This window comes from Stegostoma tigrinum, chromosome 1 (genome assembly GCF_030684315.1).
Source record: "Stegostoma tigrinum isolate sSteTig4 chromosome 1, sSteTig4.hap1, whole genome shotgun sequence".
In the NCBI taxonomy this organism is placed as follows: Eukaryota; Metazoa; Chordata; class Chondrichthyes; order Orectolobiformes; family Stegostomatidae; genus Stegostoma; species Stegostoma tigrinum.
The window spans coordinates 89068172-89212350 of NC_081354.1; the positions used below are offsets into that span (position 1 = coordinate 89068172).

Here is a 144179-nt window from a genome sequence, read left to right on the forward strand (position 1 = left end):
TTTGGAAGTAAAGCATGTTGAATGAACTTGATTGAGTTTTAACGAGAAAACAGAGAAATTTTGCAAAGTCTAGAAGACTTTCAAAAGATGTTTGAAATCTCCCAAAAGGTGTTTCATAAAGTGCCACAAAATAGACTTTCTAACAAATTTGAAACCCATGGAACCAAAGCAGTGACGACATGGATACGAAGCTGGTTGAGGGACAGGAAACAGAGTGGCAGTGGATGGTAGTTTTTTGAACTGAATGAAGCTAAACAGTGATGTTCTCCAGCAATGCCAGTGCATTTTTGACTTGATCTTAGATATGCAGGATAAAAGCACTAAAGTGGGTGCAGAAATATGGAGACCTGACGGCATATGCCAGCAGGAACCAGTGAGCATCAGACTTCTTCATCGTTAAGTTCATATAAATTTCTGAACTTCCCCCATTCAGCATAGAGGCAGTGGTGGATTAAAAAGACCTATGTTTAGAAATTTAACCAATTTGTGTAGAATGTAGAATTAGAGGGCGCTTATCTAAAAATGTTGGCCAAAGCACCAAAGCAAACATCAAGAAAAACCCTCTTATGTAATTAATATTCAGAACTGAAATACATTGCCTGAGAGAATAATGGAAGCTGTTTCAATTGTGGCTTTCAATATGGAAGTGGACTATTACCAAACAGAGAAAATTAGCACGTTTCTGGGGAAAGGATAGCAAGTTAGACGTTTAACTGCTCTTGGACAGAATCCACAGGCTTCATGGTCTAAATGGCCTCAAGCACATGTCCCTGAACAGAAATAACTATCAGAACATTAAAAAAGGGACCCAAAAGAAACTGGTTGAGGCCCATTTTGATCTCAGGATTAGTGATGTGCTTAAAAAATGCACTAAAACCTGGAGGATTGACATAGATTAATATAGGACTGTAATTCTTGTAAGTTGTTCACTGCAACATGTACCAGGCCAACCTGGGGTCAGTTGTGAATCAACAGCAGCCTTAGGTAGATCCTTGGAAGAAAGAAAGAAATGAATAGTGGGGCAAAGAAACTGTGAGGCAGTAGTGCTACTGTCTCTAGCTCCACATTACAGACAAAAACTTACTGTTTAGTTAGCAACCTTGGTGCTACATTTAAGAGTGATAATGGGAACTGCAGATGCTGGAGAATCCAAGATAATAAAATGTGAGGCTGGATGAACACAGCAGGCCCAGCAGTATCTCAGGAGCACAAAAGCTGATGTTTCGGGCCTAGACCCTTCATCAGAGAGGGGGATGGGGTGAGGGTTCTGGAATAAATAGGGAGTGAGGGGGAAGCGGACCGAAGATGGAGAGAAAAGAAGATAGGTGGAGAGGAGAGTATAGGTGGGGAGGTAGGGAGGGGATAGGTCAGTCCAGGGAAGACGGACAGGTCAAGGAGGTGGGATGAGGTTAGTAGGTAGGAGATGGAGGTGCGGCTTGGGGTGGTAGGAAGGGATGGGTGAGAGGAAGAACAGGTTAGGGAGGCAGAGACAGGTTGGACTGGTTTTGGGATGCAGTGGGTGGAGGGGAAGAGCTGGGCTGGTTGTGTGGTGCAGTGGGGGGAGGAGACGAACTGGGTTGGTTTTGGGATGCGGTGGGGGAAGGGGAGATTTTGAAGCTGGTGAAGTCCACATTGATACCATTAGGCTGCAGGGTTCCCAAGCGGAATATGAGTTGCTGTTCCTGCAACCTTCGGGTGGCATCATTGTGGCACTGCAGGAGGCCCATACATTTAAGAACCTGTTTTAGGCCACAGAAGATCCTAAAAATCTGAGTGTTTGTTGGCTGGATATGGAATGAGAATGTGGAACATGTGTTAGGCCCATTATTAGTATATGCAGAGATATTGTGCTTTTTTTTGAAGCAGCCAGGGATGACTAAATAATACTCAACACTGTGTGGCTTTGTACATTCTTCTCCACTTAGAGTTGGAATATAGTCCTGTGTCATTGGTGCTTATTCCCCCATTTTGCAACCCCCAAGAATGGGTGTAACAACATCCACTTTCATCCCCACTGTTTCACCTTAATACGTTTATATTGTGCAGTGAATTAAGTTCTTCCACTTTCTGTCTCAAGTGAATTCTAATCTATTCAGTCTGTTTAAATACATTAAGGAGCACTTGTTTGAATTCAGCTTTTCTTGCTTCATTCTTAACGCCGATTCAATCTACTCTGTTTTCCTGCTTTACCTGAAGAGTTTGAATTGAGTTACTTTCAGTCCTCCAGGCATGAAAAACTAATATATTTATGACTGTCAAACGCAGTAGCAGCCATTACAATCTGATCTGCCTCATAGAAAAGAATTTCAGTTGTATGAAAATATACACTGTTGTGGCACTAAACTGTGGGTGATGGAAATGGTTATGTTTATCCAAAACAACGGCTAACAGAACACTCAACATTAAAAAACAGCCTCGCTTACAAATTGCTATTTTTTAAAATAGAAATACAACGTGTACAGACAGAAATACATGTGCTTAATATTGCATATTACAACACTTATAAGAATGCAGAACTTAAACAGTTACTGTTTTTCACAACTGTGAGTCACTTTCACAAATGGAATGCACATATGTATGTATTTTTAAAAGCAGAGTCAAAAAACAAGTCGTTGATTCACAATTGTTTCACCTTAATTTTAAGCTCTTCTCCCTGCATGCTTCCCACACTTCCTGCATTCAGCTCCATTACTTTACCTAATGCCTATTTCTTAAATTAACTTACGTTCAAGCAGACTTTTATTATGCAGCATGCAATAAAGTTTCTGGATAATAGTGAGCTGATATCTTTCTTGGGGTTGGCAGTATGTGTACTAATAAAACAGGGCAATTAAATAACAGCCGAAAATTGCTAGGTATGACAAGCCATATGAAAGTCCATCTGAGGTATAAACCTAATGATAACAAACTTCAGAAAAACATATAGATTAATTATGTTTCCTATGTAAAATACTGTTTACAGCAAATTGATTTTTTCTTAATTACAGTACTGTACTGGGCTTTCTGCTCATGGAAACTGATTATAGTACTTGCTTTGGTGCAGTGGTGTCCCAGCAATTGCAAATCATTTTTAAGGATGAAATTCAACTGACAAATTTATAAAGTGTTGGGAAGCATTTTTGTCACAAGTCTTTCAATAAACATCTGAAATTAAGCATCTAATGATGACCAGGAATCCATTGTCAATTCTTGGGAAAACCCATCTGGTTGACTAAAGTCCTTTAAGGAAGGAAACTGCCATCCTTACCTGATCTGGCCTACAGGTGACTGCAGACCCACAGCAATGTGACTGACACTTAACTGCCCTCTGGGAAATTAGGGATGGTAAATAACTGCTGTCTAGCCAGTGACACTCTCATCCCATGAATGAATAAAAAAAGTAATTAATTAATTTGAAATCCAAATTAATATTTACTCTACTAGTCTAGTTTACTTTTGTTCAATTAAAATAACCACTATCAAGTCATTTATAGCTGTTAGTAAGCCGCATTAATGTTCTGTTAAAATTTATAGATGAGAATAATGTTATGTTAAAATTTATAGATGAATTATGGAATAACACATAAAACTAGAAGATATCAATATATTAAGATACATTTCCCTACATTATACATTAGCTATCTAATGATTTAAGCAGCTGAAAAGCCATTGTTTATGTACTCAAGAACATTATTTTAAGGCACAATTCCTAAAATAGTCATACTAAATCTCTCGTTTACATAACACTGTTAAGTAAGATCCCAAAATGAGGCGTGATGTGCCTGAAAACCACAGACATTATAAAGGAGCAAAAACTTTGAGGAGGCTTTCAAAGGAGCGGAAGGAGTTTGAAGGATTTAGAGAGGGAATTCTGGAGAATGTAATTGCTGATTGAGCAACCACATAATTGCAGGACAAAGAAAGGGAGGCTGCATTAGTAGCCAAGTCAGAGGAATGGAGAGTTTGAAGGGCTGTAAGGTTGGTTTATAGACTGGAGGGGAATAAAGAGGTACAGTGAGGTGAAATTATGAAGGAATTTGAACTTAAGGTTGAGAATTTTAAACTAGAGGCACTGCAGGAAATGAATGTAGCATCTAGGAACAGGAATACAACATTCAGCCTTTCAAGCTTGCTGCGCCCTTCGATATGATGGTGGCTGATCATCCAACTCAGTGCCCTGTTCCTGCTTTTTCCCTATATCCTTGATCCTTTAGTCCTAAGAACTATATCTACATCTTTCCTTATAGTCTTTAATATTCTGGGTTTCCTGATCACTAGCAATATCTCTACCTCATCTAATCCTGTTAGAATCCTATTTGTTTTTGTGAGATCCCAACCTCATTGTTCTAAACTCCATTGACTATAATCCTAATTGATCCAGTCTCTCACTGTACATCAGTCCCACCATCCCAGGAATCAGTCCATTAAGTCTGCTTTGCACTCCCCCAATAGCTAGGACATTCTTCCTCAGATGAGCAGAACAAAACTGCACAAATACTCCAGGTTTCATCGTGCCAATACCCTGTACAGTTGTAGTAAGAGATCCCTGCTCCTGTACTCAAATCCTCTCATAAGAAGGTATCAGAGATAATGGGAACTGCAGATGCTGGAGATTCCAAGATAATAAAATGTGAGGCTGGATGAACACAGCAGGCCAAGCAGCATCTCAGGAGCACAAGGCCTTCTTCACTACCTGCAATGACACTCAGGTCTCGTTGCACCTCCCTGTTAATCGATTGCCATTCAGAAAATTAATCTCCTTCCCTGTTTTTGCAACTAATGTAGATAAACTTACATTATCCACATTATACTGCATCTGTCTTGTGGTTGTCCACTTCCTTAACTTGTCCAAATCACACTGAAGCTTCTCTGTATCCTCCTCACAGCTCATCCTCCCATCAGCTTTGTGTCTTGTGAAACTTAGAGATATGACAAGTTGTTTCTTCAACTAAATCATTAATATTATAAATGTCTGGGGTCTAAACAATTATCCTTGCCATGCCCCACCAGTTACTGACTGTCACTTGGTAAAAGATTATGTTCCCTCTGACTGTTTGTTTCCTATCTGCCAACCAGTTCTCAATTCAATTCAGTACATGATCTCCAATCCCATGTGCTTTATTTTTGTTTGCTAATCTCTTATGTGGGAACTTATCAAAAGTCTTCTGAAAATCCAGGTTAAACACATTCTCTGTCTTCCCTTATCCACTCTACTAGTTACACCCTCAAAATATTTCAGCAGATTTGTCAAGCACAACATCCCCTTCATAAATCCATGCTGACTCTTGTCAGATCTTGTCACTATCTTCCAAGTGCTCTGCTATGACATCTTTAAGAGAGGAGTCCAGTATTCTTCCCACTACCAATGTCGAGCTTACCAGTCTATAATTTGCTGCTCTCTTTCTACCTCCCTTAGTAAATAGTGGGGTTACACTAGATGCCCTCCAATTCTTAGAAACTGATGCAGACGCTATACAATTTTGGAAGATGATCTCCAGTGCATCTGATGTTTATCGGGCCACTTCCCTAACGACTCTGGAATAAAGTTTATCAGGCCCTGGGACTGGTTATGTAGGTCAGCAAAGTTGAAGCTGACCTGAAGTTTCCCAAATGGCTGATCTTAATTACCTTCTTACTACAAATGATACTGGTGGGGTTTAAAGTCACATGCCTTCCTTCCATCATTTCTGTAATATTTCCACCACCAACATTTTAACTGACCTGTCAGCACTCCAGGCTAATACGTGCATTTTTTAAAAATTCAAATTCATGAGTGAGAGAAGATTGATCTGAAGACTGGAAGGGAAAGATTATAAGAAAGTACAGGATGAAAATAAGGTCCACTCTACCCATCAAACGATGTCAATCAAGATTAGGTGCATTCAACTCAAGTATGGCCAATCAATTTAATATTTTGTGATAAAGTTCTGTAAATGCATTATCCAAGATAATGCAATCAAAACTTCAGAAATGTATTTAATCAGTTATCCTCTTGACATCCAACTACATCTACTCACACTTACCCTCTTGTCATTATCACCTGATAACCTCCAGCTGCATTTTCTAAAATGTTAAAAAAAACCTTGTACATCTTTAGCAAAGGAATGGGGGTGGGAGGCTATTTTACATTCACACAAAATCTTTTGGGATCAAGATTCTTCTGACATAACATGTCTAGCTTCCAGCTCATTCATGTCGTACTCAAAGCACCATAACAGAAAGAACATTTACAGGAATAGCCGAAAGTCAAAAAAGAAAACAAAACTTAAAAAAGTAAAGGAAATTGTAGTGAAACAAAGCAAAGGATATAACAGCAGGAAGGAATAATAGCAGAAAAGGAGATGGTACAGAAAAATCGATGAGCAAAGATCTTAACAAGAGATCAGAATATGAAGAAATTCAGTGTTATCAGTGGTGAGGTCTAAACTTTTAGAAATCTCTCCTAGGATCCAAATAAATTGATGTAAGGAAAGCTGTAGGAAAAGTTAACTGTCCCTGTGCTTTTTCTTGGGGTACATTTTTATTTGGAAAATATAAAGGGAAGGGAAGGTAGAAAACAGCAGCTTTCTTTTGCAGTAAACCAGTGTAGTGTGGCTGGTAATCCAATAGCTTGATAGCCATTCTTGTTAAGACTAATTTTATACCAAGATTTATACCAAGACTAGCACCAAGATTTATTTTTAAATGGGTTTAAATCTTCGAACTGCTATAACACCATTTGAGCTCAAATTTACTGGATTATTGCGCTACACCTCTGGTATATTTATGAGATCCATTCTCAGCTGTAATGCTCAAATTGAAATTACGACAGATGAGATTACTCGGTGACATTCTCCTTAATGAAGTATAGGTACCATTCCCACTGCTCCTCCAAAACGTTCATGCAGAATAATTGCACACTGAATACGTGTGTAATCACCTGCATTTTGCAGCCTCATTGTTACAGCCACTCCTGCTCTCTGATGTCTTTCTTTTGCTCAACCTTATCCTCCAGTCCCCAAGGCAGCCCTGCTGTATTTATCTGCGAATGCACGCTTTAGAAGTTAAACAAAAAGCATGGAGCAACAGATAATTCTCTTCTTAGTAGTCAAAGTAATGTTTCCAGAGGTCGATGACATTGCCAGAAATGCCCAGAAGATAACCAGTACCCTGAAATGTCAACTATTGCAACTATTATGTAAGTACTTTCAACAGCTCTGGTGAAATGTTCATATTGTTTGTTGGCACCAAAGGTGCTGGGAATATTTATCATCTGGCAACTCCAGTGATTGAGCATCCTAATTATCACCACAGCATCCTGCCATAGAGAAGACACCACTTAAATACTTGTTCATTGTTTTAAATAGTTCTGGTGTTTGTCAAGACACCTTATTACAATCAATTCAATATTGCAGGAGACTGATTCAGATAGTTTATTTGGCCTGTACGTCTCTCGCTGGACCATTTGGATGGTTGGACAAAAACATTTTTAGCTCTTCAATTTTCCATTGGCCTCGATAATCCAATCACAAACATTGCAAGTAAAATGTAGAAACATAGCTAACATGTGGAGCACTATGCATCTGGCATAAGGACAAGCCATTGATCTAACCATGGGATTGAAAATAAATCAATACTTTTTTGAAAAGCTATGTTATATTTCTTTATCTGAAAGGAGCGATATAATTATTTTACAGATTCCTGATGTAGTTATATGTTACAACGGTCATTTGTCAGGCATGTGCTGTAGCACGTGATTCTCGTCATTTGACTTACTGAGAGTAGACTTCGGCCCTTGCAATGCCCTATATAACCCAAGTGGAATGGGATGTGAAGATAGCCTCCTTCACTCAACATTACAACATTCTGCATTAATCTTCAGCTAGTGTCCGGTGAGCAGAAAAGTCAACGGTAGAATATTCATCAACTTTATTATCTATTCTTACAAATAACATTCAACATTTGTTTAAAATCTTTAGGGTATTACCTCTCGGTTATTTTCTTTTTGGTGTTCATTTTGCATCTAATTTGTCTTCATGTTAGTGAAATTCAGCAGCAACATCAAATTCATCCTGGGTTTAAAGAATATTATTTGTTTTCAATTTGTAGTTTTTTTTAGCCGAATAATTTCTTACCTTGGTCCTGCGATTGGGAGACCAAAACTGACTTCCTTGATATGCAATTTAATGCCGGACTTGGCCAGATGATGGGTAAAGGGAATGCTTCCTTTGGTTATATCCTCACCGATTGACGGCTATTGAAATATTCATTAAATATTTGAATACTGCTCCTTGCAGACCATGGCTCCTCGGGCTGAATTGGAGGGCTCACAGGGTAGCTCTGGGACTGGCGAACTCGGGGCTAATGCCAAGCCAGCAATGAGCGGTAAGTCACATTCGGGTGTTCTCCGTTTGGGCTGCTCTTTGCTGTCAGCTTCTCTTTCTGGTCTGATGCCCACTCCGTTTCTCTCTGCATCGTTTCCACATTTCAGGACCCAGTGAGGAACCGGGTTTGCTTCCCGCTTATTCGACCATCGCTCTGGTGAAGCACGAGCCGGAGGATCCCTGGGCAGTGCCCAAACTCGAGGCTGTTGGCATCAAGTGGTCAGGTACCCCTTCATCCCACCCCCAAGGGATAAGCTAAGGCTTTGGCTCTTTTCATTCCTTGACGGAAGCACCGTCTCCTCACAATTGAGTTTAAATGATAATAACACTAATAATAATGATTCATTCTGGCAGATCTGAGTGCCGCACAGAAGGCTGTCCGTGTGCTGACGGCGGTGTTCAAACTGGTGTTACTTCTTGGCTTCCTCTACGTGTTTGTGTGCTCGCTGGACATCTTGAGCTCGGCTTTCCAGCTGGTGGGAGGTGAGATCTCGGCGCGAGCGGGAAACCGAGCCCGCGCACACACCATTCCACATTCCATTCCTGGTGTAGCTGTGCCTCACCATCATCTCTCTCTCTCCACCCCCCGCTGCTCTGCTCTCCCACAGGTAAAGCTGCCGGAGATATCTTCAAGGATAACGTGATCCTGGCAAACCCTGTGGCCGGCCTGGTGATCGGGATCTTGGTAACGGTTCTGGTGCAAAGTTCCAGCACCTCATCCTCGATCGTGGTCAGCATGGTGTCCTCTGGCTGTGAGTAGAGTCGGACTTGCTTTTTGTGACTTTGCTCTTTTGCAATGACCCGAGTGTTCTGACTTTATTGCCTGTCGTCCGCCTCTGTCCCTCGCCTTACTCAGTGGCTGTTCTGTTTCCTTGCAGTGTTGGGAGTGCGATCCGCCATCCCCGTGATCATGGGGACGAACATCGGCACCTCGGTAACCAACACCATCGTGGCTTTGATGCAATCCGGAGACCGGACAGAATTCAGAAGGTGCGTTCACTCGCCACCGGTTTCCCCTTTTGAATTTCTTTTTACAGTTTAAAAAAAATCTCCAGCCGACATTGGCTGTATAGGGCAGAAGGGTAAGAATGCACGAGTTATTTTTGACAGTAAACCAAAAGTTAAAATCTGTAACTGCTTTTCTTTTGTGGGGGGGGGGGGCATGAACAATTATTCCAGTGACTTTAATTGTAGGACATCGACAAAGCACTGTAGAAGTAATTTAACAGTAGTGTGAAGTCATGCATGTGATAGGAAAAATAAGGCTAGGCGGGAATGAGAAGCTTCAGTTCCGAGGAGAGATTGAGGAAGTTGTAACGGTTCTCCCTCCAGGCTGTTCTCCTCAGAGAGAAGGCCGAGAGGAAATCTGATAGAGCTGTTCAAAATCATGTGTAACCTGGACCCAGTCGATGGGGTTCTAGATCGTAAAAAGTCATAGATTTAAAGTAATGTGCAAAGGAAGCAAGAGTGATGGAAAGATAAAATGTGAGGCTGGATGAACACAGCAGGCCAAGCAGCATCTCAGGAGCACAAAAGCTGACGTTTCGGGCCTAGACCCTTCATCAGAGAGGGGGATGGGGTGAGGGTCCTGGAATAAATAGGGAGAGAGGGGGAGGCAGACCGAAGCTGGAGAGAAAAGAAGATAGGTGGAGAGGAGAGTATAGGTGGGGAGGTAGTGAGGGGATAGGTCAGTCCAGGGAAGACGGACAGGTCAAGGAGGTGGGATGAGGTTAGTAGGTAGATGGGGGTGCGGCTTGGGGTGGGAGGAAGGGATGGGTGAGAGGAAGAACCACTTAGGGAGGCAGAGACAGGCTGGGCTGGTTTTGGAATGCAGTGGGTGGGGGGGAAGAGCTGGGCTGGTTGTGTGGTGCAGTGGGGGGAGGGGACGAACTGGGCTGGTTTAGGGATGCAGTTGGGGAAGGGGAGATTTTGAAACTGGTGAAGTCCACATTGATACCATTGGGCTGCAGGGTTCCCAGGCGGAATATGAGTTGCTGTTCCTGCAGCCTTCGGGTGGCATCATTGTGGCAGTGCAGGAGGCCCATGATGGACATGTCATCTAAAGAATGGGAGGGGGAGTGGAAATGGTTTGCGACTGGGAGGTGCAGTTGTTTGTTGCGAACTGAGCGGAGGTGTTCTGCAAAGCGGTCTCCAAGCCTCCGCTTGGTTTCCTCAATGTAGAGGAAGCTACACCGGGTACAGTGGAAAAGCTTTTTCACACAGTGAGTCGCTAGGATATGAAGCCACTGCCTGGAAATGTGGTGGGGGCAGGTTCAATTGAAGCATTCAAGAGGGTTTTGGATGATTATTTGGACAGAAATGGTGTGCAGGGAAATGGGGGGAAAGGCTGGAGATTGGGACTAGGGAGTAGAACCACTGTACACATGCTGTGTTGGGTGACCTCCTTCTGCACCATAATAATTCTTTGATTGGGTGATATAAACCAAATCGTTTACCTTTAAAAGTTATTCAAGAGCAGAGAGGCCTAGACTTTAGCTTCGCCAAGATTTAGAAAGTTGCAATACAAGTTATTAAGGCAGTTAAAAAGACATAAAGGATATTTGGCTTTAAAATTAGGCAAGGAATAGAAAATCTAGGAGGCAAAATACTGAAGATGTCAGAATTCTGAAAAACAAACAATTGGAAATGTACAGCAGGTCAAAACAGGTAGCGTTTTGAGTTGATGATGTTCCTTCATTTAATATTATTGCAATTTTTTTTGATCTCAGAACAAAGAAAAATTAATTCCATAACATTTAAATTAATATTTCCATTTCTTCCAAATTGCAGCTACTAAAAGGTGAATAAAATACTGATTCATCATTAGTAATCATTGAAAAAATAGATCTGAAAACAGTCTTTTCCAAACTGTCAGGTTCATTTTGCAACTGAAATTGGACAAACTAATAAGTAAGAATTTTAAATGATAAATACACAAATTGACTTAAGCTTGACTTGATTGTCAGGATTTGCTGGGAACTTGTATTTAAAAGGCGTGGGTGGTATGAGCATACTGCTTGTGTGTATGATTAGGATTATGAATATATATGGTAACAACTTTTTATTTTCTTCATAGGGCTTTTGCAGGTGCAACTGTGCATGATTTCTTTAATTGGCTGTCAGTTCTTGTCCTGCTACCTATTGAAGCAGCCTCCAGCTACCTATACCATCTCACTCAGGTCATTGTTCAATCATTTGATCTCAAGAGTGGTGAGGATGCTCCAGATATGTTAAAAGTCATTACTGATGGCTTCACGAAACTTATCATACAGGTAAGCTATTACAACGTAGTGACGGTGGAATCATTATTAAACCATTCACCAAACCCATCCAAATAATAATCTTCCATGCTACTGCTAGACTGATGAAGTGTATCCAGAGAGTTCAAAGCTTGCCAAACCCTCAAACTGATGGCACCCGATCACACTTTGGAATGGAATGGTGAACAAAAACTTAAGGGCAGCTACTGACTATTGTTTCTGCATCTACTTTTCTGGCCCCTCCAAACTTGAAGGACATACTTGATGCTGCTGGAGAACCATAGCCAGAAAGAATCAAGGCCCAAAGATTCTGTTGAGAAGCATTTGAAGATTATCTAGCCTGATAGCCAGCATGTGCCTTAGCATTATGAGACTGAGAAAGTCCTAGTGCAAGACCCATCAGTGTCTTTTCTTTGAGATGCAGTGTATAGAACTGGCGGTGAAAAAGCCAGCAATATCCTCCGAGCCCAGTTCATTCACAACCCTATTGCTGAAGAAAGCCTCAGCCTCCTTTGTTTTCCTTTGTATCCAGAAATGGTTTCTCAAACATTTGATGAAGAAAATCACCCGAATATATTTTCAAGGATGATACTTTAAATACTTTTTTTATATTGAGTTTGTATGGTTTCCAGAAAATAAGCAGCAGTTTAAAAAGCTTAGACTATTGCATAAATGAAACTAAATAAACATATTGATGTACCAATAAGTTGAAATAAAAATATTTAATAAATTATTTAGGAATGATGTATTATATTAAGTGAAAGTAATTTAAATCACTTTATGGGTCAGGGTAGCATTCTTGTCTGAGTCAGAAGGCTACATCTTTACGTCCTATTTCAGCGACAGGCAAAGGCGAGCCTCCAATTGCAGTACAACACTGAAGAAACATAATGTGACAAGAATTTTTTTTATTATATTTAGTGATGCGATTAATTACTAAGTTATGTTTGTCATCACACCTTTCATTGAGACATTCAAATGAATCATGAAGTCAGTAAAACCCTTAAGCTTTGTTTCTATGAATCATTCTGCTCAAAAATTATTGGTCCAAATGAGCAGGACAAATGCTCTTAGCGGGAACACAAGGTGCTGCAAAAAGATTCTTTTATGTAAGAGTATATTTTATCTGGGGAGGAAGCGATTCTCCTTTTTTGACTTGCCCAAAGCAATTTAATTTTTATGTTAATTAATGACAAAATAGATGCTTGTAGAATTGAGGAGTTGAAACTATTTCAACATTAGCAAACAGACTACACATTTAGGATTTTACCTTATACTTTGTAGGTTTCTTGGCTGTAATTTTACTTTCAAGTAATCAAGGCAGCCAAACAGCCTATGTCATTCAGCAGTGCAATTGACACCGTTAAGACCTCATGGTTTCTCAAGGCTAGACTTCAGAATTCTCATTCCATTCTATGATCATTTCCATGACCCAGAGCGTTGACTTCTTTACTGCTTAGGTTTCCCTCTAAACTGAACTGAATTATATAAACAATGAATGATTCATCTCTCTAAAATTTCTGTGAGACCTTTATATGTTAACTTTCAAGGTAAAGAACGGAATATCAGTCATACCATAACAAAAATTTTCTTTTTGTTTTACTTCTTTAATTGCAATCTTTTAGATGAAAAGAAAACTGTGACATGGAAACCAGGCAGTATCATTAGAGAGAAAAGTAAAGGTGCACAGATAATTAGAGACTAATAACCCTAGAGCAGGAACAGTAAGCTATTTGGTGAGATCTGATTGACGGATAATGTATTAAGGTCTAAAAGAGATTGAAGTTTGGGTACAGTTAAGGTACATTTGCTTGAGGGGAAAAGATAAGGCTAAGAAATCCAGAGGTTTATAGACGATGAAAGAGATACTAAGATGAAACAAAAAATGGTGCTGATGACAAATGTCAGGTGGATGATACAATTGAGAAGCAGGCTCAATGTAGAAAATTGAGAGGAGAAGTAAAAAAAAGACAAATGCCTGGCAGCTAACATGAAAGGGAATCCAAAAGTCTTCTGGTGAAATATGAGAAGTAAAAAGATGTTTGAAGGAAGATTGGATCTAATTATTGACCTAAAATGGTTTTATTCTGCAAGGCAGGAGGTACGGCTGAGGTACTGAGTACTTTGTATCTTTCTTTGCCAAGGAAGAAGATGCTGCCCAAGTCATGGTGCAAAGGGAATAGGGTAGTATTTTGAGATAATTGATGGGCTAACCATGGATGAAGATAATGTATGAGATAGGCTGGCTATAGTTAATTTGGATAAGTCACCAGGACAAGATGAAGTGCATCCAAGGATAGTGTGGGAAATAGGGATGGAAAGACACATGCCAATACTTTCCAATCCTTCCTTCATATAACGGTTCACGAGAATGACTTCAGAGAGGAGGAACTCCAGTTACTTGAACAAATTAGAGAAAAAAACTAATTTTTCCTTTGAGCAGAAAAGTGTGCAAGGACATTTAATAGAGGTATTCAAATCAGTGAGGGACCCGCAGAAAAGTGAATCTATTCCCAGTGGATGCATTGAGATCCAAAAAGCACCACCTTAAGGTGATTATCAAAAGAGGTGCAACATGAAGAAAAATGTTTTACACAGAAAATCTTTTAGGTCTGAGGTATGATGGAGGCAGATTCAGTTGTGACTTTAAAAAAGAAGTGCCTAGTTATCTCAAAAAAAAAGCTTACAGTGCTATGGGGATTAGGATGGAGAAGGGGACTTAAGTGAATTGCTCTTGCTAAAAGCTTGTACAGATTAGACAGGCTGAGTGCTCTCCTTCAGTGCTGTCACCATTCAATGATTCTATACTGTGTGAATCATCGTAGGGATACTGTAGGGGGAGGGGCTTAGATTAGTTCACAAATCGGCACAACATCGAGGGCTGAAGGGCCTATTCTGCGCTGTATTGTTCAATGTTCTAGACTCTATAATCAATGTTGCGACAATAACCTAAGAAGTGATGATCGTGAAGCAGATGTCTGCACTTGCTCTTCTAAGCCTCTCTCTCCTCCTTTAAGATTCTCCTTTTAAATCTACTGTTTTGACAAATATTTTACATGATCTAATATCTCTTCAGGTAGTTAAGTGCCATATTTTGTTTGATAATGTTCATTTGAAGACTACGGAACATATTACAAAGTTTAAAGATTCTATTGCTGTTGTTGCAGTTATATCATAATAGTTTGCGAATTTATTTTCAATTTTAATAATCTGGGTATTAAGAGAAACTGATATCAATATTGGTCACCATGAAATTGTTGGTTTTCTCATGTGCTTAGAATTGGAATTCTTACCCTGTCTGGTCCATATGTACCACAATATGGCATTAGTTCTTAACTGCCCCAAAAAGCCATTCAGTTGTGTGAAAATTGCATCACCTTCTCAAGGATCGCCCTTCACAGCCAGTAAATATTAATATTGCTTACTATGCTGTTTTACCAAAAGTGAATTTTTAAACATTATTTGAATTCACAGACAGTGACATTTAATCAGAAATTCATGGACTGCTTCTCTCTTGATGATTTGTTAAAATTATTTTATTTCAGCTGGATAAATCTGTGATAAATGAAATAGCAACAGGAAATCCAGCAGCAGCAAACAAAAGCCTTATTAAGGAATGGTGTAAAACCACAACTCAAATAGTAAGTAAACAATAAATATAGGTAAACTAATACAGAATGTAATTAAAATAACTGACAGTGATGAAAAGCTTGTATGCATTTGGAGATTATTTCTACAGGCATAATCCAGAAAATTGGCAACAACTTATGATTAAAGAAGGCTGATCAAATGGTGCGGCAGATCGTAGATCAACACAAAAAGAGGTTATAGCTACAGCTCCTCCAGCCAAGAATTTGCAGACTTTAGTATGGGGGAAGAATATTAGAACGAAACCTATTACTGACTTCCTGCCTGTTCTTAAAAAATTCTGAGTGGAGTGTGGAATGGGTACAATTGTTCCCCTACTGCACTCATCATTTTAACAGTCATCTGTCAATCGGAATGAACCAATCTGGTGCACAATGAAGAGTGATTCATTAGAATCTTAGGCTGATATCACTGCCATGGCCATCTGTACCTTCTTGTTGTACTTGGTCCAAGCCATATATTTATATGCAAAATTATTTGATTTGTTGCTGATTTCCCTGCTCTGGACAGCCTTTCTCTTTCTTTGTGTTGTACTGCACAATATTACGATGTAGCTCTTTATCATTATTGTTCTGCACTTTGAGCATGGAATGTCTGTCATCATAATTCAAAGCTTAGTCTGTTCTGCCATGAAGATGCTCTGGCTGCTGACTTACAATTTTAGCATTTCTTCACATCAGTTGCTTTTCTAAGAGTAAATTTCCCCTCTCAAAAGACATGTGCTCACTGCAAAATCTCTTACGCCTAATAAAATTCTTTAATTAGATAATCTGTTAGTTGTGTAAATTCACAGAATTCTGTGAACTGTGTGTTCATGAAGTAACATTGTTAAATATAATCTTTTTCACCTTGGACCCTGATGTCGAACACATACCTTTCAATATGTTACATCCGCTCGGGGTTCAAATTGTGTCTTCAAACTTTTCAAAATTAGTTTGTTTCTTCCTGTTTCTGAGAAAGATTTAAAGCGGAATATGTTTTGAAACTGTTTTTCTCAACAGTGCTATAGCTCAGCGTACCTGCTTGGCTTATTAAGTAGATTAAATAGATTCTATCACAATTTCATAACATTACCATTGTGCACAGAAAAACTGCCAGTTGCCGTTTATATCACCTTCTGTTTCAACTGAACATTCCTGTGACTTTTACACAGCTTGCAAGCATGAATTCTCAGCTGCACTCTGACACCATGTTAGGAGCTCACAGGCTAACAGTCTGGCTTATGTCCTGTATCTTTATCAAAAACTGACTTCAAGATTGTTACATCTAATCAGTGTGTTGCGGTAATGCCGCATGACAATAGCAAGCCAGAAGGCACATTGATCTACTGCTGCATTTCATAGAACATAGAACAGCACAGCACAGAACAGGCCCTTCAGCCCACAATGTTGTGCCGACCATTGATCCTCATGTATGCACCCTCAAATTTCTGTGACCATATGCATGTCCAGCAGTCTCTTAAATGACCCCAATGACCTTGCTTCCACAACTGCTGCTGGCAATGCATTCCATGCTCTCACAACTCTCTGTGTAAAGAACCCGCCTCTGACATCCCCTCTATACTTTCCTCCAACCAGCTTAAAACTATGACCCCTCGTGCTAGCCATTTCTGCCCTGGGAAATAGTCTCTGGCTATCAACTCTATCTATGCCTCTCATTATCTTGTATACCTCAATTAGGTCCCTCTCCTCCTCCTTTTCTCCAATGAAAAGAGACCGAGCTCAGTCAACCTCTCTTCATAAGATAAACCCTCCAGTCCAGGCAGCATCCTGGTAAACCTCCTCTGAACCCTCTCCAAAGCATCCACATCTTTCCTATAATACGGCGACCAGAACTGGACGCAGTATTCCAAGTGCGGTCTAACCAAAGTTTTATAGAGCTGCAACAAGATCTCACGACTCTTAAACTCAATCCCCCTGTTAATGAAAGCCAAAACACCATATGCTTTCTTAACAACCCTGTCCACTTGGGTGGCCATTTTAAGGGATCTATGTATCTGCACACCAAGATCCCTCTGTTCCTCCACACTGCCAAGAATCCTATCCTTAATCCTGTACTCAGCTTTCAAATTCGACCTTCCAAAATGCATCACCTCGCATTTATCCAGGTTGAACTTCATCTGCCACCTTTCAGCCCATCTCTGCATCCTGTCAATGTCCCGCTGCAGCCTACAACAGCCCTCTACACTGTCAACGACACCTCCGACCTTTGTGTCGTCTGCAAACTTGCTGACGCATCCTTCAATCCCCTCATCCAAGTCATTAATAAAAATTACAAACAGTAGAGGCCCAAGGACAGAGCCCTGTGGAACCCCACTCACCACTGACTTCCAGGCAGAATATTTTCCTTCTACTACCACTCGCTGTCTTCTGTTGGCCGGCCAATTCTGTATCCAAGCAGCTAAGTTCCCCTGTATCCCATTCCTCCTGACCTTCTGAATGAGCCTACCATGGGGAACCTTATCAAATGCCTTACTGAAGTCCATATACACCACATCCACAGCTCGACCCTCATCAACTTTTCTAGTCACATCCTCAAAGAACTCGATAAGGTTTGTGAGGCATGACCTGCCCCTCACAAAGCCGTGCTGACTGTATTCGATCAAGCCATGCTCTTCCAGATGGTCATAAATCCTATCCCTCAGAATCCTTTCTAACACCTTGCAGACGACAGACGTGAGACTTACTGGTCTGTAATTGCCGGGGATTTCCCTATTTCCTTTCTTGAAGAGAGGAATTACATTTGCCTCTCTCCAGTCCTCAGGTACGACTCCAGTGGAGAGCGAGGATGCAAAGATCTTCGCAAGTGGTGAAGCAATTGCATTTCTCGCTTCCCAAAGCAGCCGAGGACAAATCTGGTCCGGGCCTGGCGACTTGTCAATCTTAATGTTTGACAAAATTTTCAGCACATCAGCTTCCTCTATCTCTATCCATTCCAGCATGCACACCTGCTCTTCAAAGGTTTCATTCACTACAAAGTTCGTTTCTTTCGTAAAGACAGAAGCAAAAAACTCATTTAGGGCTTCTCCTACCTCCTCAGACTCCACACATAAGTTCCCTATGCTATCCCTGATCGGCCCTACTCTTTCTTTGACCATTCTCTTATTCCTCACACAAGTGTAAAATGCCTTTGTGTTTTCCCTGATTCCTTCTGCCAAGCCTTTCTCGTGCCCCCTCCTGGCTCTCCTCAGACCATTTTTGAGCTCCTTCCTTGCCTGCTTCTAATCCTCTCTAGCTGAACTTGACCCTAGCTTCCTCCACCTTATGTAAGCTACCTTCTTCCTTTTCACAAGAAGCTCCACCGCTCTCATCATCCAAGGTTCCTTTATCTTACCCCTTATTGCCTGTCTCAGAGGGACATATTTACTCATCACTCGCAACAACTGTTCCTTAAACAGTCTCCACGTCTATAGTTCCCTTACCATGGAACAATTGCTCCCAGTCCATGCTTCCTAACTCATGTCTAATCGCATCATAGTTTCCTCTTCCCCAATTAAATATCCTCCCATTTTGCCTAATCCTCTCCTTCTCCATAGCTATGTAGAATGTGAGGCAGTTATGGTCACTATCACCAAAATGCTCTCCCACCACAAGATCTGATACCTGCCCCGGCTCGTTTCCGAGCACCAAGTCTAGAATGGCCTCTCCCCTCGTCGGCCTGTCAACGTACTGCGTTAGGAAACTCTCCTGAACACACCTTACAAAAACAGCTCCATTCAAATCTTCTGCTCGAAGGAGGTTCCAATTAATATTAGGAAAATTAAAGTCACCCATTACAACAACCCTACTGCGTCCACACTTTTCCAAAATCTGTCGACCTATGCTTTCTTCAATCTCCCTGCTGCTATTGGGGGGCCTGTAGTAAACCCCTAACAAGGTGACTGCTCCCTTGCTGTTCCTAATTTCCACCCATACTGACTCGGTAGGCAGATCTTCCTCGACAAAGGAAGCTTCTGTAGCTGTGATACCCTCTCTGATTAGTAGTGCTACACCCCCTCCTCTTTTTCCCCCTTCCCTATTCTTTTTAAATGTTCTAAACCCTGGAACATCCAGCAACCATTCCTGCCCATGAGAAACCCATGTCTCTGTTATGGCCACAACATCATAGCACCAGGTACTGATCCATGCTCTAAGTTCATCACTTTTATTCCTGATACTCCTTGCATTAAAGCAAACACACTTTAACCGATCCCTTGGTTTCTTCCCACTAGCTGGTCTACCTCTTGCTACTGCCTCACCTGCATCAACTCTCACCTCTGGTATACAGCTCAGGTTCCCACCCCCCTGCCATACTAGTTTAAACCCTCTCGAACTACTCGAGCAAACCTTCCACCCAGGACATTGGTCCCCTTCCGGTTCAGATGCAACCCGTCCTTCTTGTACAGGTCCCACCTTCCCCAAAAGGCATCCCAATTATCTACATATCTGAAGCTCTCCCTCCTACACCAGCTGCGTAGCCACATGTTAAGCTGCGCCCGCTCCCTGTTCCTCACCTCACTATCTCATGGCACCAGTAGTAAGCTAGAGAACACTACTCTGTTCGTCCTGCTTTGCAGCTTCCATCCTAACTCCGTGAAATCACTTTTTATATCCTCAACCCTATTTCTGGCTATATCATTAGTGCCAATATGTAACACGATTTCTGGCTGTTCACCGTCCCCTTTTATTTCCCTTCCAAATACCTTGCCCTTAATTGTAGAAGACAGTGGTAAACCACCAGTTTCACACCTCTTCCCTCACCCCTATCCCAGGCCCCAAGATGACATTCCACATTAAGCAGAGGTTCACCTGCACATCTGCCAATGTGGTATACTGCATCCACTGTACCCGGTGCGGCCTCCTCTACATTGGGGAAACCAAGCGGAGGCTTGGGGACCGCTTTGCAGAACACCTCCGCTCAGTTCGCAACAAACAACTGCACCTCCCAGTCGCAAACCATTTCCACTCCCCCTCCCATTCTCTAGCTGACATGTCCATCATGGGCCTCCTGCACTGCCACAATGATGCCACCCGAAGGTTGCAGGAACAGCAACTCATATTCCGCCTGGGAACCCTGCAGCCTAATGGTATCAATGTGGACTTCACCAGTTTCAAAATCTCCCCTTCCCCTACTGCATCCCTAAACCAGTCCAGTTCGTCCCCTCCCTCCACTGCACCACACAACCAGCCCAGCTCTTCCCCCCCACCCACTGCATCCCAAAACCAGTCCAACCTGCCTCTGCCTCCCTAACCGGTTCTTCCTCTCACCCATCCCTTCCTCCCACGCCAAGCTGCACCCCCATCTACCTACTAACCTCATCCCACCTCCTTGACCTGTCCGTCTTCCCTGGACTGACCTATCCCCTCCCTACCTCCCCACCTATACTCTCTCCACCTATCTTCTTTACTCTCCATCTTTGGTCCGCCTCCCCCTCTCTCCCTATTTATTCCAGTTCCTTCTCCCCATCCCCCTCTCTGATGAAGGGTCTAGGCCCGAAACGTCAGCTTTTGTGCTCCTGAGATGCTGCTTGGCCTGCTGTGTTCATCCAGCCTCACATTTTATTATCGTGTCAAAAACTGGGGGGGGAGAAAACGACTTCGGATGTTCTGCATCTGCAGAAAACATGTCAGGCACCTGCCTTTGGGCAAAGCACGCATGGAGTGGAAAGGAATTAGACAGAATACAAATCTTAATTCAATGACAAAATAACACTGCAGGACATTTGTTAATACTGAAGTGTGGTGTTCAGTTTCAGGTTGTAAAGAACATTATTGATTTTTGCATTATAGTTCTTTTGTCTTCCAGGTGGAGAAAAATGTAACTGTTCCCGGTGAATACAACTGCACATCACCTGAATTTTGCTGGAGTGACGTCAACCATACTTGGACTCTGAAAAATGTATCGGAAACAATAAACCTTCAAAAATGTAAATTGCTTTTATTTAAAGAAAGCATTACCATAACCACTTAACCAATTGAATGCAGCTTATTCATTTGAAGGTTAAAAGCCTCAGAATTGCCTTGTATTTCTAACAAAGACTGAACAAGTGTAAGATAGAGTCGTGGAAAACTGGGCTAGAGGAAAATACTACAGGTGGAGTCAAATCCAGCTTGTCGTGATGGAAAACATGGCTGAGCATACTGAAATGCATGAGAGGCCATGGGTCCATCCAGCAATAGTGGATTCCTCCAGCCATTAAGTTGGAGGCAGGAAGGAGGCTATGTGAGAGATGCCCGCTTGCTGTGGGATGTCAGTGACACTTATTCATAAACTGCTGATACCAATTATAGCACGCCGTATAAAATGTAGTAGTAGTTGAGTGATTAAATAGGAGATGCACAGATTTCCCATGCTTCTCAAAGCTTACTTAACAGCCTACCGAGGAATTCCTCATTGTTGGAGATTTTGGGCTGTAAATATCTGGAAGGGCCTGTCACTGAAAGCTGCTCCCCTGCCCTTGCTTCTGACCTGAACTGGTGAGACCCTAAATTGCAGAGAAGATTTACACTGCCTGAAAGGTACTTAATTTGGTCAGGCTTCCCTAACACAAAAAATGTGGATTTCCTACCAATTCTCCAAATGGTGGTCAACACCCACAATATCAAATTCAATCCATATACTGATGTAAGATGCTTCGTGCTTTTTTTTTGGCTTGGAATTATTTTTCATTTGATTATAGAACTGATGCACTTTGAGACATCATGCTATGTTAAAGGCACTATATGAAAGCAAATTATTGAAGCATGTCAAATTATGGAATTCATACATAGGAATATGGAATTCATTCATACATATTGTTATTTCAGGACATTAAACCATTTAGGAATATGAGGTATCTGTAAAATTGTAATAGATTAACTGAGGCATTACACATAATAATTCCAGTTTCTTTTTTCCTTAGGTCATCATCTGTTTGTAAATACAGCAATATCTGATTTAGGCGTTGGTCTAATCCTCCTTGCAGCCTCTTTGATTGTACTGTGTACCTGTTTGATACTTATTGTTAAACTTCTCAACTCCATGTTAAAAGGACAAGTTGCTACAGTTATCAAAAAATTTATCAATACTGGTAAGTGTAAAAACTCATTTTTACCAATCTGATGTGCATAGTTTGGGATAAATTCATAAATTAATCTTCATCCATGCTCCTTCTTTATTTGCTGACCTTTGCCATTCTAAACATGTTGACTTAAGTCATTTGCTACTTTTTCTCACTGTGAGATACATGATGATACGGTGAATACAATTAAATTTACACATATTTAATTCTTGTCAGGGTTTTGGTAAAAGACACCTTTCTAATTTTAGCTGTCTACTCATCAGAATGTGGGAAGAAGAAACAAATTCCATAGTGTAAATGCATGGAAGATCTATAATCTTTTACTTAATTTTTGACGTAATATTTTTAAAGTGAACTCTGAATGAAAGAGCTTCTGCCATGGAGAATACACTTGTTAATGATGACCAACAGCTAAAAGTCATCATGCAGCTCAGACAACTTCGCTGAAAATTATACTAACTGTTTTGGTGATTTTTTTAAAAAATGTGTCTTAGGATTTAGGGAAGCACACCTACAAAATCAATATTCACTCTTGTCAGATGAACAAGGCCCAAGTGACACACCAGTATCTCCCAACATAGCAGTTAGAAATCTGCAGTCATTCGGATCAATGTGTTCCTCCTTTAACGTTTAAGTGTTAAATATAACTTATAAATCTGGATCAAAATATTTTCATGGTTTCATTGAACAATATTCTTTGCACTAATTATAAAAAAATGTGTAATAAATAGAATGCTGATATTGATCAGCTATTAACTCAAGTGATTGAAATATACTTTTCTTATTTGGTAATAAGATCATTATATGTTATGAACAAGGATAGCTACTAATTCAGAGGGAGCTTAACTTGTTTCACAACAACAATATACACAGTTTAGTTTTATATTTGTAAATTGACATTTAAACGTAAATATTTTTTCAATAATTCAGTGTGATTGTCCATTGTATACATAACAATATCAATAATTTGTGGTATGTTTGTCACATAAGTACAGGTAAAGTAATTCAAACTATAAACCTCTTGCAGATTTCAGATTTCCATTTGGTTGGTTAACTGGATATATAGCTATTGCAGTGGGTGCTGGAATGACTTTCATTGTTCAGAGCAGTTCCATTTTTACTTCAGCTCTTACTCCATTAGTTGGTAAGTGTAAGAAATACATTTTATATGAATATACTGTAAGTTGCAGGATAAATATTATTTTACTAAGCTATTTGTTTATTTGGCAGGAATTGGTGTAATAAGCATCGAGCGAGTTTATCCCCTCACATTGGGTTCTAATATTGGCACAACTACAACAGCTATTATAGCTGCTCTTGCTAGTCCAGGAGAAACCTTAGCTGACTCTCTGCAGGTGAGTAATTAAACAGATCAAACCGTTTAATCGCAATTTTATATGTAGTGTAGTGGTGTAGCATTTATGTTATTTGAACAGCTAAGCAGAGATCCAGCTAATAATCCGGCAAACATAAATTTAGTTGCCACCATGATAGCTGAAGATTTGAATTCTGTTTCTAAGAAATCTGATATCAGTAGCTACATGGGGTCAGATTGTATCCCCCTGGTCCTCGTATCACCTCACCAAACTCCACATCCAGTCTGTCATTCTCCGCCACTTCGCCACCTACAATACAACTCCATGACCATCCCTATCTGCCTTTCGTAAGGACCACTCACTTTGCGACTCCCTCGTCTACTCTACACTCCCCAATAACCCCCCACACCTGGCACCTTTCCCTGCGACTGCAGGAAATGCTACAGCTCCCTCCCACACCTCCAAACAAGGCCCAAAGCAAACCTTTCATATCTGACAGGGGTTCACCTGTACATCCTCCAACTTGGCTTACTGTAACGAACCAGGCCAGGTGTTTGATTTCGTGGTAGGTGAACACTTTGGAGAGAATGACCATAGTTTGGTTATATTTAGTTTAGCAATGGAAAGAGATAGGAACATGCCACAGGGCAAGAGTTATAGATGGGGGAAGGGCAATTATATTGCGATAAGGCAAGACTTAGGAGGCATAGAATGGGGTAGCAAAATGCAGGGGATGGGGACAATCGAAATGTGGAGCTGGTTTAAGGAACGGTTATTGCGTGTCCTTGATAGGTATGTCGCTGACAGGCAGGGAGGAAGTGATAAGGTAAGGGAACCGTGGTTTATTAAAGAAATTGTATCTCTTGTTAAGTGGAAGAGGGAAGCTTATGTGACGATGAGTCAAGATGGTTCAGATGAGGTGGTGGAGAGTTACAGATTAGCTAGGAAAGATTTAAAGAGTTAAAAAGAGCAAGGAGGGAGCACTAGCAGACATTAGCAGGTAGAATAAAGGAGAACCCTAAAGCTTTCTATAGGTATGTGAGGAATAAGAGGATGACGATGGTAGGAATAGGGCCAGTCAAAGACAGAAGTGGGAAGTTGTGTGTGGACCCTGTGGAGATCGGAGAGGTGCTAAATGAATATTTCACATCTGTTTTCACTCAGGAAAAGGAGAATATTGTAGAGGAGAAGACTGAGTTACGGGCTATTAGACTTGAAAGGATTTTGGTTAGTGAGGAGGAGGTGTTATCAATTCTAGAAGGTGTGAAGGTAGATAAATCCCCTGGGCCAAATGGGATTTTTCCGAGGATTCTCTGGGAAGCTAGGGAGGAGGTGGCGGAGCCTTTGGCCTTGATCTTTGAGTCCTCATTGTCTACCGGTTTAGTACCAGAGGACTGGAGGATTGCAAATGTTGTGCCCTTGTTCAAGAAGGGCAGTAGAGATGACCCAGGTAATTATAGACAAGTGAGCCTTAGGCCTGTTGTAGGAAAAGTTTTGGAAAGGATTATAAGAGATAGGATTTATAATCATCTAGCAAGCAACAATTTGATTGGAGATAGTCAACATGGATTCATCAAGAGCAGGCCATGTCTCACAGACCTCATTGAGTTTTTTGAGAAGGTGACCAATCATGTAGATGAGGGTAGGGCAGTTGACGTGGTGTACATGGACTTCAGTAAAGCCTTTGATAAGGTTCCACGTGGTAGGCTATTGGAGAAAATACAGAGGTACAGGATTGAGGGAGATTTAGCAGTTTGGATTAGAAATTGGCTTTCTGTAAGAAGGCAACGAGTGGTGGTTGATGGAAAATATTCAGCCTGGAGCCAGGTCACTAGTGGTGTGCCTCAAGGATCTGTTTTGGGAGCACTGCTGTTTGTCATTTTTATAAATGACTTGGACGCAGGCATAGGTGGATGGGTTAGTAAGTTTGCAGATGCCACTAAAGTTAGTGGAGCGATGGACAGTGTGGAAGAATGTTGCAGGTTGCAGGGAGACTTGGATAAACTGCAGAATTGGGCTGAAAGGTGGCAAATGGAGTTCAATGCGGATAAATGTGAGGTGATTCACTTTGGGAAGAATAATAGGAAGGCAGAATACAGGGTCACTGGAAAGATTCTTGGTAGTGTGGATGTGCAGAGGGATCTTGGTGTCCATGTACATAGATCCCTGAAAGTTGCCAACCAGGTTGATAGTGCTGTTAAGAAGGCTTACGGTGTGTTAGGTTTTATTGGTAGAGGGATTGAGTTCCAGAGCTGTGATGTCATGCTGCAACTGTACAAAATGCTAGTGCGACCTCATTTGGAATACTGCGTGCAGTTCTGATCACCCCATTAGACAAAGGATGTGGAAGCATTGAAAAAGGTGCAGAGGAGATTTACCAGGATGTTGCCTGGTCTGGAGCGCAGGCCCTATGAAGAAAGGCTGAGGGACTTGGGTCTTTTCTCATTAACAAGAAGGAGGCTAAGAGGGGATTTAATAGAGACATACAAGATGATCAGAGGATTAGATAAGGTGGACAATGAGAGTCTTTTTCCGAGGTTGATGACTTCAGCTTGTATAAGGGGGCATAGCTACACATTGAGGGGTGATAGATTTAAGACAGATATCAGAGGCAGGTTCTTTACTCAGAGAGTGGTAAGGGCGTGGAATGCCCTGCCTGCCAATGTAGTTAACTCAGCCACATTAGGGGCATTTACACAGTCCTTGGATAAGCGTATGGATGATGTTGGGATAGTGTAGTTCACAGATCGGCACAACATCGAGGGCTGAAGGGCCTGTTCTGCGCTGTATTGTTCTATGTTCTGTGTGTTGCTCCCAATGTGGCCTCCACTACAATGGTGAGACCAAATGTAGATTCAGGGACCCTTTTGTAGACCATCTGCGCTTTGGTTTGTATGTCCTATAAGTGCATATTTTATGTGGATCACCTGTCAGAAAAGATTTGAATCATTAATTGCTGTAACGGTAAATAAATGTTCAGATTTATTTTTAATGTCACGGATTTGTGCATTCACTTTTGTTTTTGAATCCTTACAGATTGCCTTGTGCCACTTCTTTTTCAATGTTTCTGGAATCATAATTTGGTACCCAATACCATTCATGCGTCTTCCTATTCGCCTAGCAAAAGCATTGGGAAGTTACACTTCCAAGTACAGGTGGTTTGCAGTCGCCTACCTGATCTTTTGCTTTTTACTGCTCCCTCTATTTGTATTTGGGCTGTCAATTGCTGGTTGGCAGGTACTGGCCGGAGTAGGTATTCCTATCTTGACAATGATAATCGTCATAATTGTTATCAATCTTATGCAAACAAAGTGCCCGAGGTTCTTGCCAAAGGTACTACAAACTTGGGACTTCCTTCCGATTTGGATGCATTCCCTGAAACCTTGGGACAGAATAGTGCAGCGTGTTACAATATGTTGTTCCACTCGGTGCTTTGGAAAGTGTAATTGTGGCAAGACTGGTGATGAATTTAGTGATAGTGGAGAAAAACAAACCAAAGAACTTGAGGTCTATGAAAATCCAGTAATTCTGGAGAATGGAAAACAAGCTATTAAGACATTTCCAATTGTAGAAAATGAGACAAACATTAAGTCACCAAATATATAGAAACAACTATGGCAGAATAGCTAAAGTATGGCTATGCATAGTAGTGCAGTATTTTTTTTAAGGACTAGCTTCCATCAGTTTCAATCACTTCTGGTACCCTGAATGGTTAGTTTGTTAATAAAGTGTCTGCTTGAAGTAATTCCTTCACCAGTTTATACTGGGTTGCATTAATGAAATTCATATTCAATTGTTGCCCTCAAGTGTAAGCCTTTGAACTAGCTGAACATGTGTAGCTTGGTATATGTCCTATTTTAAAATACAAAATAGTTTCTAAAAAAATTGTAGAATATGTACATCTTTATCTTGTGTTCTCTGAAAAGTGGTCTTACTCATGTCGAAAGTCAACTTTTCTGATGCTTTATTTTATTGTATTTATTGGAAACTCATAATTGCATTTTGCCAAATGATAATAACAGCATGAAAGTGAATAGTTCATTGCAGGGAATTGCATTCTTTTATGTGAGAAAATATCATTAGACTTTATGGAGTGTGTGCCTTCCAAAAATAGAAAAATGAATTGTGTAAGGGGAGCAATGGAGGCCAAATAGGTGAATAGAAAGGCTTCAATACTTTATGGACTAATTGACAGAAAGGATGTTGTAAACCGTAAACCATTGTGGATAGTTGTTTCGCATGTAGAAGAAGATTCATGGTGCAATGTGGCCAAACCAGTGTCCATTTTATACACAATACTGGGTAAGAACACTAAGGCACCCAGTGACAAGTTCAGGATTTTTTATATAAATTACCCAAGGTCAAGTTCCAACAATGCTGAGTATGCATCAGTTCTGTTGGATGGTGCTAAAATAATAATCCTGACTTGCAGACTTCACTGTGTTATATTCACTTCCAAGTGTTCCACAAGTAGAATTATTACAACGTGCCTTTCTGAAATAATTCCATTACAGCTCCGGTCAATGCTTAAGCCTTTGAGAATTGCAAATACTAATGATCAATAAGGAATTGAACATGTACGTCTCATTTATTTAGTTAATATTTATAGAAATATCATGATGTAAACTACAGTCTGAAGTTTTATTATAAGCTTACATAAGACCTTGTAGTTTTTATGCCAAAACAACGGATTCTTGAACGCAGTTTCAATTTTCTAGTCTGAACCTCAATCTGACTCGAAACCCTCTTGTTATCACTGCATGAGTTACAACAGCTCTTAAACAAATGAATTGCAGAGATATGTAATGACTTAGTAGGGCAGAAGTGTAACCAGTGGTGTGACTCCTGTCAAAAAGAGCACAGGCCATGCAGAATAGCTACACAAAGATAATCTGGCAAAGCTATAGAAGTGATTAAGAAGGGCAGAAAGTATACAAGTAAGCACAAAGGGAGAAAAATATAATTTTTAAATTGTAAATTTGTCAGTAAATGTAAAAGACACAATGTAAAAACCCACTCCATGTATATTAAATGTACATTTTATGTTTTTATAGAGTATATAATTTATGTATTGAATGAATACTTTCCTAAATATGTACTGTCATGTCATTTTGATTAATGGGCTTGTCTATATTTTATTTTACCTAATTTTCTATTGTTTTGTAAATTTTTAACTACATTTAACATGTGATTTAGAAATATATATTATGTACATTAAAACACATGTTAAAGATTTATTTTACTAACTTGCTGAAATATCCATCATACAGTGCATACTGTACTTTAAAATATTGTCCTGAATTCTGCATTCATCATCTAAGCAATGGTACTTGCTTACTTCAGATAAAGACACCCAGAAAGATCTAGGGATCACTGTGGCATGGATTTCCCCAAACCCTATATCAGGTTAAATTCGGAAACAAGTCAAGGGAATCTCCAGGTTTTTGAGACCAATAATGTAATTAAGCAGAGTAAATAGAAAATCACATTTAGATGTGGCAAACACAAGTTTAAAAACACTAAAAACCCTTTGCTGTCATGAGAAATTCCACATTTTAAAAATATACTGAAACACAGAAATCTGTCACTAAATGAAAACATGCAGCTTTAGTGAAAGCTGCTAAGGGTGAAGAGCATTATTTATGACAAATACACTATTTAACACTTAGTTATGCCTCATTCGTACACTTCATTTAATACATGCCTCACTCGTCTTGAGCTGGCTGAGGGGGAGGGGTTGCAGAATCGAGAAGGCAAGGAATTGAATTAAGTTGGGGTTAGAGAAGGTTCAGAACATGTGTAGTCTTATGTCACTTGGGGAGGCCACTAACTAAAAAGTTCTTGTGTCCCTGAAGGCTCTGGGTGGGTTGTACTGAACATTCACCTTTTGACCCTCAGAGGACTGACCTTATTCTCCACAATGAACCTTTCTCTCACTCGATTTGGTGGAGCCACCCTTACTGGCCCTGATAAGCCAAAAAAGCGCTTAGCTGCACTGCCTTCAATGTTCTGAGGCCTGTTTCAGGATCAGCAGAGGCCATGTTTCCCAGTGACACTGCTGGGACAGAACAGCTATCATCTTTCTGATTTCTTACTACCTGTAGGAGATGTCATCTTTGCCCTCAAAGCTGCAATGGCAGGCATTTGACTGCTCAATTTAGATTCCATTGTGCCTTCTGACAATAGCTTCAGCAGAGTTCCTTCTGCTTTCCAGCTGGTCAACAGTGCCACCACGCCAGCCATTAAATTCGGCTCACAGTGTGGATGTTTTAGGCTCTATCTAATTATTGACAATCTGGAAGGTCTCTGGTGCATCTGCTGAGTGGAATATCAGATGATAAGTCTCTGCAGACGACCAAGAGTGTTCGACGGTGAGCAAAGTGTCAACAGCTGAATAACCAGTGAAGGCATGACCTATAATCTGCTTGAATGAGGCAGAGAGATAATTACAAAAAATGAAAAATAAGGTGGTCCTGGAGACAAATTAAATGACTGGAATAACATGATAGGTATAAGGGCTGCACACTGAAGATCTAACCAAAGTAATAAGTATTTCAAAACTAAAAACTAATGAAGGTGGAGAGATCAAAACAATTTATCAAGGTGATGCTGTCAAAACAGGACAGTGAGGATAATGTTACAGATACAAAACAGTATGGTGGGTTCACCTGTAGCGCGACATGAACCTGAGATCATGGTTGAGGCCTTGATCTCTGCCTATAAACTGTGCCTGTGTGCTCTACTGTCCCTGTGCACCTGATGAAGGGGCTGTGCTCCAAAAGCCTGTGTAATTTCAAATAAACCCCTGTTGGATTATAACCTGGTGTCAGGTGACTTTGGCCCACCCGGTACAACACCGGCACCTCCACATCATAGCAAGTTCTGTGAATATTTGGCCTTGACAAGTGGCTGTCCATTTCAAAGTAATAGTGATGGTGACTGCTGGAAGTTTTACAGTAATTACTACCTTGGAATTCTGGTAAATATGTACACACTGTCCTCTTCAAGTCAGTTTTATTCAAATAAAATGTGAGTCAGTTGAAGAGGGGAGGGTTGCCCAATGGTACTGTTTTTGGTCTAGAAATCCAGAACCCCAGGATAATATTCTGGGGACATGGATTTGAATCCCATCAGAGTTGAGGTGAAATCTGAATCCAAGTTTGACAGTCAAAGTTTGGAATTCAAAGCCAGCCTAATAGCAGCCACTATTGATTGTTGTAAAAACCAATCTGGTTCCCCAAAGCCCTTTAGGAAAGCAAATCTGCTGCCATTACCTGGTCTGGCCTCTGCGTGACTCCAGACCCACAGCAATTTTGTTGACTCTAAACTGTACTCTGAAATGTCCTAGCAAGGCAATCAGTTGTATCAAAATGCTACAAAATCTGAAGGAAGGAATGAAACTGGATGGATCACATGTGATCAACCTCAGCACCAGAAACAGCAAAGCCAAACCCTGTGAACTCTGCAAGGCCCTCTTCATCAACCTCTGGGGCCTAATACCAAAACTGGAAAGAGGTGACACACAGAGTCTAAAGGAACATCTTGACACAGTCTGATGGAGCCATATCTTACACCCAATGTCCTGAATGACAACACTATGATAAGAGACAGAGGCACAGTGGAATACAGTTGCGAGTCTTTAACATTGACTCTGGACCCTTTGAAATCTTAGCATCAGATCAAACCCCATTTAAATGCAAGGAAACCTCCGACTGATAGCACCCCACTGACTGATGTTTATCAGTGTGAATGTGTGAGTGGAAGAATAAATATAACATAAAGCAGCAGCTATCACTGTGAAATGAAGTGTTTTGGGTTCCCCCAGTCAGCTTGTAATACAGGAGGGATTCCAAAAGTAGGTTCATTTCACATTTGTGAAAAAGGCCAAGTTTGGATGACTTGATCAGAAATATGGAACTCTATCTTTACACAAAAACAATAGAAGCAGAGTGACAGTCCAATAATGATTGCCACTCCTCAGAAGATTTGGTGAAAAGCCTTAGATAAATTCATCCAGTACTAATTCGACAGTGTTCGTGGAGATTGTGTCTAACTTTCCTTCCCTATATACATCAACTGATAGCTTATGCTGGTATTATCTATTATCTGTGTTGGAGCCTAGAACTTTCCAGTCTTGTACAGAAGGAATAATTATCAAGAATTAGGCATCTGTCATTCAAAATGAACTGATAATTATCCTATAGTTAGCAGTATTTCAAACAACACAGTATATTCTATTGCTCATTATTTTGTTTTTAAAATGTAACATATACACTTAAAGGGAAAGAAAGTGGGACAACTGATGCTGGGATCATTGATTATGGGCTGTTCTACAAAGAAGGTTTTAGGATTTTGCAATTGTTTTCATGACATTTATTGACAAATGAAGAAATCTTGATAAAGCTAACATTATAACTCAGCACACAATATGTCTACTGAATTGCCTGTGTTTATATATGTACGTACAATCCACATGATCCACAACTATCTTGGCTTAGTAATGTCGACAATATGTAATGTCGAGAAAGGTCAGAAGAGTCAACATCAATGGGTAGCACCTCCATTGTAATGACAAGGGACACAAGATTGTCAGATGTCCAATAGAATAATTAATTTAATAAGAATTACTGATTCACGGATACCCTTCAAGACAGATCACAGTCACTCAGTTCAGTGTATTAGTTCAGCTAAATGTATCACACAATTTAAATCAATACAATTACTGGAATCTTTGGTATCAGTTTCCCTCAATTTACTTTGGTGCAAAATTGTTTGTTATTTTTTGAAAAGTTTATCTCATGTATCACAAACAATTTATATAACATAAAAACCAAAAGAATTGCAGCTGCTGTAAATCAGGAACAAAATCAAAGTTGCTGGAAAGGATCAGCAGGTCCGGCAGCATCTGTGTAAAATAAATCAGAGTTAAAGTTTCATGCTCAGTGAGTTCTGAGGAAGGGTCACTGGACCTGAAATGTTAACTCTCCTTTTTTGCTTCACAGATGCTGCCAGACTGGCTGAATTTATACAACATACTTTACCACAGAGGTAAATCAAAATACATTACAGTGAATTAGGTCTTTGCTACATTACCTAGATATATACACGAGAAAGGTTTTCTTAATGCTAAGTTACCTCAGTCACAGTACAGGAGTTTGTCTTTTTTTCTTAAAACAGAACCAAGATTCTTGCTCATGATCACTACGCAGTCCCCTCTACAGCAAAGTCCCCTGAAATGAAGCTTTAGTGAATAATGAAGCATGTGTATGACCTGATTTGGAAAGGTATGGCATTTCATGAACACTGCTGCCTGTATTGGAAGCTTGCTTTAAATTGGAGTGTTGTTGCACCCTTTACAAATCCAGAGCTGTCTGTCCCTTCCTCATTGTGACCTCTTTCTTCTTTCCTCTCAATTGTCACTTCTCCATTCCCCTCCCAACTATTGTCCTTTTCCTCAAACACAGTTAGGGCTTCTTTTTTCACCCTGATCGTCGTGTCTCTTTCTCCTTCTGGTCTTAGGCTTTCTCTATCCTCCCAATTGCCAGAAGTGATGGTGGCCTCCAACTGCACGTCATGTCACCAGGTGCCTGGTAGGAAACTAAGTTACCTACAAATGGCTGCATAGGACATAGGCAATATTGGAATTTTGTTCCCTCCAGAGAGAAAGGGGTGATACTTGAGAATAAATTAATTGATTTGCTGGCATAGCTGAAGACTGGAATGATAGTAACAAAACATTAAGTTGAATAAAATATATTTAGAAAATATTGCATAAACTTTACTACTGACTGCATTTCCGTGCGGGCCAAGAGAGAAGTTATTAATAACAATGACTGGAATTTATGACCAAAACAACGTTTAATATAAACTTTATTTTTGAAATTGCAATCAACCTTACCTTGAGAAATGTTTGAAATTAACAATTCCAGGGAAACAAAATACCTCCACATGAACAATATTTATCAACAAATGGAATAAAATTACACGTAATATTTATTCGAAGTAGTCTTGATTGGATCAATTAAAGAGCTGCACTTCAATTTGTCGTTGTATAAAATTAATGCATAAAATATAACTATCTATCTACCATCAATTACAAAACCACAAGATCCCTAACAGGATAACTGGAATATTCGTTCATTGCTACATTAAAAAGGTTGAAAAGTGCAAAAAGAATGCTTCACACTGCTCACTATCATTCTGACAAGCAAAGCTTTCAGACAATTCTTGAATTCAAGCTCAAGAGCTTCACTTGAAATTTGTTGTATCAACTTGTGTCAATATAAAGTCAAGATCACCCATACTAAAATACAGAATGTGTCATTTGCAAATCTTAAATCATTTTTATATATTTTCTTCAGTTAAATAAATGCCACTCACTTTCCATACCTGCACAAATTCTTGTACAGCTAGAAAGTTCACAACAAACAGATTGAAATTCATATTCTGCACACATCAGAATCAGTATCATTCACAATCAGCATCATTTTAGCTAGGTGTGGAGAATTTTTTCTTAAATTGATGGCCAAGTTCACAACAACCAACACAAATATTATGCTTAATGAGCAAAATTCAAAGAAAAATTTAGCATGGAGAAATTACCTTTCTTTAATGGGCAACTGGATTGTCAACAGTGATTGCCTCAAAATAATTAATTCAAGAGGAAATAATGGTAACTGGTCTTTGATTTAGACTGCATTTACCATGTTCCTTACTTGGCTTAGACCTACTTAACAATCATTTACATTTACTGATCTGACCACGTAATTTATTTCAATTAGACGTATAAAGTAATCAATACTTACATAATGGGTGCAGTATACTTTATACAATCTACTTTTATGTTAATGAACTCAGTCATAGTGATTTACCAGATGGAAATAAATTTTAAAAGGTTAATCCATCTACATTCTATCTTCATATCAATATCTAAATGGAAGAGACTGAATCCAGAATTTCAGAGTCACAAATTGTTTAAAGTAGCAATGCAGGCAAACACATCCATAACAATGCAAACGAGACATGAATCTGGGCTTGTACAGTGCTGGCATTGAAAAGTGGAGAAGCTCTGTTAAATCTACAAAGAACGTTAGTTAGATAACACTTGGAATGCTGAGCATTGTTTTGGTGCACATTGTAAAAAAGAAGTAAATATATTGGCAAAAAATGTAAAAAAAAAATTACAAGAACATACCAGAACTGAGAGGTTGTAATTGCTTGGAAAGACAAGGCACACTGGGCTCTGAAGACCGAGGGGTGACCTGGTACAGTCGAATTAACTAAGAGGTTTAGTGGGGATGATGCAGAGAGTGTGTTTCTACTTGTGCAAGGATCCAAAATATGGAGTCATATATATGAGATAATCATCAATAAATCCACCAAATAATTCTAAAGAAATCTCTTTCCCAAGAGAGTCGATAGAAATTAGAACATGCTACCAAATGGAGTAGTTCAGGCAAATAGCAAAGATATATTTGGAGGATGCTGCATAATTATATGAAAGAAAAAGTGAGGAGAAAGGTATGCTTCTTGGTAGATAAAGGAGGATGGAGTGTAGTTTGTATGAAGCATAAACTTTGGCATTGACAGACTGGGCTAAATGGCCTGTTTTCTTGCTGTAGATACTATGTCATTCTCTGCAATATATAGAAATATTCCTAATAAAGGAATGATGTAAGTAATTACATAAGAATTTCTTTTCAACATGAACAAATTAATCTGCCTACATTGCTGTTACTCCATCAATCAGTCTCATTTGGATCAAGATACTCTGGTGTAGTTAAAGGCAACTGTGTTTCTTCTCGTACTATCTCATCTGACTGAATATTTTGACTTGAAGAATTCATTGCTGGAATATGTTCATCTGTACCTGTAGTGGAAATAATTTCTGAAAATATAGGGAACAATACAGTTAATTTATATCATGTCACAAACATATGCATTTATATGTGACAATATGACAAAATGTAGCGATCATTCTTTACATATTATCACATAGTTTTAGAAGACAGAAAGCAACACTTTGCTAGAGAAATGGGGAATATTTGGTGAAAGGTGGCAATGTTTGGTCAATCCTGGCTCACTGGCAGCCGCTTGCATCTCAGTCAAAATTTCAGAACTTAGATTTGAATGGAAGTACAGCATCCAGCCACTCAAGGCTGCAGTGCCATTCAATAAAACCACTGTCGATCTGTATCTTGACTTCATTTACTTGCCTCGTCCTTATAGTCATCAAGGCCTTGTTGAGCAAAAATCTAACAGTGTCAGATTCTCCTAATTTCTTTCCTGAGCACCTCATTTGTTAAGATCCTGTCTTCTTGTAACCAAACCCTTGGAACCCTGGTAACATTCTGATAAATCAGAACCATATGCTTTCCAAGGCCAACACATACCATCTAACATGTGGTGACAAGCCATATTTGTGGGTGTCTAAGAAAAAGATAGGAAGGCTAGATCCCCTCCAAGCCTTTCACTATCCTGGCTTGAAAGTATATTACAGTATCTAGTTGGTCTGGAAAGAGGTTCTGAGTACCTTAGAAGTTATAAGAAAAAAAAGCCCAGAAGCTAGGGACCCAAGGGGCAATTTTTTCACACATAGGGTGGTGTATGAATAGAACAAGCTGCCAGAGGAAGTGGTTGAGGCAGGTACAATTACAACATTTACAGAGTTATAGCGTCATAGAGATGTATAGCATGTAAACAGACCTTTCAGTCCAACTCGTCCATGCTGACAAGATATCTTAAATAAATCTAGTCACATTTGCCAGCATTTGGCCCATAACCCTCTAAATCCTTCCTATTTATACAGCCATTCAGATGCCTTTTAAATGTTGGAATTGTACCAGCTTCCACCACTTCCTCTTCCAGCTCATTCCATAACACACCACCCTCTGCATGAAAATGTTGCCCCTTAGATCCCTTTTAAATCTCTCCCCTCTCACCTTAAACCTATATGCTCTAGTTTTGGACTCACCCATCCTGTGGAAAAGACTTTGCCTATTTAACCTATCAATGCCCCTCATGATTTTATCAACCTCCATAAGATTTTATCAACCTCTATCAGCGTCCGACACTCCAGGGAAAATAGCCCCAGACTATTCAGCCTCTCGCTATAGCTCAAACCCTCCAACGCTGGCAATATCCTTGTAAATCTTTTCTGAACCCTTTCAAGTTTCACAACATCCTTCCTACAGCAGGGAGACCAGAATTGAACGCAGTATTCAAAATGTGGCCTAACCAGTGTCCTGTACGGCTGCAACATGACCTCCCGACCCCCATTCTCATTGCACTGACCAATAACAGCAAGCATACCAAAAGGCATCTGGATGAGTGTATGAGTAGGAAGAGTTTAGAGGAATATGGGAAAAATGTTGGCAAATGGGGCTAAATTAGAATATCTGGTCAGCATGGTCAGATTAGACTGAAGGGTCTATATACATGCTGTACATCTCTACAACTCTATGACTCTGGGAATTTTGAACACATGAGTTTAAGAAATACAGGTAAAGTAGCAAGCCAGATAAGTTAGCATCTTATTTAAAGGTCTCCGGAAGAGCCATTAACTAAAGAAAATAGCATCAACTGAATGCATAGAAATTTACTGCTAAGGAGACCGACGTATTATAGCCATGCCAGTTGAACAGGGAGGTTTAGTCTGCCAACAGAGAGTGACCTCTCACTGAGATTTGATTATCCATAGGTAAAAGGATTTAATCTTACATCCTGATATTTAAAATAAGACTATTTCAAAACATTCTTGTTTAATGCAACATAGTTTGTGTTTTTTTGTGTGTAATCGACTGTTATGTTCTATTGTTAATAATACATTGGCAACCTCTTGTGAATATATTCAGTGATTGACCACAATAAAAAACAGAGCTTATGGTTTATCACATCAGATCATATTCTTGGATCTGACTTGTTCAGCATTGGGATCATAACAGACATTGACTAGTTACTTCCTTCAAGTTTGAGTACGAACCCATTCTTACTCTGTCTTCTAAGGTTTAGTCAACTTCCTAAATCAGACAAAAAATTAGCTTGAATTCTGTAAGCTTTAATTTCAGTTAATCATTTCTTTTATGGAACCGTATCAAATGCCTTCTGGCAGTACACTAAAATTACTTCCATAGACATTCTCAGCCACCAACTTAGCTACTTACTTAAGTTAGGTTTGTTTGACATTTTGTGCCCATTAATAACTCATGCTGTCTCCCTCTGACCTGAAGTTACAACACTCCCAACTATTTCCAATTTATTTCACTTATTTCTGCTCTCACTCATTCCGCACACTCACAGAACCATGATAACATTCATCTTGTCCCTACTTTCTACCACACCAGCTTCCGTCTTGGAAGGATGAACCCGAACCTGAACTATTTCTGCCACCAGCAGCATAATGCTACGACTAAACAGACTTTCTCCTCACTTCCCCTGTCAAGATTTCAAACAGATCATTCCCTCTGTGACCCCCTCATCTACATCTTCCTTGCCCTCAAATCCTTATCATTTTCCCTCAATGGCTTCTCGTGCAATTGTAGGAGGTACAACAACTTCTACTCATTATCCAGGGCCACAAGTACTCTAATTCCTTTGTCTGCCCAACTGTTTCTCTCTCTCTCTCTCTGAGTCCACCTCTGCCTTGTTTACTCCCCATCCCCTCCCCCACCGACCCTATCTTCAGCACATATACCAATCTTTTCCGAGCAACAATCAGTTCTGAAGAAGGGGCACTGAACTCAAAATGTTGATTCTGCTTTCTCTCCACAGATACTGCCAGGCCAGCTGAGTTTCTTCAGCAACTTCTGTTTTTGCTACAAATACTCCTTCCAGGTGAAGCAGTGATTTGCATGTACCCCTTTAAATTCTTTATGCTCTATTTAAGTTCACACAATGTAGTCTTTTCTACATTTGAGAGACCAGATGCAGTTTGGGTGATCACTACCTTTCTTTCACATTCACAATTCTCACCTGAACATTCGGCAGTGTTTCAGTGAAGCACCTCAACCTCTGAAAGGATATTTTACAGCCTTCTGGATTCAGCACTGAGCTCAGCCATTTTGATTCTATTTTCTTAACCAGTTAGGTTCCTGCCTATATCTTATCCTGTGTTAGCTATTTTTAAACAGAACTGTTTATTATTCTGTCACTTGCACTTGCCCTGGACACAGGTTTTGTTTCTTTACAGCAACTATCACCATGTTTGTCTTTTGTTCTGTTGTATCTGTGGCACATAATTTCGCCGGATCTTCACCTACTCCAGACCATGATTTTGTTCTTCTCCCACTTCCCAACCCAACAGCATGTGCTATTTTCAAAGGTCCACCTTCCTTCAGCTCCAAGAAGAGTCATACTTGACTTGAAAGATTAACCCTGTTTCTCTCTCCAGAGATGATGCCAGACTTGTTGAGTATCTCCAGTACTTTCTGACTGTAAATGCCCTGGACAGACTTTCTGGCCCGATTTTTGCTCTCAAGTGGGAGTCAGGAAATCCCTGGCTCACCAAACCCATGTTAGGTGGAACTCGTCCAAATGGGATGCAGGTGCAGAACGTAGTCAGACCCACCACCCTGAGACACAAAGTGGGCACAGTTGCAGGTGCTGTCAAGCACAGTGCCATGCTGCTTAAAAAAACTTTGTCTTAATTGTTCTGTTAAATATCAGGTCCTTTAGCTTTCACCCTTCAATCTACAGTACCTATATGCAAACCTATGCCAATCTATCCTACACCCAGTCCAAAGTTGTCTTCATATCCTCCATGTCAATCCATGACCTAATCCCTCGTGACTACTTGTAACCCCATGTCAACTTCAACTCATTTCCCTATGCCCTCATACCAATTTAATGTTAACTATGAAACAAAAACAGAAAGTGCGGGTGAAACTCAGCTGTTCTGGCAGCATCTGTAGAGAGAAACAGGGTTAATGTTTTGCATGACCCTTCATCAGAACATCGCTGAATGTCAACTCATGCTCCAAGTTCAAATGGCTACTTCAAGTTCTTGACAAAGTAATGCTAACTCACACCATGAATAACCCTATGCTGCTATACTGCCTCATGACAACTTAACTTAGGCCAACTCTTGCACCATCCTTGGCTGTTACACCCTTCATGCCAACTCCCCCAATATCAACCACATGCAGACTTCAGGGGACCTTATAAAGACAGATTCATAACCCTCAAAGGCAGATCATTCTTTCGTAATCTCTGAGTTGACAATCAAATTTGATCTGGAGATGGTTATGGAGGACAGAATCTCTAAATTTGCAGATGATACAAAGCGAGGGAGAGTAGTTCATTGGGACACATCACTTCAGAGGGACATTGACAAGTTGGACAAATGGGCAGACACCTGGCAGATGAATTTCAATGCAGAGAAATGTGAGGTAATGTGTTTTGGGAGAAGAAACATAGAGGGACAATACAGGCTCAATGGTACCTCTCTGAGGTGAATACAGGAGCAAAAGGATCTCAGGGTTCAGGTGCATAATTCTCTGAAGGAAACCAGGCAAGCTGAAACAGTTGCTAAGAGGATTAGAGGATTTATAAATACAGGCATAGAGTATAAAAACAAGGAAACTATGCTACAACTCTACAAATCATTGATCAGACCACATTTGGATGATTGTGTTCAGTTCTGGGCACCTTATTTAAGGAAAGATGTTAAAGCCCTGGAGATTTACTAGAACAATACCAGGAATGACAGATTTAAGATTTAAGGAAAGAGTGGAGAAATTGGGCTTATTCTCCTTTGGCAGAGAAGATTAAGAGGTGACCTTCTTGAGGTGTTCAAAATTATGAAAAATTTTAACAGGGCAAAGAAAGATACTCTGTTTCCTCTAGTTGGTATGTCAGCAACTAGGAGTCACAGTTTCAAGACTGTGATAATGGGAACTCCAGATGCTGGAGAATCCAAGATAATAAAATGTGAGGCTGGATGAACACAGCAGGCCCAGCAGCATCTCAGGAGCACAAAAACTGACGTTTCGGGCCTAGACCCTTCATCAGAGAGGGGGATGGGGTGAGGGTTCTGGAATAAAAAGGGAGAGAGGGGGAGGCGGACCGAAGATGGAGAGAAAAGAAGATAGGTGGAGAGAGTATAGGTGGGGAGGTAGTGAGGGGATAGGTCAGTCCAGGGAAGATGGACAGGTCAAGGAGGTGGGACGAGGTTAGTAGGCAGGAAATAGTGGTGCGGCTTGGGGTGGGAGGAAGGGTTGGGTGAGAGGAAGAACAGGTTAGGGAGGCAGAGACAGGTTGGACTGGTTTTGGGATGCAGTGGGTGGAGGGGAAGAGCTGGGCTGGTTGTGTGGTGCAGTGGGGGGAGGGGACGAACTGGACTGGTTTTGGGATGCAGTGGGGGAAGGGGAGATTTTGAAGCTGGTGAAGTCCCATTGTCTCAGCCTGTTCCTGCCCCACCGAACTCATCTCCACCTATCTGGACTCCATTTTCTCCCCTTTGGTCCAGGAACTCCCTACCTACATCTGTGGCACCACCCACGCCCTCCACCTCCTCCAGAACTTCCAATTCCCTGGCCCCCTACACCTCATTTTCACCATGAACGTCCAGTCCCTATAAACCTGTATTCCGCATGCAGATGGCCTCAAGGCCCTCCGCTTCTTCCTGTTCCGCAGGCCCGACCAGTCCCCCACCACCGACGCCCTCATCTGCCTAGCCAAACTCGTCCTCACCCTCAACAACTTCTCTTTCGATTCCTCCCACTTCCTACAGACTAAGGGGGTGGCCATGGGCACCCGCATGAGCCCCAGCTATGCCTGCCTCTTTGTAGGTTACATGGAACAGTCCCTCTTTCGCACCTACACATGCCCCAAACCCCAACTCTTCCTCCGTTACATTGATGACTGTATCGGCGCCGCCTCTTGCTCCCCAGAGGAGCTCGAACAGTTCATCCACTTCACCAACACCTTCCACCCCAACCTTCAGTTCACCTGGGCCATCTCCAGCACATCCCTCACCTTCCTGGACCTCTCAGTCTCCATCTCAGGCAACCAGCTTGTAACTGATGTCCATTTCAAGCCCACCGACTCCCACAGCTACCGAGAATACACCTCCTCCCACCCACCCTCCTGCAAAAATTCCATCCCCATTCCCAATTCCTCCGCCTCCGCCGCATCTGCTCCCACGATGAGGCATTCCACTTCCGCACATCCTAGATGTCCAAGTTCTTCAAGGACCTCAACTTTCCCCCCACAGTGGTCGAGAACGCCCTTGACCGCGTCTCCCGCATTTCCTGCAACACATCCCTCACACCCTGCCCCCGCCACAACCGCCCAAAGAGGATCCTCCTCGTTCTCACACACCACCCCACCAACCTCCGGATACAATGCATCATCCTCCGACACTTCCGCCATCTACAATCCGACCCCACCACCCATGACATTTTTCCATCCCCACCCTTGTCTGCTTTCTGGAGAGACCACTCTCTCCGTGACTCCCTTGTTCACTCCACACTGCCCTCCAACCCCACCACACCCGGCACCTTCCCCTGCAACCGCAGGAAATGCTACACTTGCCCCCACACCTCCTCCCTCATCACTATCCCAGGCCGCAAGATGACTTTCCATATTAAGCAGAGGTTCACCTGCACCTCTGCCAATGCATCCATTGTACCTGGTGTGGCTTCCTCTACATTGGGGAAACCAAGCGGAGGCTTGGGGACCACTTTGCTGAACACCTCCGCTCGGTTTGCAATAAACAACTGCACCTCCCAGTCACAAACCATTTTAACTCCCCCTCCCATTCTTTAGATGACATGTCCATCATGGGCCTCCTGCAGTGCCACAATGATGCCACTCGAAGGTTGCTGGAGCAGCAACTCATATTCCGCTTGGGAACCCTGCAGCCCAATGGTATCAATGTGGACTTCACAAGCTTCAAAATCTCCCCTTCCCCCACCGCATCCCAAAACCAGTCCAGTTCGTCCCCTCCCCCCACTGCACCACACAACCAGCCCAGCTCTTCCCCTCCACCCACTGCATCCCAAAACCAGTCCAACCTGTCTCTGCCTCCCTAACCTGTTCTGCTTCTCACCCATCCCTTCCTCCCACCCCAAGCCGCACCTCCATCTCCTACCTACTAACCTCATCCCACCTCCATGACCTGTCCGGCTTCCCTGGACTGACCTATCCCCTCCCTACCTCCCCACCTACACTCTCTCCACCTATCTTCTTTTCTCTCCATCTTCGGTCCGCGTCCCCCTCTCTCCCTACTTATTCCAGAACCCTCACCCCATCCTCCTCTCTGATGAAGGGTCTAGGCCCGAAACGTCAGCTTTTGTGCTCCTGAGATGCTGCTGGGCCTGCTGTGTTCATCCAGCCTCACATTTTATTATCACAGTTTCAAGACTGTCAGCAAGACAGCTAGGTGTTAGATGAGGAGAAATGTCATTACTCAGAGAGTTGCTACGATTTGGAATGCATTGCCTGTGAGAGTGGTGGAGGTCGATTCCATAAGAGAGCTAGATATATATTAGAAATAAATAGATTTAGAGGGCTACAGAGATCGGGCTGGAAATTTGGACTGGCTGGACAGCTCTTTCAGCTGTTGGTTCAGATATGGCGAGTCAAATGGTCTCCTTCTGTCCTGTAATTTCTATGAACTATGATTCTCTAAGCTATGAATTTAGGGATTTGCTGCTGACATAATTAAGTATAACCCTGATGACATAATGAGAGCCATTTGGGGAATTATCAACTATCAGCTTTTCTAACTTTGAAAACAGATTTCTTTTCAACTGATACTGATATGGGCAGCATACGTTTTTAGGGTCTGTGTGTTCCCAAAGCTGGAGGTACAGCAACATGCATCCTGAAAAATTGGTAAGTTGTTGTGGACATGCCAAATCTCCCTAGCGTTCTGATGAAGTAGAATCATCGGTGTGCTATCCTGCCTCAGTGTGACTCTACATTGCATCCAGGGCAGCAGCCATTTCGATGGGGGCATGTAGGCTATAATCTCAACTCAGGCAGATAATTACTGTAACCATCATGATCAAAATATTTCATTGCTCCACATTGTTAAAGGCTAATGAATGACTATTTTCAAAACTGGCCAAAATACAACTAGCTAAAGAAACACATAGCCAACTGAAAAAATAGCCCTACGAATTCCAGGATAACAAAGTGTGGAGCTGGATGAACACAGCAGGGCAAGCAGCATCTCAGGAGCACAAAAGCTGACATTTCGGGCCTAGACCCTTCATCAGAGAAGGGGATGGGGAGAGGGTTCTGGAATAAATAGGGAGACAGGGGAGGCGGACCGAATATGGAGAGAAAAGAAGATAGGTGGAGAGGAGAGTATAGGTGGGGAGGTAGAGAGGGGATAGGTCAGTCCAGGGAAGACGGACAGGTAAAGGAGGCAGGATGAGGTAGTAGGTAGGAAATGGAGGTGCGGCTTGAGGTGGGAGAAAGGGATAGGTGAGAGGAAGAACAGGTTAGGGAAGCGGAGACAGGCTGGGCTGGTTTTGGGATGCAGTGGGTGGAGAGGAAGAGCTGGGCTGGTTTTGGGATGCAGTGGGGGAAGGGGAGATTTTGAAGCTTGTGATGTCCACATTGATACCATTGGGCTGCAGGGTTCCCAAGCGGAATATGAGTTGCTGTTCCTGCAACCTTCGGGTGGCATCATTGTGGCACTGCAGGAGGCCCATGATGGACATGTCGTCTGAGGAATGGGAGGGGGAGTTAAAATGGTTCACGACTGGGAGGTGCAGTTGTTTATTCTGAACTGAGCGGAGGTGTTCTGCAAAGTGGTCCCCAAGCCTTCGCTTGGTTTCCCCAATGTAGAGGAAGCCACACCGGGTATAATGGATACAGTATACCACATTGGCAGATGTGCAGGTGAACATCTGCTTAATATGGAAGGTCATCTTGGGGCCTGGGATGGGGGTGAGGGAGGAGGTGTGGGGGCAAGTGTAGCACTTCCTGCAGTTGCAGGGGAAGGTGTCAGGTGTGGTGGGGTTGGAGGGGAATGTGGAGCAGACAAGAGAGAGCGGTCTCTCTGGAAAGCAGACAAGGGTGGGTATGAAAAAATGTCTTGGGTGGTGGGGTCGGATTGTAGATGGCAGAAGTGTTGGAGAATGATGCATTGTGTCCGGAGGTTGGTGGGGTGGTATGTGAGAACGAGGGGGATCCACTTTGGGCAGTTGTGGCGGATGCGGCGTGTGAGGGATGTGTTGCGGGAAATGCGGGAGACGCGGTCAAGGGCATTCTCAATCACTGCGGTGGGGGAAAGTTGCGGTCCTTGAAGAACGTGGACATCTGGGATGTGCGGGAGTGGAATGCCTCATCGTGGGAGCAGAGGCAGCAGAGGTGGAGTGCGTCCACTGCATCCCAAAACCAGCCCAGCTCGTCCCCTCCCCCCACTGCATCCCAAAACCAGCCCAGCCTGTCTCCGCTTCCCTAACCTGCTCTTCCTCTCACCCATCCCTTCCTCGCACCTCAAGCGGCACCTCAATTTCCTACCTATTACCTCATCCTGCCTCCTTGACCTGTCCGTCTTCCCTGGACTGACCTATCCCCTCCCCACCTCCCCACCTATACTTTCCTCTCCACCTATCTTCTTTTCTCTCCATATTCGGTCCGCCTCCCCCCGTCCCTATTTATTCCAGAACCCTCTCCCCATCCCCCTCTCCGATGAAGGGTCTAGGCCCGAAACGTCAGCTTTTGTGCTCCTAAGATGCTGCTTGGCCTGCTGTGTTCATCCAGCTACACACTTTGTTATCTTGGATTCTCCAGCATCTGCAGTTCCCATTATCACTACGAACTCCAGGACGTGTTTGTGTTATTTCAAGATTTCTAACAGACATATGGCCCGTCTGAATTTTGCAAAACATTAAGGGTGACATTCTAGAGTTTCCATCCTATCAACATATTGGTAACACCATCTTTATTTAAGGCAGTTGCTATACTTTTGCTCTGCAGTGGCACAGAGCTGCATGCTCTCTTGTGCATGTAGATGCCACTCAGCAACTTCGTAGAATTTTTAAAGGGCTGGAGATTTAAATATCATCATGTCATAACAGTTCTATGGACTTCAGTTCCCCTTCAAGAGCATTTACATTGATTCTAAGAAAATTTTGACTCCCACTCTATGGGTTCAGATGCTTGCTGCAGAGAAAATGAGGTCTATATGGACACCGTATTGAAATCAACTTATCTAGTTGAGTTTAGGTTTTCCTGTTGCATGAGTCATGGACTACCCCTTTTCCCTACCAGTGAAAATGAGATCTGTTGGAATTGGGGACTGGACTACTACATCCAAGTCTCACCCACAATTTTTAATGGTCGAAGAAGTCCCAATGACTCTGAGAAGACTTGGGTTTCCAGAGATTTTAAAGAAAATGAAAGGTCAAGAGTGAGGTCTCTCAGACTGAGGCTGGAGTGGGCAGCAGAAATTAGCATAATGCAAATGGGAGCATGAGTTCTGGTTGAAGGCATGCATCCATGGCAATCTGGAGACTCTGAAAACCTTTCCTCCTTGAGCCAGACTGGGTCTTAATGCTGAAAGATAGGTTGGGACTTCTCAGGGGACTGAGGAGGAAGACATTCTATGGTCAGGATATGTTTCAGCTCAGTGAAAGCAGAAACATGAATTTACAGGAAGGTGAGCTGACTATAGTCTGTTTCCAACAAAGACTGCAATCTAATGGAGAGTATAATTTATTCATTTATGCATTCATGGGATGAGGCTGACACTGGTTAAGCCAGCATTATTGCTCATTCATAATCGCCCAGAGGATCATCTGGAGTAATGTAGGCCAGACCAAGTAAAGAAGACATATTTCCTTCCCTAAACAAATTTAGTGACCCTGATGGGGTTCTTTTTATGATAATTGACACTGAATACCTGGTTTCTATTAAGCTAGTTTTCTTTATTCCAGGGGTGAAAGGTCAATTTGAGCTTGATGTGTGTGTGCGAGTGGGTAAGGATGTGTGCAGTAAGCAACACAGCTGATAAGATACAAGGCATCCCTGCGCTTCAGGTAAAATAATAGGAAATCCCTCATTCTTTTTGCTGGAAGCCACAACACAAATGAAATTGCAATAAAAAAAAAAGGACAAAGCCTATGGCTGACCTACAAAGCCAAGCATCTCCAACTCATTTACTTTTTACACAACTCAGACCGATCTGCATCTCGAGTCTTAGAGATGCATCACATGGAAATAGATCCTTTGGTTAAACTTATCCATACCAACCAGATATTCTAAATTAATCTAGACTCATTTGCCAGCATTTGGCCATATCCCTCTAAACCATTCCCATTCATATGCCCAACCAGGTGCCTTTTAAATGTTGTAATTGTACCAGCCTCCACCACTTCTTCTGACAACTCATTCCATACTGCACCACTGTCTGCATGAGCAAAGTGCCCCTTAGGTCCCTTTTAAAACTTACCAATGTCACATTAAATCTTTAGTTTTGGACTCCTCCATCTGGGGAAAACACCTTGTCTATTTACCTACTCACGTCCCTTGAAATTCTATAAACCTATATAAAGTTATCCCTCAGCCCCCGATACGCCAGGGAAAATAGCCCCAGACTATTTAGTCTCTTCCTACAGCTAAAACTCTCAAACCCTAGCAACATCCTTGTAAATTCTTTTCTGAATCCTTTGAAGTTTTACAATATCCTTCCTGAAGCAGGGAAACCAAAATTGAACACAGTATTCCAAAAGTGTCTAACCAATGTCCTGTACAGCTGCAACATGACCTCCAACTCCATTACTCAATGCACTGAATAATAAAGACAGGCTTACCAAATGCCTTCTTCATGATCCTGTCTACAAGTAACTCCACTTTAAAAGAACCAGGAGTCTGTACTCCAATGTTCTTTTTTCACAACACGCTCCAGGACCTCATCATTAAGTGCATAAGTCCTGCCCTGATTTGCCTTTCCAAAATGCAGCACCTCACCTTTATCTGAAATAAACTCCATCTGTCCCACTGTACTCTGGAGTAACGTTCTTCGCTGTCCACTACATCTCTAATTTTGCTGTCAGGGGCATACTTTCTGTGTTCACATCCAAATCATTTAGATAAATGGCAAAAAGCAGTGGACCCAGCACTGATTCTTATGGTACACCGCTGGTCACAGGCCTGCAGTCTGAAAAGCAACCCTCCACCACCACCCTCTGTCTTCTACCTTCGAGCCAGTTCTGTATCCACATGACTAGTTCTGCCTGTATTTCATGTGCTCACCAGTCGAATGCATTACTGAAGCCCAAAAAGATCATGTCCACCACTTTGCCCTCAGCAATCCTCTTTGCTTATTCCTCAAAAAACGCAACTAAGTTAGTGAAACATGATTTCCCATGCACAAAGCCATGTTGACTCTCCCTCATCAGTCCTTGCCTTTCCAAATACTTGTAAATCCTGTCCCTCCGGATTCCCTCCATCAACTCACCCAGCATCAATGTCAGGCTCACTGGTCTATAGTTCCCTGACTTTTCCTTGCCATCTTTCTTAAATAGTGGCACCACATTAGCCAACCTCCAGTCTTCTAGCCACTCATTGGTGGCTATTGATGATACAATTATCACAGAAAGGGGCCCTACAATCAATTCCCAAACTTCCCACAGAGTCCCAGGGATTTATTCAGCTTTATGCATTTTAAGCTGTCCTTCCTTTTTTGTAAAATTGACATTTATTTAAGATGTCGCTACATATTTCCCCATGTTCTCTACCTTCCATAGCCTTCTCCACCATAAACACTGATGCAAAATACTCATTTAGTAAATCCCCATCTCCTGCGGTTCCACGTACAGGTGGGCTTGCTGATCTTTAAGGAGCCCTATTGTCGCCCTTGTAACCCTTTTGTCCTTAATCTATTTGTGCAATCCTTTGGATTCTCCTTAACCCTATTTGCTAAAGCTATCTCATGTTCCCTTTTTGCCCTCCTGATTTCCCGATTAAGTATACACCTACTGCCTTTATATTCTTCTAGGAATTTACTTGATCTCTACCGTCTACACCTCACATATGCTTCCTTCACTTTCTTGGCCAAAACATCAATTTCTCTAGACATCCAGTATTCCCTACACCTACCAGCCTTGCCCTTCACCCAAACAGGAACATACTGTCTCTGAACTTTCATTATCTCATATTTGAATGCTTCTCATTTTCCAGCTGTCACTTTACCTGCAAACATCCAACCCAATCAGCCTTTGAAAATTCTTTCCTCATACCATCAAAATTGGCCTTCCTCCAATTTAGAACTTTAACTTTCAAATTTAGGCTGAGTAGTAATAAGTTAATATAATACATGACTATGAGCATGAAGTAGGGAAACTTCAGATTTATGAAACCGTACATATTACTGGAATTGCAAACTGCCTTTCCCTAGTCTGAGAAGTCACGTAGAACAGATAGCAAAAAGCTAGGGCTTGCAGCACCTGTTCACTCTTATCTTCACTGCATTCTCCTTCAATTAATGTATGTCTGGTTGCCTAACCTCGCTTTGCTAAAACACTGTACAACTGCAGGTTGTTCTAACTTGTTTGTGCCACCATATAAATTCTACTTCTTTTTTGTGTTTGTCGGAGTCTTTGGACCTGACCATTTGTTAGCGTAGACTCTTCATGATATCACAAATAAAATGTCTTTGCTTCGGAGCCTGGGCCTTTGGTATGTGATTTAATCTAGTCTCTTTGATAATGTGACGTCTCTGGCAGGATCCCTGTCTATATATATTATATGCGTACATGTACGGGATCCAAACAAATTGATAAAAAGGGAAGTGGGAGAGGGATTCGAGTTCCCCCGGCCGGTGACCCACGTTGAGCCACCCTGATCCGATCTCGGGGAGACCAGAGAAACGGGACGGGCAAGACCACGTGTGGAAGACAGAAACTTGTTACAAAATCCCTAAGGTATTATACATGAACTAATGAGACTAAAAGAAAGAGTCAAGGACACTTCAAGGATTGAGCTATAAAGAGATCTCGAGGTTGGGAAAGAGTGAATTAGCACATAGGAATACATAGAGTTAAGATACGTTGCTATGAAGTATTAACATTCATTTGAATTGCCTGCCTCATTTCCCAAGAGTAGGTCAAGTTTTGTATCTTCTCTAATAGGTACATTCTCATACTGAATCAGAAATTTTTCTTGTATACATTTAACAAATTCCTCTCCATCTAAGCCCTTAACATTATGCTGCCCCAGTCTATGTTTTAAAAGGTAAAATCCACTACCATAACCACCCTATCACTCTTACAGATAACTGGGATCTCCTTACAAAATTGGTTTCTCAATTTCCCACTGACTATTGACGGGGAGGGTCTATATTATCCGTTGTTATTTCTCAGTTTCACCCAAATAACTTACCTTGACGTCTTCCCAGGTATATCCACCATATGTACAGCTGTAATATTATCCCTAATCGGAAACACCACTCCACCAACTCTCTTTTCCCCCTTTCTATCCTTCCTATAGCATCTATACCCTGGAACATTAAGCTGCCAGACCTGTCCACCCCTGAGCCACGTCTCGCTAATTGCTATGATATCCCAGTCCTCAGCCTTGCCCTTAGCTCATGTGCCTTACCTGTTAGGCCACTTGCAAAGAAATAAATGCAGTTTATCAGTCCTTCTCTGCTTTGTTTTTTAACTTTCCTCTTTTTAGCCTTACCTCTCATTTCTAACATTTGTGTTTGCGTGTTTGCTTATTATTTTTTCTCAGGGTTTTAAATGACAAACTCAATTTTCAATTAACTTATAAAAAAATCACCTTTTAAAAAATAAATTAATTTGGACTGGGAGACTGTAGAATACTTGTATGTTGAGACTATTTAATTTAGGCTGAGTAGTAATAAGTTAAAATAATACATGACTAGGAGCAAGAAGTAGGGAAACTTTAGATTTATGAAACCGTACATATTACTGGAATTGCAAACTGCCTTTCCCTCGTCTGAGAAGTCACGTAGAACAGATAGCAAAAAGCTAGGGCTTGCAGCACCTGTTCACTCTTATCTTCACTGCATTCTCCTTCAATTAATGTATGTCTGGTTGCCTAAGTAATGACCTCGCTTTGCTAAAACACTGTTACAATTGCAGGTTGTTCTAACTTGTTTGTGCCACTGCATAAATTCTGCTTCCTTTTTTTCGGCTTGTTGGAATCTTCGCACCTAATCTTTTATTAGCGTTGATTCTCTGTGATTTCACGAATAAAAGCTCTTTGTCTCAGAGTCTGGGCCTTTGTGTGTGATTTAATCCAGTCTCTTCGACAGAGAGGTATCCTCAGAGAAAGGGATCATTTTCAATTTACCTTTTTTATCAGACCTAGGGATGGTTAACTGAGTAAGTGGAGCCAGTTCATCTGTCCTCATCTGGCACCTTCACAATTTGTGATATCATCTCTAAAACCAGAATAAAGTGGGAACCTTGCCTGAGAACTGGTTATGACAAATGCTGCCCACTTGATTAATTTCCCACCCATTGACATAAACATTCACTCCCTCTACCATTGATGCACAGTAGCTGTAAAGTGTTCCATCTACAAGATACACTGCAACACTTTGCCAAGAGTTTGCTAACGACATTTTCCAAACCTGTAACCGAGAAACAGCAGAACGTACAGGGGAATATTACCAGCCTCAAGATCCCCTTTAACTCTCATGACCTCTTACAGGGTATATATATTGCCCTTCATTATTGCTGTATCTAAATCTTGGAGCATCCGAACACAACAGTGCACCTTTACTACATAAACATTGTCATCAGAAACTAAGGTAGATGATGTATTAAATTAAGTTATATTTGAATATTTCTCATTTTCACCTGTTGTTTTACCCATGATCAATTTTGACCAGTATTTTTGTTGCCTATCTCTGCATCATCTCTTAAAGATCATTGCAACTTCAAATCTGTGTTCCACTTCTCCTTTTCAAACCTAACATAGATTTTAATTGCAAGTAAATGCTCCTACATTGCTTGATCAGTAATTGAATCTAGTTCCTACATCAGACTCCACTGAAGTCGCATTTCAGGGACTTCAGCATAAAATTTCAATTTGCACTGTAATGTACCACTGTAGAAGTGTCACGCTGTCACAAGTACCCACTTTCAGTGAGGCCCCATTTGTTCTCTCAGCTCGACAAATGAGATCCATGGCTGTCTTTAAGAAACATCAGGGCTGTTTGCTGTAGTGCCTTAGCACTATTTATGCCTCAACCAGCATCATGAAAACTGCTTGCTTGGGCATTGGTTATTGTTTATGAGATCTTATACACTTTGAAAGTATTTAATTAGCTGTAAAGCTTTGAGACATCCTGAGGTCATGAAAGGCACAATATAAAAACAAGTTTTCCATTTCTTTTTAGCATCTTGACTCCATTTAAAATGAAATAATAACAAAGCTTCATCAGCCAAAACTGCACATTCTTTCTTCATATGATTAGGGAGCAGAATTCAAACTTTATGTAGAGAGAAATAATATAAGACCAGGCAGAGCTATCACTGATACTTCCTCTCCTGTCGCTATTAGTGAGAGATGATACAGGTTCTACTGAACAAAACGTTGAATCCATTTGGGTGGAAATTAGGAATAGTAGGGAGAAGAAGTCATTGATAGGTGTGGTCAAAGGCCACCAAATAATGACATCATGGTGGAGCAGGAAATAAACATAGAAATAGCTAATGCATGTAAAAATTACTCGACAATTACCACGGGGGATTTTAATCTACATATCGATTGGTCAAACCAGGTCAGTGAAGGCAGCTTAAGGACGGGTTCAGAGAATGCATCCGCGATAATTTCCTTGAACAATATGTAATGGAACCTACAAGGGAGCAAGCTAACCTAGATCTAGTCCTGTGTAATGAAACAGGAATAATTAATTATCTCATAGTTAGGGATCCTCTCGGAAGGAGCAATCACAGTATGGTCAAACTTAAAACACAGATGAAGCGTGAGAAAGTTAAGTCCACTACCTATGTCCTGTGCTTAAACAAAGGAGACTATGAAGGAATGAGGGAAAAGTGAGCCAAGGTAGAATGGGAGCAAAAACCTTATGGTGGGTCAATTGAGGAACAGCGGAGGACTTTCAAAATGATTTTTTATAGTGCTCAGCAGAGGTATATTCCAGTTATAAGGCAGAACTGTAGGAAAAGAGAGAGCCAGCCATGGATGTCTGAGGAAATAAAGAAAAGTATCAGATTGAGAAAAAAACGCATACAAAAAAGCAAAGAATATAAATTTAATAACTGGGAATGAGGAAATAACCGAGACATTAAACAGTTATTCCGTGTCAGTCTTCACAGTGGAAGACACAAATAATATGCCGAAAACTAATGGCAAGAAGGTTATAGCAGGCAAGGACCTAGAAACTAAGGAGGCAATGCTGAGCAAGCTAATGGGCTAATGGTAGACAAGTCTCGTGGCCCTGATGAAATGCATCCCAGGATACTAAAAGAGGTGATGGGAGAGATAGCAAATGCACTAATAATTATTTACCAAAATTCACTGGACTCTGGGGTGGTTCCCGTAGATTGGAAAACAGCCAATGTGATGCCACTGTTTAAAAAAGGAAGTAGACAAAAATCAGGTAACTATAGGCCAGTTAGCTAAACTTCGGTAATGGGAAACATGTTTGAATCTGTCATTAAGGAAGAAATAGCAAGAAATCTGGACATAAATTGTCCCATTGGGAACACCCAGCACGGGTTCATGAAGGGTAGGTCATGTTTAACTAATTTGGTGGAATTCTTTGAGGACATTACTTGCATGGTGGACAATGGGGAACCTGTAGATGTGGTGTATCTGGATTTCCAGAAGACATTTGACAAGGTGACACACCAAAGGCTACTACATAAGATAAAGTTGCATAGTATTACAGGTAATGTACTGGCATGGATAGAGGATTGGTTGACCAGTAGAAAACAAAGAGTAGGGGTAAATGGATGTTTTTTCTGATTGGCGATCAGTGGCTAGTGGTGTGCCTCAGGGATCAGTGTTGGGACCACAATGGTTTACAATTTACATCGATGATTTGGAGTTGGGGACTAAGTGTGGAATGTCAAAATTTGCAGATGACACTAAGATGAGTGGTAGAGCGAAGTGTGCAGAAGACACTGAAAGTCTGCAGAGGGATAGAGATAGTCTAAGTGAGTGGGCAAAGGTCTGGCAGATGGAGTACAATGTTGATAAATGTGAGGTCATCCACTTTGGCAGGAATAACAGCAAAATGGACTATGTTTTAAATGGTAAAATATGCAGCACACTGCTGTGCAGAGGGAATTGGGTGTTCTTGTGCATGAATCGCTAAAAGTAGGATTGCAGGTGCAGCAGGTGATTAAAAAGGCAAATGGAATTTTGTCTGCCATTGCTGGAGGGATGGAGTTTAGAAACAGGGAGGCTATGCTGCAGCTGTATAGGGTCCTGGTGAGGCCACACCTGGAGTACTGTGTGCAGTTTTGGTGTCCTTACTTGAGAAGAGATATACTAGCACTGGAGGGGATGCAGAGAAGATTCACTCGGTTGATTCCAGAGTTGAGAGAGTTAGATTATGGGGAGAGACTGAGTAGACTGGGATTATACTCATTGGAATTCAGAAGAATGAGGAGAGATCTTATCGAAACATATAAGATTATGAACGGAATAGATAAGGTGGAGGGAGGGTTGTCGTTTCTGCTAGCAGGTGAAACTAGGACTAGGGAGCATCACCTTAAAATAAAGGGAAGCAGATGTAGGACTGAGGTCAGGAGGAACTTCTACACCCAAAGCGTTGTGAATCTGTGGAATTCCCTGCCCAGTGAAGCAGCTGAAGCTACTTCACTAAGTGTTTTTAAGATAAGGCTGGATAAATTTTTGAACAGTAACGGAATTAAGGGTTATGGTGAGTGGGCGGCTAAGTGGAGCTGAGTCTCAAAAAGATCAGCCATCACCTAATTAAATGACGGGGCTGGCTTGAGGAGCCAGATGGACTACTCCTCCTCCTAGTTCTTATGTTCTTATATACTGCTGAAAGTTGCTTTGCTAGCATAAAGGTAGCAAGAATTGGATCGCTTTAGACTGCGATATCAGGTGTATCAAATAATTTGCAAACAAGTGCTGTTTAGACTCATGCATAACAAAGACAATATTGACTTGGGGACAATGTGAATTGTAATGGGAGATGTATGCTACCTTGCAAGCTTATCCTAGCATGAACCAGCTCCCTCAGGAAAAGGGGAGATAAACTGTTATCACTGCAATCAACCAATCACACCAACATTTAGTATAAGTCGTTAGAATGTTGATATTAATATTACAATGACTATGACAATCACAATCCTACTGGGCTAATGTGTGCAATGGCCTTTAAAATAGCTGTACAGGGGAAAAATTTCATAGATGATTAAATTTCAACTGAATACTGAGGTGCCTGTAAAAGAGCAAGAGTGCCTTCTATTGTTCATTTTATCAAATTACACAAAGTGCAATTGACTAGAATTACATTTCTATATCACGGTTAATGCTGTTATAACATGCTACTGTGTTTTGATCTGCAGATTTTCACAGAAAGAAGATGTATGCTGTATCAGCGGCACCTACACGTGCACAATCACCTACAGGCAGTTGGCATATTTAATACAATCAGTAGTCTTATTCATCTAACAGAGTCAGTGCATTTTTGAAAACTATTTACTAAATAAGTTAGTTATTACATTATTTAAATCACTTACTGTGATTTTTCTACCACCTTAGTCAAATAAAAGCTTGCTCATTTTCTGATGTGGCAGTGAATAGCTTAGTTATAATATCAGATAAGCCTTCCTGATCCAAGCTTATTCGGAGGCAGCAGGATATCCAACCTGGAGCCTCCCCACTATTTGCAGGGTCCCACATACCTCAGAGCCCATTGGGGTGACAGGGAGTGGGGTGAGTGAAGTGTTGTGTGTGTGTGTGTGTGTGTGTGTGTGTGGGGGGGGGGGCGGTGTAGGGCATTAAATTGTATCCATGGGCTTTGGAAGGGTAAATATTTCTTTATCTCAGTCGCATGAACTTCAATAGCAGTGTTTCCAAACTCATACATCATTACATCAATAGAACAGTACGTTCACGGTTTCAGCAATCTCTTTGTCTACTATCTAGCACTTATATAGCAGAGTAGATAATGGGGAACCAGCAGATCAGGCAGTACCCATAGGTGGTGAGTTGAGGATGATAGGACACAGTCTCAGAATAAGAGAAAGGCAATCTAGAGACTGAAGTATGGGAGGAATCTCTTTAGTCAAAGGATGATGCCTCTTTGGAATTGTCCACCCCGATGATATAAAGGCCCAGTCACAGAATATATTCAAGACAGAAATTGATAGATTTCCTGATTTGGGGAAGTGTGGGAAAGATGGAAATGGCATGAAAGATCAGCCACAAAATAATTGAATAATGGGGTTGGCATGCCTCCTGCTCCTCGTATTTCCTATGTTCTCGTATAGAGCATGATATAGAACATGGGTTATCATGTCAAGATCAGTAAAAATATATTAAATTCCAAAGAAATTTAAGCTTCATATAATATAAATATATTTGGATAAAATCCTTACACTTACCCACACGTTTATCAATCACAATGTCTTAATTTATACACAAGTAAAATGTATTTTGAATCAGTTAGAAGGAAAGATAGCATATATAAAGATATAAGTTAGAGGGTAATTGTCTGGAAGCAAGCAAATTGAAAGTGCAGAACGTTAAATTTGATGAACACATGTGTAACAGTCTTTCAAGGTTTCAATTTTTTATCTTATTCTACATCAGCATTTCATCATTGAACAATGGATGTGTTTCTATTACCTGGTAAAAAAACATTATTTTCAACTTCATAATCACTTCAATTATATTTGCTCCTTCCTTAAAAAAAAGTCATGCACACAATTAAAAGGCTGTAGAATTTCTTCAGGACATCTCTGTAACTTACCTGTCAAGTCCCAGTAATGCTTAACGGCGAAAACAATCAAAGTTGATAGGAGTACTGAGCCTGCAGTATATAACTGAAAACAAACACACAAATGATTCAATTTTTAATTCAATAAGTACAACAGTTTCTGAAGATACTGACTGAAGAGCTTATATCCTGGGTGGAAAGAATATGTAGATATTCTGTGTTCATTGACACTTGCATCTTTTTCTTATGTGGAAGCTGCACATATTTCAATGTAAATCTATAAATCTCTAGCTAAAATAATAATGGCTGATATTATCTTGATTAAATCTTGACCACAGTGATAAAATTTGAACCAAACCCTCCGAAACTGAGAATTAAGAATGCACATTCATCATTTTATTGTGTATATACATTTTCTGTAAACCACAGAAATTCCAGACTATGAGGACACAGCATCAGTACCATGTGAGATAGAAGATCAGCCATGATCACAATAAATGGAGGAGCGAGTGTGATGGGCCAAATGGCCTATCCCTGCTTGTAATTTCTATGTTTCCATGTTTGTGAAAATGTATTTGTTAAGTATTTTTGTCTGCCAGTACATGAGGTTTTGATATAAGCAGCAATGATGCGCAACAGGAGTTTCATAAAGTTCTGTTTTTTTCTCATGAGCTAACACTGTGCCCTAAATACTTTCATGAAAACTGGGTGAAATGTGTCAGCTCAGGCTTGTAGGGCCAAAGATCCTGTTCCTGTGCTATGTTGTTCTTTGATGTTTCAATAAAATCCAGAATCATATGTGAAACACATTTGGGAGATCATTTCAAAGACATATATCAAATGCTGAACCTACTGCTCATGAAATTCCTAAGACTAGCATCATAAAGTATGATGGGAAAACAAGGTGAAGAACTGGAAGCACACAGCAGGCCAGGCAGCATCAGAGGAGCAGGAAAGCTGACGTTTCGAGTCTGCACCCTTCGTCAGGAAAGCTGAAACGTCAGCTTTCCTGCTCCTCTGAAGCTGCCTGGCTTGCTGTGTCCATCCAGCTCTACACCTTGTTATCCCAATTTCTCCAGCATCGGCATTTCCTACTATCTCATCATAAAGTATGATCACATGTTTGTGGAATACATACGAAAGCTGCAGAGCAGATATTCCTCCATATGATTTTCAGGTGGACACAAAGCAAAGCCATGGAGCACGGGACAAAACCCTCTTCCATATCTATTGTCATACACCTTGAAAAACAGAGAAAGTGAAATGAGTTTATACATTGTAGAGCCAACAACTCAAACTGAAATTGAATTATCATGCTGTTATTGAATGGCCATTCACTGCTTTATAATGCAGAACAACCATGGATTCTAGTCAATAATCTTAGATCTGAGATTTTTTATTCACTCACGGGATGTGGGCTTTGCTGGCTAGTCAGCACTTATTGTCTATCCCTAGTTGCCCTCAGAAGGTGGTTGGGAGCTGCCTTCTTAAACCACTGTAGTTCCTGTGCAGTAGGTAATCAACTGATAGCAGCACTTGGGTTGGTGATATGAAGATTTGAATACATAGTGCCTGTATATTTAAAAAGTCTTCCAAGTTTAATTTAATTTTAGATAATAATAATAATTCCCATAAACAAATATGGAAAATGGTGTTTATTTTATTACCAGTAAATCAAGAAAAGAAAATTGTGAAGGATAGCAAAGGTTTGTCAATAGTGGCATTCAAACCTCCTGAAGATGTCTATCCTCCATTGGCAGGGAGAGTTTTAATCCTCCTGTTCTACCTCCAACGGACGTGTTAGCACAGGCACTCAGTGACTTCCATACCATACTGTTAATGCATCATGGAATAGAGGGTCTCATATATAGCATTCATAATTCAGATGATCCATGACATTTTTGAAAACTTCAACTCACTCTTGAACTGGGTTCGAAACAATGTCACTAAATTTAAAGATAATGGGAACTCCAGATGCTGGAGAATCCAAGATAATAAAATGTGAGGCTGGATGAACACAGCAGGCCCAGCAGCATCTCAGGAGTACAAAAGCTGACATTTCAGGCCTAGTCCCTTCATCAGAGAGGGGGATGGGGTGAGGGTTCTGGAATAAATAGGGAGAGAGGGGGAGGCGGACCGAAGATGGAGAGAAAAGAAGATAGGTGGAGAGAGTATAGGTGGGGAGGTAGGGAGGGGATAGGTCAGTCCAGGGAAGACGGACAGGTCAAAGAGGTGGGATGAGGTTAGTAGGTAGATGGGGGTGCGGCTTGGGGTGGGAGGAAGGGATGGGTGAGAGGAAGAACCGGTTAGGGAGGCAGAGACAGGTTGGACTGGTTTTGGGATGCAGCGGGTAGAGGGGAAGAGCTGGGCTGGTTGTGGGGTGCAGTGGGGGGAGGGGACGAACTGGGCTGGTTTAGGGATGCGGTGGGGGAAGGGGAGATTTTGAAACTGGTGAAGTCCACATTGATGCCATTAGGCTGCAGGGTTCCCAGGCGGAATATGAGTTGCTGTTCCTGCAACCTTCGGGTGGCATCATTATGGCACTGCAGGAGGCCCATGATGGACATGTCATCTAAAGAATGGGAGGGGGAGTGGAAATGTTTTGCGACTGGGAGGTGCAGTTGTTTGTTGCGAACTGAGCGGAGGTGTTCTGCAAAGCGGTCCCCCTCTCTGATGAAGGGTCTGGGCCTGAAACGTCAGCTTTTGTGCTCCTGAGATGCTGCTTGGCCTGCTGTGTTCATCCAGCCTCACATTTTATTATCACTAAATTTAAATACAGGCATAAATATAACCTGACATATGGAACATAATGTACGAAACTCTAAGGTTCTGTGCTTTGGCAGAAAGAATGTAAGAACTAAATATTCTTTAAATAGAGAAAGACTGCAGAAAGCTACAGAACAGAGGGATTTGGGGGCATCCACATCTGTGAATCACAGGAAGCCAGCATACAAATTCAGCAGCTATTGGGAAGGCAAACAGAACACTCACTTTTATTTCAAAGGAAATAGCGTATAAAAATAGACCAGGCTTGCTAAAACTATAAAAGATACCAGAATACTGTGAACAGTTCATTCTCTGCTCTTAATTAGGTTATAGCTCATTTTCTTTATCTCTGATATTGTGTCCAACTCTTGTCTTTATATCTTTTGCAGCCTGACTGACATGAGAAGATAGGAAAGCTGCAGAAAGACTTGAACAGACTAGGAGATTGGGCAAAGAAGTGGTGGATGCAATATATTGTGGGAAGGTGTGAAGTTGTGCTCTTTGGTGGGAAGAGTATAGCCGTAGACTATTTTTTAAACAGGGAAAATCTTCAGGAATCCGAAGCACAAATGGGCTTAGGAGTCCAATTGTACTGAACAGTTTGATCCACAATTTGAAATAAAGATTGGAATGTTTGTAAAGGACATTTTGGTTTACCTTCCATATAATTCCAGCAGGATTGAGGAGTTGTTGGAATGCTTTGGCGTTTGCATGTTTAGAAGGTCTAAATTTTTTTCTGGTATGTGGACGCCCTCCTCTACCAGTGAACCCAAATTATAAAATGCCTGTGGAAGGTAATAAAAAAAACAATATGAATAAATACACATGGAATTTGCTGACTATGATGGAGTGGTCCAACAACTAGAATATTAATACTCACTTGGGAACAATTCAATAAAGCAGCAGAAGTGTACATCTCAATTGCTTGCGTGATATCTTTTCTATGGTTGTTGTGACCATAATAGTAGTAATCTCCCATTTTTATTAAAACTGAAAGTTACACATAATTAAAAAGTGGATTAATATGTTGCTATTTACTGTAAGTGTGATTTCGAGTCAGAGCAGATGTCCACAGGATACATACCAAAAGGATGTGTGGTCTGTTGAAATGCTGACAAATTATAATATCTCCACATATAATCAACACTGCTGTTTGTGAGATCCTAATCAAAATAAATTTGAAGATAAATTTTTAATTTATGCTCATGCAAATGAAACACATAAGTCCTGAATTTTCAACAAAAGCTATCAACAGATGAATGAGCAGTTACTTACAGGGTGTTGCTCACAGAGATAAGCAACATTTGTCTGTGATGTTTCAATTCCTGTTTCAGCTGTCACGAGGAAATACAGCAAGGCTTCACTCCTGGGGCAGGTGAGATTGTAGTTTATTTTTTTAAAAATGCATCAATAGAAATAATTTGGCATATCTGAAATGTTGAGTTTCTAAATATAGAAATGTTGATTACTTTTAATGAGAACTTTCTGCAATAAGCAAATTCACCAATTGTTCTGTATTATCAACAACGCACAATCTAAATTAAATTTGAGAAGTACGTCATTAAATTTTCAGAAAACACGGGAACAAATTCTGTTTCAGAAGCATGCCAATTGTTCTGACAATTTCAATAGCAATAAAAAATTGTATGGGTATGAAAATACAGAAGATTGAAAATCAATGTAGATGTAATGCAATTAGTCACCTACTATTCTAACACATCAAAATGGAAGTGATTAGATGAATTTATCAAATTTTACAATTTTCTAGTAAGTAACGATATACAATAGGTAAAATTTTATGGATACCATAGGACATCAAAAGAAATAATTGAAATCTTTAATTTTTGGTAAATGCCTTAGCTCTTAGCTTTCTTAGTTTGTTGTCGAACATTGGAAGTGGGATAGAGTATTATTTAAATTTTGAAGTTTATTTAGGCACTATCAATTTCTAAAGTACAAAAATAATGTTGACAAGCTCTTAAAGTGTCACTTTACTCATGTGAGTCTGTTAAAACTCTCCAATTGTCAGTAAACAGAATATTTTCTGACTGTGAACTATGGAATGGAAAATCTGTTAATCATAATTAAATTTAATTCCTTGTGCACTCGATATGAAACAAACAAACAAAACTGAACTACAGTTTTGAAAAAGTGCAATATCTACAATCACAGGGATCTAAGGACACAGCTCTTCATCTTACCAGGATTTCTGAAGATAGGCATCCATAGCTTTTCTCATGAAATAACCCAAAAATCCATTGTTTTCAGCAACAAATCTGGCCCAACTGTCATGGGAGAAGCACACAAAAAAATCTCTGACTTTAATAGTTATTTACTTTCAAATATTGCAAAGAAAGAATCTATAATGTTGATCTTACAGGACTGCCATTCTGGGGTTATGTGGAATAGACTCAAAGTTTCCTGTACTCCAATAAAAGGAACAGCGAATTATACTTTCAAAGTGTCCACCAGATCCAGCTTTATAGTAATATTGAAATGCTTCTGTCTAGTAAAAAAACAGAAAATAAATATCATTTTAATAAAAGTTATTCAGATACAGCAAATTCCTGAGACAGGGAACTTTCTCGGAGCAGTGTAAAGTTGCCACAATTGCAATGGAAACTAGGATGTGGGTGAAGAGATAATGGGAACTGCAGATGCTGGAGAATTCCAAGATAATAAAATGTGAGGCTGGATGAACACAACAGGCCAAGCAGCATCTCAGGAGCACAAAAGCTGACGTTTCGGGCCTAGACCCTTCATCAGAGAGGGTGAAGAGAGTTTGAACAGTACTTCTGATTATGACAATGAGGAACAAAAGCTCTGAGGAAATTCCTGAACACGATCTGAGCAAGATATTCCCACGTAATTATTCACTAGTAAACCAAGGGCACATAAAAGTAATGAGGACCCAAACAATTGTATTGCAGTCTATGAAAATAACAGGTAAGAGTTGCACATTTGCACTTACATAATGAATTTCATATTTTATTAATCCCAAATGTGCCGGAAAACAAAGTTTAATTCACCACATAAGGAGATATAAAAGTTTGGTCACAAAAGTAGGTTTTGGAGAACATTTTATAAAGGAGGCTAGAGAGGGAGAGGGAGGAATGGGAATGGGAAAGCAGGAAAGATAGGAGATTTAGGGTTCCAGGAGCTAAGGCACAACCTCCCAGGATGGAGTATTTAAAAATCAAGGTGTCCAAGAGAACAACATTGGAGGATCTCAGATGATTGTAAGGCTGGAGATGGTTAGAAAGAGAGAGAGAGAGAATAAGAAAAGCTAGGGACTGATTTAGAGATAAGATGAGAACTGCAAAATGGAACCATTGACCAGAAATCAGTTTAAGTCAGTGAGTCCAGGACTGTTGCATGAATGGGACTTGGGGTCAGTTCAGATACATGCAGCAGAGATTTAATTAAGCTCAAACGTCAGTAGGCTGGAAGGTGGGAGGCCAGCCAGGAGTTCACTGTGAGGAGGTAAACAACTTCGTGGATGGTCAAAGCTGGCTTGATTTCAAATATAAAATGAAGGTTCATAATGGTCAGGTTTAGACGTAGTCAGTTTTCAGGAAGAGGAAAGAAACCATAGTCTTTTGTGTGAACTTGTAGAGGGGACCATAGAGCACGATTTCTGTCTTCCCAGCATTTTGTTGGACTATATTTCTGCTCATCCATAACTGGATGCCAGACAAGCATTCACAGGTCTTACTCATTTCCATTGAGATTCTTATCTTACAGCAGGCTACCTTCACCTTGAACCATCAATCAGTGTAGAGACATACAGCAGGAAAACAGACCCTTCAGTCAAACTCATCTGCATCGACCAGGCTGCCCAATTAGACTTTTTCCTATATATCAGCATTTGACCCATATCCCCCTAGACTCTGCCTGTTCATATACTCATCTAGATGCTTTTTAAATGTTGTGATTGTGCCAGCCTCCACCACTTCCTCTGGCAGCTCATTCCATACACGCACCACCAATGCTTAAGTTATTCATGTAACGTAAGAGACTAGAAGTAGATAACCTAGTATAGAATAATCCAACTCATATTTATTATGACACACAAATATATAAATATTACAGAGCAGTTTGCTCCCATTTGTGTGTTATGTTTAAAGTCATCCGTATTAAGCTTGAAGTCTCTCTACTGTTAGGTCTTGATGTTATCATACAATGATAATATCATCAAAATGACTTTTAAAGGTACACTGACACATTGACCATGAGGTATAACCCAACACAGGTATCAGTTAACTCAGTTGGCTGGACATCTAAGTTTGCAATGCAGAGTAATGCCAACAGCATGAGTTCAATTCCTGTACCAGCTGAGGTTACCATGAAGGTTCTGCTTTCTCAACCTTGTACCTTGCTGGAGGCATGGTGACCCTCCGGTTAAACCCACCATCACTCGTGTCTCGTTATTGAGAGAGTAGCTACATGGTCCCCTCTGGGACAATGGGGACTTTACCTTACCTATGATACAATGCAGTAGCTCTCAAGCTGTGACATATGGAGTTCTGCAGGTTCAGAGACTTTCCAGGCAGTGTGAGAACTAAATTACTTCTGTGAATTTTCATGCGAAATGCATTAAAAATAGGCAAGTTTCTAATTAAGAACTTCTTCAATAATTATAAATTTAGTTAAATTATATATTATTAGCACCAATATTAACTTTTCTACCACCGGCCTCAATTGTCATCATTTCTATGCGCATTAATTTGTTAGGAAACTCCAGAAGCAATACAGATTCACCATCTATTAGTCCTTTGATGGTCCAATCATGTTAAATCTGATTATTGAAATAGAGCAAAATCATAGTTTTAAAAATTAGGCTTAGGTTTTAACCAATGGAGACAACTTTGGAGCATATCTATCTATAATTGATCTATAATTATTATAATCAATTATAAGGGTAGATTGAAGAAGTTGGCACTGTTCTCATAGAGTCATACAGCATGGAAACAAACACTTCAGTCTCATCAGTCCATGCCGAACATAATCCCAAACTAAACCAGTCCCACCTGCCTGCTCCTGGCTCATATCCCTCCAAACCTTAACTATTTATGTACTTATGAAAGTGTATATTAAACATTGTAATTGTGCCCACATCCACCACTTCCTTAGGAAGTTCATTTCACATGAGAACTATCCTCCGCGTAAAACGTTTACGCCTCATGTCTTTTTTAAATCTCTCTCCTCTCACCTTTAAAATGTGCCCCCAAGTCTTGAAATTTCACATCCTAGGGAAATAACAACTACCATTAACTCCATCTATACCCCTCATTATTTTACAATCTTTTATCAGGTCAACCTCCTACTCTGCAGCGGGGATAAAAGTGATAAAAGTTTTCATCGAGAGAAGGAATTTTGACAGAAGTTTTCAAATTCATGAATGGGTTATGCAGCATAGATAGAGAGAAGCTGCTCTCACTCATAACAGGAAAAAGAATGAGAGGGCATAGACTTAAAAATGATGAGCAAACAAAGATTATGTGATGTAAAAACTTCTTTACTCAGTGAGCACGATATGTGGTGGAGGTAAGTTCAAATATGCATTCAGGAGGATATTGGATGATTACTTAGACAGAAATTGTGCTAAAGGGTGTGAGCGAAAGGCACAAGATTGTCACTAAGTAATAGAGTTGGTGCAAGATGAATTGCCTCCAATTGTGCTGTAACAATTTTATGACTCTGTGAATTACTGTAAAATACAAAATCTTACCACAAATTCATATGAGATCCAAAAACTGTTTTTAAAAATCCATAAAATGACCCTGTTCCTTTTCCCAATTGGTGAGACAACATCTGTTGAAGAGTGATAGTTGGACAAGATATTTGGAAATCATTCATGAGCACTATGGTCAAACAGCAGATCGAGGATAAGTGTACTCAGCAGTGAGATGCACACCTATCTGACTGACGCTTGTAAGTAAATGCTGATTTCTAATAAAAGTATTGTTTAAGTAATAGTTATGTGATGCACTTCCTTAAGTATTATATTGTAATCTCTGTTTAATTGGGAGTTCTGTCATAATTAATCCATTTGAAAAATGTCCTCAAGTGGAAAAATCTGTGACTGACAGGCTATGACTACAATAAAGATGGATCTACTAGTGAACGTTTCCTGCATTGTGCATTGTTCATTAAAGAAACAAAAAAGGGTACTTTTTGAAATAGCGAGCCTATTCATGATATTTCAAGTGACATGTAAACCTGAAGACCACCAAAGAGGTTTTAGTGAATTAAAAAAGATGGTCAAAGGATGCTACATGGATTTTATGTTGAAAGCGTACAAATTCATTCATACAGCCCAATCGTTCCATATCATTTAAAAGTTCACATTTCTACAGAGTGGATACATCAAACAAAGGAATGGCTAAAATTATGTGTAATGCAAACAAACTCATGAGATAAATACATGTCATAGAGAGCTCTTCAAGTCAGTTTTGCGGCTGTATGAATTGCCATTGCCTGCAAACACTTCTGTGATCAGGCCCTTTTTTTGCACAGCAGAGAGGGCAGTGTTGCTCTTCCTGCAGAAAACTGATGCATGCTGTTCACAACAGGCAAAGAGAGGTCACGCCAATTTTTCATTTTGGCTGCTGTGTACACATGTTTTAGGAGATTTTAAATCTTGCGGTGGGTGAGTAAGTGGGAGAATACATGGGTGGGTGAGTGGATGGGAGGGTATAGGAATAAATGAGCAGGTCAGGTCAGGAGAGTAGTTCTGAGAAGATTGGGCTGGGTTGGATTGCGTTGGTGGGACTAGCAGTCGGGAGGGGTAGCTGGTGCTGGGAGAGAGATTCAAGTCAGATCGAGTTTGGGATTAATTCGGTCAATTTGGGAGATGGTTGATGGTGACGGAAGAATCAGATGGGGTCAGGCCAGGAAAGTTGTGGGGAATTTGGGTCATGTCTAGGAGGGCAGTCATTTCTGGTTGGGAGAGAACTGGTCATAAGACCATTAAAGCTATAAGATGTTTGAACAGAGGGAGGCCTTTTGGCTCACACATCTGCTTCACCATTCAATGAAATCATGGTTAAACCCTCAACTCCACTTTGCTGCCTTTTCCCCACAATTGTTCACATCCTTAATGAGTAGCAATCTGTCTCTCACAGCCTTTATTAGACTTAAGAACTGAGTCCTGACAGCCCTCTATGGTAAAGAATTTCATAGATTTTCTACCCTCTAAGAGAAAAAAATTCCTCCTCATTTTTGTTTTAAACGCATGACCCTTACTCGGAGATTCATGGCCTTTGGTCCTAAACTTTCACACAAGGGGGCAAAACCTTCCCCATCTACCTACCCAGTCCCCTAAGAATCTTATTTATTTTAATATGGTCACCTCCCATATTTCGAAATCCAAAGAGTACAAGCTGACTTACTCATTCTCTCTCCATAGAAAATCTCTCCATTCCCAAGATCAACCTAGTGAAATTTCTCTGCACTTACTCCAAAGCCAGTATTTATTTCTTCTCTTAAATTAGGGAACCCAAACTGTACAGTTCAGGCTGTGTGATTGGGATAGGTGATTGTGGCGTTCAGATGCTTGGCACCGGCTAATCTCTGAATTAAGCTGAGAATTGATAAGCATGTAAAATCCAAGATAATTACACAGGGAATCCTGTGTCTCCAGCTCTGAGCTCAGTGGGAGAGACACATACAGACAATCCCATGTAGTGGAAATCAGACCACTGAAAGCTTAAACTTCCCTGACAATTTCAGCATGTGGGTGTGTCTGTGTGTGACAGCAATTTTACAGCGTATTGACACACATCTCCCCAGTTAAGGCCAAATTTTAATAATACAGAAACTGGTAGATTTGAGCCATAATCTATTAATAGAGGAGAGGAAATTAGATTTAGCTATTCACTGGAAATATCTAGTCACTCCGTGAAGGGATATCAAAATATAATTGTGGCAACTTATGGTTATTGCATAAATTGAAACCAGTTATAATCTGACCTGAATCATTGTGAGTCAACATTTGCATTGGCATATGCAATTTTAGAAACAGCTATCAAAATTTCACTGATACGTAAAAGAGGACAAAGAAACAATAGAAATCGGTGATAGGTTGGCTTTACCAGGCACAATCTTAGAATAGAATAGAATCCCTACAGTGTGGAAACAGGCTCTTCGGCCCAGCAAGTCCACACCGACCCACACAGCATCCCACCCAGACCCCCCCCCCCCCCCCCCCCCCACCCCCCCGCCTTAACCCACCTAATCTACATATGCCTGAACACTATGGGCAATTTAGCATGGCCAATTCACCTACCCTGCATACCTAAGGACTGTGGGAGGAAACCGGGGCTAATTAAATGATGCACCAGCTAGGAGCCACATGGCACACTCCCATTCTCACTTCTTCACATTCTTAAGCCTGTTATAACACTTATACTTCTGACATTGTAGTGAAGTTCTCCCTGGCAATTTTAAGAAAATGCAACAAGACACCTGTATGGCTTTGACTTTACAATCTTGAATAATTGCAGCACATGGGCAAGCACACAGCAACATGATTTCTGGCTGGACAGTCTCTGTTCTTCAAACGTGCACTGATCTTAAATTAGAATCTACAACTTGACCAGATATGGCAAAACTATTTCTGGCACAGGAGAGTTGGTTATGGATCAGAGATTTAATTGGCAAAAATTCAGGGGACAAACAAGTTATGTTAAAAAAAAGAAATGAGTTGTTATGATAAGGAAAGCACTGCCTGAAAGGATGATGGGGACAGAATCAATATTAACTTTTGTAAGGAAATGAGACATATACCTGCAGGGCCAAGGGAAAGAGTAGCAGGAGTGAGAGGCATAAATCAGATAGCTCTATCAAAGACGTTTTATGATTTCATAAGGGAGATTGTAAAGGAATGAATAAGGAATGCAAGATTTTTAAAAAATAAACAGAGGTACAGTTTAGTTTTGGTAATGAAGACATGAACAAGATAAAGACATGGTCAGAAATTTGCAGATATTTACCTCATTTTTCACAGGTTTGCCTGGGTACAGTCCAGCTTCATACATCACTCCAAGATTATGTGACGCATCCAGATTTCCCATTTTCATTGCTTGCTCCCAGTACTCCACAGCTTTCACATAGTCCTTCTTAAAGGTTTCATAGTACCATCCCAAACCATTCAGCGCTTCATGTGATCCCTGAATCAATTAAAACTTAACTTTCGACATAATTCATTTGAACATAATTATGTATTTTCACCATCTTATATTCCAATAATGATATAGTGGGCCTGAAATACAGCCCTTTCCTTTTCAGAACATGGGGCTGGATATTACGTGCTGATGTTGGATGAGGTTTGGGCAAGGAGGGCATGTCTTCTTGAGTGAGTTGCTAGCACATCATCTCCCACTCACTTAAGCCTACTTCCCATGATACAGAGAGTGGGAGGGCACCAGAATTAGCAAAGCTTATTAAACATTTAATTGACTCCTATATTATGCTGCAATGCCATGAAACAGTTGGCACGATATGGGTCAATACTCTCCATCAAGCTGCTTTAACTATTAGAAGGGAAGAATGCTGCTACAATTGGAGGGTGCCCCTTGCCCATCGGTGGCAAATCCTCCTGAGGAAATAGCAACTCCCCTGCCTTCCTACCTGCCCATAGAGCAAAACCCACATCCACGTTTCAAAGTATTGAAATTCCATTTGCCCAAAGCCCTGGACTTACTTTCCTTTGGAATCAATGGGGCCTTCTTTGTGGGTCTGCCTACAGACCTAGCAGCATCCAGAGCCCATTCGGGCATTGCTGGGGCTGCTGATGCTGCGTCCAATCAAATAGACCAACAGCTCCCAGGGCAGATCGTCCTCCTAGTGAGGGACAGAAGTCCCAACAGAAACTCACTCAGCTCACCCAGAACACTTTCCTGTTGCAGGACAGACTGGCCAGTCAGCTTGCTGCTGATCTTCCTTCCAGTGCTCCCCTGTACAGAATTTACAGCCAACTGTTTCAGGTCAAGTAAATTAATGAAAGACTTTTGTTTTCAGTTCAAGAAGGATCAAATCAAATTAATTTTCCAAATCTGAGAGCGTATCACCAGCAATAATGAAAGGCCAATAGCCCAGCACTAATTTGGCACTTTCACTTTGACAGATAGCTCGAACAGACTATGAATAATGACAGAATTCTGGGGAGAATTTGGAACTCGCTTGGAGTGTTTGAAGCAAATAGCATTGACATATACAAAGGAAGACTTGAAGGATAATAAGGGGAAAGAGGAACACAGGGAAATGATGGGAAGAGATCACAAAAGTTTCAAGAAGCTGGTATAATGTATAAATCCCATGAAAACTAGTTAAGTTAACTCACTTGCTTCTGTGTTTTAGATTTAACATAATTCACTGAATACACAACGCTGTTCAACATTTACAAGTACTTTGTACAGTTCTAATGGAATGCTCGGCCTACATGCTGAATGTTGGCACTAATAATTACTGCAGGATTCTCAACTCTAACAATGTGAAATTAAAGTGGATAAATAAAAAATGTTTAGCAATGCATGTGTTTATATTGCACAAATATCTTACCTTAGAAGCAGCTTCATTGATCAGTTTTAAGCCTAATTTTGTATTTTTTTTCACTCCTCTGCCCTAAAAGTAATTTAAATCACAGTAGAGTGAATATACTAAATGAGGGTTAACTCAGTGTTATAAAAACAGAATGTACAGAAAAAAAAAACTGAGCAGGTCGCATAGGACCTGTAAAGAGAAAAACAGAGCTCACATTTCAGATCTGTAACTTCTCGTCAATCCACAGCGCGGTTTAACCCCAAAAGAAGTAAATTAACGGAGATCATTTGTAGAGTAATTGAATCCAATACAAGAGAGAAGGAATGTGGAGTAGTCCAAACATTAATACTTACCTTGAAGAGAAAAAGTCCATACTCGTACAATGATAATGGGTCTCTTGTTTCTTCTGCACTTCTAGAATACCATTCTAAAGCAGCTTTCACATCACGTGTGACACCTTGTTGTCCCCAGTAAAGCATTCTCGCGAGCTTTTGCTGCAAGTGTTAATGAACTTTATTTGGCTAGAATAGGACAACTAAAATTTTTAACTAATTTAAATGTTATTTAAAGCATAATTTCAATACTTTTTTCAAAGTATCTGCTGAATTAAAATACAGTATTTTTGTTATAGTTGAGGAACACAGAAATTCAGATTTCCTTCTTGTAGTCAATTTATTCACAATCCTTTCACTTCAGAATGTGGTTCTTCACAATCATCAACAACTAGTATCCCAAGATATATTGATGAGGTAAAATCTAAAACATAGACACCAAGCCAATGGGGAAGATATTGGACCAGGACCTCAATCAAAGAGGTAAATTGCAAGGAAGAATTTAAATGAAGGAGGGAAATGTGGAGAGGAAGACAAGATTTAGGGAGGGAATTCTAAAGGATGTGGTTGAGGCAGCATGACTGCAAATAGTAAAGGGAAAAGGATCAATGATGTACCAAAGACCATCTTCTGAGAAAAAGTAAGGTCAGAAGAAAATGGAGGATAAGTGAATGTTACAGACTTAGGAAAAGGCAAGGCCATACAGGATTCCAAACATTAAGATTGGAATTTTAATTTTTAACGTTTGGAGTCTGGAAGGAAGTGTAGTCAGCAAGAACATATAAACGTGCGGGCAGGATTTGGTGCAGGATGGGATATTTGTCTGTTCTTCAGAATGGAGGAAGAAGGCTCATAACACGTTCAAAATGTTAACTCTGTTTCTTTTGCCACAGATGCTGCCAGACCTTGCAGACCTGATATTAACAGCAGAGCTGTGGATAAGCTATCGTGGAAGATGGATAGACAGCTAGGAGGGCACTAGAAGAGTCAAATTTGAAAGTGCAAAAAACGTCAATGAGAATTTCAGCAGTCGGGTGGAATAAAATGGGTGGAAGTATGTGTTCTCAACCATCAATCCCCAGGGTAGAAAAATGTAAATCTCTTTTGACCATATCGCAGTGGAAATGGTAACACGCAAATCACCTATAAATCAGAAGTCATCAGATTTGATGGCTTTCATATTATATAACACCAAGTACAAATACCCAGCCAAAAGAAGAATAGCCTCGCAGAGGAAAACTCTGGTTTAAATGTCTGATCAAATGGCTTTATCTTTCACTCCTCCCTCTCTCAACAATAGATACTAGTTTTTTTATCTAAAAGGTAATTTGCAATTTTCCCTTTTGTTTACACAGGTAAAATATCATGATTCCACAGAGTGCTTCCTCTTAATAAATCACCAAGATCAGTAACTTGCATACAGTAAACATCAGCACAAACTCACGTCCACCACTCTTTAACAATACCAAAGCAGTATAACATTAAACAAATCACAGAATCCAGTGCTTTTATTAAAGTAGCAGCAGTACACAGTCATGGCTTCTGATTATTCAGCAAAATGTGTGAATGAAAGAAATAAAGTATACGCAACACATGCCTGAGCAAATGCATCCCCATGATTCGCCTGGTACCTGAGCCATAAAAAGAGGTCATCATTTTCTTTGGTTTGACTCTGTAAAGCTGAATCATCCATTAGCCGTATTGTTTCAACAAAAGCCTGAAAAGGTTGGAAATTATATTCTTACAGGATAGGTTGAGACAGTTGTGGAAAAATAACATGTTGGAAAAATTTGTGACACATAAATAAAACCTCAAATTTCAGCAAAATTAAATTATACAAGACAGATGTTTTGTATCAAAACAAATTGATAATATTCAAAGATAGCAGGAGCTGCCAATGCTGGAGTCTGAAATAACAGGGTGTGGAGCTGCAGGAACACAGTGGGCCAGGCAGCATTTTCAGGAGCAGGAAAGCTGACATTTCGGGTCTGGACCCTTCTTCAGAAGATTGATAATATTGTTGTTTTCTCAATTTATTCAGTCATTCATTCACAGGATGTTGACATCATTGGCTAGGCCAGCATTCATTGCCGATTCAAAGGGCAGCTAAGTGTCAACCATATTACTGTGGGTCTGCAGTCACATGTAGGCCAGACCATGTAAGGATGGCAGTTTTATTGCCTAAAGGACATTAGTGAACCAGAAGTGCTTTTCCTTTCAATCAACGATGGTTTCATGGTCATTGTTAGACTCTTAATTCCATTCGAATTTGAACCTGGGTCCCTAGAACACTGCCTGGGTCTCTGGGTGAACAGTCCAGCAATAATACCACCAGGCTATCACAATAGACAATAGGCCCTTTGAGCCAGCACCACCATTCATTATGATCATGGCTGATAGTCCACAATCAGTGTCATGTTCCTGCTTTATCCCCATAACCCTTGATCCTATTATCTTTAAGAGCTCTATCCAGCTCTTTCTTGAAAGTATCCAGAGAGTTGGCCTCCACTGCCTTCTGGGGCAGAGCATTCCATATGTCCACCACTCTCTGGGTGAAGAAGTTTTTCCTCAACTCTGTTCTAAATGGCCTACCCCTTATTTTTAAATTGTGTCCTCTGTTTCTGGACTCACACATCAGCTGAAACATGCTTCCTGCCTCCTGAGTGTCCAATCACTCAATAATCTTATACGTCTCAATCAGATCCCCTCTCATCCTTCTAAACTCAAGTGTATACAAGCCCAGTGATAATGGGAACTGCAGATGCTGGAGAATCCAAGATAATAAAATGTGAGACTGGATGAACACAGCAGGCCCAGCAGCATCACAAGAGCACAAAAGCTTCCAAGATAATAAAATGTGAGGCTGGATGAACACAGCAGGCCCAGCAGCATCTCAGGAGCACAAAAGCTAATCCAAGATAATAAAATGTGAGGCTGGATGAACACAGTGGGCCCAGCAGTATCTCAGGAGCACAAAAGCTTCTGAGATGCTGCTGGGCCTGCTGTGTTCATCCAGCCTCACATTTTATTATCTTGTATACAAGCCCAGTCGCTCCAATCTTTCAACATATGGCTCCTTTGCTTCGAGATCCCTGATCAAATCTGGTTCATTGCACAACACCAGATCCAGAATTGCCTCCTCCCTGGTAGGCTCCAGTACAAGCTGTTCTAAGAATCCATCTCGGAGGCACTCCACAAACTCCCTTTCTTGGGGTCCAGTACCACCCTGATTCTCCCAGTCTACCCGCATGTTGAAATCTCCCATAGCAACTGTAGTGATCCCTTTGCGACAGGCCAATTTCAACTCTTGATTCGACTTGCACCCTACATCCTGACTACTGTTTGGGGGCCTGTAGATAACTCCCGTTGGGGTCTTTCTACCCTTAGAATTTCTCAGCTCTATCCATACTGACTCTACATCTCCTGATTCTATGTCTCCCCTCGCAAGGGACTGAATATAATTCCTCACCAAAAGGGCCACCCCACCCCCTCTGCCTATCAGTCTGTCCTTTCGATAGCACATATGGCCTTGAATATTCATTTCCCAGGCCCTGTCCACTTGGAGCCATGTCTCAGTTATCCCCACAACATTGTACTTGCCAATTTCCAACTGAGCCTCAAACTCAACCACCCTCATTATCATCACATTCCTATTATGTATGTGTACATATACATAACTACAATGTTGATTCTCCTACTGGCTCAGAAGACATTGCAGACATATACAGCCATTTTCAACTGGGGAAAGTTACTCTGCAAATAGATGGCATCAGGTACTGTGGGAGGAGGAATCATTGATGCTTTAACTGGGGGGTGGGGGGGCAAAGCATAATGTCGTATGACATTACTAACCCATAGACCTGGCTTAAGGTTGTAAAGTCAGAAGATAAAGACTTAAATAAAAGGATGGGATGGGAATTGTGGAAGCTCAAACCTGATGGGGTTAACCGGCTGTGCAGAGGAGGAAACCACATGATGGTTTTGAGGTCGTGGGGGGGGGGGGGGGGGGGGGGGGGGGGCGGTGGGGGGGAGTCACCAAGATTTATAGGCTGAGCTTGGAACTTCACTTTGTGAATTCTCCGATGTGGCCTACCAGCCTTGTTCAAATCTCAAATGCACACTGAAAATGGAAATGGAAAATGGCTGCCACCACACGAAAAATGGGCGGAAAATCTATTTTTTACTGTTTGATGGAATGGGCTCTACTGTTGAGGCTCTTCAAGTGGCAATTGCATTAATCAGGTGCCTACCCAGTACAGATTAAAGATATATTTCCCTCCCCACCCCATCTGCCTTTCATAGGGACTGTTCTGTCTGCGACTCCCTCATCCACTCCACACTCACCACTAACCCCACATACCCGAAAAAACCCCGGAACCTTTCCCTGCAACTGCAGGAAATGCTACATCTGCCCCTATACCTCTATTAAATGCAAAAAGCAAACCTTCGACATCAGGCATGGGTTCACCTGCACATCCGCCAACTTGGTCTACTACATCCACTGCTCCCAATGTGGCCTCTTCTATACTGGTGAGGCCAAGTGGAGACTTGGAGACCATTTTGTAGAACATTTGCACTCTGTTCACAGCCAAACAACATCACCTTCTGGTCGCGCAACATTTTAACTCCCTCTCCCACTCCCTGGATGACATGTCCTTTCTGGGTCTCCTCCAGTGTCACAATGACACTACCCACAAACTGGAGGAGCAGCACCTCATATTCTGCCTCAGGAGCCTACAGCCTGATGTCCCAAACATGGACTTTACCAGTTTCAAAATCCTTGACCTGACACAACTTGTCCATCTTCTCTCTAACTATCCGCCCGTCCCACCTCACTAACCAATCCCCACCACTCCCTCCCTGCACTCACCTATCACCATCCCAACTACCTTCCCTAGCTCCATACCCCTCTCCGTTTATATCTGAATTCCCCTCCCCCTCCCCATTTCTGAAGAAGGGTCCCAACCCGAAAAGTCAGCTTTCCTATTCCTCTGATGCTGCCTGGCCTGCTGTGTTCCTCCAGCTCCACACTGAGTTATTTCTGACTCCAACGTCGGCAGTTCTTACTATCTCTAAATATCCATAATTCACTTTACAGATTTGAAATGTTAATCAATCCTGATCATCAATCAACTGCTTTCTCTGCATTTGTATCATCATGATACCATTGGTCTCAGTGCAGGTACACATCTCTATCTGTTGCCTTGTGATAATGGGAACTGCAGATGCTGGAGAATCCAAGATAACAAAGTGTGGAGCTGGATGAACACAGCAGGCCAAGCAGCATCTCAGGAGCACAAAAGCTGACGTTTCAGGCCTAGACCCTTCATCCATCTGTGTCTTATTTCCTCTCCTGCCCAACTCTTGCACTGGAGACTTTATTTCTGTCAGTAAACCATAATTAAATATTCTCCTTCCCCCTCTGCCCCAAATTCGGACTTTAACTCAAATCCTCAGAAGCTGTTTCTGTCTCGCTCACTCAGGCAAAGCCTCCCTCACTTTGACTGTGCGACTTACTCTAAAACCAGGTGACAATTTTTCTTTATCAGCCATCTCCAGGGTGATTTTTCACAGTGTAGAATTGTGAAATCTGTTTCCTGCCTTGCACTATCTGAACTGCACAGTTGGACCTTAAATATGGTGGCAGTGGTGAGAACTCCGTAAGGTCCAGGCAGTGGTGAGCATTTCTGCAGTGGGGAGTGCAGGACTGCATGAGATCAGGGCCAGGGAGGCATAGTTCATATTTAACAAGGTGAGCAGTGTAAAACTCCATAAGGAAACTCCCCAAGAAACACTACAAAACCTACACAGGCAAATTTCAGGACAATTCAACCCACTGTTTAAGAGTATTAATTCTTCATAGCAAATGAAAGATTGTTATAAATTCAGGTAGGCATTGATTCTTAATACCACTAGCCACCCAACACCTCCCAATGCTTCAAATGTAAGTATCAAAAAATATGCACATTTGGTTGAATTTGGTTCACCTTCAATTAGTGACATCATCCCTTAAAGCGCATATTCATAACCATCAGGATTCACAACTTCAATAGCAGTTCCCTTCTGAAAATCCTCTAATGTATTATTATTAGTTTTGATTTTGTTTTAATAATACGTTTTATACTGGAACCTCTGATGTCAGTGAGGAATCCATCACCTACAAACTGCATCAATTCAGAAGTACAAATGTAGCCCATAACTTAGCTGGGTCTAAATTCAATAACCTCACAAAGGAAGCTAAAATTCAATAACCTCACAAAGGAAGCTGTTGACCTCCTTCTAAGCAGTACTTTGAGGGACACCTTCGCAAATTGAAAAACATTTGCAAATATTTAGAATTTTTCAAAACTGATTTTTTAAAAGTTGTTTCTGATAGTGAGATTTCCCAAATCAAATAGTATTATGCAGTCATTGAATTTTCAACTCCACATTTTATTGTGGGTCTTATTTAAGTCCATAATACCTACCTGTTCTCCATCAAACACATGCCGTTCATGAACAGTCTGTTTTGCAATGTTTGAGTAGTAACCATACGACATATCATAGTCCAATGGGTAACCATCAATACCTTGATCATGCTTATATCCAAGATGCATTAAGGCAAGTCTCTCATTTCCTTGTGCAGCAACCAGACTATACAGCAAGCCCTGATGAAATATCAATGGTATTCTATTTTTAATGAAAGAGTGATGACAAAATGTATTTCAAGAAGTTGTATATTGCCTTTTCATAGAACATTACAGCACAGTACAGGCCCTTCAGCCCTTTTTCCTCATAAGTTTTCCCTCACTGAGCTAAAAAAGCAAGCAATTGGAAGATTGATCCCTAGGCTTTGTAGGTACAGCTTTGATGACTGAGATTATTTAACTCTGTTCCAAACAGAAACATATACATGTAACTTTGGGAAAAAGATACATTCATGAATTAAAACCTTGCCAAATAATGACACATAAGATGAGGCAAGGGGCGGAATCTTACAAGTGGTGTGTAATTTGCAGAGATATTATGGTTGGTGTGAATCCAAGCAAGCATTCACCAATATGGCTCATTGGAAGTTCATAAGTTGAACATAAACAATAGGAACAGAAGTAGGTCACACAGAGCTTCAAGCTTGCTCCACCATTCAGTGAGATCATGACTTAAATTCTACTTCAACACCATTTTCCTGCACAATCCCTGTATCCGTTGATGTTTTGATATGTTAAGATCTATTAATCTCAGTTATAAACATACTCAAAGACTGAGGTTCCACAGATTTCTGTTGCAGAATATTCATCAGATACAACATCCATTGACTCCATCTATACTTCCCACTGCCTTGGGAAAGCAACCAACATGATCAAAGACCCCTCCCATCCCAGTCATACTCTCTTCCACCCTCTTCCATCAGACATCACATATAAAAGTTTGCAAAACATATAAGAACAGATTTAAGGACAGCTTCTTCTCTGCTTTTATCAGACTTTTCAACAGACCTCTCAAATGTTAATGCTGATTGCTCTCTGCACCTTTTCTGTGGCTGTAACACTGTATTCTGCACTTTGTTCTGCTATCTGATGCACTTTGTATGGTACAATCTGTCTGTGCAGCACACAAAACAACACTTTTCACTATGTCTTGTTACATGTGAGAACAATAAATCAAATCAAATCAAATCAAAACTTCCTTTGAGTGAAACTTTTCTTAATCTCAGTCCGAAATGGCTATCTCCTTTTTGTGAAACAGAGTCACATAAACATACAAATAAAGAGCAAGAATGGGCCATTCAACTCCTTGAGCCTGTTCCGCCATTCAAAAAAATCACGGCCGATCTGATTTTAACCTCAAATTGTAACTCTCACCTACCCCAGATGACCTGTCGCCCAAAAAAACTTTCAAAAGTTTATCTATCTCAGTCTTAAAAATATTCAAGGACACTGCTCCCACCATCTTTTTAGGGAGAAAGTTCCAAAGATTCACATCACTCGGAGATTTTTGTGGCCTCATCTCTGTTTTTAATGGGTGCTCTCTGATGTTTAAACAGTGATTCCCTCCAGGTCTGAAATTTCCATGAAGGGGAATTGCAAAGGTTGAGGCTCCTGCCCTGGTTTCCCTTAACTGCCCCAGTTGAAATCATACTCTCCTGTCCGTGAACACTAAGCAAATCAGATGACATAACTTTTAGGGTTGTAAATGCCTCCCTGTACTAAAAACCCAGGTAAAAGTTTCCTGGCCCTGATGCATTGCAGTGTCTGTAGTTCAGCAACTAGCTCATAAGCTTTGATTTAAAGCTGTTCAAACCTCAGGCATTCATTTCAGACGTGCTTGCTCTGGGCCAGTTTGGGCCAATCCAGAAACTTCTGCAAACTTGATATGCCACTTGACCTTCCATCTTAATGTGTACTAAGGAATAACCTAATTATCATTTTCAAATTTATGTTTAGTTATGCTTTTATATACTTTATTAATCTTACTACTGTGCAATGAATTTTTTTTGTTTTGTCAATTTGTGAGACAACACTTGGCAAAGTGTAACATTCAGTGGTACACGCTGTTCTAAGGGTACTGTACTTGACTGTCCCAAAATACTAAGCCCATTCCATTCTGCACAGCAACAGAGATGAAGGCCTGCTGCAAAGATCATAGCATCCCTACAGTGTGGAAAACAGACCCTTCGGCCCAAAAAGTCCACACTGATCCTCAGAGCATCCCACTCATCACCCTATAACCCACCTAATCTTCACATTCCAGAACACTACGGGCGACTTAGCATGGCCAACCCACCTAACCTGCACATCTTCGGACTGTGGGAGGAAACTGGGGCCCAGAGGAAACCCATGCAGGCACAGGGAGAATGTGCAAACTCCGCACAGACAGTTGCCCGAGGGTGGAATCAAACCCGGGTCCCTAGCCCCATGAGGCAGCAATGCTAGCCACTGAGTCACCGTGCTGCCTAGTTTCAATAGATCTTCAGTTTGGGATGACTGAATTGGAGTTTAAAGGTGATAGCCAGTGAAAAAGGAACTCATTGCTCAGTGTGTGTAAGACAGACAGTGTGAAAACAAATGAGACCCAATGTTAGGCAGTGCTCCTATTGGCTGTGGTACGAATGACGACTGAACTGTCCAGGTTTTATGAAGTTGGTGCTAAGGGAAGTCCCAGAATAGTTCATAGCTCCATGCAGTGAGGACACAGGGAAATCCAAGCAGCTGTTAAAAAGTCTGAAAGGTGCATACACACAATTAATACTGCGATGTAGCAGAGTAAGTTTGAAAACCCGCAAGTACAATTTGCTTGTGCAACTGAGTTGGATTAGAGCTCAGGAAACAAATCCATGAACCATGCTAACTTGGCTAACTTGGTGAAGCTTGCTGTCTGTCAAGATCTAGAGTTGTGGTTGTGAAAGTTTCCAGAAGAATCTGGGTGACATTAGTCCCTGAAAAGAATGGCAAACAACAAGAACATGGGCAGTCATTGAGGCACCCCATGGCCCTTGAGGGTGTTTCACAGCTCGGTCTTAAATGCGAAGAATCATAATCGCTTGTGAAGTTTAAAACCATTTTTGACCCTCAGTGTTACTAACATCTGCGGGAATTGCTGAGTAATCCATAGGATCTGTTTGACAGCATTTACTACTTGATCTATTTTGTGGGGTATTCAACCATAGTTGCCCATATTTGCCTCGTGTCAAATTTGTGATGTTAGAACACAAGCCTGATAGATTTAGAATGTACAATGGACAATCCAGACCAATGCTCATTGCATGCTTGTTTTAGCTTTATTTGTAACAACCTACCTGTTCTTTATTGAGGAAAGAAACCTGGCAGAATTGTTTCTGATGTTAAACAACTTCCATAATTAGCACAATCACCATACTGTTATGAGGAGTGAAGTAGTGGGACTAGAAAGGAAACAGTGTTCTCCAGTTCCAATCACATAACCCTGTTCTATCTCGTCTACAGCTTTAATTATGTCTCCGTGAAATATAATCATCAGTCAACTGAGATTTGTTTACCCCTCTCTGGACGCACAGCTTTCCGTGATTTGCACAGATGCAAGGACATCTCTTATGGCATGGATATTTCTCAAAGTAATCCTTTTCAATGCAGCCAGAGAATATGGAAGGTACACTAAGTTATTTGCACTAATTTCATATTCTCACCGATATGTTGAAATGTAGTATCAATGGCATAAACTATGTTGCAATTCTGTAACAGGCTGCAGCACGTTTTGTTATTTCTAAACACGTTTCCAAATTAGAGCCTTGTGTTTTGCCTTGTTCCTGGAATACATTAAATTCACCCTCAATAAAATGTATTAGAAGGCATCAGTGCCTGCTATAATTTTAACTTGGAAGTGGAAAGGATTGGAAATAAAGGAAAATACGTATTTAAAACTCCTAAGCTTCAGCATGCTCCCTTTTGGGGTTAATCTATTTCGCTAATCAATGTGTTCAGAGATGTTACTACATGCCTTTTGGAGCACAACGGACTTGAGCCCTGACCTCCCAGTCTAGAAGTAGGGGCAATACCACAATGCCACAAGAGAGAAAATCAAGGCTGCTTCACACTGGAAACAAAGCTCGATTTCAGAATGAGTTGGTAACTAAAATCATTTGGAAAAAAATGTTCGCTCTTCATTATCAGAGATTATTATCAGTATTAACACATGGATGTTGGGATATCATTGAAATCAGAAATTCAGGCAGTCTGGAGGTGGGAAAAGAATTGGATCCACGAGGCCTACGCCTTTAATGCCCTACTTGTGGGGAAGAAGCATTTGGAGCGTAGCTTCAAAGTCCAACAAGATTACCCCTCCCATTGGACCCCCATCAGCTGACACTACACTAATGATCAGGTCACCTCAAGGCTGTACTGGACAACTTTCAAACTGATCAACCATGCAGTTTTAGGGGTCAACACTACCTCTGTCGAAAAATCACATCCACTTGTCTGACTCCCAAGGACATCTGACGAACCACCAACCCATAAAGTCAGACCTGGTTTAAGCTCTCCCGGCTTCCATCCTGCCTGATAGTAACTTATCTGTCAATGTCGTTGGCTGTCAGGCAGGAGACATTTTGAGAAAGCTATGAAAAATTCTACAAGACAGCTCAATCTGGTAAATTCCTAACTTAGACTGCTCTGTCTAAAAATCATCATCACTTTATCCCTACCCCGACCTCCCAGCGCTCTTTTCTCAGCCCCAAGGAAATCTTCCTGAGAGAGATATCAATCTGTGGTATGTTCCTCCAGAGGACGATGCTCAAACTTCATGGGATTCACTCATTTGAATATGAATTAGGCAGATTTCCAGGAGAAAATATGATTATCACATATGTATACAAGTAATTTGAGGCATGGCAGGGTAAGTGTAGCATATTTAGGAGAAATAGCTGACTTTTGACAGCCAGGATTTTCATCCCCACATGTCTGGATCTGATCTAGACTAACTGACAGAGACTCAATGCTATAATTAGTCAACAAATGCTAGCGTAGTTACAGGCAGCCCCCATGTTGCAAATGGGTTCCATTCTGGAATGCCTTTGAAAGTTGATTTGTAGACAAGTTGGAACACAACTCAGGACAATATAAAGCAGCAGAAAATGTACATGTGTCAAAATTTTGAATTACATCTCTGCATAGGATTGCATTTCTAAGTACAAGAATTCACAAGACAGGTTCATAAATTCATTTGCGTAATATCACTTGCGTCTTTTCTTGTCCAGTAATTCTTGTTTTTTTTTAATGGGGTAAAGATCTTGGGAAATATGTCAAATCCACATTGACTTAACAACAAGTCTAGATAGGCTTTGGTTGTCAGGTACCATCAAAAAATAAGAATATGATTTTCATCCTGTCAATATAGAATTTCAAAGCAAGCTCACAATGATGCTGTTAGAACGGCCTGCCTGCTGTTGAACAATTCATTAAGGTGAAGCAAAAGAAACAAGAAAAATATTTTAAAAATACACATAAATGGACTTTTCATTTTAACCCAATTAATGCAATCAATGGCCATTTGTCTTACCTGTAATGGTTGCTTTTCCACACTTAGGCCAGTCTCAAAAATGACAGCCAGGAAGTAGGCTGCTCTGTAGTAACCACAGCAGCTAGCCTTCATGAGTGAAGTGATCAGGTGGTCAATCTGCTGGGCACTCTCTGGACGAACAAGAATCTCCAAAGTCTTCTGAAAAAGTTTCTCGCCAACTTTAATGAGTGTAGATTGTAGATTTGGTGAATGAGTGAAGTCTACGCACAAGATCACAACAAAAGAACTGTAAAAATGCTGAAAATTACATAAAAAATGAAATCTGAATTTTGGAAGTTAATAAATTAATGATGACTATTTCCATTTGGTTTCCCCTGTAAACTGCAAAGTTATTCCAATAATTTTGGACTGATTACCTTACAGATCAATGGTTGGTAGGATACAAATAATTTTATCCATCATTTTAACAGAGCCACTACCTTAATAAGAATTTAATGAATAATCATTCCATCCATCTTCACATAAATGTCAGGGTAAATTCCTTTCTAACAGGAAAAGTGCTCAATTTTATTGCATTATTTAACAGTTCATGACAAATTAGGAATATTTTAACATACAGATGCGTTGTGGGATTTTTGAATGAGTTAAAAAAACCACTTAAAGGATGTCATTTCTGTAGTTTGGAGAGGACTGAATTACAATTCCATGACTGACTGCCTATTTTCTTTTTATTTTCTCATTAACAAAACATTTTGCATTTACCTAAAAGTGGCTCTGAAGCCATTGTCTGAAGTAGATCAAATAAAGTCTTGTATTTCTTCTCAGTTCTTTTCCCCCAAGGATATGCTGTACATTTTTCTTCATCATAGTTTTTTGGTCCATATTTTGTGACCAACTCTAAGTAATAATTGTTGTTCCGATCTGGAAAGAAATCAAATTATAATCACTGGTAAATTATGAAGAATATTCCATTACAAATGTCTTCTGATAAAATATATAAAATGTAACTTGGCTAGATCCTATTGTGTTCTGCCATATTTAGGATTTTAATTAAACTCCTTTTTTATTTGAATAATTCTATGGGTAAAATAACAGGAAATTTTTTATCACAATAGCAATTTCAGGACTGATACCAGAGGAATGAAAGGGAATTATAGTTATACAATTAATTCATTCAAAAATAAATTTAACATCTGTAGTATATGGAGAGTTTATGTCACAGGTAGTCTTCAAAACATTGATTTGAATGCATTGGTACACAGTGTTCTATGCTGGAAGCCAAAAATTTGCAAATACTCACTAGGAATAGATTTAAAAATCTACCAAGAGAAGTACTTCAGCCAAGATCAAGGCTTAAAAGGAAAAGGCAGGAAACAGGGTTGAGAAACATTACCAGTCATGATCGAATGGGGAAGCAAACTCAATGGGCTGAATGGCCCAACTCTGCTCCTACATCTTAGATCACAAAACCATAAGTTAACTCTTCTGTCAGTACTGGAATGTAGGATGACAAAAAGTTCCATATCATGCAGTTAATTAGAACTAGCCATAAATTAGACAAGATACACAAGAATCAAAATCCAGACAATTCAACGAAAAGGAACCCCTGCACATACTTTAAAAATGCAGACATTTCTCCTCCTTATTGACCAGACCAACATACATTTCAAAATAAATTTGTCACTGAAATCTAGACTATCATCAAAATGCCAGGGCATAATAGTAAAATCACTACACTAGTAATCAGGAATACCATGCTAATGCTCTGAGGACATGAGTTCAAGTCCAGCACTGTTGCGAATGTCTTGAGATCTCAAGGAGAGTAATACTGGTCCTGAAAACACTGACTTTGTTTCTTTCACCACAGATGCTACAGGACCTCTTGAGTTCCTCCAACATTTTCGTTGCTTGTTTCAGATTTCCACAGTAACTTGCTTTCATTTTGGCAAAACCTATGTGAGTGAGTGAATTACTCTAAATCATATCCTGCTTTTATCCAGCAGAGGAAGCATTGTCCCTTTGCCTTACAAAGTCCAATTATTATGGGCCATTTTAAGAACTAAGTCTCCAAAACAAATTTATTAAGTATCTAATTTTATACATATGTCTTGGATGTTGGCCTCCTGGTGATGAGTAGTACTTCATTAGAACCTGTAATGCGCAAATCAGTAAACCATTAGTTTCTCAATACAACATCTAGTTAGCTAACGAGTTCCTCCGCATTCAGATTTTATGAAATGATTGATATATTCCATAATGATTGACATTTCTTTTGCAAACAGCTAAGAGGGAGTATAATTTCATTCCCTGATAAGGTCAACCAACTTAAGTTTACTTACTCAAATGTTGTAACTTTTTGTGCAATCCAAGGCTATGGAAATACTTCATGATGAGTGTAGTGAGATATTTACATTTCTTATAGTACTGTTCAATATGTTTATGGATTTCATGATCAGTTACAAGAGGATTTGAAATCTGTAGACATACAAAAGATGTTAGGTTTGGTAAGGTAGCAGTTGAACTTGCATTAAAAACAAACGTAATGATACAGAGTCCACTTGCTCATGTTACTACGCACTGTAACCTGACAGTAATGAGGTGAGATCCCCAAATACTGCACAACAATGGATAAATGTAATTCTGCTGAATTATCAACATAAGGCCACATTAAAAGTAATAAAATATCCCAAAGTACTTCACAGGAAGGTTGTTAAACAAAAATAAACACCAAACCAGGGAAGTCCATTTTTGGGGTAGATAGCTAAACATTTTGCCAAACAGATCTTAAAGGAAGCAAATGAAGTTGAGAGACAGAGAGGTTTAGGCAGGAATTAGAGAGTTTAGGGCCTGGGCAGCTAGAAGCATGGCCAACAGTGATGGAGGATTGAAGTCAGGGAGGCTCACCAGGCCAGAATTACCAGAGTACAAATCTTTCAAAGAATTATGGGCTGAACAACATAAGGAGGAGATTATGGTGGTGTTTGAAATCAAGGAATTTAATCAAATTTAAGATATTATTTGATCAGCAGTCAGAGTAGGTCATCAAGTAAAGGGCTGATGGGTGCACAGGTCTTGGCCTTGGTGTGAGGAAAGATACAGCAGAAGAGTTTTAAATGGTTTCTGATTTGTGGAGGTTAGAACATGGCTGACTAGACAGGATTATGTTGAAATAGTCAAGAGAGGAGGTGACATATACATGAATGAGGGTTTCATCAATAGCTGCACTGAAGTATGGCAATGTTGCAAAGTGGGAGGCATGAGGATCTGCAAGCATTATAGCATAGATTCACGATGAGAAGCTCATCTTGGGAGTTAGATATGATAAAAGGTTATGTACAATGGCTCAATTTCAGATAGTTATGAGGGAAAGCAGTGGACTTAGTAAGAAGTGGATGGAGCTTGATTGGAGACCAGAGGCAAGGACTCCTATTTGTCCATGCAGTACTGAATGTTCTATATGTTGAGACTGTTCAGTAAAAATTATAGTTTTGTACCAAAAGTGATAACTTTGCTGCCTGGAATCTGTGCTTTTACCATCAACTTACCAAATTCAATAGAAAGAATTCCTTTCCCATTAAACTCTGTTCTTCTGCAAAGTCTTAATATGTGTTTCTGGGACTGGAGGTATAGGGAAGCTATAGGGAAGGGCTAAATAGGCTGGGGCTTTTCCCTGGAGCATCAGAGGCTGAGAGTGACTTTACAGAAGTTTATAAAATCACAAGGGGCATAAATAGTATGAATAGTTAAGATCTTTTCCCTGGGGTAGGGGAGGTCAAAACCAGAGGTCATGGGTTTAAAGTGAGAGGGGAATGATTTAAAAGGGACTTAAGGGGCAATATTTACACACAGAGGGTAGTCTGTGAATGGAATGAGCTGCCAGAGGAAGTGGTGGAGGTGGGTTCAATTACAACATTTAAAAGGCATCTGAATGAGGGATATGAATAGGAAGAATTTGGAGGATTTGGGCCAAATGTTAGCAAATGGGACTAGCTCAGTTTAGAATATCTGGTCGGCACGGACAAGTTGGACTGAAGGGTCTGTTTCCATGCTGCATGACTCTATGACTCCGAGTCAGAAGTGCGATAGAGCATTCCCAACTTGTCTGATGGGTGCAGGTTTGACAGCACTCAATGAGCTTGACGCCATTCAGGAAAAAGCAGCCCACTTGCCACCACATCTTCAAACATCCATTCCCTGCACCATCAATGCTCAATAGCGCCAATGTGTACTATCTAAATGATACACTGCAGATTTTCACCAAGGGTCCTTAGATAGCACCTTCCTAGCTCACAACCAATTCCATCTAGAAGGACAAGGGCAACAGGTACAAGGAACACCACCGCGTGCAAGTTCCCTTCCAAGTCAGTCATCATCCTGACTTGGAAACACATTGCTGATCCTTCACTGTTGCTGGGTCAAAATCCTGGAAATCCCTCCCTAAGAGCGCTCTGGGTCAACTTACAGCATGTAGCATGGAAGGTGATGGCCTCGTGATAGTATTGCTAGGCTCTTTAATCCAGAGAGCTAGGTCACGCTCTTAGGGCATGGGCTTGAATTCTGCCACAGCAGATGGCAAATTTGAATTAAATAAACACCTGCAATTAAGAGCCTAATAATGAACATGAATCCATTGTTGATTGTTGGAAAAGCCCATCAGCTTCATTAATGTCCTTCAGGGAATGAAACTGTCATCCTTACTGGGTCAGGTCTACACGTGACTCCAGACCCACAGCAATGTGGTTGACTCTTAACTGCCCTCTGGGCAATTAGGGATGGGCAATAAATGCTACCTGATCAGCCAGCAATGCCCTGATTCCATGACTGAACTTAAAAAAATTGTGGACTGCAGCAGTTCAAGTAAGCAACTCATTATCACCTTCTCAAGGGCAACTTGGACAAGCAATAAATGCTAGTCAGCTGATATAGCCCACATCCCACCAGCAAATAAAGGAAAGCTACATAAAGCTGTAATCTGATAAGGGAACTCTGAGCAGGTCAGGTCGTACGTACGGAGAGGAAAACAGCGTTAACGCTTCCGAACCATGATCTCCATTCGGACAAGCCTGAAACATTAACTCTTAATCAATGTCAGCACATGCTGTTTGGAAAATTGGATATTCCCAAAATTGCCTGTTTTATCTCAGATTTTCAGCAGCTGCAAAATTTTGCTTTTGCATTAACTCTGGGTTTATGAGTTCCTCTTCCACAATATTCTTGAAGTAGTTCTGTATTAATTTCCATAACATTATTGGTGAGTGACCAGTAAAGAAACAGATTCAAATATCCTGAGTTCTGAGGAAGGGTCACCGGACCCGAAGCATTACCTTTTCACTTTTTAGGGTGCCTAGACGGTATATCTTGACAGGGCCAATGAATCCTTCAAAACCATGTATATGATTGCTGCCTCCAAGAACATAGTATCCAACTGAATCGTTGTGATGAACATCTTCAGGATAGCTGGAAAACAACCAAGATAATGACCAGTGATGTTTACATTATTCTAAGAAAAAGAGGTTAAAATGATCCCATTTTTCATACTGTGAAAGCTGGATACATAATATAGATATCCCTCACACAGAATTTTAAGAAAGTTGCAATTTAACTTTATTTAAAATTAAAGTAGAAAGTGAGTATAAAGTGTAAGTATATTCTATCTTAAAGTCTAAAGACAACTGATTCTGAATGGTTTCAGACAAAGTAGGCACTGCCGATGCTGGAGAATCTGAGATAACAAGGTGTAGAGCTGGATGAACACAGCAGGTCAAGCAGCATCAGAGGAGCAGGAAGGCTGACGTTTCCAGCCTAGACCTTTCTTCAGAAATGCGGGAGGGGAAGGAGATTCTGAACTAAATAGGGAGAGAGGGGGAGGTGGATAGAAGATGGATAAAGGAGAAGATAGGTGGAGAGGAGACCAGGCAGGTCAAAGAGGCAGGGATGGAGCCAGTAAAGGTGAGTGGAGGTTGGGAGTTAGGGAGAGGATAGGTCAGTCCAGGGAGGACGGACAGATCAAGAGGGCGGGATGAGGTTAGTAGGGAGGAGATGGGGGTGGGGTTTGAGGTGGGAGGAGGGGATAGGTGGGAGGAAGGACAGGTTAGGGAGGTGGGGACAAGCTGGGCTGGTTTTGGGATGCGGTAGGGGGAGGGGAGATTTTGAAGCTTGTGAAGTCCACATTGATCTGAATGGTGATTTTTAAAAATTATTTAGTCACGTACGTGGATATCGCTGAGTGGACCAGCATTTCCTGCCCTCCCTAGTTATCCTTGAGAAGGTGGTAGCAAGGTGCCTTCTTGAACCGCTGCAGTCTGCATACTGTAGGTTGACCCACAATGCTCTCAGGGAGGGAATTCCAAAATTTTGGCACAGTGACAGTCCAAGTCAAGTTGGTGTCTGACTCAGAGAGGTCTAGTGGGTGGCACTGGCTCTGTTTGCTCTGCTCATGTCTCTGTTCCCTTTGTCCAAGACGGTAGTGGTCATGAGTTTGGAAGGGGCTGCCTCAGGATCTTTAGTGAATTTCTGCAGTGTATCTTGTAGATAGTACACACCGCTGCTACTGAGCATTGCTGGTGGAGGGAGTGGATATTTGTGGATGCGGTGTCAATCAAGGGGGTTGCTTTGTCCTGGACAGTGACAGGCTTTGTGAGTTTCGTTCCATGCAAGTGGTAAGTATTCCACCACATTCACGACTTGTGTCTTGTAGATAGTGGAGAGGCTCTGGGGAGTCAGGGGTTGGGTCAAGAGTATCCCTAGCCTATGATTTGCTCTCGTAGCCATTATGTTTATGTGGTTATTTCAGTTGAGTTTCTGCTGAACGATAACTCCAAGGATGTTGGTCGTGAGGGATTCAATGATGATAACTGGACTGTTACGGGGTGCTGGTTAGATTGTCTCTTATTGGAGTTGTTCATTGCCTGGTATTTGTGCTTAGCAAAGCCTGGATATTTTCCAGATCTTGTTCCATTTGAACATGGACTGCTTCGGTATCTGAAGAGTCGAATAGTGCTGAACATTGTGCAATCATCAGCAAACATCCCCACTTCTGAACTTATGATGGAGGGAAGGCCATTGATAAAGCAGCTGAAGATGGTTGGTCCTAGGACACTACCCTGAGGAACTCCTGCAGAGATGTCCTGGAGCTGAGATGACTGACCTCCCACAACCACAGCTATCTTCCTATGTGCCAGGTATGATTCAAACCAGTGAAGCGTTTCCCCCAATACCCACTGCTTCCAGTTTTTTGATACGACTCCTTGATGTCACACTTGGTTGAAGTTGGCCTTGATGTCAAGGGGTGTCACTCTCACCACACCTCCGAAATTCAGCTCTTTTGTCCATATTTGAACCAAGGCTATGATGCGGTCAGCAGCTGAGTGGCTCTGGCAGATCCCAAACTGGGTGTTGCTGAGCAGGTTATTGCTGAGCAGGTGCTACTTGATAGTGCTGTTGATAACACCTTCCATCACTTTACAGATGATCAGTAGTAGACTGATGGGTGCGTTTGTCCTGCTTTTCATGTTTCAGACATACCTTGGCAATTTTCCGTATGATCAGATAGATGCTTGTGTTGTAACTGACATAGAAAAGCTTGACTAAGGGTGTGGCAAATTCTGAAACACAGGTCTTCAGTCCTATTGCCAGAATGTCGTCAGGGCCCTCAGCCTTTGCAGTTTCCAGTGCCTCTAACCATCTCTTGATATCACATGGAGTGAATCAAATTGGCTGAAGACTGGTATCTGTAATGCTGAGGACTACTAGAGGAGGACAAGATGGATCATCCATTTTGCACTTCTGGTTGAAAATAGCCGTGAAAGCTTCAGTCTTATCTTCTGCACTGATGTGTTGGGCTCTTCCATTATTGACAATGGGGATATTTATGCAGCTTCCTCCTCCAGTGAGTTGTTTAATTATCCACCTTTCATGAGTGGATGTGGCAGGACCGCAGAGCTTAAATGTGATCAGTTGGCTGTGGGGTTGCTTAATTCTGTCTATCACTTGCTACTTTTGCTGTTTCACATGCATGTAGTTCTGTTTGGTGGTGTCACCAGGTTGACACCTCATTTTTTTATTATGCATTGTGCTGCTCCTGGTATGCCTTTCTGTACTCTCCATTGAACTAGGGTTGATCCCTTGCTTGACAGTAATGGTTAAGTGGGGGATATGCCGGGTCATGAGGTTACAGGGTGTGCTGGAATACAATTCTGCTACTGCTGATGGCCCACAGTGTCTCATGGATGCTTCAGTCTTAAGTTGCTAGATCTGTTTGAAGTCTGCCCCATTTAGCAACTCTGTGTTGTCATTGGAACTTATTGGCAATAAAAACCAAATCCCAGCCTGTGGCTGCATAATGCAATGACACTAGAGTTGCTACCTAATCAGAGCAATCAATCACTATCGATCATACTGCAACAGGCCCAGGCATAACCTTGAAAAATGTCAGTGGTTGACAGATTTGGAAATCATTGGTTCAAGAACACTTGTTTGACCCAGCCTGTTACACTTTACATTTGTGTCTAATGTTACTTAATATGTTGTACTCCAAAGCACTCAGGGGTTATTTGTTGTCATAATAGTGAGTTCAGGCTATTGAGTTCTATGTTTTGCCTTGTTATAGACCAGCCTTCAGGGATTTATCTATTTTTTTCCTCTGAGGCTATGGGCTGAATTTACCTACTTGGCTAAGAATTCTTTGAACAAGATTCATGGCACATCCATAATGGCCAATGTAAAGTTCTTCTGCACACTCTCCAATGCATTTGCATCTTTCCTACTATGTGGCAACTGCTAGTGTACACAATGCTCCAGTTGTGATCAAACTAGTGTCTTGTACATGTTCAACATCATCTTCTTGCTCCTATATTTTATGCCTTTATTAATGAATCTGAAAATACTGCATGCTTAATTTATTGCTCTCTCCACCTTCAATGATCTATGCATATATACACCTAGGTTCCTCTGCTTCTGCACCCCTTCTAGAATTACATGACCCATTTTATCATGTCTTTCAGTGTTCTTGTGACCAAAGTGCATCACCTCAAACTTGTCTGCATTGAATCTCATCTGCCACCGCTTCACCAACTTGTCCTTTTGCAGTTCTACACTATCTTCCTCTCAGTTTACAATTCCGCCATCTTTAGTGTCATCTGCAAACTTGGAAATTGCCTCCTGCACTTCAAGGTACAAGTCAGGAAAAGCAAGGTTTCCAATACTGAGCCCTACCACAAAGCTTCCTCTAAATCAAAAAATATCCATTGTCCATTATTCTCAGCATCTTTTCCCTGGTGATGGTAATTGTATTAAGTTCCTCCTTTTCTGTAGGCTCTTCAGTAGCTGTTGCTAATGAGATGGTTTCAGTGTCCTCATCATGAAAATTAAGGCAAAATCTTGATTTTGTCTCTGCCATTGCTGTGTTGCCCAATATAAACTCCCGAGTCTTGTCACCTAAGGGACCAATGTTCGTTTTAGCTACTGTCTTCTTTTTTATATGTTTATAAAAGCTTTTGCTGTGCATTTTTAACACACCTTGCACAAGTTTTCTTTCATAATTTACTTTTGCTGTTTTTATTACTATTTCGCTAACCCTTTGTTAGTCTTAAAAGCTCACCAATCCTCCTGCCTGCCATTGATTTTTACACTATGGTATGCCTTACTTTTTGCCGTTATGTTATCTTTAACCTTCTTGTTTAGCAATGGATGTTTCCTACTTCTTATAGTCTTCCTTCCTCTCTGGAACATATTTTAGTTGGGAGGAGTTAAATATGTCCTTCAATGCTAAATATTATTCATCAGTGATTCTACCATTTTGCCCTTCTGTCCTCAAATAATTAAGATCAAATCTGTTCCTCATGCCACAAGTTCAAGCATATTGTGATCAATCATCCCTAGATGATCCTTTATGAGATCATTCATTCATCCCATCTCATTATATGATCTTCAATCAAGAATAGTCTGTTTCCTGGTTTTTTCCCCAATATATTTCTCTAACAAACAATCTAAATTTATCAGATAACTCTTCAATTGACTAGAAACAACACAACAAATGCACATCATTGCATTTCTCTTTCTTTTATGCAGAAATATTCAAAATATTGGACTGTTATTGACTGTACTATTAAGAATAATGCACTATCAGCAAATTAAATCCTAAACTAATTTGTATGTATTTTAACTTACATATAAAATGCGTCTTCTCTGCCTTGCAGATTTTCGCCATAGCTGACTGACAAAGTCATCTATCAAAAAAAATAAATAACCAAAAGAGTGTTTTGAAAAACATTATTCAAAAAAAAATTTCACTGAATTATTAAGCTAATATTTGAGTAAAGTGGCTTTACTAGTTGCTTTGTTAAATAGACGTGTCATTTATTTTTACCGAAGGGATGGAAAAAGTTACATATATTCATTTAGAGGTCAGAAATGTTCTCATTAAAATAAATGAATCCCACATTTGTAAAGACACATCACATACCGTTCTGTCATGTAACATGAAATCCAATCGACACCATTGTCTCAATAACAATCTGAAATTTGACTTTCCTGCAACATATACTCCTGAGGACAGCATCATCTGAAAGTGAATATTACCTAAAGGAAAACCACAACATCACAGAATTAGCAATGCAGCTTAGAAATCCTGTGGATGAACGAGCGGCCTTTTTTTAAAGTACTGGCTTAGCAAGCTGGTGATCTAGTCAGAAGATAAAAACCGACAAAATCAAATGTGTTTATTAATTTTCTATCTACACCCATGGATATTCCGCTTAAAACTTCAACATAAGGTGTTTCCCTGCTCTAAAATCATAAATGGGTATTTCTAACTGCTTTCTCATTACTCACTCAATCCACATTCCCTTGGACACATCAATGCACTCTTATCTCTGCCTGAAATTATTCAAGTGTTGTTTGTCAGCCATTGCTGTGTCCAAAATAGCCACTGCATTTGACCGTATAGCAACAATGTTTGCACTCCAAAAATATTTTTGCAGATGTAAAGTACTCTGGGACATGCCGATAGGAGAAGTACCATATAATTGCAGTATCCTGCTCTTGTTCTCTCTCTTTGGCTACAGATAGTCTGGCTGATAACATTTTCACTGCATGGCTTCCTGTCAGCACATAAGCCTCAGAAAGCTTCCTGCCAACCTGAATTGGTCTGGACTAACAGAGGCAGCAACTTAATCCATGCCCGGATCTTGCTACCATCACTTCCAGGTTCTGGAAGTGATGCTGCTGATGGAGCTTCAGGTCTTGAACAAAGATGCAGCTGCACCACCCATGTCCCCAACCTGAAGTCAGTATTGAAGAAAGAAGCCGGGTAACATTATTTCCTCAACTAATATCAACAACCATACTGTGAACGAACCAGGCATTTGTTTTATTACTGTTTATGGAACTCTGCTGTGTGCAAATTAGATATCACATTTGATAAACATTATAATAGAAACTACATTTGTGAGAAATAATTTATACAAAACATTTTGAAATACATCGCAAGAACAGAAGTTGCCACTGCAAATTCTTCCTTACTTTTACCTCTGATCCTGATCTTATAAAATAAAAGTCAACCTCCAGGCCCCTCATGAACTTCCTTTTCAACTTCTGTCATTAAAGTTTTCATGCCACTGTTGACTTACTGCTTTATCCCTGCCTTATTTTTCACAATACAGTACAAATGGCCAATGTTACAAGTTCAAATGCAGCAGACTATGATACACATTGTTCAAGATCAAACTCTCTGCCAAATGTTGTATGTGACTTAACGAACTCAAGGTTCATCACCTATTTGTTTCTCAGTCAAAATGTTTTAATACTTCAGGATCAAACTAGACACAGAATTAGACAAACATTCCTTTTCTATTTCTGTTTGAAATCTTACCCAGGCACGCAGTGCACATACAGTATCCATTTCAATTCTGATCTCAATGCAAGATTTAAAAACAGTTACATTTGAACGACTCACGCAGTTTCAAATTACACACAGGGCAGATTTTGTCAAATACCACAGTCAGTTCAAACTCAAGTTGGCACGTTCCATTAGGTGACTCTTCTATACTTCTATCTTTGCCTCAAACACACAATGAAAAGAATCCATGGGCTGTTCCTATACTAGGGCCAGCTTCATATTGCCTCCAATTTTTCCAACTTTATTCTCCATCCAACCCAGGCTCCACAACAGAAATAATGGGAACTGCAGATGCTGGAGATTCCAAGATAATAAAATGTGAGGCTGGATGAACACAGCAGGCCAAGCAGCATCTCAGGAGCACAAGTGCTCCACAACAGAAATTGTCTTTCCTACATAGGCTTATTAAATGCGGATCATTTTTGAAAAACTATAGTGAGTCTTTCAATGAACTTAGGTAAAGGGTGCATAAGAGTAATGTAATTGATGCTGTGTGTACAGAGTTGCAAGAGGCATGTGGTAAAATGCTATCACAGGCTTGTAACCAAAACTAAGGACCATGGGACTCTGTTAGTAGTGGGAGTTTGGTACAAAATTGATTAAGGGCCAGAAAACATAACTTGGTTCACGGCTTTTTGTTCAAACTGAAGGAAAATTCATACGCTGTTTCCCAGAGTCAACATTAGACCCACTATTCTGTTTGGTGCACTTTATAGGACATTATTTCCTGGATTGCAGTTGACACAACATTTGGGCTGCAGTAAGCAATGAGAAGAACTGTAATTAGATTTCAAGATGATTTTGATGGTGAAAAACACAGATAAATCTTGATTGAGATTTACCATACAAAAGTGTGAGGAATAAGAGAATGATGAGGGAGAAGGTAGGGACGATCAGGGATAGCGTAGGGAATTTCAGCGTGGAGTCTGAGTAGGTAGGGGAAGCCCTAAATGAGTTTTTTGCTTCAGTTTTCACTAAGGAAAGGGACCTTGTTGTGAATGAGAACTTTGAGGAGCAGGAAAACAGGCTTGAACAGATCAAGATTGAGGAAGTTGATGTGCTGGAAATTTTGGCAAACATTAAGAATGATAAGTCCCCAGGGCCAGGCCAGACTTATCCTAGGCTGCTCCAGGAAGCGAGAAAGGAGGTTGCTAAGCCACTGGCGAAGATCTTTGCTTTCTCACTCTCCACGGGAGTCGTACTGGAAGATTGGAGGGAGGCAAATGTTGTTCCTCTTTTCAAGAAAAGCAATAGGGAAATCCCTGGAAATTACAAACCAGTCAGTCTTACGTCTGTGGTCAGCAAGGTTTTGGAAAGAATTCTGAGGGATAGGATTTATGACTATTTGGAAAAGCATAGCATGATTAAAGGGAATCAGCATGGCTTTGTGAGGGGCAGGTCATGCCTTACAAATCTTATTGAGTTCTTTGAGGAGGTCATGAGACAGGTTGACGAGGGTCGAGCAGTAGCTGTGGTGTACATGGACTTCAGCAAGTCATTTGATAAGGTTCCCCACGGCAGGCTCATTCATAAAGTCAGGAGGTATGGGATACAGGGTAATTTGGCTGTCTGGATTCTGAATTGGTTGGCTGACAGGAGGCAGAGAGTGGTTGTAGATGGTAAGTATTCTGCCTGGAGGTCAGTGCTGAGTGGTGTCCCACAGGGCTCTGTTCTTGGGCCTCTGCTCTTTGTAGTTTTTATAAATGACTTGGATGAGGATGTTGAGGGGTGGGTTAGTATGTTTGCTGATGACACAAAGGTTGGAGGTGCCGTTGATAGTATCGAGGGCTAATGCAGGTTTCAGCAAGACATTGACAGTATGCGGGGCTGGGCTGAGAAATGGCAGATGGAGTTCAACCTGGATAAATGTGAAGTGATGCATTTTGGAAGGTTGAACTTAAATGCTGAATATAGGGTTAAAGGCAGGATTCTCGGCAGTACGGAGGAACAGCAGGATCTTGGTGTTCAAGTGCATAGCTCTCTTAAAGTTGCCACTCAAGTGGATAAGGTTGTTAAGAAAGCATATGGTGTTTTGGCTTTCATTAACAGGGGGGTCGAGTTTAAGAGCCGTGAGGTTATGCTGCAGCTCTACAAAACCCTGGTGAGACCACACTTGGAATATTGTCAGAGATAATGGGAACTGCAGATGCTGGAGAATCCAAGATAATAAAATGTGAGGCTGGATGAACACAGCAGGCCCAGCAGCATCTCAGGAGCACAAAAGCTGACGTTTCGGGCCTAGACCCTTCATCAGAGAGGGGGATGGGGAGAGGGAACTGGAATAAACAGGGAGAGAGGGGGAGGCGGACCGAAGATGGAGAGAACAGAAGATAGGTGGAGAGGAGAGTATAGGTGGGGAGGTAGGGAGGGGATAGGTCAGTCCAGGGTAAGGTGAGTTGGTAAAAAGAGGACACAGCAATTGACAAGTAAACCATATGTTAGAAATGATCACACTTTCGCCTTAGAAAGGTTGGAGCTCTTCATATTTAATTTGGCTTTTACAGCTGCCTGTTGTTTGTCCTTGAGGCAGGGTATGGTCCTTGACTTTCCAGTGCAGTCATGAATGTGACTCCCTGGGAGACTTGCACAATTGATTCTGGGTGAATTCACTTTGAGCTCTTAAACCAGTACAATCTATTATAGGGACCACAGTTGGTTCCCTCGATAAAACAGCGCAGTGATGATAACGCAAATTGCTCCTTCTGTGTTCTACCATTTTGTGATTGTTCACCCAGTTCTTCAGGCCTCGATATGAAAAATCAAGGTTGCTATTTCAGTGCAGAACAAGAGTGTGCTGCATTATGATTGGTGCAATGCATTAGTGTTGCAGCAAGAGGCCTATTTGTGTGTGTTAACATCTCATTATTCTCACTAAAAACTCAGCAGGTCTGGTTCTGAAACGGAATTCTGAGGAAGAGTCTCTGGACTCAAAATATTAACTCTGCTTTCTCTCTACCGATGCTGTCAGACTTGCTGAGTTTTTCCATCAATTTCTGATTTTGTTTCAACTGTTAACACTTAGACAATGATATAGATACAGAATTCTCCTTGTGGTGGATCCTGGCCTGGGGTCTCTCAGTCTGGTCTCTTAGCGTCTCTCAGCCTGATCTCTTGGGATCTCTCAGTCTGGTCTCTCAGTGGCTCAAGATGGTTCCCAGCCTGGTCACTCAGCATCTCTCAGCCTTACGTCTTGGTGGTATGTTGTTCGATCTCTTGGTGGCTCATTGGCAGTGTCTCAGCTCAGCGTGTGAGTGGATCCTGCCGGAGCATGTTCCTGAGGCATACAGGGAGATCGGAGAGGTGGCAGTTTCAACAGCAGCACTGATGGTATCTGTGGTGGCGTCTTTGAGAACAGACAGTAGAGTGAGCTACGCAGTTAACTCATCAAAGACTGCTGAAGTTTTAATTTATTCCTTTCTTTTCTTAGTTTAAACTACAAAAGACTTTAATGTAAACTATTACCTACTTATTTATTTTTCTACTATTCTATGAAGTAGTGCTTAACATTTTAAGTCTTGTTTCTCTTACTACCTTGTACATACTTTTTTTGTACCTAGTATTTTTGTATCTAAGGTGGTGTAAGTGTGGCAAAATTATACACTTTTCACCGTACTCCAGTATTTTTGCACTTGAATCCACAAGACAATAAAATATAACATCTAAGATCTAAAAACCTTTAAGAATGCTCCAATTACTCACACATTTTGATGGGAGATATTTTACAGAAAGACAATGTTCTTGAGAGCAAGTTATCTTGGATTTTGGGCAGAAACTTCCTAGTCATTGGAACATATAGGCAATGTGTGAGATGGTTAATGAGGAGGATCCCAACACAAGTGCAAAATGGGCATAAATTGTTGAACGGCAATGCATTAGTGTGGCAGCAAGAGGCCTATTCGTGTGCGTTAACATCTCGTTATTCTCATTAAAAACTCAGCAGGTCTGGTTCTGAACGGAATTCTGAGGAAGGGTCACTGGACTCGAAATATTAACTCTGCTTTCTCTCCACTGATGCTGCCAGACTTGCTGAGTTTTTCCAGCATTTTTTGATTTTGTTTCACCTGTTTCCACTTCTCATTAACACCCCACCGAGAACTGATCCGACAGTAAGTTTATCATTGGCAATCTCTTTCGTTCCCCTTTTCTCTGGGCATTGCCTCCACATACTCTACTCACTGATTCCAACCTAAAACTGTCACCAGTATTGAATAGCAGTGCAGACTCTGTAGGCTAAATGGCCTAATTCTGCTTCTTTACCTTATGATCTCCTGTATTGAGATTGCTTGCAGCACTGTATTATACCTTAGCTGACCCAGCTGATGCCATTTCATAGTGACTCACGCTCTCAAATTTGAGTCTACTCCAAGCCTTCAGACTTGCAACCCTTCCCTGTGCCTCACTGCTATTCCTGATCTTAGCCCTCCAGGGAGCCTCTACCCACCAGGCTTCAGATCACCTGCTGGAGCTACCATTCACCAGCATCTCCCAAACAGGCTGCCTCCCCCTGCAGGACCTGCTGGGCCACAATGGAGCTGGGTCACAGGGCACGAGTCATTTACCAGCTCGGCAGCCTGCCCCCACCTATCCTCTCATCTTCTCTGCACCAATCTCTCCTTCTCTCCCCTGCAACCCTCCTACCCCCTCCCACACCCCTCCTCTGCTTCTCTCCTGACCTCTCCTGCACCCACGTCTTTTCTCCTTTCCTACTTTTTCCCTCCCTCCTTCTCCTCTTCCCCCTACCCACTTCTTCCCAGTTACTCCTGGCACATGGGGCACTGCTGAGCTCAGCTGGCCCTGCTCTCAACACCTCCTTCCCCAAGCAGCACCCAGAATGCGGGCTGCCCCAGGGCTGTCTGCAGCCTACAACAAGGTAAGCACCACAGGAGAGAAACTGATCTCCATATGGACCACAGTGGCCATCATCACAGCCGAGGCAAAATTCAGCAGCTCCCCTGTGCTTCCCCCACCAGCTATAACCCATGGTCTGTTGCAGAAACCTCAGAGTGCTGACCAGCACTAGAGTAGGGGGAGTGTGCAGCCAGGAAAAGGAACAGCAAATAGCCCCGAGCCCCGAGTGCAAACGCCTGTTCCCTTGGCTCTACTCTTCACTGTAAGTAGAATATTACACATTTCGTGCACATTTGTGATTTTGTTTTAACAGTTATTTCATTTACCAATGTAAGAATTAGGAATTTAAAATACTCAGTTTCAATTTAGAGGAGACATGTAGCACGCTCAAATCTTTTTTCTAAGGAATGCCTCCAGAACCTAACTCCAATTTTTAACGTGGATTCCAAGGGGAATTCATGCTTCACTTAAAGTCTTTTCATTCAAGGTTGCAATTTTCAGAAATGCAACCCCGACTTTAAATGAGCACACACATATATATATTTGTGTCTAGTCAAGCAGACTACAAAATTAATATTTTGTTTAACAGATCTTCACTACATTAAACAGCTCTGAGATTTTTGGTTGTTTTGGAGGTGCTGTATGAATGCAAACTTTTCAGTTTTTAATTCCCGCTAAAATCTATCATCTACCCCCATGATGCCTCTTAACAGATCTGAACCTCCTCTTCCCCATCAATGTGAAATACTTCTTCTCAGTCCAAAACATCATTAATCTATCAGTTTCACCTGATTGTGTTCAATCACGATCAGACACTGCTGTACCTATTTTTAAATGGTCTATTTCCAATCAGTCTATATTCTTGAGCTACTACCACGTCTTCAATTTCACCTCCATGTGTTAAGATCGAGATTTTGTGGAGATCAGGTTGAGCAAGAAGGTCTTTGAAAATGGCATCTGAAAAAAATGTTTTTAAGATTCTTGCCCCATCCCCATTTCTGGCAGTGCTTCCCAGCACAGAATAATGCGACATGTAGCAGGTTCATACAGGGCATTTCTGCTCTTACTGGCTCCATTGCAGGTGTAACCATTTCAATACCCCCTCAATTTGATGGAGTTAGACTTGTTGTTTAAGCTTCACATGGTTTATGCTATCTCTGAAGAGATGTAAATTACAGTGGAAATATAGTATCAATTTGGGAAGCAAAATCAATAACCATTCAACACTCCCCTCCTGTAAAAAACATTTCTTCTCTTAACTGCTCATAAAGCTGTCAATTAATTGCAGGCAATAAAAGTCCCATTGAGGAAACATTCTTGATTGAGGACTGGCAGCTTATTTGTCGAGAGAAGGACAGACTGGATGCTCATTGATTGACAGAAGGAAAGAGCAGGACTGGCAGCTCAACATTCCAGGATTTAGATGTTTCAGGCATGATAGAGGGAATTGTAAAAGGGGTGGGGAAATTTCATTACTGATTCAGGAGAACATCACAGCTGTACTAAGGTAGGACATCTTGGAGGGCTCAACTAGCAAGGCCATGGGGTGGAGCTCAGGAATAAAAAAGGTGCAATCACTATGTTGAGTGCTATACAATAAGCCTCCCAATAGCCTAAGGGCAAATAACAGAACAGATGCATAAGCAGATGGTGAAAAGATGTAGAAAAACATGAGTTGTTTGTACTGAGTGATTATAACTTACCCAATATTGACTGGGACTCCTTTACTGCCAGCGTCTTTGATGGGGCAGAATTTGTTAGGTGCATCCAGGAAGGTTTCTTGAAGCAATTTATGGCTAGTCCAATTAGGCAAAGGGCTGTACTAGACCTTGTACTGGGGAATGAGCCTGGCAGGATGATCGAAGTTTCAGTGGGGAACATTTTGAAAACAGTGATGATAGTACCATAGGTTTTAAGTTATTAATGAATAAGAATAATTCCCATCCTTGAGTGAAAGTTCTATACTGGGGAAGGCCACTTACAACAGCATTAGGTAGGAACTAGAGAAATTAGACTGGAAGCCACTGTTTGTGAGTAATTCCACATCTGAGACGTGGAAGTATTTTAAAAGCCAGTTGATCATAGTCCAGGCTCAGCATGTTTCTATGAGGTTGAAAGATAAGGACGGCAAGATTTGGGAACCTTGGATGACAAGAAGTATTGAAAGTTCAGTCAAAAAGTAAAGGGAAATGTCGGTAAGGTTTAGGAAATTGAAATCAGACAAGGCCTTTGAGGAATAAAAAAGAAACAGGAAAGAACATAAACAAGGAATTATAAGGCTAAAATAGGCCATGATATGTCCTTTGAAAGTGGGTCAAGGAGAATCCCTAAGGCATTTTACATATATTAGGAGCAGGGGGTCGGTAGGGAGAGGATAGGTCTATTCAAGGATAAGGGATAGAATTTACGTATGATGCTAGAGCAAGTGGGTGAGATCCTTACTGAGTACTTTACACTGCCAGTCACCAAGGAGAAGGACATGGATGATGGTAAGATTAGGGAGGGGTATGCTGATTTGCTGGGGCATGTTGATCTTAAAGAGGAGGTGGGTTGGGTGTCTTGAAAAACTTTAAGGTAGATAAGTCCCCAAGGCCTGATGGGATATATCCCAGAATACTGAGCGCAGCAAGGCAGGAGGCTGCTGGGACCTTGGCAGGGATCTTTGTATCCACATTAGCCACAGGTAAGGTCCCAGAAGACTGGCAAAAAGCCAATTTTGGTCTTTCGTGCAGGATAATCCAGGAAATTAAAGGGTGATAAGCCTTACATTAGTGATAGGGAAATTATTGGACAAAGTTCTTCGGGACAGTATTTATATGCATTTGGAAAAGAAAAGACTTATTAAGGATATACAACATGGGTTTATTTGGGAGATGTCTTGTCTCATAAACTTGGTTGAGTTTTTTGAGGAAGTGACAATGATGATCAATGAGGATAGTGGATGTTGTCTCTATAGACTTTACTAAAACATTTGATAAGGTCTTTCATGGTAGGCTGGTCCAGAAGACTAAGTCATATGGGATCTGTGGTGAGTTGTTAAGTTGGATACAAAATTAGCCTGGCCATGAAAGACAGATGGTCCTTGTGGAGGGTGTTTTACTGAGTGGAGATCTATTATCAGCGATGTTCCACAAGGATCAGTGCTGAGACCTCTGTTGTTTGAACAATTGGCCAAACAATTGTTTTCCACCCATGCTTACCTCCCTGGTATCAAAATAGTTCCTCCAGGTCAGAGATGGGATCACAGAATATAGACAATTTATGACTTCATCGCCTTGATTAATATTCAACCCCAACCTCGTATGAGTTAATGTCATCCAGTACATGGCACTTCACTCATCACATCCTGTTTAGTTGCTCCAACGTATGATTCAACAGGACCAAATCTGTACTGGTTAAAATTACCATAAACTTCAAGCACAGAAACCATTGTAAATGCAGCAACTGCAGTCGGAAATTCCTTCTAATCTTCTCGACAAGTGACTATTCAGTCCTCTACAAAGCATACCACTTTTCTTTTGTATGCTTTATCTGCAGCAACCTCCACTTGTTCCACTCCTACCTGTCCCTAAACAGAAATGACAGTGCTTCTGATAACTTCCGCCTCATTCTCTCACTGTTACCTACTCATCAAAGGGAAAACTCAAAGTAGCAATTTAATTCTATTACAGCACTGCAATTGCTTTGAATGAAGTGTATCTGGCAATTTCAGAACGTCACTGAAACATGGCTTACCATCTTGAGTTAGAAACAGCAATGGGGTGGCATAGATCTGTTTGTCATTGATGTGATGGAAGATCCCACAGAGAGGCCATTTACAATCATGAAGCACAAAAAGCCAGATGGACACAGTGAACCTATCCAACAAAATTAGAGGAGAAAACCTGATTATATTACACAACAGGAACAGCCTATAAATAATGTTAAGCAAAATATAGCCTAATCTGATAAAAAAGATATCTCAAGGAAAAACGTAACATGTACATGCAGTATCTCCTAGCCTCACAAAAACAACTAATATTTATATAGTAAATTTAAAGTAATAAAACATCCCAAAGAGTTTTGCAGGAACATTACAAGACAAAATTAGACATTAGTGATTTTGGCCATATGCTCGTTCAAGGGGGCAGATTTTAAGATGTATCTTGCTGTATTTACTGTATTTGAAGCCTTATTATAAGTTTCCATTCAAATGATTAACGTTCTGCTATGTCTAATTAGTGAACCAAATCCACATTAGTTACTGAACTATTTTAAACTACAAAGGTAGTTTGTGCTGTTCTCTGATGCAAGCAAATAGGAAGTGAGAATTATAAATCATAAGAATTAATGTCAAGCGTATAATTTTGAATATTCTGAGTTGCAGGACATACCTTGGATTATTAAGAAGATCTCTACTTGCCACTTCCAATTCAAAGTTAGTAAATTTTTTTAGTTTCCTTATTAGGCCAAAATTCAAACCAGATGATGCAAACGGAAAACGAAGTAGTTCAACAACATCTGGAAGAAATAAAGTTAATCAGCCCATATAAATGTGTCCAATACACAGTAATCCTTTGACAGAGAGGAGCTCCAGTAAATCTATTCACAGGGAGAAAAATAACAATGAAGACAAATGTAAGCCCATTTCAGTCAGAGGTTATAATGGGGAGCCAACTAAAGACGTGCTTTAGTTCCTTTCTTCACAAAGATGATACAAACGACATGCTAAAACTATCAGAGAATACTGAGTCCAGTGAGAGGAAGGAACTGAAGGAAATCAATATTCATAATATCTCAAAAATTTAGTTGAGGGAACTAAATATACTATCTCCAGGTTTGCAGATTTCACATTGGGAGATTTATGGGATTATAAACCAATAAATCCCCAGCACCTGGTAACCTACAATCCAGAGTACTTAGGAAAATGGCCTAAAATTAGTGAATGCATTATTGGTCATCTTTCAAGATTCTATAGAATCTGGAACAATTCCTATGGATTGGAGGGTGGCTAATGTAACCGGTTAATTAAAAAAGAAAATAATGAAAAATCAGGTACTTATAGACTGGTCAGCTTGACATCAGTAGTAAAGAAAATGCTACATTCTGTTGTAAAAGTTTTAATAGCAGAGCACTTGGAAAACATTTTTTGATGATGTAACTCATAGAATTGATAAGGGGAAGCTCAGAGATGTGGTTTATTTAGACTTTCAGAAGGCTTTCAATCAGGTCCCACATATAAGGTCAGCATGTCAAATTGAAGTGCACAGGTTTGGGGTAATGTGCTGACATGATCAGCAAACTGCACCAGACAGGAGACAAATATTAGGAATAAATGGGCCTTTTTCTGATGGCAGGGAGTGTAATTGGGTTCCAAAGGGATCAGTGTTGGATATATATGAATGATTTGGACAAGGGAAGGGTGAGATGGGAGGAGGATGCAGAGGTGTGTCAGTGTGATTTGAACAAGTTGAGTGAATGGGCAAGTGCATGGCAGATAACAATGTGGGTTAATGTGTGATTGTCCATTTCAGCAGCAAAAGAGAAAGGCAAATTATTATCTGAATAGTGATAGATTGAGAAAGGGATGTGCAACAAGACCTAGGTGTTCTTGTACACCAGCCACTGCAAGTAAGCATGCAGGTAGTGAAGAAGGCAAATGATATGTTGGCCTTCATACTGTAAGGATTCCAGAATGAATGAGTGAATGAATAATTTGTTGTCACATATATCTTTAAGTTACAGTGAAAAGTATTTTGCCACCATAATCTGGCACCATTCTGAGATACAATAAGGGTAAAAGGAAATTACTTGGAGTCATAGAGATGTACAGCATGGAAACAGACCCTTCGGTCAAACTCGTCCATGCCGACCAGACATCCTAAATTAATCTAGACCCATTTGCCAGCATTTGGCCCATATCCCTCTAAACCCTTCCTATTCATATACCCATCCAGATGCCTTTTAAATGTTGTAATTGTACCAGGCTCCACCAATTCCTCTGGCAGCTCATTCCATATATGCACCACCTTCTGCATGAACAAGATGCCCCCTAGATCCTTTTTAAATCTTTCCCCTTTCACCTTAAATCTTAAACTTTTGGTCTCCCCTACCCAGGGGAAAATACTTGACTACTCACCCTAACTATGCACCTCATGATTTTGTCAGTCTCTATAAGGTCACCCCTCAGCCTTCGATGCTCCAGGGAAAATAGTCCCAGCCTATTCAGACTCTCCCTATAGCTCCAACCCTCCAACCCCGGAAACATCCTTGTAAATCTTTTCTGAATCCTTTCAAGTTTTACAACATACATCCTATAGCAGAGAGAGCAGAATTGAACGCAGTATTCCAAAAGTAGCCTAACCAATGTCCTACACAGCCACAACATGACCTCCTTTACTGAATGCACTGACCAATAAAGACAAGCATACCAAATGCTTTCTTCATTATCCTATTTACCTGCAACTCCACTTTCAAGGAACTATGAACCTGTACTCTAAGGTCTCTTTGTTCAGCAACACTCCTCAGGGCCTTATCATTAAGTATATAAGTCCTGCCCCGATTTGCCTTTCCAAAACACAGCACCTGACATTTATCTAAATTAAACTCCATCTGCCACTCCTTGGCCCATTGGCCTATCTGATCAAGGTCCCATTGTACTCTGAGGTAACCTTCTTCACTGCTCACTACACCCCAATTTTGGTGTCATCTGCAAATTTTCTAACCATACTCCCATGTTCACATACAAATCACTTACATAATTGAGTTCATCTATTTTTCATGTTGAGGTCTCAAGCATGGCTTCAGGGCTTCTGCAAGATCTCTGCAAGGTGTTCTGTCCTCAAGGAGACTCATTCTGGGAACAGCAATGATGACACCAATACCCCAGGATACCCGCCAGCTCAGCTGCTGCCACCCCTCACCAACACCACCAAGAGTACAGGACCCAGTCCTACTGCCACGTGGAGTCCCTACTTCAGGCAACCCACTGCCAAAAATCCAGGTTTGTGTCCTAGATTCAGGAGATTCCCACTGCAGGAGCAAGGATGTCTTGCTGCAATTGTACAGAGCCTTATTGAGAAAACACCAGGAATACCGTGTGCAGTTTTGGTTTCCTCATCTGGTAAGGGATTTTCTGGCTATGGAGAAAGAGAAATAAAGATTTACCAGGCTGCTTCCTGGGATGGCAGGACTAACGTATGTTTGGTTTGGGCTATATTCTTTGGAATTTAATAAAATGAAGGGGAAATGTCACAGAAATCTATAACGTTCTAGTCAGCCTACACAGGCTGATCACAGGAAGGATGCTCCTGATGACCAGGTAAGCCATAACCCGGGGTCACATTGTAAGGATATGGGTAAACCATTTAGGTCTAAAATCAGGAGAAATTTCTTCACAATGGTGAGCCTGTGGAATTTTCTGCTGCAGAAAGTGGTTGAGGTCAAAACGTTGAAAGTTTTCAAGAAGGAATTTGATATACCTCTTAGGCAAAAGGGATCAAAGGATATGGATAGAAAGCAGGAACTAGGGAGTGAATGATCAGCCATAATTATATTGAATGGCTGACCAGGCTCAAAGGAGCAAGTGGTTTGCTCCTGTTCCTATTTTCTATGTTTCTAATGCCATAAGTAGGGGGCATGCCAGGGCACTGGAATGGATGCTTCAGTGGTAGAATGCTCATTTATAATATTTAAAAGGCATCTGGATGGGTACATGAATAGGAAGGAATTAGAGGGATAGGGGCCAAATGCTGGCACAAGGGACTAGATGAGATGAGGATGTCTGTTCAACATGAACAAGTTGGGCCAAAGGGTCTGTCTCCGCGCACTCCAGCTGAAGGGCTTTATGAAGTCTTCCCCCACAATTCCCTAGTTGGAGCTTCAGCACTAGAAGGAAGCAATTCAATGGAAGACCCCTTCCCTTATCCGAAGAAGCTGGAATCAAAAGATTTGGTCTGAAATACAGAGCTCAATCTGAAGATCATTGCTGCTCCTTGGAAGATATGCACCAAAATTGTCATTGGTTTAGCCTGTTAATTCACCTCATACAACAAATTAGTGCAAAGGAAAGAATACCACTCCAACTGGTTTTGAAGAATGCTACTGTATGAACCCAATTGATGTCACCAATGAACACATCAGATCTCAGAGTTAAATCCAGATCTTAGTGTGAAATCCACCTGGATTTTCTTTTCTTTTATTATTTAACATGATATTTCACTGAAGCACAAAACTGCAACGCTATGCAGCCGATTTGGTTTTAACAATAAACAGAAGCTTATAATGCAACAGATATGAAGATAATATACGGTAAATCAAGCTATTTACATATCACACAATTTGAAATGTTTCAAAGCACATCGTGAAATAAAAATACTATTCATCCCAAAACCATTGTGTTACGGTGCTCAAATATCAGAGAGAGTTCCATATTCTATCACATCCAGTGATTTGACTTTCCTGTTACTTCCAATTTCTGGTCTTGAAAGCCTTTTCCATGATCTATCACATAAACGAGCTTAAATATTTTTGGCTTCAAATAACCAAAAGTAGGTTTCTAACCAAACAATTCTGATCTGAATTTTTCAAACTAAAACCATTGCTCTGAGGTAACTTTTTTTTTAGTATTTACGCTCTTTGACTGCAAACTCTTACTTTGCAAACAAATTTCCATTATCACTCTAGAAGCTACTGTCTCTCACATGCTAGTTTAAAAATCATGGATCCAGAAAGTCTGAAAAATTCATTATTAAACCTTCTCATGCGCATAATTTAACATCAACATGCCACTAATTCAAAATCCAATCTCTAAAATAAATGACAAACCCTACATCAAACTACAAGTAAGTAACTTCACAGCCAGCAATTGATATAAGTCTGAATGGCTTTCTAAAAAAAGTTTCTAGTTTGGGGCAAAATTTTATTGAAAGCACAATGATGGAAGAATGACATGTTAACATTGATGGTATATCACATCATGCTACAATAGGCCTCAGTAGTTCAGGCAATGACCTATATTTGAACTTCAGCGACATGCACACAGGCAAATCCAGGAAAATAGGCTCCCATATAAACATGAACCTGATACACAAAACAGGATAAAATCTGATAAAGCAATTGCTGAAGTGGGGAGAGGTATCATATCCTACAATCACCGAATCTAGAAAATAATAACTGTGCACAAGTTCTAAAACAGTTTGCAACCTACCACACTGAACAAGCATTCCAAAACAACAAAAATAAGAATCTGAATCTTTCTACAAGATGAGGTTTTCTTGGGTTATTCAAACTCAATTTGAAAAATTGGAATATCTTGATTGAAACAGGATGTCTATGTATTTTTTGAATGGTATAACATTGTCAACTTTATAAAATAGGGTTCCTTTCATTAGATCCTTTCTGACTTTGGAATTATTGTAAAGTTGAAATCACTGTTTATCTTTGTCATCTGGACAATGTCCTAGTGGAATGAAAATCACATGGATTCTATAACAGACAGATGACTAATTCATTGGATTACCATCCATGGAGTGAAGACATAAATTCCACCTGATGCATTCATTAAAAATAAAACATTTGTTAATACTTCTTTCATACATGATTTTCTTATATGGATAATGCAAAGCTGAGAATTAAAGCAGGAAGAACAATCAGCAATAATATGACCGAAATAATAGGCCTGCACATCCAAAACATTTTAAATGATTTTGGAATTTTTTAAAATTACTTTGATTAAATTGGACTTCTTGGGAAATATTCAAGATTTTATAACTGCTTGTACAAAAATATTTCTAAAAAAGTTTATTGAAGCTGAGTACATCTCTGCATTAAAGAGAACCCTAAGTAACACATATGCAAAATGATTTTTTTTGTGTGGAAGAAACATGACCCAAAGAAATGGGTCTAGAGTAGATCACTTTTAAGTAGCACATGCATGCTCTCTATATTTACATATAGTTAAATAAAGTAAGTGAGGAAAAATGGTCATACCACTGTCAAGCAAACACTGCAGTACTTTCCTTTCGTTAATTGCCTGTATCTTCTCTGTGTCCCACTGAAGGCATTCTTTATGATCTTTATAAGGCCTTTCAAAAGGGCTTAATGTCTTCAGAAACTTGTAGGTTCTAGTTGTAGCTTGTTCATAAACAAACAGATTGTGACCCTCACGAGCTCCAAAACCATTATTTATAATCCAAGCTCTTAACATTACATAGTTGATGACAATAGAATGTCGAAGCACATAATCAGGTCTGTACAACATGATGTTTGGAAATTTCACCCACAGAGTCCGAGTTCTCAATGTGTTAAGACGTTTCTCACATTTCCATCTTTTCCTGGAAATGATGGCTCCACTTTTAACATCAGTTGAAACTATCACCTCAAAATGAATAGTACTTAGCTCAGAGCACAAATATTCAATGGAAAGTTTGTAGTCAGCTACTACCATGTCAGTTGCATTAGTAAATCTAATGATATCTTTTTGCTGTCTGTCTGTTGAAGATTTCAAAATGGAGGTTGTTTGTGTTGTAATTGCACTGTGTAAAGATGCTGGCATCTGGAAAAAAAAAGCAAATTTCTATCAAGTTTATCACCTGAACACCATTAATGTTGTGTAACATTTTTATATTAAGTCTGAGCATTTTTGATCTTTGAAAACACACCTATCAACTGAAATGGCCCTTCAGTATTTTCTAATCAGCTAACCAGATGAATCAGTACAACAAAATAAGAAAAATATAACAAAATAAAACTTAAAAGCAGGCAAATGTTAATGTTGTAATCAATGCTGCGCTGTAACAAACAAAATCTGAAGCAGGGATTTATACATTTTACTCAGATAAATTTAGATTGAATGTATGGATTTCGCAACCTCCAATTATGTTCTCTGGATTACGATTAGCATTGGCATCATCACAATCTAACTGACACTGCTGAAATGTTTCTGATAGGGAAAAAATATTCACCTGCTGTGGTCTGCAGTGAGAAGACAGCAGCTTACATCAGACTCTGCGTTGTATAATATGACAGGATTGAATAATAACCTTGAAGTTAAGGCACTTCTAGATAGTAGTAATCACAATATGATCAAACATTGTTCAGTTTGAAAATTAGGAAATTAGGTTTAAGATGAGTATTCAAACTTAAGTAACAAAAACTACATGGGCATGAAAGCTGAGTTAACTGAAGTGAACTATCACAGTAGGCAACAGTATAGATTATTAGGTACACCATGGCAGAAGTGATATTTAAGGGTATATTTCAACAGAAGTATGTTCAAGTACTAAAAATGCTTACTGTAATGAAACATTCTAAAGGGTGGGTCCCTATCTGTGGTCAATTAAAGTGATTAAGGAAAGAAATAAGCTTAAGGAAAATGCATACAACTGAACAAATATCAGTGGTATGTCAGGTGATTGATCAGAATGTAAAAAATTATAAAGCATTTCTAAAAGAATAGTGGGGAGGATCAATAGAAATGTAGAGTATAGGAGCAGGAATAGACCATTCAAGCCTTTTAGCCTGCGCCATCATTCAACTATGATCTTGGCTGGTCATCCAATTCAAAGCCCTGTTCTTCCATATCCTTTCGATCCTTTTAGTCAAAAGAACAACACCTACATTCTTCTTGACAGTCTTCAATATTTTGACCTCAATTGTTTCTAATGTCAGAGAATTCCACACACTCACCATTTTCAGTGAAGAAATATCTCCTCATCTCCGTCTTAAAAGGCCTTTACCTTTAGCTAGTGTTCCCTGGTTGCAGACTCCACAGTCACTAAGAACCTCCTTCCAGTCTAACCCAGTTGGAATTTTATTCACCCCTCATTCAACTAAACTCTAGTGAAAACAGTTCTAACTCATCCAGTCTCTCCCAGTACATCAGTCCTGCCATTTCGGGAATCAGTCTGTTAAACCCTCTTTGCACTCCCTCAATAGTCAGAACATTAGTTCCAAACAAAGGTTACTGGACCCAATATGTTAACTCTGCTTTCTCTCCATAGGCACTGCCAGACCTGCTGAACTGTTCCAGCAATTTCTGTTTTTGTTTCTGATTTCCAGCATCTGCAGTTCTTTGTTCTTTTAATGTAGAGAGTCAGTCTTTTGGGGGCTGAAGTTCAGTTGAATAGAATGAATCCCTACAGTGTGGAAACATCCCATTCAGCCCAACAAGTCCACACCAACCCTCCAAAGCGCACCCCACCCAGACCTGCCCCCTTACCCTAACCCTGGAACTCTGCATGTCCTATGGCCAATCCACTTAACCTACACATCCTTGGGCTGTGGGAGGAAACTGGAGCACCCAGAGGAAACCCACGCAGACACCGGGAGAATGTGCAGACTCCACACAGATTGTCGCCCAAGGCTTGAACTGAACCTGGATACCTGGCAATGTGAGGGAGCACTGCTAACCACTGAGCTATCATGGTTCTCTGTGGGATAGTTTTAAACTTTTTTTTCTGAATGTACTTTTTAAGTACCATTTTTTCCCTTGCTCTGAAACTTGATATTTCATGTGCTTTTCAAGACTGAAACATCCATGTTTCTCCAGTGTGTCCTCATAACTAAGTGCTTTGATGTTAGGAATCGGCCTTACAACTTTCCTCTGCACTGCCTTCCAACCCAGGAAGTTATACTTGTGTCTTGGCAAATTGAAATGAACAGGAATATGAATTCATCATGATTGAATAATCCCACAGAATCTTGATAATGAACACCTGAACAGGATGCATAACATTTCATCTAATGAGTAACACTTCTGAAGGTTCACCACTTCCTTCGTACTGTACTGACAGCTGGATCATGTGCACCAGAGCTTGCATGTGCAAATCATGCCAGAAAATGAACAGGGTGTTACTGTGGCTGCTCTGTTAAGTATCAGGCACAAAGATAAACCTGACATCAATCGCAAGTAAAATTGGAGCAGCGACATTGGAGGATTAAATTATTAGAAAGCCATAAATTATTAAAGAAAACTTGAAGATTTGTTTAAAAAGTGACCAATTTAATACTCGGCAAATTTGATATGTCCTTAAGAAAATAATAGGGAAAATAATTTCAGTGTAAGGGATGATTTCAAAAGATGTTTGTTAAAATTAAGGAACTTAATACTAAAAAGGAATGTAAAAGAGACAACATCTGGGCGTGGGCTGATGTAGCGAGTAACATTCACTCCACGCAAGTGCCAGGCGGTGACCATCTCCAACAAGACAGAATCCAACTATCACCCCCTTGACATTCTATGGCATCCCTGTCGCTGAATCCCAAACTATCAACATCGTGGAAGATACCACTAAGCAGACACTGAACTGGAGTAGCCAGATAAATATAGCTGCAACAGAAGGTCTGAGAAGGGGAATTCTCAAGCAGGTAACTCAGTTCCTGGTTTGCCAAAGATTATCCACCATCCATAAGGCATAAATCAGGAGTGTGATGGCATACTTTTACTTGCTTGGATGAGTGCAACACCAACAACACTCAAACTCCACACCAGCATGAAGTAGCTAGTTTGTTGGTCATCCTATTGATCACCATAAGCAATCATTCTCTCCAACACCACGCAATGGTATATTGTACATTACGATGCACTGCAATAACTCACCAAGATTCCTTTCGCAGGGCTGTCTAAACCCATAATCTCTACCATCTGCAATGGCGACGGATGCTCGGGAACAATGCAAGTTACCCATCAAGCCACACGTTATCTTCACCTGGTATCCTTAGCCACTACTAAGACAAAATATTGGAATTCGCTGCCACGCATTGGAACAACATATAAATTCCGAGCGAGAGTAGGCAGACCACTCCTCAAAACTACTACTGTATGCATTACAATCACGGCTGATTTGATGACTCCACGTTACTGTCTAAGCCTGGGTAACCTTTCACCTCTTGTTAAGTCAAAACCAATGGTATCTGTAATTTTTCTTGTTGCTCTGTGGCTTTCCAAGGTCAATGCGCTAAAGTCGTGCATCTAACGTGTTCAGCATGCGCAGAACTTCCCAACGGCTGCACAGCTCCAGGTTAGAGAGAAGATGGTCAAGAAACTAGCTCCGCTTGAAAAATATTCAAAGACTCTGGCTTCTCTTACCGTTTCAATCTCACCCCAGCAGTTCAGAAGTGGTGGGGTGGGATGGGGTACCTATATCACCTGGAAGACAACTCACCAGCCCCTTCTCCAGGGCGATTAGGGATGGGCGTCGATCACTGGCCGCCAGCCAGCGACTGTGGAAGACATAAAGCTACCCCGGTGGGACAACTCCGGGGAATGGCCAGCGGCTGCTCCCACGGTCCAGCGGCCGCCAAGGCTCGGAGTTGCCAGAATGAGCTGCCGTTCAAGTCAAAAGCAATAACGTTTTCAAAGTTCTGTTTTGTTTGCAGCGAGACTGACAGGGCAGACTGGGAAATAACTCAACAGGTGTCAGCAGCAAGTGAACAGCGCGGAGAAGCTAGAGCAGCAGGAGTGATCTCCGAATTGGTGTGTGTAACCGGGCATGTATGGATGTAGAAGTTGGGGTAAATTTCAGAGGGGTAATGACAGAGAACAGAGCTATTTCATTGTTCTTCTTACCGCAAATTCCACACCAATTAAATGGATATACATCGGAACCGTGGAAAGAGTACGCTTTGGACAGGACGGCTCCAATCCCTGTTGAATATCACTTACCAGGATCATCAACCAACCCAGACAGAGCTGCCAGCGGAATTGGCTCATCTTCTTGTGGGGGGATATCAGAAACAATCTGGACAGCATCCCCATGTCCATCAACCTGCAGTTTCCATTTGCATTTATATCCTTGAGTTAATCGCGATGATGTTCATACTGGGGAAACGGGTTCTGTAACTCGCTGTTTAAAACTTGGAATTGAATACAAACCAATTCACAGACAAAAGTCGTTCAATAAACCCGGATCTGGGTTGAGTGAAACAGGCTGCTGGGGGCAAACAGGCTGCTCTGGGGAAGGCTGGGGCAGACGTGGAGCCTCCGCAGATACTTCCGGGAACGGCACCGCTCATGGGAGAGGCGTCCAGGGAGCAACCCAGGAAGATCGAGCCGCAGCCTGAGGCAGAAAGTGGTCTGCGGCCGCCTCTGAAATGGCGAGAAGTTTACGGTCCACTGCCCGAATCAACCTGTGTAGCTTTATAACATGCTCCTTCTCCGACCGCTGATGAACCAAGGCCTGTCTCGACTTATTTTGTAGAAGTAAAATGTGGAATGCTCTTCCCGAGATGTAAATGGGTGTCACCAGGATTAAGGAACTGGCTAAATGTGGTGCCATTTCCTGTGTATACAATTAGTTCTGCCCCGCATAACTTTTCTTTCATCACCTGCCACGTCGCTCTAAATAAACCCACAAACAGGATCAAGAGATGTTTGTTTTCACTCTGTCATCACCCGCGACAGTAACCGCTCTGGGAACGCATTGCAAGTTCCCATTAGAAGCTCAGCTTTCTCTTAGCGAACCAATCAATATGCATTCAAAATAGCAAACTGACAATAGCATTGTGTGCTCGACGAATATAATTAGCAAAGTGGCATTATCGGCGTTTCTTTTTTTTTCAACAAAGGAACCCAGAAGACACGTTCTTAAAATGCTTATGTTTTGTTTAAATCAATTCTTCCTGCGATAAATTTATGGGAGCAAGAATTCACAAATATAATGAAAATGTTGATCCAATACTGGCCTGTAAAGCTTGTCTTTGAAATTTTGTTTTTAAAAGGGGCTACTAGAAATAAATGTTTCAATATAAACAAAAGTAACCGCTGCTCACCAAGAGCCCACAGCTAATTCAGGAGTCAATTTCAGATTCCCCCAATCGAGAGTTTACCATTCACGAAAGTCAGCATTTTCGTTCACATCAATCCGTAACCAAAAATAAACAGGCCAGGCATTTAAGTTTTCAAAGCGCAAAGTTCTTCAGATGCTGGAAATTTGAAATAAAACATGAGATACTGGAAATACTCAGCAGGTCTGTCAGCATTAATTTCAAGTAAGCTATGTACCAATAGCCTCCCCTCCACAATGTCTGAAGAGGGAATGTTCCCACACGGTGTTCAGTTCTATTCCCACTGCTGTGAAAATGCAGCAGTCCTTATTTGCATGCAAGCCCAAGACCACATTGCACTGTTAGTTGTACCAACTAAGTGCTAGGTTATGATGATCATCAACAAGAATCAATCATGCCACCTTCCCTTGATGTTTAATCGTATTACCACAACCAAAACCACTACCACCACATCACTATTGGCCAGAAATGTAAAGGGATCTGTCAAATAAATAACATGACTACTACAGCAGATCACAAACTAGGGATCATGCATGCATTAACTCACCTCCTGACTTTCTATGGACTTTTCACAGTCTGCAAAGCACAATGTTTCCCACTTAATTTGATCAGTGTAGCTCCAACAACAGAGTAAGCTTGACATCATTCAGCAGAAGTGAGACCACTTGACTGAGGGAGGGGCGAGGTAGTAATGTCCTTTCTTGTTGTTTTTCACAATACTTCTTGTATCACATTCAGCTAATTAAAAACTGAACTCTGATCCACTTGCATAGCCATAATGTCTAATTAATTTTAAAAAAAATTTATGTGTATTCATACGCAGGATATTGGCACCACTAACAAGGTCAGAATTTATTGCTCATCCCCATCTGCCCTTGAAAAAATGACCTTCTTGAACTGCTGCAGTTCATGTGGGATTGAAACACCCACAGTGCCGTTGATTGGAATTTCAGGATTTTGACACAGGGACAGTGAAGACATAATGATGTAGTTCCAAGTATGATGTGGTATGGCTTGAAGACAATTTGCAGTTAGTGGCATTTTCAAGAACCTACTACCTTTCACCTTCAAGATGGTAGACATCACAGATGTGGAAGGTGCTGGCAAAGGAGCCATGATGAGTTGCTGCAGTATATCTCCTGGAAATGCTCTCAGTCATTGTGGGTCACACCTCCACTGCTCCTCCTGCATATGGACTCTGCCAGTATGCCACTAAGGCTACTTCCAACTTCAAGTTGATTTCTGGATAAGTCATTGTTTATTCACAATCAACTCTCTATCTCCCTGACTACCTATGTTTTCACTGCACATGCTCCCACAGTGTGCATGTGCATATTCTGTCCTTTGAATTAGGGAGGGTTTTTGCAGCTAACCACACAGGCATCAGTGTTGGAAAGATGAGATTCAGGAATACTCAAGAGCCTAGAATTTAGGAGAATTGATATATTGGAGGGCTGTGGAGCTGCAGGAGATAACAGAGATAGGGAGGTCAAGCCATGGAAGGATTTTAATATCAAAATGTTGCTTAATTGGGAACCAGTGTATGTCAACAGGCAGAAGAGTGATAGCCGAAATGGACTCAATGTGCATTAGAACACGAAGGATAAGTGGGTAGAAAATGGGAAGTCATTCAGGAGTGTTATGGAATAGTCTAAGCCTAGTAGATCACCCAGTGCATACTCATCCTTACTCTGTGGAAGTGAGCATCAAAGATTTGCACATGTCTGACACAGAGTATGCCTGTCTCCACATCTTGCTAGATCAAGCTAGCACTTTTGGGCTTCTGCTGAAACTCTTCCACTCTCAAATGTAACCGTAAATCCCTCAAGTATCTTTGCATTCTCATTAATTAATTGATGTTTTAGTCTGATTCCACCCTCTTTCATCATTCCAGCAGAGGAATTAAAACTTCAAGTTTGAATCTTGTCCATCAGGTTTCTACCTTTGATATAGCACAACTGGCATCCAATAAGGCTAGTGGTGCCAAATTCCCCTTGTTGCCACCCACTCCACCAGCAGGCTTTGACACAGTTAACTATAGCGTACTCTTCCAATATCCTTCTCCCTCTATTTACCTCCATGGGCCTGTTCTTGGTTGGTTTCATTCTCATCTGCCTAATCATAACCAGGCATTTCCAGGAATGACTTCTCTTCCTCCCATTATACTGTTGCCTTTGGAATCTTCCAAGGATTAATCCTAAACCTCATACTCCTCCTTGTGTACATGCTGCTTTTATGGAGATATCATCCAGAAGACATGATGTCAGCTTCCGTATGTGCTCACAGCCCCATCTCTGCAACACCTTCCTCGACCCATTCAGGTCTGATCATTGTCAAATTGCTGACAAAGAATCCAGATACAATCCTCCATGTGGACATGGAACTATGTGAAAGGCTGAAGCTGTTACTTCCAATCCACAGTACAAACTCAAAAGTCTTGTCACTGACTAGTCACAGTCTCAGACTGACTCAGATTATTTGCAATCATGGTGTTCTTTTTGACTGCTGGGTCCACCTAAGACCATAAGACATAGGAGCAGAAACTAAGCCATTCGGCTCATCGAGTCTGCTCCACTGTTCAGTCATGGCTGATAGGTTTCTCAATACCATTCTCCCGCCTTCTCCCTGTAATCCTTGTTTCCCTTGACAATCAAGAACCTATCTATCTCCATCTTAAATATATTCAATGACCTGGCCTCCACAACCTTCTGTAGCAGTGAATTTCATAGATTCACCACTCACTGGCTGAAAAAATTTCTCCTATCTCTGCTCTAAAAGGTCCTCCCTTTACTCTAAGGCTGAGGCCTCGGTTCCTAGTCTCTCCTACCAAATGAAGCATCTTCCCAAAATCCACAATGTCCAGGCCATTCTGTAAGTTTCAGTTAGATCCCCCCTCATCTTTCTAAACCCCATCGAGTATAGACCCAGAGTTCTCAAACGATCCTCAGATGTTAAACTTCTCATTCCTGGGACCATTCTCAGGAACCTCCACTGAACCCATTCCAGGGTTTCCTCAGATATAAGGCCAAAAACAGTGCACAGTTCTCCAAACGTGGCCTGACCATAGCCTTGTAGAGCCACAGAAGTAAATCCCTGCTTTTATATTCCCATCTCAAAATTATTGCCAAAGATGCATTTGTCTTCCAAACTACTGCCTCAGCCTGCAAATTTAGCTTGAGAGAACCCAGGACGAGAACTCCCAAGTCTCTTTACACTTCAGACTTCTGAATTTTCTCCCTATTCAGAAAATAGTCCATGCCGCTATTCTTCTTACCAAAGTGCATGACCATACACTTTTGCACATTATGCTCATCTGCCACTTCTTTGCCCACTCTCCTAACCTGTCCAAATCCTTCTGCAGCATCCCTGCCACCATCAATACTACCTGCCCCTTCACCTATCTTTGTATCATCTGCAAACTTAGCCATAATGCCCTCAGTTCCTTCATCTAGATTGTTAATATATAATAAAAGGTTGTGATCCCAACACGAATCCTTGTGGAACACCACTTGTCTCCAGTGCCATCCTGAGAAGAACTGTTTTAATCCCACTCTCTGCTTTCTGCCAGACAGCCAATCTTCTACCCATTCTAAATAAAAACCAAAAGAACTGCGGATGCTGTAAATCAGGAACAAAAACAAAGTTGTTTGAAAAGTTCAGCAGGCCTGGCAGCATCTGTGAAGGAGAAAACAGAGTTAACATTTTGGGTCCAGTGACCATTCCTCAGAACTCAGATACTGCCAGACCTGCTGAGCTTTTCCACCAACATTGTTTTTGTTCCTTCTACCCATGCTAGCACCTTGCCTCTAACACCATGGGCTCTTATTTTATTCAGCAGCCCCATGCAGGACATTGTTAAAGGTTTTCTGGAAGTCCAGGTGGATAACATCCATTGGCTGTCCTTGGTCTAACCTGCTTGTTACTTCCTCAAAGAATTCTAACAACTTTGTCAGGCATGCCATCCCCTTGATGGAGCCATACTGACTTTGCCCGACTTTATCTTGCACTTCCACGTATTCAGAAATATCAACCTTCACAATGAACTGTAAAATCTTATCTACAATCAAGATTAGGCTAATCAGCCTGTAATTTTCAGTCTAATGCATTATACCCTTTTTAAACAGGGATGTCACATGAGTGATTTTCCAGTCCTCTGGGACCCTCCCTGACTCTGGCAATTCCTGAATGATCACCACTAATGCCTCCATTATCTCTTCAGCTATCTCTTTAAGAACTCTGCAGTATAGTCCATCTGGTCCAGGTGATTTATCCATCTTCAGGCCATTCAGTTTTTCTAGCACCTTCTTCTTGGTGATGGCCACCATACTGAGCTCTTTCCCCTGACTCTTGAATTTTTGGGATATGATTTGTGTCTTCCACTGTGAAGACTAACTCAAAATAATTATTCAGTTCCTCAGCTATTTCCTTGTAACCCTGTGTTATCTCTCCGGCGTCGTTTACCAGCAGCCCAATGTCCACTTTTGCCTCTCTTTTGCCTTTTACATATCTAAAGAAAGTCTTACAGTCCTCCTTTACATTACTGGCTAGCTTGCCCTCATATTTAATCTTCTCCCCCTTATTTCATTTTTTTGTTGCGCTCTGTTGGTCTTTGTAAGCTTGACAATCCTCTGGTTTCCCACTGCCCTTTGCCACATAATATGTTTTCACTTTTGCTATTTTGCCATTCCTGACTTCTTTAGTCAGCCATGGTTGCCTCATCATCCCTGTACCATGCTTTCTTTTCCTGGGGATGAAGTTTTATCTGTGTCTCCTGAATTATTCCTCGAAACTCCTGCCATTATTGTTCCATTGTCTTTCCTCCCAGACTCCTCTCCCAGTCAATTCTGCACCAGGTCCTCCTTCATATCTACGTCGTTGCCTTTATTCAGCTGTAATGCCATTATCTCTGATTCTATTTACTCCCTGTCAAATTGCCGTGTAAATTCAATCATATTATGATCACTGCCTCCTAAGCCTTCCTTCAACTAAAGATCACTTATCAAGTCTGCTTGTAGCCTCCCAGCCTACAAGTCCTATAAACATGAGTTCTAACTGATAACTGCCTACATCCTATCCTGCATCATGCCTTTCCTCCATATACACCCATCAACTCTATTCTCCTCCTAATTCTTTGTACACTTTCTACTCCCTTTGCTCAGCTGCCATTCGCAGTTAGGCCTTCAGCAGTCTATGCTTGGTTTACTCTGCTTAAAACTCTGCAACTCTACAGTTCTTTCTTTTCCTTTAAAAAGTGTATCTCCTGCCAATGCACTGGAACAGGAAATGGGTGCCATTGACATCATAATTAGGTAACTGTCTTATAGTAAAAGACTTGCATAATTGGTGAGTGCGCCCCCTAGTGTGGCATTGGCAGTAAACATAGCTGCCTTTATACCCTAAAACAAAACAAAGAACTACGGATGCTGGAGATCTGAACTAATTAAAAGAAAAGAAATTGCTGGAGAAACATATTTTCAACCTATCAAGCTTACTCATAGACCTTATTATCACTTGTCTAGCTTTAGTTTTTCCTGGCTCACTGTCAATATTTCCATTCATCTGACTAACTGTTCTGTTGTCTCTTTCTTTCTGTCTCGCTCTCTTTCCCTCTAGGGTCCGTTTCCACTGCCAACCTTTCCTAGCTGCTCTCAGTTCTGAAGAAGGGACACTGGGCTCATGTTGATCCTTGATGGATTATACAGATTTCTCTCGAAATATTTGTTTTCACTCCTTTGAACCCTGTTTGGAAACAGTGGCATTCTGGATTTCATGGAAAAATGTGCACCCATTGCCAGGTGATGATGGTGCAGTCGTAATGTCACTGGATTAGTAACCCAGACACCTGGATTAATGATCTAGGAATACAGGATCAGATACTGCCACGATAGCTGGATAAACCTAATTGCAATGAATAAAATCTGGGTTTGAATTTCGACTCAGTAATGGTGACCATGACAGTATCATCAGTTACAAACATGTAAGATAAGAGCAGAGATAGGCCACTTGACTCCACCAACACCTTCCACCCCAGCCTTAAGTTCACCTGGACCATCTCCAACACATTCCTCACCTACACCTCCTCCCACCCACCTTCCTGCAAAAATTCTATCCCTTATTCCCAATTCCTTCGCTTCCGTCGCATCTGCTCCAGGATGAGGCATTCCACTCCCGCACATCCCAGATGTCCTCGTTCTTCAAGGACCGCAACTTTCCCCCCGCGGTGGTCGAGAATTCCCTCAACCGTATCTCCCACATTTCCCGCAACTCATCCCTCACACCCCACCCCTGCAATAACCACCAAAAGAAAATTCCCCTAGTCCTCACGTACCACCCCACCAACCTCCGGATACAACGCATCATCCTCCGACACTTCTGCCATCTACAATCCGACCCAACCGCTAAAGACATTTTCCCATCCCCACCCTTGTTTGCCTTCCGGAGAAGCCACTCTCTCCCTTGTCCACTCCATGCTCCCCTCCAAACACGCCACACCCGGCACTTTCCCCTGCAACCGCAGGAAGTGCTACACTTGCCCCCACACCTCCTCCCTCACGCCCATCCCAGGCCCCAAAATGACTTTCCACATCAAGCAGATGTTCACCTGCACAACCGCCAATATGGTATACTGCATTCTTTGAACCCGTTGTGGCTTCCTCTACATTGGGGGAATCAAGCAGAAGCTTGGGGACCGCTTTGCAGAACACCTATGCTTGATTCGCAATAAACAACTGACTTCCCAGTCACGAACCATTTTCACTCCCCCCTCCCATTCCTTAGATGACATGTCCATCCCAGGCTTCCTGCAGGGCCACAATGATGCCACCTGCAGGTTGCAGGAACAGCAACTAATATTCCGCTTGGGAACCCTGTAGCCCAATGGTATCAATGTGGATTTCACCAGCTTCAAAATCTCCGTTCCCCGCTCTGCATCCCAAAACCAGCCCAGCTCGTCCCCGCCTGCCTAACCTGTTCTTCCTCTCACCTATCCCCTCCTCCCATTTCAAGCTGCACCTCCAGTTCCTACCTACTAACCTCATCCTGCCCCCTTGACCTGTCCGTCCTCCCTGGACTGACCTATCCCCTCCCTACCTCCCCACCTAAATTCTCCTCTACACCTGTCTTCTCCTCGATCCATCTTTGGTCTGCCTCTCCCTCTCTCCCTATTTATTTCAGAATCCTCTCCTCATCCCCCTTTTCTGATGAAGGGTCTCGGCCCGAAATGTCAGCTTTTATGCTCCTCAGATGCTGCTTGGCCTGCTGTGTTCATCCAGCTCCACACTTTGTTATCTCAGATTCTCCAGCATCTGCAGTTCCCTGCTTGGCTAGCTATTTGGTAAGACAATGGCTGATCTGTTTGTGTTTTGAATTCCATATTCCCATCTACTCATAATATCTCTTGACTCTGCTGCCTGACATGAATCCTACCAAAAATATCTTAAAAAAGTATTCAATTATCTAACTCCATCACCATCAGAAGTAGAGAGCTCCAAAATTGCATAACCCACTGAGCGAAAGATCCATCTCTTCTCTGCCTTGAAAGCATGACTCCACATTTTAATACGGTGTTCCCTAGTTCTGGACTGAACCACAAACATCCTTTATAAGGAAACATGCTTTCCATCTTCACCTTGTCAAGACCATTCAGGATCTTATACACCTCAATCCAGGCACCCTGATTCTTCCAATCTCCAGTGGAAACAAGCCCAGTTTGTCCATCTTATCATCAAAAGGTGAGTCACTCATTCTAGATAACAATCTAATTAACCACCTCTGAACTGCCTCCAATGCAGTTACATTCTCCTTTCATAAGAAGATGAAGCCACACACTGCATTTGAGATGTGGTCTCACCAATGTCCTATGTAATTGACTCATAAATTGCTTACTTTTGTCATTGATTTCTCTCGAAATAAACAACAGCACCCCATCGTCTTTCTTGCTGTACCTGCTCACTAAGGTTTTGCGACTTATGCACCAGATCATCCAAATCCTTCTGCACTTCAGGATTCTGCAGTTTTTCTTTAATTCATTCATGGGATGTAGGTTTCACTAGCTGAGCGAGAATTTGTTGATGATTCTTAATTGCCCTTGAACTAAATGGTTTGCTAGCCACTAAGAGTGCAGGTAAGAGTTAAACACATTGTTGTTGAGGGTCTGAAGTCACATATCGGCCAGATGAGATAAGGATGGCAGTTTTCTTTTCCAACATTAGAAGATCATTAGTGGACAACTTTGATTTTATTGAAGTTGAATTCCATTATCTGCCATGGCGTGATTCTAACTCAGGTTGGCTGCTATTAGCCTGGTTCAATCAGAGGCATGGCTGACATTTATAAACAGGGAGATCAGACATCCTATACACTCAGAGGACTGGCTCTGAGGACCAATGTCAAGAACTCTCCATGTGCAAATAAAGGGTTACTTGGTGGTGGGATACTGGCCTTCATGGAGTTATTTCAGTCCCCAGACCATTATCTCGGTCCCTGTAATAATAACACTACACCATTGCCTCCCTGTTACTTGCCATTAAACATATATTCTGCTTTGCCTACTGTTTTCAGCAGAGTGAACAACTTCATATTTTCCCAGATTAGATTCCATCTGCTAGATTTTTGCCCACTCACTCAAATTATTTATATCTATCTGCAACTTCCTGATGCCTTCTTTACAACATATTTTCTTTGCTATCTTTGTGTCATAAGACCATAAGACATAGGAGTGGAAGTAAGGCCATTCGGCCCATCGAGACCATTCTGCCATTTAATCATGGCTGATGGGCATTTCAACTCCACTTCCCTGCGCTCTCCCCGTAGCCCTTGATTCCTTGTGGGATCAAGAATTTGTCAATCTCTGCCTTGAAGTCATTTAATGTTCTGGCCTCCACTGCACTCCGTGGCACTGAATTCCACCGGCCCACCACTCTTGGCTGAAGAAATGTCTCCTCATTTCCGTTTTAAATTTACCCCCTCTAATTCTAAGGCTGTGCCCATGGGTCCTAGTCTCTCCCATCTACTATAACAAATTCAATCATATTGAGTAAAAACCAAAAGAACTGTGGAAGCTGTAAATCAGGAACAAAAACAGAAGTTGCTGGAAAAACTCAGCATCTGTGGAGAAAAAAATTAGAGTTAATGTTTTGGGTGCAGTGACCCTTCCTTAGAGCTGATGGTAGCTAGGAAACGATTAAATGCAGAATATAGGGAGGGGGAGGGGCAGTAAACTATAAGTAGGGATAGAGCCCAAAGAGAGAGAAGAGCTGTTGGATAGACGAAGAAGTTGATGATGATCTGGCTGGGAGGGTGAATAGCTGCTAATGGGGACAGTTAGTAACCAACAATAGGTAGTGTGTAATGGAAAGCTATGTGATAACAAGACTTGGTGTGTGGGGTAGAGGAAGAGGATGAGGAGGTGGGAGAGTTTAGGCCCTAAAATTATTGAACTCGATATTGAGTCCTGAGGTCTGCAGGGTCCCCAAGCGGAAAATGAGGAAAACCTAAGATGTTGTACCGAGTAATAATGGGAACTGCAGATGCTGGAGAATCCAAGATAATAAAATGTGAGGCTGGATGAACACAGCAGACCCAGCAGCATCTCAGGAGCACAAAAGCTGATGTTTCGGGCCTAGACCCTTCATCAGAGAGGGGGATGGGGTGAGGGTTCTGGAATAAATAGGGAGAGAGGGGGAGGCGGACCGAAGATGGAGAGAAAAGATAGGTGGAGAGGAGAGTGTAGGTGGGGAGGTAGGGAGGGGATAGGTCAGTCCAGGGAAGACAGACAGGTCAAGGAGGTGGGATGAGGTTAGTAGGTAGGAGATGGAGGTGCGGCTTGGGGTGGGAGGAAGGGATGGGTGAGAGGAAGAACAGGTGAGGAAGGCAGAGGCAGGTTGGACTGGTTTTGGGATGCAGTGGGTGGAGGGGAAGAGCTGGGCTGGTTGTGTGGTGCAGCGGGGGGAGGGGACGAACTGGGCTGGTTTTGGGATGCGGTGGGGGAAGGGGAGATTTTGAACCACCCCCAGGCCTCCTACCCTCCCTTGACCTCTTCATCTCTAACTGCCGTCGAGACATTAACCGCCTCAACCTCTCCACCCCTCTCACCCACTCCAACCTGTCCCACCCAGAACGGGCAGCCCTCCGCTCCAACCCCAACCTCACCATCAAACCCGCAGACAAGGGTGGCGCAGTGGTAGTATGGCGCACTGACCTCTACATCGCCGAGGCCAGACGCCAACTCTCCGACACCACCTCCTACCGCCCCCTCGATCATGACCCCACACCCGAGCACCAAACCATCATCTCCAACACCATTCATGACCTCATCATCTCAGAGGACCTCCCACCCACAGCCTCCAACCTCATTGTTCCCCAACCCTGCACGGGCCGTTTCTATCTCCTTCCCAAAATCCACAAACCTGCCTGCCCTGGTCGACCCATCGTCTCAGCCTGCTCCTGCCCCACCGAACTCATCTCCACCTATCTGGACTCCATTTTCTCCCCTCTGGTCCCAGAACTCCCTACCTACGTCCGTGACACTACCCATGCCCTCCTCCTCCTCCAGGACTTCCAATTTCCTGGCCCCCAACATCTCATTTTCACCATGGTCGTCCAGTCCCTATACACCTGCATTCCGCATGCAGATGGCCTCAAGGCCCTCCGCTTCTTCCTGTCCCGCAGGCCCGACCAGTCCCCTTCCACCGACACCCTCATCCGCCTAGCCGAACTCGTCCTCACCCTCAACAACTTCTCTTTCGATTCCTCCCACTTCCTACAGACTAAGGGGGTGGCCATGGGCACCCGCATGGGCCCCAGCTATACGTGCCTCTTTGTTGTTACGTGGAACAGTCCCTCTTCCACACCTACACAGGCCCCAAACCCCACGTCTTCCTCCGTTACATTGATGACTGTATCGGCGCCGCCTCTTGCTCCCCAGAGGAGCTCGAACAGTTCATTCACTTCACCAACACCTTCCACCCCAACCTTCAGTTCACCTGGGCCATCCCCAGCACATCCGTCACCTTCCTGGATCTCTCAGTCTCCATCTCAGGCAACCAGCTTGTAACTGATGTCCATTTCAAGCCTACCGACTCCCACAGCTACCTAGAATACACCTCCTCCCACCCACCCTCCTGCAAAAATTCCATCCCCTATTCCCAATTCCTCCGCCTCCGCCGCATCTGCTCCCATGATGAGGCATTCCACTCCCGCACATCGCAGATATCCAAGTTCTTCAAGGACCGCAACTTTCCCCCCACAGTGGTCAAGAACGCCCTTCACCACGTCTCCCGCATTTCCCGCAACACATCCCTCACACCCCGCCCCCGCCACAACCGCCCAAAGAGGATCCCCCTCGTTCTAACACACCACCCCACCAACCTCCGGATACAACGCATCATCCTCCGACACTTCCGGCATCTACAATCTGACCCCACCACCCAAGACATTTTTCCATCCCCACCCCTGTCTGCTTTCCGGAGAGACCACTCTCTCCGTGACTCCCTTGTTCGCTCCATACTGCCCTCCAACCCCACCACACCCGGCACCTTCCCCTGCAACCGCAGGAAATGCTACACTTGCCCCACATCTCCTCCCTCACCCCTATCCCAGGCCCCAAGATGACTTTCCACATTAAGTAGAGGTTCACCTGCACATCTGCCAATGTGGTGTACTGCATCCACTGTACCCGGTGTGGCTTCCTCTACATTGGGGAAACCAAGCGGAGGCTTGGGGACCGCGCAATAAACAACTGCACCTCCCAGTCGCAAACCATTTCCACTCCCCCTTCCATTCTTTAGATGACATGTCCATCATGGGTTTCCTGCAGTGCCACAATGATGCCACCCGAAGGTTGCAGGAACAGCAACTCATATTCCGCTTGGGAACCCTGCAGCCCAATGGTATCAATGTGGACTTCACCAGTTTCAAAATCTCCCCTTCCCCCACCGCATCCCAAAACCAGCCCAGTTCATCCCCTCCCCCCACTGCACCACACAACCAGCCCAGCTCTTCCCCTCCACCCACTGCATCCCAAAACCAGTCCAACCTGTCTCTGCCTCCCTAACCTGTTCTTCCTCTCACCCATCCCTTCCTCCCACCCCAAGCCGCTCCTCCATCTCCTACCTACTCACCTCATCTCACCTCCTTGACCTGTCCGTCTTCCCTGGACTGACCTATCCCCTCCCTACCTACCCCACCTACACTCTCCTCTCCACCTATCTTTTCTCTCCATCTTCGGTCCGCCTCCCCCTCTCTCCCTATTTATTCCAGAACCCTCACCCCATCCCCCTCTCTGATGAAGGGTCTAGGCCCGAAACGTCAGCTTTTGTGCTCCTGAGATGCTGCTGGGCCTGCTGTGTTCATCCAGCCTCACATTTTATTATGTTGTACCGAGTGCCTTTGTGCCTAAGATGATGCTTGGCCTGCTGTGTTCATTCAGCTCGACACTTTGTTATCACAGTTTCTCCAGATTCTGCAGTTCCCATTATCTGTGATGCTGGGAATAGTGACTTTGTACACTTTTCACTGTACTCCTGCATCCCTGTACTTCAGAACAGTTGACAGTAAAATCTAATTATAATTCCTCAGGAGGAGGAGCCAGGCATTGTTGTTTTCGGTGACTGAGAACTGAACGTATGAAGTATCCACAGCAAGAAATGCTTCATGACATGAAGCCACCGGATGAGAAATTGGCAAACTATTTGAATAAGAGATAGCAACAATCAGAAAGGAAGCAGACTGGGCTCAGCGCGTGCGCAGTGGAGCAGAGTGCGCTAAGATGCCATTCGGTGGGAATTGCCCGTCTCAAAGGTGGCGGCCGCGCACCCGGTCACATGATACTTCGCGCACGCGCGTACCGGGACGGATATAGGAAGCAATTGTCGGGGTGGGAGAGTCGTCCGTTCCGATCCGTCAGCGTGCGCCATGGCTGGGCATGCGCGGGTGGTTTTGTTGTTCGGTGGCTTCGCCGCTCTGCTGGGAGCCGCCTTTTACCCCATCTACTTTCGGCCGCTGATTTACACCGAGCAGTACAGTGAGTGAGAGAAACAATCTGCGGCGGAGGTGGATGGTCGGTGCGGATACGGCTAGTTACCGGCTCTAACTCCCACCCTTTCCTGCTGTGTCCCCCTCCCCTCACCCCCTGTGGATTTGATGATGTTTCATCAGAGTGAGGGTCACGGCCTTAGGACGTGTGGCTGAAAGGGGAGAGTTGCCTTTGATCAGGGTGATGAATCTGTGGAATTCTCGACCACGAAGCCAGGTCACTGAAGATAATAAAATGTGAGGCTGGATGAACACAGCAGGCCAAGCAGCATCTCAGGAGCACAAAAGCTGACGTTTCGGGCCTAGACCCTTCATCAGAGAGGGGGATGGGGAGAGGGAGCTGGAATAAATAGGGAGAGAGGGGGAGGCGGACCGAAGATGGAGAGAAAAGAAGATAGGTGGAGAGGAGAGTATAGGTAGGGAGAAGATAGGTCAAGGAGGTGGGATAAGGTTAGTAGGTAGGAAGTGGAGGTGCGGCTTGGGGTGGGAGGAAGGGATGGGTGAGAGGAAGAACAGGTTAGGGAAGCAGAGACAGGCTGGGCTGGTTTTGGGATGCAGTGGGTGGGGGGAAGAGCTGGGCTGGTTGTGTGGTGCAGTGGGGGGAGGGGAAGAATTGGGCTGGTTTTGGGATGCGGTTGGCGAAGGGGAGATTTTGAAGCTGGTGAAGTCCACATTGGTACCATTAGGCTGCAGGGTTCCCAAGCGGAATATGAGTTGCTGTTCCTGCAACCTTCGGGTGGCATCATTGTGGCACTGCAGGAGGCCCATGATGGACGTGCCATCTAAGGAATGGGAGGGGGAGTTAAAATGATTCGTGACTGGGAGGTGCAGTTGTTTATTGCGAACCGAGCGGAGGTGTTCTGCAAAGTGGTCCCCAAGCCTTCGCTTGGTTTCCCCAATGTAGAGGAAGCCACACCGGGTATAATGGATACAGTATACCACATTGGCAGATGTGCAGGTGAACCTTTGCTTAATATGGGAAGTTATCTTGGGGCCTTGAATGGGGGTGAGGGAGGAGGTGTCGGGGCAGGTGTAGCACTTCCTGTGGTTGCAACTGAAGGTGCTGGGTGTGGTGGGGTTGGAGGGCAGTGTGGAGCAAACAAGGGAGTCATGAAGTGATTGGTCTCTCCGGAAGGCAGACGAGGGTGGGAATGGAAAAATGTCTTGGGTGGTGGGGTCAGATTGTAGATGGCGGAAGTGTCGGAGGATGATGCGTTGTATCCAGAGGTTGGTGGGGTGGTGTGTGAGAACAAGGGGGATCCTCTTGGGCGGTTGTGGCGGGGGTGGGGTGTGAGGGATGTGTTGCGGGAGACGTGGTCAAGGGTGTTCTCGACCACTGTGGGTGGAAAGTTGCGGTCCTTGAAGAACTTGGACATCTGGGATGTGTGGGAGTGGAATGCCTCATCCTGGAAGCAGATGCGGCGGAGGCAGAAGAATTGGGAATCGGGGATGGAATTTTTGCAGGAGGGTGGGTGGGAGGAGGTGTATTCTCGGTAGCTGTGGGAGTCAGTAGGCTTGAAATGGACATCGGTTACAAGCTGGTTGCCTGAGATGGAGACTGAGAGATCCAGGAAGGTGAGGGATGTGTTGGAGATGGCCCAGGTGAACTTGAGTTTGGGGTGGAAGGTGTTGGTGAAGTGGATGAACTGTTCGAGCCCCTTTGGGGAGCAACAGGCAGCGCCGATGCAGTCGTCAATGTAACGGAGGAAGAGGTGGGGTTTGGGGCCTGTGTAGGTGTGGAAGAGGGAATGTTCCACGTAACCTACAAAGAGGCAGGCATAGCTGGGGCCCATGCGGGTGCCCATGGCCACCCCCTTTGTCTGTAGTAAGTGGGAGGAAACAAAAGAGAAGTTGTTGAGGGTGAGGACGAGTTCGGCTAGGCGGATGAGGGTGTAAGTGGAGGGGGACTGGTTGGGCCTTGAGGCCATCTGCATGCGGAATACAGGTGTATAGGGACTGGACGACCATGGTGAAAATGAGGTGTTGGGGGCCAGGGAATTGGAAGTTCTGGAGGAGGTGGAGGGCGTGGGTGGTGTCACGGACGTAGGTAGGGAGTTCTGGGACCAAAGGGGAGAAAATGGAGTCCAGATAGGTGGAGATGAGTTCGGTGGGGCAGAAACAGGCTGAGACAATGGGTCGACCAGGGCAGGCAGGTTTGTGGATTTTGGGAAGGAGGTAGAAACGGGCCGTGCGGGGTTGGGCAATAATAAGGTTGGAGACTGTGGGTGGGAGGTCCCCTGAGATGATGAGGTCATGAATGGTGTTGGAGATGATGGTTTGGTGCTCTGTGGTGGGGGGGGGTGGGTGGGTTCATGATCAAGGGGGCGGTAGGAGGTGGTGTCGGAGAGGTGGCGTTTGGTCTCGGCAATGTAGAGGTCAGTGCGCCATACTACCACTGCACCACCTTTGTCTGCAGGTTTGATGGTGAGGTTGGGGTTGGAGTGGAGGGAGCAGAGGGCTGCCCGTTCTGCGGGGGAGAGGTTGGAGTGGGTGAGAGGGGTGGAGAGGTTGAGGCGGCTAATGTCTCGGCGGCAGTTGGAGATGAAGAGGTCGAGGGAGGGTAGGAGGCCTGGGGGTGGTGTCCAGGAGGAGGACTTGTGTTGGAGGTGGGTGAAGGGGTCAGTGGCGGGAGGGTTGGGCTGCTGGTTGAAGAAGTAAGCGTGGAGGCGAAGAGCAGTTTTTCCGCCGCCTTTGTCCAAACGTGACTGGTATTCGTTCATGTGTGGTTGTTGGGGGACAAAGGTGAGCCCCTTGCTTAGGACTGACCGTTCGTCCTCAGTCAGTGGGAGGTCTGGGCAGATGGTGAAGATTCAGCAGGGCTCAGTGTGGCTGTCCTCTCTGGGGTTGCTGGCTATGGAGGTTGTGGGCGGAGCGATGAGGTTGTTGGCCGTGGGCGGGGTTCCGTCGGTGTCGGCCGTGGGTGGGGTATTAATGTATGTTAAAGAGAAATACACTTCTAAAGGCTAGCAGTACCAGGGTGTTGAAATGGGGGGGAGTCATCAGTGATTTTGTTGAATGGTGGACTGAGCTCCAATGGGACGAATGCCTGTTTTTGCTCCTATTCATCATGTTTCTCTCGCATCCACAACCTCCCATTCACATGCTGTCCGGTTCATTGTTCGTGCACTGTTGGTGGGTCAAAATGCTGGACTTCCCTCCGCCACGGCACTGTGGATGTACCTACATAGGGACTCTGGCAGTTTGAGAAAATGGCTTCCCCCCCTGTCTTGTCCAAGTTAGTAAGAGATGGGCAATAAATGCTGACTTTGCCAATGCCAATCGCATTCTAAGAAAAAAATTACTAAAATGCACAGGTCAATGTCAACGACACTGAAAATACAGTCAAATTAGTCAACTTGATCTTGACAAATCCACGCATGCTTCCTTTTATAAGGGTCATGTAGCACAGAAATAGACCATTTGGTCCAATCAGTCCATGCCGAACTAAACTAGTCCCACCTGTCTGCTCCTGGCCTCCACACTTGGAGTATTGCGTACAGTTCTGGTCACCGCATTTATAGGAAGGATGTGGAAGCATTGGAAAGGGTGCAAAGGTGATATACCAGGATGTTGTGTGGTGTGGAGGGAAGGTCTTATGAGGAAAGGCTGAGGGACTTGATGCTGTTTTTGTTGGAGAGAAGAAGGTGGAGACGTGACTTAATAGAGAGATACAGGATGATTGGGGTATTAGGTAGGGTGGACAGTGAGAGTCTTTTTGCTTGTATGGTGATGGCTAGCATGAGGGGACGTAGCTTTAAATTAAGGATGATAGATATAGGACATATGTCAGAGGTAGGTTCTTTACTCGGAGTAGTAAGGGCATGGAATGCCGTGCCTGCAACAGTCGTAGATTCACCAACTTTAAGGGCATTTAAATGGTCATTGGATAAACATATGGATGATAATGGAATAGTGTAGCTTAGATGGGCTAATGTTCTATGTTTTATATCCTGCCAAACTTTTCTGATTTATGTACTTGTACAATTACACTGTTTAAAAGACATGCTTCAACAAATTCCTCAGGAAATTTATTGCACATGTGAGCCAACCTCTGTGTAGTTCATGATTATCCAAGTCATCGGTCATTTTCACCTACATCATATTTAAATTGTTCACTGGCATTGATGTTAAACTGACTGACGAGCATATATTTGCCAGATTCATTGTTCCTTTTGTTTTTGCAAAAGTGACTAGTATGTACAGATGTCTGTTTCTCAGGCATTGTCACTTAACTTAAGAGTGACAAGATTGTCGCTGACTCTTCAAACTAATCTCGCATGAAATCAGATTAGCAGATATGTTTTCCACTGGTTACTGAAGTGTTTAAAAATTATTGGTGACTATATAAAGCGAGCGAAGCTATTATGTAAAAACTGAAAGAACTGTGGCTGCTGTGTAAATCAAGAACAAAAACAAAGTTGCTGGAAAAGTTCAGCAGGTCTGGCAGTATCTGTGAAGAAAAAAAATCAGAGTTAATGTTTCAGGTCCAATGACCTGACTGTTATGATTCCTTCCAATCACAATTTTATTCAGTTCAAATAAAATTTGTTATTTTTAATATCAAATTACTCGTTTCTGAATATTTAACTTCATTGCAAGCCCCACAGTTAGGCGAACAGAAGCAACTTATTTTTCTATCGTGGGCACCATGGGCAAAGCCATTATTTCATATTGCAAACTGTTCTTGATTAGATGACAGTGATCTGCCATCTTGAAATACTGCAGCCTTTGGGGCAGGGATGCACATACAAAGCTATCACGAAGGGCTTTTCTAGGTTTTAATCCAGTGACAAAGCGGTGTGACACAGTTGCAAGTCAGGATAGTGTTCCTTAAGGGGAACTGGCAAATGACATGATCCCGTTCATCTCAGCCCTTGTTCTGTGCATATAGGCCATTGATTGGGAAGGTGCTGATGAAGGCGTCTGTGTGATTTGCTGCAGTGCATCTTACCAATGGTACACAGAGCTGGCATTGTGTAATGTTAGTGAAAGGAGTGACTGTACTGGATGGCCTGTCAGTAAAGCAGACTGCTTTGTCTTGGATGATGTAAAGCATTTTGCATGTTGGTGGGGCTGTAACCATTCCATCACACTCCTGACTTGTAGATTGTGGACAGGCTTTGAGCAGGTATGGGGAAAAACTCCATGCAGAATTTCCTGCCTGTGATGTGCTGTTGAGGATATTTTCTTAGGAGTGTTCAGAGAAGTTATGACACACTTCTGGAGCAAGTAGTTAGTAAATCTTGGCTCTTGGTTCAAAGGTGAGTACACTAGCAATGTGCACAAGACTCTGAAATAGTAAGTGTTTCATCCTAGATGATCTTGAACCACCAACCTTCCAGCCAAAGTCACTGACCAGTTGCGTCACAGAGACCAATACTGATCTAATCTTACAGCCATAGTAGTTGTTATAGCTGCTGCAGTTCAGTTTATGGTCAATGGTAACCCCCAGGGTGTTATTAATGGGGGATTCAGTCATGATAATGCCATGCTGTGTCAAGGAGAGATGGTTAGATTTTCTCTAGTTGGAGATGATTATTGCCTGGCATCTATGTAATACAAATGTTGCTTGCCGCTTGTCTACTCACGCCTGAATGTGGTCTGGATCTTGCTGCTTTCACTCATGGTTTGCTTCAGTAACTGAGGTATGGCAAATGGTGCTAAATGTTGTGGAAATCTCACTCCCAATCCCTCTGAATCCTTGTGATGGATGAAGCAGCTGAAGGCAGCTTGACCTAGAACACTACACTGAGGAACTCCTGCAGTGAAGTCCTTTTGAGTGAGATGATTGGCCTCAAGCCACAACCACCTTCCTTTGTAATAGTGTACGCAAGCTGGTGTAGAATTTTCCCTTAACTTCCTATTGACTCTAATTTTGCTGGAGCTCCATGATGTCAAATTCTGTTGAATACATCTTGATGTTGAGGGCAATCACTTTTCCTGGATTATTTTGTCCTGTTTTTGTGGACAGAACAATCTGCTAATTTTCTACATTGTTGAGTAAATGACAGCATTTACTATACTTGAACAGGTTAGCTGTTTGGTGCTGTTGTTAGAATATTAGTAGAGTCCATAGCATTTGTAGTAGCAAGTTCCTTCAGCTATTTGTTTTTTGATTTCATGTGTACTGAATTGATTGGCTCATCCTGAGGTGCCCAGCATCATAGATGCCAATGATGGATTGGCACTTTTGGCTGAAAATGATCATTTCCTGATGCCATGCAACATCAATATTAAGGACTCCAGTTTTATGTTTCCCAACCCTATACCATGTGGTCTCCACATTTGGTGGGTCAGTTTGTTGATAGGGCATACTCTGGAATGGTGATGATGGAATCTAGGACTTCCTCTGTGAGTATGATCCCATGAGTTTGACTGGCTCGCAGTCAGGCTGTCACTTGATTTCGTCTTTGGGGCAGCTGTATTAATTTTGACAACTCCTTTAGCTTTTGGTAAGCAGAACTTTGCAGGGTGAACAGGTTTGTCATTGTCACCCCAGTGCCTAGGTCGATGGTTGGTTGTCTATTCAATTTTCTTCAGCTTGTGGTGGTTAGATACAACTAATTGACTTGCCCAGCCTGTTGAGAGCACATTTAAGAGTGAACCACATTGTTGTGTGCCTGGAATCACATGTCGGCCAGGTTTCCTTCCTAAAGAAACATTGGTGAACTAGATGGGCTGCTTTTGACAATGGTCATCTTGAAACTAGTTTTTAATTTTATATCTATTGACTGAATTCGAAGTGTAGCATTTGCACCAGTGGGATTCAGTTCCATGTCACCACAATATTCGTCTGGCGTCTGGGTTTTGAGTTCAACGACATTAGCACCACCTCCCTTGGGATCAATGTTATGCTGGAATGAATGCAAATTAATTACTTGACTGCTTTTTAAACAGGGCAGGAGCAAAAGGTGAACCGAACTGGAATAAAGCAGGAGGAAATTCAGCCTGGAGGTAAGTATATAGAGGCACTGTATGTTCTCTGCCACAGAAAGTGGTTGAGGCCAAAACGTTGAATGTTATCAAGAAGGACTTTGATATTTTAGCCCTGAGATTTATCTCTTAGTGCCTGGTGAGAAAACAGGTTATGGAGTTAGAGAATAAGCCAAGATCATATTGAATGGTGGAACAGGCTCAAAGGGTCAAATTACCTCCTGCTGTTGGGCTGAAGGGCCTGTTCCCACACTGTAGGGAATCTAATCTAATCTGATCTTATTTTCTGCATGTCTGTATTTATCATAGGAGAATAAAATGCAGACACCTTATTTAAAATTCTGTTTACTTTAATATAAAACAAATCATTTATTAACCTCAGTCTTGAGGTTAGACAGTGTATATACTCTCAGACCACATAATCTTCATATTGTCTTGTGTTTTTCTTTGTCTAATAACCATCAAGGGCAGCACGGTGGTTCAGTGGTGAGCACTGCTGCCTCACAGCGCTCGGGACCCGGGTTCAATTCCATTGTCAGGCAACAGTCTGTGTGGAGTTTGTGCATTCTCCCTGTGGTTCTCTGATTTCCTCGCACAGTCCAAAGATGTGCAGGTCAGATGGATTGGCCAAGCTAAACTGCCCATGGTGCCCAGGGATGTTTAGGTTAGGCGGATTAGACATGGGAAAACGCAGGGGTAGGGGAATAGGTCTGGGTGGGCTGCTCTTTGCAGGGACACTGTGGACTTGTCGGGCTGAATGGTCTGTTTGCACACTGTAGGGATTCTATTAAAAAAAGTAAAAATTCAGTAAACAAAATTAACCTATAGGATTGTTTACATTTGTGTTTAAGATGTGATTGATGAGTCTGTTGCTTGGACACATATTCTGCAAATTTAACTCCGATAGCATTGCATCATTTTGATGCAGTTAACAGAATCAGTTTAGTTTTATTTCTGTAATTCAGAGCATGTAGGTATTGCTTGTAATAAATGCAAATAGAGGCTCCTCTTATTTGCTTAATTCTGCCATCACTAATCATTATGGGATGTGACAGGACTCTAGAGCGTTGGCCTGATTCACTGGTTGTAGGATTGCTTAACTTTATTAAAAATATTGCTGCTGCTTTTAAACAGACATGTGGACTTGTCATAGATTGCCAGGGTGACATGCATTTTTAAGCTAGACCTGGTGCTACTCCTGGATGCTTTTGTTCATCCCTCACAATCAGATTTTGTCACCTGCCTGATGGCAATAGCAGTGTGGGAATATGCTGGATCAGAGTCGATACTTCCACAACACATTTCCTATATTGCGTTATGGGTGCCATTTTTGAGCTGCTAGAGTTGTTTTATAAGATCATAAAAAATAGGAACAGGAGGAGGCCATTTGATGTCTCAAGCCTGTTCCACCATTCAACAGAATCATGGCTGATCTAACATTCCTCATCTACTTTCCTACCCTTTTCCTGTAATCCTTGATTTCCCCCATACATCTGCCTTATATATACATAAGGACTCTGCCCTTGCAGCTCCTTGTTACAAGTTGTTCCAAAGACCCTCAACCTCTAAGAGAAGGAATTCCTTCTCACCTCAGGCTTAAATTGGCACCTCTTCATTCTGATACAATGCCTTCCCATGAGGGGAAAACATTCCCATAGCATTTATCCTATCAAGCTGCTTAAGAATCTTATTTGTTTCAATGAGACCACCTCTTATTCTTCTAAATTCCAGTGAGTAGAGTCTCCTGTTTAATCTTTTATAAGACAGTGTCTCAATTCTGGGGATCATCCAAGTGAACCTTGTTTGGACTGCTTCCAATGAAATAATATTTTTGCTTTTGTTAGGAGAGCAGAATTGCTCAAAGTACTCGATGTAGTCTTACCAGCACCTTGTAAAGTTGCAGTAAGACATCCCTATTCTTATACTCCAACCCCCTAGAAGTAAGTTCCAAATTTATCTTATTTAGCTGTGCTAATACCACACAATAGAATGTCTCATCAGAATGAAAATATGACTGTCTCCTAAAAGACATTGTGGTAGTTTTTCTGCTAACGCTTTCATACAGAAACGTAGTTAGGATCAGGAGTAGACTATTTGGCTGTGCCCCTGGATCTACCCATAGATTGTACTAGAAGAATCTGGATTATTGACATATGTTGTGAGATCCTAGTGAGGACACAGATGTGTCTCTGCTGTGTCTGGGACCGAGATGATTGATGTCAGTTTTATCATTTCTTATTGATAGCCGTTTGATCTAATTGAGTAAATCTAGATGTCAGGATATATTGTAATTGAGACGTTAGGATGGATACTAGTCCAGTAACATTACCAGAATGTTAGCAAATCCATGACTCATTCTTGGCAAATAGTACCTTGGCTCTGTTCAAGTAAAATTTCACTTGACTGCAAATGTTTAGTTTTAATTTTATTCACTGTTTACAGTTGTTTTTTATTTTAATTGTGCCGGTTTTCCTAAATGTGAGTACATTGAATGTGTCGTCTCATCCATTAATATCCCCACACTGTTGAACTTTTTGTCTATAGGAATGAAAGTCTGGTCTGACCCCTTCAATAGGAAGTAACCTCACTATTGACCTTTTGATACATGAAGAATTCTTCAAAGATTGAATATTTCATGCAATTATGTCACCGTGATATGGAGAAAGAATTCTAATATGCTGTGCTCATACTTCATTTAATTTATTCAAGATAACACTTACACTGTTTGAAATGTCTCTTTTTGCATTTAAATTCTCCAATTGTTAATGTTCTCCTGTATAATGTTGCCACAACTAAAATAGATATTTTTTTGAACTGCAATTTTGTGATTTTATTCAAGTTCAAACTATATCGTTAACACATTTATGAAGCATAATGTTAAATCTACAAGGAAAACAACATTGTTAAGCCTTATACCAAATAACACCATAACTTTAAGGCTGTAAGGATTAGTGAAATGTTCAACCTGTGGCTCCAGATATTCCAATGAAAGACATGAATAATGTGTGTAAATCAGTTGTTAAATTCTCATCTCAGAAACCTGGAGAAACAACAGTCCCTAAAGTTTCATAATTATACAGATTTACTTTGTTTTTATAAAAAAAAACTGAATAATTAAAATAACCTGAAGTAAGTCTTGTGGACATTCTACTTAAATAAGAAAGTATGTTACAGGGTAAAGTTTTGCAGTGCAGTAGGACACAGTCTGTAAAGTTGTGAAGTTTCCATATTTTCTAGTGCATCATAGGTGGAAAAATGTTGAGTGAAAAGCTGCTGAATTTCCAAGGATATGTGCAGTCCTTTCAATATGTATTTTCTACTTATATACTACTTAAAATGTGTGTTTTATCTAATGAATAAATGCTGTGAAGCATTTCATGGAATTAAAAAAATGATAGTTGTGCTCACCTGATTATTTGTTAGAGAATGTATACAGCATGTGATTCAATCATTTTATTCACAAATGTTCAAACTTGGGTTTGAAAGAACAGTATAGAGTTAAACTGCACTGCATACAAGAAAAAAAAGTCTTGCAATTTGAGCACTAAGGTGGCAAGTTTCAGGAACTGTGATAATGGGAACTGCAGATGCTGGAGAATCCAAGATAATAAAATGTGAGGCTGGATGAACACAGCAGGCCCAGCAGCATCTCAGGAGCACAAAAGCTGACGTTTTGGGCCTAGACCCTTCATCAGAGAGGGGGATGGGGAGAGGGAACTGGAATAAATAGGGAGAGAGGGGGAGGTGGACCAAAGGTGGAGAGGAGAGTATAGGTGGGGAGGTAGGGAAGACAGACAGGTCAAGGAGGTGGGATGAGTTTAGTAGGTAGGAGATGGAGGTGTGGCTTGGAGTGGGAGGAAGGGATGGGTGAGAGGAAGAACAGGTTAGGGAGGTGGAGGCAGAGACAGGCTGGACTGCTTTTGGGATGCAGTGGTTGGAGGGAACGAACTGGACTGGTCTTGAGATGTGGTGGGGGAAGGGGAGATTTTGAAGCTGGTGAAGTCCACATTGATACCATTGGGCTGCAGAGTTCCCAAGCGGAATATGAGTTGCTGTTCCAGCAACCTTCGGGTGGCATCATTGTGGCACTGCAGGAGGCCCATGATGGACATGTCATCTAAAGAATGGGAGGGGGAGTGGAAATAGTTTGTGACTGGGAGGTGCAGTTGTTTATTGCGAACTGAGCGGAGGTGTTCTGCAAAGCGGTGCCCAAGCCTCTGCTTGGTTTCCCCAATGCAGCGGAAGCCACACCGGGTACAATGGATACAGTATACCACATTGGCAGATGTGCAGGTGAACCTCTGCTTAATATGGAAAGTCATCTTGGGGCCTGGAATAGGGGTGAGGAAGGAGGTGTGGGGGCAAGTGTAGCATTTCCTGCGGTTGCAGGGGAAGGTGCCGGGTGTGGTGAGGTTGGAGGGCAGTGTGGAGCGAACAAGGGAGTCACGGAGAGAGTGGTCTCTGGAAAGCAGACGTGGGTGGGGATGGAAAAATGTCTTGGGTGGTGGGGTCGGATTGTAGACGCCCTCTCAATCATGACCCCACCCCCGAGCACCAAACCATTATCTCCAACACCATTCATGACCTCATCACCTCAGGTGACCTCCCACCCACAGCCTCCAACCTCATTGTTCCCCAACCCCGCACGGCCCGTTTCTATCTCCTTCCCAAAATCCACAAACCTGCCTGCCCTGGTCAACCCATTGTCTCAGCCTGTTCCTGCCCCACCGAACTCCTCTCCACCTATCTGGACTCCATTTTCTCCCCTTTGGCCCAGAAACTCCCTACCTACATCCGCAACCCCACCCACGCCCTCCACCTCCTCCAGAGCTTCCAATTCCCTGGCCTCCAACACCTCATTTTCACCATGGACGTCCAGTCCCTATACACCTGTATTCCGCATGCAGATGGCCTCAAGGCTCTCCGCTTCTTCCTGTCCCACAGGCCCGACCAGTCCCCCTCCACTGACACCCTCATCTGCTTAGCCGAACTCGTCCTCACCCTCAACAACTTCTCTTTCGATTCCTCCCACTTCCTACAGACAAAGGGGGTGGCCATGGGCACCCGCATGGGCCTCAGCTATGCCTGCCTCTTTGTAGGTTACGTGGAACAGTCCCTCTTCCACACCTACACAGGCCCCAAACCCCACCACTTCCTCCGTTACATTGACTGTATCAGCGCTGCCTCTTGCTCCCCAGAGGAGCTTGAACAGTTCATCCACTTCACCAACACCTTCCACCCCAACCTTCAGTTCACCTGGGCCATCTCCAGCACATCCCTCCCCTTCCTGGACCTCTTAGTCTCCATCTCAGGCAACCAGCTTGAAACTGATGTCCATTTCAAGCCCACCGACTCCCACAGCTACCTAGAATACACCTCCTCCCACCCACCGTCCTGCAAAAATTCCATCCCCTATTCCCAATTCCTCCGCCTTTTGCTGCATCTGCTCCCACGATGAGGCATTCCACTCCCGCACATCCCAGATGTCCAAGTTCTTCAAGGACCTCAACTTTCCCTCCACAGTGGTCGAGAACGCCCTTGACCGCATTACCCGCAACACATCCCTTACCACTCCGCCCCTGCCACAACTGCCCAAAGAGGATCCCCCTCGATCTCTCACACCATCCCTCCAACCTCCGGATACAACGCGTCATCCTCTGACACTTCTGCCATCTACAATCCGACCCCACCACCCAAGACATTTTTCCATCCCCACCCTTGTCTGCTTTCTGGAGAGACCACTCTCTCCGTGACTCCCTTGTTCACTCCACACTGCCCTCCAACCCCACCACACCTGGCACCTTCCCCTGCAACCGCAGGAAATGCTACACTTGCCCCCACACCTCCTCCCTCACCCCTATACCAGGCCCCAAGATGACTTTCCATATTGGCAGATGTGCAGGTGAACCTCTGCTTAATGTGGTATACTGTATCCATTGTACCCAGTGTGGCTTCCTCTACATTGGGGAAACCAAGCAGAGGCTTGGGGACCGCTTTGCAGAACACCTCCGCTCGGTTCGCAATAAACAACTGCACCTCCCAGTGGCAAACCATTTCCACTTCCCCTCCCATTCCTTAGATGACATATCCAGCATGGGCCTCCTGCAGTGCCACAATGATGCCACCTGAAGGTTGCAGGAACAGCAACTCATATTCCGCTTGGGTACCCTGCAGCCCAATGGTATCAATGTGGACCACCAGCTTCAAAATCTCCCCTCCACCCACTGCATCCCAAAACCAGTCCAGCCTGTCTCTGCCTCCCTAACCTGTTCTTCCTCTCACCCATCCCTTCCTCCCACCCCAAGCCACATCTCCATCTCCTACCTACTAACCTCATCCCACCTCCTTGACCTGTCTGTCTTACCTGGACTGACCTATCCCCTCCCTACCTCCCCACCTGTACTCTCCTCTCCAACTATCTTCTTTTCTCTCCATCTTCGGTCCGCCTCCCCCTTTCTCCCTATTTATTCCAGAACCCTCACCTCATGCCCCTCTCTGATGAAGAGTCTTGGCCTGAAACGTCAGCTTTTGTGCTCATGAGATGCTGCTGGGCCTGCTGTGTTCATCCAGCCTCACATTTTATTATCTAAGTTTCAGGAACTGCTTGCTGTCATTTGGTGAGTGCAGTAAAAAGTAATCTGTTATTTGAAAATGACTTGTATTTACTTAATCAACAGGAAAGATCAGCAAGAGAGCTTGTACTTCACATCCAAATCCAGGGACTTAGTAGTATTAATCATATATTCATCTGTCTGTACACATACGAGTTTTGTGTCTAATCTCTATTATTCCTTAGTGTTCCGTGTTTGTAAAAGAACGTTGTGTAGCTGAAGTGATCATATTGCATGATTGAAGTTGAACATTGACCAAATGCAAGAAAAATCAACCATAAGCTGAGCTATAGTAGGAAATGTTTTAAAATCAACCAAAAAGTGCCAAAAAAATCACATTTGAGAACTGGATAGTACACTGACCTTTTCATCTCATACATTGGTAGGCTGAGGGGCTTTTATTCTTGCTTTAAAAAGTTCTTTGTGGAACCAATTTGAGCACTCCCAATGGTCTACCTTGTCGACAGAATCATGCAATGTAACATTGTCTCCAAATTGATGGTACAAATCAAGATAAAGGAATATTAGTTCATATATCATTGGACCTTTTTCTTTGATATCCTACCTGTTGATTGAGGAAAGAACACTCGTAGACTTGAAGATGTCATAAAAATTCATCTTTGAGATGAAGGATTGTATCCCCTTACCCTGATAAGAGGCGAAAGATAACATACCTTCAAAGAAAACATGTATTCTGCTGGTTCCCTGATTAATTTTAACCAACACTGCTGATAACCTGTCATTATTGTTGTTGATAGGATTTTTGGTACAGGATGATTAGATACATTTCCTCGTTTTCAACATCTGCAAAGCACTTAAATTGGTTTCAAGATGAAATAGGAAGTCATGAGGTCTTCTGAGGGAGAAATAGCTCATGATTTTACTCATGATTAGCACTATCTTTAGGTTTCTGTCCATTTGTTCTGGATTATCGCATTACGTGTTATTCTGATTGTCTAAACACTTCAATTAAGTCACCTATAATCAAGCTGGAAGGTGTTAAGAAATGGGACAAAAATACCAAACTGGTACACTAGTGGGTGCTATTTTCAGGCTGTAGATAGTCATTAGTCAATTGTCAGGGTAAAGTTCTCATGTGATTTAAGAATTTCAAATGCTTGATGCTGAAACTGGCAATTTGACTTGGACTATGCGATTTCTAGCTGCTAAAGATAAATTGAGACTCTGCAAGTGAAATATGAAATACTGTAATCAGTTATTGAAACTGTAGCATGGCATTCATAAGCAGCTGGAGAAAGTGCTGTCTTTCCTGCTGATAGATTTTATCTTTATGAGAACAAAAGGTTGTCATTAAAGTTGTCGTACAGGTTGGAGCAGAAAATTGCAGATGCACACATAGAACAACTGAGTGGGCAAAATTGAGAAATGGAGATCTGTAGCAAACAAAAATTGCTGGAAAAGCTGAGCAGGTCTGGCAGACCTGAAGGATTATTAAATTATTTTCTAAATATTGAGAAGCTAGATATTGCGCAGAAGCAGTGAAATTTTAGTGTTGGTGTACCAATAGTACTAAAAATGAGTGTACAAATACAAAAATATGCTTAAAAGGGTCAGTGGAATATTAACTTTTATTTCAAGGGTATTGGAATTCAAAGGAATGGAAGTTATGTTACACTTAAAAATTCTGGCTCGGATGCATTTGGAAAACTAATTTCAGCCTGGGTACCAAGCCTCATGTTGTATTGGCCAGATTAATTGGGGAGGGTGTTAAATTAGTAAATTATGAGTACAAGTTACATAAATGAAGCTTGAATTCCCTTGAGTATAGAAGATTAAGGAACAATTTAATTGGGGTATTTTATTATAAGTTTAAAGGACTTGATAGGGTGGAGAGAGAGACAAACTGCTTTCTGGAGAAAGTTGGCAAGGAGGAGCATATCTTATATTTCGAACTGGGCCATCAGAGATTGGAGTCAGGAAATGTGTCTTCACTCAAAGGTTAGCACTGCTGCCTCAAGCACCAGGGGCCAGGGTTTGATTCCAGCCTTGGGCGACTGAGGTGGAGTTTGCACATTCTCCCCGTGTCTGTGTGGGTTTCCTCCCACAGTCCAAAGATGTGCAGTTTAGATGGATTGGCCATGCTAAATTGCCCGTAGTGTTCAGGGAGATGTAGTTTAGATGGGTTATAGGGGGATGGGTCTGGGTGGGTGCTCTGAGGTTCAGTGCGGGCGTGTTGGGCCGAAGGGGATTCTATGATAGTGGATATTTGGAACTCATTTTTCTAAAAAGCTGTTAAGATGAGGTGAATTGAAAGTTAAGTGGAAATTGATGGAAGATAACAAAGTATGGAGCTGGATGAACACAGCAGGCCAAGTAGTATCTCAGGAGCACAAAAGCTGACATTTTGGGCCTAGAAGGGCCTAGGCCCGAAACGTCAGCTTTTGTGCTCCTGAGATGCTGCTTGGCCTGCTGTGTTCATCCAGCTCCACACTTTGTTATCTAGGATTCTCCAGCATCTGAAGTTCCCATTATCACTGGAAATTGATGGACTTTTGTTAGGTAACCCCAAAGTTATGAACTTTGGAACTAATAGAGATGAGGTTGTTCAGCATTGATCTAAATGAGTTGCGGAATTGGGTTGAAATAGTCTATTTTCACTCTTGGGGGCATAGGCTCAAATCTTGCCGCAACAGATGTCAAATTTGAATGAAGTAAACATCTGCAACTAGGAGTCTAATGATGAACATGAATCCATTGTTTATTGTTGGAAAAACCCATCAGTTTCATGAATGTCCTTTAGGGAAGGAAACTGTCATCCTGAAGGAACACCCTGAGGAAGGGTCACCAGACTCGAAACGTTAACTCTGATTTTGTTTTTCACAGATGCTGTCAGAGCTGCTGAGCTTTTCCAGCAACTTCTGTTTTTGTTCCTGTATTTCTGTAATGTTTCAGTGCCCAAATTCTATCATGAAAATAAAAGAAAGTAAAGAAAGCAAATCTAATGATTACTTCAGTATTTATAGTCAAAAGGAAGGAG

The 144179-nt window shown here is 41.9% G+C and overlaps 3 protein-coding genes across 6 annotated transcripts; 2 read left to right on the forward strand and 1 right to left on the reverse strand.

Annotated features, from left to right (window-relative positions):
• Positions 1–7771: 7771 nt before the first annotated feature.
• On the forward strand, positions 7772–32881 carry LOC125455038 (sodium-dependent phosphate transport protein 2B). Of its 3 annotated transcripts, XM_048536545.2 has the most exons (14): positions 7772–7850; positions 8256–8343; positions 8450–8566; positions 8697–8825; positions 8951–9094; positions 9221–9332; positions 11419–11614; positions 15148–15243; positions 21035–21155; positions 22131–22298; positions 23317–23433; positions 23520–23644; positions 32608–32653; positions 32783–32881. In XM_048536545.2, the coding sequence occupies exons 2-14, from the start codon at positions 8259–8261 to the stop codon at positions 32842–32844; spliced, it is 1518 nt and encodes a 505-aa protein (XP_048392502.1). In that variant the 5' UTR covers positions 7772–7850; positions 8256–8258; the 3' UTR covers positions 32845–32881. The 3 variants fall into 3 exon arrangements, with proteins under 3 accessions (XP_048392502.1, XP_048392493.1, XP_059503031.1); XM_048536536.2 differs by lacking the exons at positions 32608–32653; positions 32783–32881 and adding an exon at positions 26642–28723; XM_059647048.1 differs by lacking the exons at positions 32608–32653; positions 32783–32881 and adding an exon at positions 26642–28723 and having other exon boundaries at positions 7784–7869.
• A 622-nt stretch (positions 32882–33503) lies between these two features.
• Positions 33504–114236, reverse strand: LOC125455027 (protein sel-1 homolog 3-like). 2 transcript variants are annotated; one of them, XM_048536518.2, is made up of 24 exons: positions 113485–114236; positions 108810–109374; positions 103214–103340; positions 102576–102697; positions 92559–92674; positions 92264–92322; positions 87421–87553; positions 84436–84571; positions 82859–83017; positions 82136–82356; positions 76594–76773; positions 71724–71843; positions 70148–70288; positions 69813–69875; positions 68246–68422; positions 61628–61755; positions 61451–61534; positions 60525–60615; positions 60334–60412; positions 60130–60239; positions 59907–60034; positions 57622–57724; positions 56517–56589; positions 33504–35492 (listed from the first exon to the last, which is right to left on the reverse strand). In XM_048536518.2, the coding sequence occupies exons 1-24, from the start codon at positions 113581–113583 to the stop codon at positions 35347–35349; spliced, it is 3360 nt and encodes a 1119-aa protein (XP_048392475.2). In that variant the 5' UTR covers positions 113584–114236; the 3' UTR covers positions 33504–35346. The 2 variants fall into 2 exon arrangements, with proteins under 2 accessions (XP_048392475.2, XP_048392480.2); XM_048536523.2 differs by lacking the exon at positions 113485–114236 and adding an exon at positions 112420–112523.
• Positions 114237–127452: 13216 nt separating this feature from the next.
• On the forward strand, positions 127453–138127 carry smim20 (small integral membrane protein 20). Its single transcript, XM_048546612.2, has 3 exons — positions 127453–127626; positions 134535–134591; positions 137115–138127. Exons 1-3 carry the CDS (start codon positions 127518–127520, stop codon positions 137150–137152), a joined length of 204 nt encoding a protein of 67 aa, XP_048402569.1. The 5' UTR covers positions 127453–127517; the 3' UTR covers positions 137153–138127.
• Positions 138128–144179: the final 6052 nt, after the last annotated feature.

Coding starts and splice junctions, on each gene's coding strand:
- smim20 (XM_048546612.2), top strand. CDS start 127,518: ATGGCTGGGCATGCGCGGGTGGTTTTGTTGTTCGGTGGCTTCGCCGCT. Junction 127,627..134,534: donor GATTTACACCGAGCAGTACA/GTGAGTGAGAGA, acceptor CTTTTTAAACAG/GGCAGGAGCAAAAGGTGAAC. Junction 134,592..137,114: donor GGAGGAAATTCAGCCTGGAG/GTAAGTATATAG, acceptor TTTTGTCTATAG/GAATGAAAGTCTGGTCTGAC.
- LOC125455027 (XM_048536518.2), bottom strand. CDS start 113,583: ATGGACATGGGGATGCTGTCCAGATTGTTTCTGATATCCCCCCACAAG. Junction 60,240..60,333: donor ACAGACCACACATCCTTTTG/GTATGTATCCTG, acceptor TGTAACTTTCAG/TTTTAATAAAAATGGGAGAT. Junction 35,493..56,516: donor GCATTACTGGGACTTGACAG/GTAAGTTACAGA, acceptor CTATATTTTCAG/AAATTATTTCCACTACAGGT.
- LOC125455038 (XM_048536536.2), top strand. CDS start 8,259: ATGGCTCCTCGGGCTGAATTGGAGGGCTCACAGGGTAGCTCTGGGACT. Junction 9,095..9,220: donor CAGCATGGTGTCCTCTGGCT/GTGAGTAGAGTC, acceptor GTTTCCTTGCAG/TGTTGGGAGTGCGATCCGCC. Junction 23,645..26,641: donor CCTTAGCTGACTCTCTGCAG/GTGAGTAATTAA, acceptor GAATCCTTACAG/ATTGCCTTGTGCCACTTCTT.